Consider the following 117,216-nt stretch of genomic DNA (forward strand, 5'->3'; position numbering starts at 1 on the left):
GGCTTGTTCTGTTGGGTTCTTCATTAGCTTCTGAAGTAAATATTGAACTTACCTTTGCTCTGCTTAGCAGTTCTGCAATTAGTCTAATGGACTGAAGATTTCTCTGAGCTAACAGAAGCTTCCTTTCTTCTAGCTTTATCTTCTCTTGAAGTTTTCTCTGTTCTTCAGCTTGAAGCTTTTCAAGTTGCCTTTTGTTCCGTCGAACTTCACGATCTTTCTGTTTCTGTTCTCTCTTGCGCAACTTCTCTTCTCTTTTTCTCTCTCTCTCATATTCTTCAAGCTCTCTCTGCTTCCTAAAAAGAGATAAATATTCTTGCCTTATCTAGGCAAACACAATTTCAAACTCCTATTGTATGTATAGTACATTTTATACTTCAAGTAAATTTGTTTCTAAATAAGTCATGTTGATGAAGAACAACAGTAGAAAACTGAACATTTTAACCCTTACTTATGATAGCAAACAGTCATATTCTGTCTATTGTTAACAAGTTGGAATTCAAAGAAAAAAATTGCTACAGCAAAGAATTGTGTTTTGAACTTTGACCTGAGACAATAACAATGCATGAGGCAGATGGGCAGAGAATTATCACAGCCAGAAGAATATCAAGCCAATGAATGTGTGCAGTGGTGATGGGTTTTATTTGTGATTAGGACAAAATGGTAGCTTCTGCTAAAGGCCAAGGGTCTCTGAAACTAGGTGTCTAATGGCAACACTTTTAGGAAATTGAGTATTTTGCAGGTTAAATATTTTGAACTGAACATATGCATAAGTAGTAAACTAAACCACACTCGGCTTTAAATGCTTCACTTTAGCTACATGCAACTTGTGTTTGTTTTCTATCTTTTGATGCTGATATGAAGGAGCAGTTTTGTTTGGCCTGATTGTAAAAACTATAACTGAACAATAAGCAACAAATACCTTTCTTCTTCTTTTTGTTTCTCCTCAGCTTCTTTCTCTTTACGTTTTTGTTCTTCTCTCTGCTTTTCAAGCTCTTGAAGCTTTTGCCTTTCAAGTTGACGCTTCTTAATTGATGCATCACTGAGGTGTTTTGTTGAGTCAAAAGAAACCTTTACAGGATACAAATGAAAACAGTTTTAAGGAAAGAGAAAAATAATAATTACAACCTGACAATTTTAACTTAGACCTTGGTGTAAGTACAATCAGATGTGTAAAACCTTCTTTAAAACAAAGGGAACTTCTCTATGTGCCTAGAGAAAACACCACCTACTGTAATCAGGTAATTGGGTACTAAATGTGCACACACAAATAGCAAAATCAGGTACCACTTCTGTGTCTCACAACCAAAAATAAACCCTAGTGTGACTGAGCCTCTGTCTGTCCAATGTTTTCAATGTGTCAGAATGGGCATGTACAGAACTCTCACTGCAAGCTGTTAGGGACTGTACAGAACTATGGAGAAATAGGTTTAAATAAAGGCCTTCCTTTCTGTCTAAAATTGTGATCCTTAAATTCAGCAGAAGACATAGTTCTACAACATTCAGCACCTGGTTCAAGCCTCCCCACCAATTCTAAAACCAAGATTCCCAAATTGAGGTACACTGGGCAGAAGATCCCAAGCCATGGGAACAGACAGAAAAGAAAAGAAAAGAAAAGAAATACACACACATCTGAAAAATGAGACTTCAGAGGGGCTCAGCTTCCAGGATATATAAACACACCTTGGTCATGTCCAGCTGCATGCTGGAACAGGACACCACCAGACATGACAGCCCTAGTGTCCTAATCTCCAATTCTGAGTGCAGGCAGGCAGGGATTTATAACACATTTCCACAGACCCATGGTCATTGAACCGTGGGGCAGAGAACAAGGAGCACAGCCTCTGCAGTTTAATCTACTCAGGCTTTATGCAAAATTATGTTTCACTAACAGACTGAGATGACAATAGGTACAAACAGACAAGGTGTGGTGACCTTGTATGACAGAGAGCTGCTGTCCTGCCAGGCCAGCTGCCAGGAAGGCATGACTCTTCTTGCACAGCCATACTAAATTTGGGAACCCCGATCCCCTGCATGTAAGTGACAGTTTGAGTTTCACCAGGCCAAGGCACAGTTTCTATTGCACAACTGACAAGCTTTGATAACAAGATAAAAGATTACATTATTTTACTTACACTGACTAAACTACAATTAGAATAAATACCTCTATGTTCCCACATTGCACAAAAGTTTTTTTCTGAAACACACTCCCTGGTTTGATGAATGGCTAATGAGCATACCAAAATACATCCACAAACATTTCATTCAACCGATATGTAAATGCACGGACCACCCCCAAACAGAGTAAGTTTTCTTGAGGCCGTGCTTTCAAAGACACTACATCTGAACAGACTGCCTTGTTCCCTTCTGTCACAGCTGTTATTTCTAAGACAATGAGGTTACAGAAAATTACTTCTGGAAAACTCTGTATGTAAATATTATGAAGCATAGGAAATTTACAGGAAGCTCTGCTACAAATGAAAATTATCTTTTAAATTTTTGCAGAGCCTTCCTGTATATCAGCTACACTAACGATTAATTGTGTATTTCCCAGACCAGAAAGGCCACATACTACTAAACCTTTTAGTTCTGATCTTTGACAGGCAGCCCTAGCTATCAATGCAGGGATCAAATACAGAGATGGTGAAATTCTTCCCCAAAATGTCTCTCTGTAGTGAACACATGAAAGAATAATGCACTATACAATCTTCTGGTGAAATCTGTCTGAACTTGTTCAGAACTGGAATTTTAAGTGAAATCACGATTTATAAACACATTATTTTCTAAAGCAATTTAGAAAATCGTGTTCATAAACTTGATCCTTCCATCAACAGTTCTTATTTCTAGAACCATCTTGTTAAGGAAAAAAGCAAAACCCCATTCACTTTGGTCATGTGACTACATACACAGTCTAATAACACGTTTTTCTACCAACATTTTCCTTTAAAATTTGTATTATGTCTGTCCCATAAAGCTACATTAATGCCAACAATGTCACCTGTTGCCATCACTGTGGTATACATATAAAGGTTTCAAGCACTATGGAAATAACATTTAGTTGTACTCAGTCCTTCGTGTGGGCTCCCACACAAAAGGCTGCAGTCTCTCACCTTTATATTGCAAGCCACTGCTTTGCCATCATCGCCCTTGTACATCAGCTTCATCCCTCGCAGGGCGTTCATGGCCTCAATGAATCCTGCATACTCCCGGTACTGAACATAGGCTTCAAAGTTTAAATGGCCTCCGAAGCTGAAAGTGTGAAAATTCCTGCCAGTCATTTCCTCTCTGTAAGGGTCCAGCATGGGTATGTCCACATTACGGATTTCTCCGAATTTCTGGAAAACTTTTACAAGGACTTCTTCGCTTGGCTTTTCCGAGCCAGTCTCCTTTGCTGCAAACCACTTACAAGGCAAACCCTCCAGGTGAATAGTGTCTGGCCTTTCCCCAGGCAAGGTTTCGTTCATATCTTTCGCATCACGGAAAAATGAGTCCCAGTCATGTCTGGTAGGAAAGTCAATCTTGTATTCCGCAGCACGCACTTTTAAAATGTCAGAGAAGCCGCTCAGCTTTATTGTTTTGCCATCAAGGCACGCCAGAAAAGATTTAACCAAACTTTTGTTCTCGACCTCTCCTTCAAACCTAATGAAATCCATCGTGCTTTTAGAAATCCGCAGAGTGGAAAACTGATGAGTTTGCACCATCCCCTTCAATCTTTCCATCACTTCCCAGTTCGAAATGGATTTTCCCGGTTGCTTCAGCTGAGGAAGTGCCACACTGATGGTCATTTTTGTAATGGGTTTAAGGTATAACCCACAGGGAGCACAGAGCTCTACAGCTTCTGATGTATCATGAACTATTGTTGCAGCAGCCATAACAAAGAAAAAGCATAGGATAAAAAAATAAAAGATGCAAGTTTAAGTTGCAGGCCAACAGTAGTCAAATAAAACAGCCCTTATCCATAAATAATTTAATTCTTTGGCGATTTAACCATTCCCAAGTTAAAACGAAGTCTCTTAACACAAGAGTGAATTAGATAATTACAACCGAGTAGCACAAACATCTTAAATTACTTTACAACCACTAGAGCCTATAAGTAATTAAATCTCTGTAAGGCCTCTGAATAGAAAACTAGAAGCTGATGACAGTCTTAGGAATACATGATGTTGGTATGTGATTGCTCAGAAAGCAGCTACCCTTTCTCAGGAGGGAAGGGACCAGCGGCGCGATGTCACACCGCTCCCAAATCTACTTAACAAGCAGTGAACCCCAGCAGGCTGGCGCCGAGGCGGATCTCACGTTCTCCGGAAGGAAGACCTGGAAAGCGTCTGCAACGAGAGAAAAGCGCCCCTTTTATTTAAAAGCCCGAAGCCCCACCGGCCCTCTCTGCCGGCAGCACCGAGCAGCCTCCGCAGGACAAGGCTGGGTAACACCGCGAATCACTCCGGAGCCAGAGGCCACCGCCGGCAGCTGCCCCCGGCGGGCGGACACCCCGGGAAGACGCCAGCGGGAAGAGCGCCCCTCGCCGATGCCAGGGCTCACCCGCCCGCCCCGCCGCCGGCTCAGGCGCGTCCCCCGGCAGGCAGAGCCCGGCCCCGCGTCCCCCGGCAGGCAGAGCCCGGCCCCGCGTCCCCCGGCAGGCAGAGCCCGGCCCCGCGTCCCCCGGCAGGCAGAGCCCGGCCCCGCGTCCCCCGGCGGGCAGAGCCCGGCCCCGCGTGTCCCGGCAGGCAGAGCCCGGCCCCGCGTCCCCCGGCAGGCAGAGCCCGGCCCCGCGTGTCCCGGCAGACAGAGCCCGGCCCCGCGTCCCCCGGCAGGCAGAGCCCGGCCCCGCGTCCCCCGGCGGGCAGAGCCCGGCCCCGCGTGTCCCGGCAGACAGAGCCCGGCCCCGCGTCCCCCGGCAGGCAGAGCCCGGCCCTGCATCCCCCGCTCCCGCCGCCCGGACGGGACCCCCGGCCCGCCTCACCCGCGGCCGCCGGGACGCGCCACCCCGCGTGCGCCGCTTCCGCTTCCGCGAGGCCGCGGCCGCGGGAGCGCCTCGCTGCGGCGGGACGGCGCCGCCTTGCGGCGGGGCGGGACGCGCGGCCCGGGGACGCGGGGGCTCCGCTGCCCGGGGAAGCGCGGCCCGCGCTGCCGGCCTGCCGTGGGATCCTGCGTGTGCCGTGCCGTGCCGTGCCGTGCCGAGCGCACACCCGGCGTCTGGGGACAGCTGGGGCTCGCTGCAGGGCTGTGTTCCCCCTTGCACAGAATCATTTCAGCGGGAAAAGAACCTCTGGGTCCCCGAGTCCAGCTGCGACTGAACACCACCGTGGCTATAGACCATGGCAGCGAGTGCCGCGTCCAGCCTTCCCTTAAACACCTCCAGGGACGGTGACTGCACCACCTCCCTGGGCAGCCCATGCCAATATCTATGTAACAGGTATAATTCGTGCCATTTTCTTGCTTCATATATATATAATATTAAATAGTTGTTAGGATGTACCCTTTGGCATTAGAAGCCCCCCCCTTCTCAGGCAAAACTGAGTGTGTGTTGAAACCTGATTATTTACAAGCAAGGGGATGTGGCTCGCCAGGAGATGGGCCTTATCTGAGGCGATATGGAGACACCCAGGCGCTGATCATCATCAGGAACATCCCCCCGGGCCGATACATGTGAATACTCTGTTCCCCTAAATTTCATCAAGAGTTTCCACGACACCGGACTTCGAATTTCTCTGCCTCGTCGCCGAGAAGGAAATCTCATCAACTTATGGGACTTTGAATGAAACAAAGGACTGAATGCCGAAATCCCGGCCTCAGGCAAATTTTTCCCTATAAAAATCGCTTGTACCAGGATGGTGGTGTGGAGGCAGAGAGTGAAACCTCTGCTGAGGCTGATCTCTGTGTCTTGCACCCAGCGCCGATCCCGGGCTCAGCACTGTCCTTTTCCGTGTGGCTGGCTAAGTGAGATCTCTATTGCTAAAATAAATTCTTTTTATTTTTTTTTAATTTGGCTGGATCATTTTTCATTTATAACACCCTTTATGTGAAGAAATTCCTTCTAATATCCAGCCTCAACCTTTCCTGGCACAGTGTTTGGCCATTTCCTCCTATCCTGGGAGCAGAGGCTGACCCCCGCCTGGCTACAGCCTCCTTTCAGGTGGTTCCAGAGAGTGATAAAGTCCCTCCTGATGCTCCTTTTCCCGTGCTTAACAAGCCCAGCTGCCTCAGTCGCTCCTCACAGGACATGCATAGGACACACAGGACACACACTCCATAGGACATGCACTCCATAGGACATGCATTCCCTCTGTCAGCCCCGGACACGAGGGCACAGCCAAGGCCACGCTGACCCTGGAAGGCAGAGCATGGCTCATTGTGCTCACCTGCCCCTGCTCCACCATTTTAAAAAGGGCTCCAGGTCCAGCCTTGGATAGAATTCCACCATTTAAGAAACTGTGACTGCAGAAACCTTCAGCAGCAGGCTGGGTGTAAATAGTGGCTTCAATGCACCGCTGACCTCAGGGCAGGAGGTCGCCATCAATCCAGCAGCTGCAGCTGCAGCAAGACCGCAGCTGTTGGGCAGAGGTGCTGTTTCACACCGCAGATGTTGGTAACTGCTGGTCCTACTCTGTTTCTGTTATGGTTAAGTAGTAGTATAAACACAGAATAAGGAACTACTGCTGCTGACAGCATTTGAAACAGTGTGTGCTTTGCAGTCTGAGAGCCCCTGCATTGTATGCCACACTTTCTGCTACAAACCTGCCCTTGGGAGCACACAAAGCTAAGCCAGATATGTTCTAGGGAGTTTCAGCAGCAGCGCAGGGAGACCCTGCATATGGCAATGATTTTGAATCCTGTGCATAATGATAGCCCCACTGCTCAAGACTGTGACAGAAATATTTATTTTAAACTCAAAGACTAGAACAATGCTCTGAAAAGTTACAAAATACCAGCACTGAGGTTACTTGTGACAGGACATCAGCCACAACTTTAAAAGCTTTCACAGACTATTTTTCTGATATACTCAAAAGAATTGTTACAAACGTTATATTTAAATGGGCAAGAGGAAGTACTGATAATGCACACACCTTTTAAAAGATGTAGTCAAGCATCAGTACTACAGTATAGAAAGGGTAAACTGTCTCTGCTGATATGTAGTCCTTTACATTGGGCAGATGTGTTAGTCTCATTTTTATTTTTTCAATGAGATACTTAAATGAGTAAATGAAATGTCTCCCTTTGGCTTTCAGAGTCTGAAGTGAAGGTCAGTAAAGGATATGACACCAACAAGGCAGAAGGATGAACCTGCAAAGTAAACATCAGTAAGGGACAGTATCTGAGTGCAACTGTGCGTGTAAATCTGGTTTTTACTGTAAGACATTGATTTTCCCCAACTGTGTCAAATACATTGTGCTGTTGACCTTACAGGCTATCTATCATGTCTAAAAGTTTGTACCTTTTTTCTGACTTCAACGGAGAGTCTTATGGAAGATGTCACTTGTACCTATTAACTCTGTTCTGTACCTTCCATAGGTATAACACCCAATCCCACAGAAGTTCACTAGAGGGAGTGCTTGTTACTTACATATAAGACATCTATTCATAAACACAATTAAAATAGGCTATAAACAGCAAATAATAGGTTTTGTATTCCTGCCAGAATGCAGATCATTCTTCCTTTCTTGGAAGAGGATATAATCCTCCCAACTACACACGGTACTATCTGGGTACTTCTCCTGCTCTTCCTGAAATGCACTGATTTCTTGACCTTAGTGGTCATTTGGAGAAATGCATGCAAGATGTTACATGGGTGTTTACATAAAATAAAACAACCACCCAGTATAATTCCATTTCCTTTCCTTCTATCTTCCTTCCTCTCAGAACACACCAAAGAAGAAGAAAATCTCTCTTTAGTATAAAACTTAGCTGTATCTCTTGGAGAATGATTTATTTAAATGTGTTCATCTAAATCTTTGCTACTAGTCCAGAAATGCTCCTGGTACTTATCTTTTCAGAAGCAGAGTATGTTGCACCCTGTGGTTCCTTTGGATATGATTTTGGTTTTCTGTTGTCACTGATCCGGGGATATCTCTTTATTCTCTCCCACAGAGGGAAAACTGAATGACTCACTGTGCAGTTGAACAGTTTATGAATGGAAATTGGAAGTGGAGGCAGGAGCACAGAAGAATCTCTCAGATGAAAAGATTGCATAACTGTTGAATAGACGTTACAATGTTGGTTTTAGGCTCTAAATAGCCTCTCCCTACATAGCAAAGTTAATCCCTGAAGTAGGTAGGAACAGAGGAATGAACCTGAAATATATTGGTTTATTTCCCATGGTAAGAAACAGCTCCACAAATAATTCCAATTCCTTTCATTAGCTCTGCTCTTTCTTGTATGGATTGTTCTGTGTGTCAGTGAATCTTGTGGGTGTGACAGATCATCTGCTTTGGAAACAACACATAACATTAGAAGTAACACATATGCTGATGTAGGGCAACTTCAATTAGCTAGAATTAATATTCACTTCCTGGGCCTGCTTGTCTACAAGTCTAACTATTGCATTCTGCTTAAAGCAATAGAATATGACAATATAAATATCCAGTTTCATTCTCTCTAACACAGCCTTATGGCAGAGAACCAGCCTTGAAGCCCTGTGTAGGATGTAAAGCAGATAATTTTCTACTAATTGGTCTCTGTGCCTGTGCCTACCGCCATTTATCTCACGCTAAACAGAAATGGCAACATTTCTGCTTTTTGCTTTCACTGAGGCAGAATTGGCATCTGTTGTGGTATTGGTTTCTGAACTGTCTGGTCAAACTATAGTGTGCTGTAGCCTATAAAATATAAAAATTAGATTTAATTGCCAAGACACATTGTACTATACTTGTTAGCACAATGTGGTTTTTAAATAGTTTTAGTGCAGTGCTGTCAGATGCATTACTGGTTATTTCAGTTTTTATACATGCATCCATGAAATGTTTTCACATAATGACAGAATTCAAGAACTATCACTTAAAGTAAATCAAAATGTAAAATACTTAGATTTTTTTTCCTACTTTTTTTCCTCATTGTCTGTTTAGGGGAAAATGTTTTAATTGGATTCAAATTAATGTTTGAAAATTAAGTACTTCCTCCATAGTATTGGATGTTACAGATTGATACCAATCATGAAAACATCTTGTGCTTTTATCACACTTTTTAAATCCAAAAAATTTCTTAGTAATTTGTGGAGTGAAAGGCAAGAGCTGGTGGCCTTTCTGAAGAAAAAAGAGCAGCAGGTTAATAGTGCTAACCTTTCTCAGCAGGGTATTTCTCTTGACAGGTTCCACAAGAGTCATTTCAAGTAAAACTGTTGACACCATAAAGAGTTTGAGTTTTTAAATGAGGTAAAACTTCATTATTAAAATTGAAGAATTACAGTTCTGAACAAGACAAGACCTTTTAAGCAGACAAGATCCTCTCTGCACGTTCAGCCTGCCCTGCCCACTAAAAGTCTCACCTAATCCAAAAAGACCGGAGATATTTTGGCAGATCTGGCATAAGTATAAATGACTGGCATCGTCTCTGTTTCAGCAGCGATGTCTGTATCCCAGCCATGCTTCCCAATATACTCACCAGGGATCTCAGGGGAATCAGTGGCACAATGTTCTGCTGAGTTTGCACACTTTTTGCTCCTGGCAATCTTTTCTCATTTCCCAGGGCCTGATTGTGAAATCTGAAAGGCTAAACAAAGGAAGGATGACCAAGCCAGGTCACAGGTGATTTGCACGGTTGCACTGCTCTTTTCATGCAGACAGGTACTGTCAGTATGTTCCAGAATGTGCTGCCAGGGCTCATTAATTACATCTTAAAAAATGTATTCTTGTCATTTCCATTACCAGATACTGAGTTTATACTAAGATGCAGGTTAAGACAGTTGAAATAATCATTAGGCAGCCTAAATCAGTGACAAAGTTTTATCAAAGTTTGTTTCCGGCCCATAAAAAGAATATATATATATATATATACATACTTCTATATCCATCACTATACATCAATCTATTTATAATAACATCTGTATGTGTATATATGTAAACTGATTTTCTCCTGAGGTCCTTTTTCAGCTGAAAGAGACACTCAAGTTTGTGTAGGGAAAGTCCTCAGGTGTCTGGTGATTCTGTGCTGCAGAATGACAAGTCACCCCAAGATTAATTTGTAAATGTTCTCCTCCCTTCCCTCCCCAGGTATATCAGCAGGTAAAAAGACATCTTAGATATGAAAAAAGACTGGGTAGTTAGAATAAAATTCTGAAAGCCATGTAGGTGCTACATATTGGCTAATATTGGACAGAAAACAACTTCCAGCCAGAGAATGAAAGCTCCCAAAAAGATTAGGAAGTTGAACTTGCCACAGATGAGCAGATATTCAGGTACTGTTGCCTGATGTGTCATCTAGAAGCAGAAAAAAATGTAAAAGTAAGGAGACATAAGGCTGGTTTAGTGACATCAGTTTCAGGTGTAGTGCAGTTTGTTTTGAGCTGCAGCACAGGAAAGTCTGACCCATATCTATAAAGAATTTACTTATTCTGTCCATGTCTAGACACTCACATAAATCTGAGAGTTTCCAGTATTCTGGCTGCAAGACCCACAACATCACTGTAGGTGAGCTATTTTTCCTAATAGTGCATTTTTCCTAACAGTTTCTATCCTAACTGGATGGAATAAGTATTTTTTTTCATTATTTCTATTTAACCTGCACTTCTCTATTCTGTTGGCAGTAATATTATAGACATGATGGGAAGAGAAGGCAGAGGAGAAGGGAAGCTGCCATATATTTCATATTTTTGGGCAGTAGTTTAATATAATGACAGTCCTGTTTAAGGATAAGGTGACAGTTTTCTGCAAGTGGGGAGAGAATAGAAAGATTTTATCAAGTAATTTTAAGTATAAAAGAAGTGATTAATTCTAACTTAACAGTCTGTTTTCATCTACTTACACTACAGTTTAGTTGTTATCTTACTACTAATTTGGTATTAAATAACCAAATGCAGCAAGCTTTGCACCAAAGGAAGAGAAAGGTTATGTAGGTTAGTGCAAGGGAACCTAATTATGAGCCATAGGGTATGATTTAGAAAGGGAAAACATCATGACTGCAAGATCCTTTGACCTATAATAAGGGAAAGGCATTGTAACAGCTTTTATTTGTAACAGGTTTTATTTGAAAAACTTTGTGGGAAAGAAATCTGTGGGCAAAGCTGCAAAGCCTGAAGACTTTTTGTCTTTAGCTTCAATTGGCTACTTTACAATTGCTGGTAAGCAGAGATAGTACATGGTCAGGGGCCATGTCCACTAGATTTCAGTGATATTTCTCTGGCTTCACAAGTCTGCTAGTATTCTAGAGGCCTTTTTACATCTTTTAGAAAGCCTTTGCTTAATGAGCTGAGGGATGGCATTTTTTTAATGTTTTTTTCCTTCTGTCCTTTCACCTGGATTAGAGCAATTCCAAGCACAAATACGGGCTGTACAGAGAATTTACTGAGAGCACTTCTGAGGAGGACTTGGGGGCGCTGGTGGGTGAGAGCCTGGACATGACCCAACAATGTGAGTTTGCAGCTCAGAAAGACAAACATGTCCTGAGCTGCATTGCTACATCCAAAGCAGTGTGGCCAGCAGGGTGAGGGAGGGGATTCTGACCCTTTCCTCCACTTTCATGAGATCCCACACAGAATATTGCATCCAGCTCTGGAGCCCTCAGTACAGGAAAGACTTGGATGCCTGCAATGGGTCCAAAGGTGGACTATTGATCATCATCACTGAAGATGATCAGAATGCTGCAGCACCTCACTTATGAAAACAGGCTGAAAGAGTTGGAATTGTTCAGCCTGGAGAAGAAAAGCCTCTGGGGAGACCTTATAACACCATCTAAAGTGGGGGCAACACCAGAGGTGGAGAGGGACTTTGTACAAGGGCATGCAGTGATAGTTCAAGGGGGAATGGCTTTAAACTGAAAGAACATAGGTTTAAATTAGGTATAGGGAAGAAATTATTCTCTATAAGAGTGATGAAGCACTTGAACAAGTTCCCCAGAGAAGTTGTGGATGCCCTATACTTTGGAATGTTCAAGGCCAAGTAGGATGGGGCTTTGAAGACCCTGGCCTAGTGGAAGGTGTCCCTACCTATAGTAGCAGGTTGGAACTAGATGGTCTTTAAGATCACTTCCAACCCAAACCATTCTATGTTTCTATGATGTGTTTAAATATTTTACATATATATGGCACAATGGCCACCACGGTGTCTCGCTGTGTTTTCCTGGTCCTTGGGCAGCTCCAGCACCTAGAATGGTACCGCCTCTCTCCAGGTCCCAGGATCGCCGCGTGTTTCCGGACTCGGCCCCGTGCCGCAGTCCGGGCGCGGGTGCCAGCGGATTCCTCGCCACTACGAGTGAGAGACACCAGTAAAGAGTGAAGGAACGTCCGTATTCCCCATGCGTGGAAGGCTGAAAGTCCTTTGTTGCCACAAGGAGCTGTGCCGAGGCACCGCGACCCGCTTCCAGCTGGCGCATGAGGAAAAACGGCGTCGGGCACTCCGAGGCACGGGATTATATCGAGGAGAGAGCGAGGAGAGCAGGGGCCCTCCCGCCCAATGGGGGCAGGCGCCGCAGCGATGACGCGGACCACGGCGCCCAACGGGGACACGACCGGGGAGGACCCCGGGCTGTGGGGCGAATGGGGGATGGGAATTCAGAGTGAGGGGCACTGAACCCTCCGGGCAGGACAGGGAGTGGTCACAGGAGTGGCAGCGGAAGCTCTAGCAGCAAGGGACCCAGAGTGAACTGCCACGGGGATGGGGGAAAGGGGAACAGACACAGGGGGTGCGTGGGGGTACACAGAACACGGCTAGCTAACAGATCAGAACCCCTAATCTAAACCCCAAACCACAATGCAACAGGCCACAGTATTATATATTGTGGATTATGGTATTAGAGGACTTAAATTCTGACAGTGATTATCTACAGTTTTGTCACCCTTCTCTACAGAGCTGGGCTAGCCTAGTTTTCTTTACAAATATGGATATCATTCCTGTGACCTCAATCAGTTTTTCAGGGACCATGAGACTTTTTTACCATGTTCTTCTAATCAGAAGATTGCAGGGAAGTATAGTTTTAGGCAAATGTTTACATTTGCCCTGACTCTCAGCTCAGCTCTCCTTTTTTTCACCCAGTTCTCTTTCACTGCCATGTTCTTACTAAAATATTGAGTTTAGGGATATGGCACATCATTTTGAGAATAAAGCAGCATCCTAGTAAGGATAAACTCTCAAGGCCTGCCAAGTCCACATTTATGACAGCTGATAGTGAGTATACAGTATGCAGAAAAAGCAATTTGATTGTTGAACATTTTGTCAAACAGACTGAAATTGAATTTCCTTCCCTGTCAAAACTTCTCTATAAAGACTTTCTAGTGAAAATAATTAAGCATAGTGGTGGTTAAATTTTAAGTGTGAAGCTGTTCCTCCCTATAGGCACACCTGCAGGAAGGGAGTCAAACACCTTAGGTAGGTTTTAAAAAGTCAATTTGGAGGTCTTAATTTCAGCTCTCTGCAGGAGATGAGTGTGGAATCTCTCTCTTCCAAGGATCAAGTGGTTCATTTTTTTGTTAAGATCCTTTCAGTGGGAGGATCACAGGACCTTCATGATTCATTGGCTTCTTCAGGTGAGGTAGGAAGCCTAAACTCATTTCCCATTTCAGCCCAGAGAGAAACAAGCCCACAACCAAAATTTTCAGGGCACATTTTTACTACATAGTCAGAATAAGATGTTCTTAACACAGAAGCCACTGTTCATTGTTGCAAACCTGAGGTGTTTGGTTTCTAGAAAATTCTACTTTTCAGTTCAGGCTCTGGGCACCAGAAATGTGTCAGTGTTTATAAAATGATGTGTTTACAAGAAAAAGGAAAATTGGGTTAGCACCTCAGCTGCCCAGTGTGCAAAATTTGTTGTCATGTCTGTTGTTCAGCCAGCAGTTACCTCAGGGCATGAATCTAGTGAGGGATATTCTAAAACCTGTGTGATGATGAGGTCTAAGTCCATGTGATGTTACTTGTAAGAAGTACTTGGGAAGATTTTTATTTGTGTACAATGTTTTTCAATTATTTTCACATTGGCTTAAACTCATTCGTGTATTTTATTTCAGATAAAAGCCCAGGTGTCCTGCTGGGCTCAGGGATGTCAAAGACAACCACATTTGCTGGTCTGTCAGTGAAGCACTTCCTATGAGCCCTTTCCCATGCAAAAGACCAATGCCAGGCAGCCAGCTCCAGCCTGACTGACCTAATTGATTTTATTTGTGGTCATGGGGAGTCTAGCCCTGTGCCTTCTACTTCTCCAGTCAGAATCAGGCAGAAATCACTACCTCAGGTTAAGATGTTATCATCTGCACCAATCTGTTTGGCATCTCTGCCGGAGCTTAAATACCACAAGCAGAAGAAGGAAACGTTAGTATTTGTTTATACCTCTGCTGCCCTCATGCACAGCCCAACTTGTGGGAGCTGGAGCACATGCCACACTTCAGTTTGCTGCAGCCAACACTTGTAAGTGCACGGAATTATGTATTGAGCAATTGAGGTCAATGCTTCTGCATACGACTTTGGGTTTTATACTGCTGCCAGATTCAAAATCACATCAGTTAAGTTGAACACTAAAGTAGATCTGAGAAACAGCAGAAGGACAAAACTTATATTGTTCTTTTTCCACCTCTCTCTCACCACTTCTCTATGGAGGAAGTTGGCTGCAGATTTTGATGTTTCACCAAAGCAAGGAAAATTTCTTGTAAAGAACAGTGGTTTTTTAGAAAGGCTTCTGTACACAGAGCACATTGCTCTCTTTGTTGACCTTAATCTATAATCTAAAAACCTCAAGGGTTCAAGCAGTGTGCTCCAGAGTAAAGAGGTGAAAAGAGGTGTATCTGACTTACTATAAAACAAGAATCATAGAATCATAGAATCATAGAATCATAGAATATGAGTTGGAAGGAACCCACAATGATCATTGAAGTCCAACTCCTGTGCAGGCCTCAAGAGTCACACCATGTGCCTGAGAGCATTGTCCAAAGGCTTCCTGAACTCTGGCAGTCTTGGTGCTGTGATTGCTTCCCTGGGGAGCCTGTTCCAGTGCTCCACTGAAGAGTAATGAAATACAGGCAAAACACAAAGAATGTATAGATAGCTATAGTATAACATTTAGTTTATGTAGATAATGGCCAAGAAAGAAGAAAAATATTAATATTCAGAACTGAAGCTTCACCTTGAAGGTCACTAACAGGAGAACAGCCTAATAGAGGAAAAATGGAATGTAACTTAAATTGAGTGACTAAACCTCAAGAGGGATGAGGAGTGCTAGGCATGGGTGCTGAAGCATAGACTCTAGCCCAATGAAAGAGAGAGGGACATATCTGCAAGTAAAACATTACTAAGTATTACTAATTCAGAACTGCATTGATTATGGGAAATTATTATTAGCACCACTATTTTTACCAGGTACTTCTAATTTTTTTCTAGAGTAATACACCTAAAACTAACATTGAGCTTTGGACTCTATATTAAGAACTCTGAATATCTCTTATCTCTGAAGAGTATCTGTGAATACTCTTTAATCATCAAGGCTTTCTGACTTCTGCTTCTTGGAAAGCCCCAGCTTACTTCTCACTTCTGAATCTTTTCACCTCTGATGCTTTCAGGCTCTTGTATTTCTTGTTTGTGTGAACAAAGCCGTGCTGGACGTATGGATTTTTTTTTTTTCATTTTTACTAATTTTATGAAAGCTGCTGTGTATATTACTACTCCGATCTATTCTGTTTCTATCTTCTACTACTTAATATATGATGTTTCCTTAGAGGAGCTCATGTTAAATGATGACTCAGAATGACTAGGTTGGAAGAGACCTTAAAGATCGATCTGCTAAGGAACAAATTAATAGCTGAGGTAATAATTTCTTTCAACATCCCAGCTATACCTCAAAGAGGACAGCCTTTTCCCAGTCTCAGACATTTGCAGCAGTCAGGAAGGATTCTTTCCTGATCTCTTTAGCATGGGACACTACTATCGGTGCAGAGAAGTTCTCTGGTTTAATAAATTAGGAAAACAAATGGAAACACTGTCATTAGGAAGAAGCTTTAGCATAGAAATGGATTTTACAGGAACAACAGAGGTTTAAGGAGCCTGTAGGCATTTCTGGCATTACCGAGTGTGATGTCTTTGTTAGTTGTCTGCAAAACAGGGTGTCTGTACCCCAAGGAGTGTGAAAGACAATATAGGGGAATGCAGGAAGAATATGTTTTGTATCATTAAAAATGGAATAAAAATATCAGTTTTTAAAGCAGTGTTTCTTTCATCTTTATCTCATCCTTTTTAATTCATTTGTTTTGTAAGTTTTACAAAGTACATAATATGTTATTACAGTAGTACATCTATATAACTTGTTTATAAATAAGCATACATATATTGAGAGGTTGTGCTTAAAATTTTTTTACTTGGGTTGCATGATCGAAGAAATTTGGAGATCTGTGTCATATTGGAACCATCCTGCGCTGGACATTTGTCTGATCAGCTGCAAAGCATGAGCCTTGGTACAGATTAGGATTCCTCATGTGGCTTGCCTCAAGTAGCACTACTGAAACAGGTTACCTGTTTTATCCACTATGGAAAATTAATCTTATGGGTGAGTAACAGGGACAGATCAGGCTGCTAATATAGAGACAACATATTGCTTCCCTCATACACATCTCCATCTTCTTCTTGGATAGTACTTTATATTTTAAGAAATTCTTCACGGTTTTCCTTTTTTTAAAGGGAAGTTACATATACATTGGAATTTCAGTGTTGCAAACCATATGTCAGTTATGGAAAAATGCCTCTGATGGTAACTCCAGCATTTGTGATGCAAGGTGAGTGAAACAGCCGTGCAGTGCTCCATGAGTAACAAAAATGGTTTTTAAACTGGAATATTTTATCAAATATTCTAAAATAGCTTTGTCAGTGATTAAAAGAAAAGAAGATAAGAAGTAGGTGTAATAGTATAACAGATGTTTGTATTGGCATCCTACAGCAGAAATGCATTCAGTAAGAAGAGACTGAAGAAATTCAGTGTACTTTCAAAAAATCAGGTAAGACAATAATTTATTTATTTCGAATTTATGAAGTCATTAGGAGCAAAATTAACTATTTCCACAGTTTGTTTGACTGACAGGAGTATTTGATTTGTGGTAGTATTTGTTCAATATTTGTAGTTTGAAAAGATTGAGTTTGTCCAGACTGGAGAAGCAGAACCTTTGGAGGGCTTAGGTAGGAAGGAGCTCTTTATCTCTGTTTAGGGTGAGTTAAACAGGAGTTCTAGGCTTCAGACTGAATAAAGAGTCACATCTGGAAGATTTTTTTTTCTCATTTAAAGGTGGCATCTGAACAAATTACTTGAAAAATTTATACTTCACATCACTCTGTCTAAGAAAATGTTGGATAAACATTTAATGTGAGAAATTGAACTGATTCTGCCATAGGGAAAGGATATGAAGAAATAAGACGCCATCCAGCCCTATTTGTTTTGTGACACTGTGGCTGATGTTTCTTAATATTGTTTTGAGTTATACAAGGCTAAATCTGGGGTTTGGTCTACCTTTGCTCTATCTCTCAGTGAAACAAATTCCAGAAGGGTAAACCCCTGTACCCCCAAAAAATATTTTACCCAAAGTCCCATGGATTGTAAGTGATGTCTTTTTATTTTTCTATATTGGCTGTGTAATTTTCTAAAGCTGTACTGTAACAAGCCACATTTTCTTTAAAATGTTTGTATGGAATACAGGCTTGACCACAGTTAAATAAAGCTGTGAAAGAATCCCTGTTTAAGGCAATAGCTCTTTTCTGAAAACACGGTTTCATTGTTACTGATCTAGTTAATTTATTTAGCTAACTGTGTATTTTGCTCTTGCTCAGTTGTGTAATTCCACTTGTGTTCTATGATGCCAAGTACTTTACATATATAAATCTATCCCAGGAAAAAGGCTGAGGTTTTCATAACTGCTTTTGTAATTTAAGAGCCCAAGTCAGATTTTGCCTTCTGAAGTCACTTAGGCTTCATGAAGAAATATTTTTATCAGTGTCTCTTTCCAAAGACCTGCTAGTGTTAAACGTGGGCAAGGTTCCCACAACAGCAGAAGTGAGCAGGACAAGGACTTTGTGACAACAAAATCCAAAACTCAGAGAGCTGCTCAGTTTATTCTGCTTGTTCTTCACAAGTCTGCTGTACGGAGAGAGGCTGTTCTTGTCTTCCTGCCTGCATATGAATTCAACAAGCTGCCAAGAGGGAAAGTCAGACTGGGGTGATGAGAACAAGGGAAGATGGGTGAGATGTGGATGCTGGAGGGACAGTGGAGTACAGGGAAATGACCTGTACTGCTGTTAGCACAGCATGGTCAGCTGGTTAATGTAGGGAAAAAATTGACTTTTCTGTGGAAAGCTTTCACTGTCCTGGAAAGACATATGTGACTTTATGAAGACATTATTGAATTAATATTCACTGCATGTAGAGCTTGTGAATACTTAGGTTGACAATATACAGAGCTTCTCAAGGATTTCAGGTAAATAAATTAATTATAACTAGGCAAAAGGTTCTTTCCGAAGAGAAAGGCTAGTACAGAAGTGGTTTTTTGGTAGCTGTTTTTCTTGTGAAAGAGTTAATGTGAAAAAGTCTGGTTTCTGTCTTCACTGTTTTCCTTACAGGACAGTTACTTGACAATTTTGGATAAATCCCAGGGAGCCAGTGAAAAAGTCCAATGGTTTTCACTGGTTTTTATATGGCTTTTTTTAGAAGGATAATGTGTTATGTAAGGAAATTTATACCTTCTGTAAAAACTCTCATTAAAGGACTAAAGCAGAGCCTGGAGTCTTTTAGATTTTGCACTCCACTTCTGCTTAATATGATGTCAGAGCTAGTGAGTTCACATCATGGCCTATACTTATACCTCTCTGGTGAAAGGGTAAATCCTAATAAGAAGTGTCCAAAATACTTTCTTTTCTGTTCAGCTGTGCTCTTTTGACCATGTGCTTTCATCTTCATGTACACACAGAGTAGCTGTATTATGGGTTTTTTTTTTTCTCTCAGTTTTGTGCCCTGATATTTATTTAGAAATTACTGGAACCTGTAAAATCAGGTATGTTCACAAATGACAGTAGCTAAAACATGAGCAAAAGAGCATACTTTCTGCTTCCACTGTTCCATAAGGATGTCACAGCCACTGTGGGGTGGGCTGCTCCACAGGAACATGCCAGGAGCCAGGAGTGTGGTTGGCAGGGCCATGCCCTCCTGTGGCAGGTCAATCCATCAGCAGGAGAGCAAGGATAAGACAGGGATGGTGATCATGGCCAGCCTAGAGCCCTGCAACCATCTGGCAAGGCCCCAGTGATGGGGCAGATGGGAAGCCCAGTGGGGACAGTAGGTGATGGCCAGCAGGTACAGGCTGGGCTCAAACTGTGGGGTAGCTCAGGAAAGGACCATGCCTGAGATCTGGGCGTGGATGCAGTTCCCAAGAAAATGGGAGCTGTAAAGCTACCCCAGTGATACTGCTGGTCCTTTCTGCCCTCTTTTGCAGCAGTGTGAACCCAGCCAGGCTGCAGAACCAGGGGCAGAACCTCAGCCTGGGAGAATAGGGGCTCAGCAGCAAACCTGGACTGATTTTTTCTTGGATCACTGAGAAATGGTGTTGTATTACCGGGAGAGTTTTCTTGGAAGCATATTGCATTATCAGCAAAGTCTCTGGGTTCCAAACAGGGCTCTCTGTGTCCTGGAGCATGAGGCCAGCATTGTGAAAAACCTTTAGGGTCCAGCGGGGGCCAGTGTGGCCATGGCCTGAGGAACCTGTACTGGGGGCAGAGGGTTCAAGGTGTTTGTGTAGCAGGCAAGGGGCATACTCAGTAAAATCCTTGAGGGTTTGAAGCTTTCTGAAGCATCAAGCTCCTGGAGGAAGGGCACCACCCAAGGTGTGTTTCCTCAGAGGAAACGTAATTTCTTAGAATCTTTGGTTTGTGAGAAATGAAGGGGAAAAGGAGTATCATTGTGTGTATAGTTTTGTTCTGACTCAGACCAAATTCAAATTTTAAGAGCACCTGAACTTCCCAGAAATTCAGAACCCTTTCTGATCATCTCTGGAAGAAGGCTTGCTCCACTCACCATTTTGTTCTTTAGAACAAAAAGAATTGATTTCTGCACAAGTCCTTTTCAGGAAACACATTATTCTCTTGTGTTTGTAACTGAACTTTACAGCACAGAATATATACATATATTTAAAAAAGACTTTCACAGTAGAGAAAAGAGAGGACTCTAAAGCTGTAATGAGGCAGAAAAAATAGGAGAAGGTAAAAGCCTTGAATTCTGAGATCACCCTTATTTATATTTACTTCATACAGCCACAAAGATAATGACTTTTTTTTTTATTGTGGTATGAACTTACTGGTATCAGGAAGAGATAAAAGCAGACAGTTTTAAAATCTTTCTCTTCAGACAGTAGACCATAACAGACATCTAAGATGATAATAGTGTGGCTTAATTATATTTCAGTACAAATTTTCAATGTGCTACCTGTTAGTTCAGTGTGAAAATATATTGCTATGGATATAACAGTCCTGAGCATGCAAATGAGCTTCATATCACTTGTTTTAGATGTTAAAGTCTCTCTCCAGGCAGTGATGTAGCTCATGTTACACTCAGCTAAAAGATATAATATGAACAATGCAAGTCTTTTCCGTTTCTTATCACAGAAGCTTTTTGATTTTTTTATATTTATCCCTACCTCACCATACACAGGCAAGTGTAGGGTGTTATTTGGATGAAATCTTCCATGGAGAAGCAGCTGCATTGTCAAAACCACATCAATATAAAAGTCTTAATGGATTCCAGGAACTGGTCTGTACAGTCTGTCTGACTCCTCCTAAGGGGCTTTTATTTCAGGCAGTTTGCCACAGGGATGAGGTTCTAGCCTCACCTGGATGCAATAAAGTAAAAATTAACATCATCTTGTTCCTCATGATATGCTACAGGGAGGAAACAGAACTTTTTTGCCAGTGTAAGTGCAGTTTCATTTATGGATTGAGATTGTGGCCATGCCATAACATGAAAGCCAATAGATTTGACCTTTTCTGCCCTCATGTTCAAATGTGCAATGGAAACTACCTTTGCTATGTACTTGGTAGGAAATAAGTCCTGCCTTAAACACATTGGTTGAGTGTTGAGCTTGTTAAATTGTGACATGTCCTTGCTTTGAACATCTTGAAATTGGTTCTGTGCCACTGAAACTGCTGAGAGATAAAGATGGCTTGATGTTTTTAACTGTTGCATGTTAAACTGTCTTGGTAGTAAATCAAAGTCCTGGCTGCAATTTAGAGACAAGTCATGAGCTAGCCATAGAGGTCAAAGACCACATTGCTAAGAGAGAAGGATGGGGAAAGGGAATCAATGAATAATTCACAATCCAGGACTTCAATTTTTCCTGCCTTCTTGTACAGGTGATGCAAAGTCCATTTTTTAAAATCTATTTGCGAAACAGCTGAAAAAATGCTCATAGTCCTTACCAATGCAGAATGCATAGCAAAAGGAAATACAAATGCTATTTTTTGCCTTGTGTTGTATTTATGAGTTTAAAGTTCAGGATAAAATCTACATGAAGCCACAGCATTGACATGAAAAGGCTTTAGGCACTTGGCCTGAGTCAGAGTAAAAATGTCCCTTTCTTCAGAGGTGTCTTGGGTGTCTCATTACTGTTATTAGAACAGTAATATGGGAATGAGCTTTCAATTACAAGCCTCCACTTGGGGCTCAGAACCCTGACAATTCAGTCATACAACAAAGCCATGGCATTAAACGTTCTTCCTGCCCTGCTTTGGCAGCAATTCCCTGGAAGTGGACAACAGGAGTTTTCAGCAGGTGCCACTGCCCCAGCCTCAGGAATCCAGAACTGAGTCAGCAGCACCTCTTGCTATGACCCTGCTCAATCTGAGGCAGCTCTCTTACCTGCTGAGATGAGCACGTTGCCTCTCTGTCCTTCAGTCTCAGGCACCTTCATCCAAGGATCTCCTCTGACATGCAGCCAAGCCAGCTGCACTGAGCCCTGGGCCCGGTAGTGTCCCAGGAGCTCTGAGGTAGGTGCAAGGGTTTTTCTTTCAGCATCTGAAAACTCTTGTCAATCCTCAGCTGAGTATTTGGGGTCCTGCTTCAAAATGGCTATGTGCACGTGATGTTAATGCTTTGTATGAGTGCTGATCCCTTGCAGCGTTTGTGAATTGGACTGGCTGCCTTTGAAGTTGTTCTTTGGGCAGTACTGAACTTTGAGAACTGTATTGTGGGCCACTGCTTCTTGGACTTTAACATTCTTAATATAACTTTTTAAATGCTTTTTAAATTAATACTTCAGGGCTTTATGGGTGAAACTATCAGGACTTTTCAGTTTTTTCCTCACTTCCTCTCATTTGTATCAAATCTCAAAATAACGCAAAGAACCCCCCTAAACTGAGATGCATTGAGAATCCCTTCCCACCTTCTGCCTGTACTTCAGTATTTATCTCTTGCCTTCAAAATTACCAGATTTTCCTACAGCTTGTGGCTCCTCATCCCTGAGGATCAGCTGTATCCAGAAAGGGATGACAGGCACCTGGGGGGAATGAGTCAAATGAAAGGAAGTCAGATGCTGGGTATAGATGAGTAAACAGTCCTATTGGGGAATTCAGGAAGGAGGTGGAAGGCCAAGGATTGACAATAATCATTTTGGTTTCTGAAAAAATCTTGTTGAGATGGGGGAGGGGGAAGGAGAGGAAGAGGGGAAGGGCATGCTAGTAAAAATAATTGTGAGTACAAGTGGAAGGAAGAGAGAGTATTACTGGATGTCAGAGCTCACCTCCTACACTGGGACTGCAGATATACCTATTTCCATCCCAAGCTGTATTCTGTCAGTCTAGATATTTGCTGACCAAAACCCAAAACTTTTCCATTATTGTAATACCAGTGTTCCTGCTCATGTCTGATAAGCCCAAGATTTTTGACTGTGAATCATCAACAGAAACTTTTGTCTCAGGACTGAATACATGCTCATGTATTCAGGGAGTAGAGGAAAGAACATGGACATAGGGTCAAAAAGCTCTTAATTATATCAATAGTTTCTTTCTTGTTTTTTTTCTTCATGATTGCTTTACCTTGTTCGTTGAAAAATAGAATACAGCTCCAAAGAACAGAAAGAGATTTGCAAGAATTATTTGTTAGGGTTGATTTCTGCTTAAAAAAAAAAAAAAAAAAAAAACAAAACCAAAAAAAAAAGAGAGAAAAAAAAAACCCAACAAAACAGACCAAATCAAAACCAATAACAAAACCAAACCAAAACTAAAAGCCCCTAAAATTTCTAGGGTTTGGAGGAGCCGAGGTCCTGCTGGAGGTACTGCGGTAAACCAAGGATGGCAACTCCTGTTGTCGTGGCACCACCTGCTGGGACCTGCTCCTCCCTGCAGCTCCCAAATCCCTCGTGTGTGATGGCAATTCCCCGGCGAGTTTTTTGCATTTTGCCCACAGCTGGTCTTTCAATGGAGCCCAGATACACCCGCAACCCAGTCCATGATGGGGCACGGGCGTAGCTAGGTCTTCAAAATTTTGTCCCATCGTCCTGCTCTTTTCCAAGTTTCAAAGGTCAAGTTATGTGTACTCCAGGCTCGTCCCCTTGCAAATTGAGTCTGATTATCTGTAGATACTGAGCCAAAACTGTGCCTAGTCATGTGTGCAGACAGAAAAGGAATTGTGGGGCTGGGAGTGCATTAATGAAGCTCCAGCTCTAATGAGCAGTATCAACAAAACCTGTTTTTTTAGCATGTATGATTGACATACAGTCCTTAGCATCCATAGAGGCAAGTTGAGCGAGGTACCCTAGAAACAGGCATCCTCTGACTGAGGTCAAAGGAAGAGGAGGAATATGGTTATGTACTGAAAGAGCAAGCTTTCTCACAGTGTTTGTGCAGGGGAGAGTGGTTTTCATGCTCCTGCCTTGTTCTGGCAGGAACGGGAGGATGTTTGTGGTGCCAGCTGTTGCTGTAGGGAAAGGGGAGCACAGCTCATCTCAGAAGTGGGGAGCCAGGAAATTCTGCACAGAAGGAGGATCTTGCAGCAGGTGGGAGCAAAGTTTCAGGATTTGATGCTCATGAAGGTCCATGCATCTTGTACAGGGTGTCCGTCAAGGCTTCTACATGTGTGATTAGCCTAACAAATAATTAAATTTAGATTTGTTCAGTGTAGCTCAATGAGCTGCAATTAGTGATGCACTAGCCTTTTTTTTATCCTGTTTGCTCATATTTCTTCTCCTTTATAAATTGGTATTCCCTAATGCTTCCTCAGTAGGAAATGCAATCTAATTCAAAAACACATTTAATTTTTCTCCATTGTTACAAAAAACAATAGATGGAGCTGAAACCTGCAGGAAGTATGCCTTATCATCCATGGCCATGGGCTCATTAAAGATTCAGCCTCTCACATTTGAGGTATGTTTCTAAGAGCAGAGGTTACAAACAGATAACTACATGTGGTAATAAAAGCTAAGGCAGCCACTCATATCTGTGTGTGGAAGGTCAATAATGTCCCCACATCTGAGGCAAAGCAGAAGAAATATGCAGGATAGAAAATCCAGGACAAATTAGTTCATGCTTTTGGAACTGGGGCAACACAAAATTTTTTGCTTTTGTGGAAGCTTACATGTGCTCAGAGATTTGAAAATCTAGCTGCCATTGCAAGTTCAAAAATCAAAATCCTTAAATTTCCATCTAGGCCTTAAATTAAGGTTAAAGATACTTCAACATTAGATGTGGAAAAAGAAATCTAACCTGAGAAAAGTTTATTTAAGATCTTAGCTTTTTCGCAAAGCCATAGTGCCTGACTACATAGGAAACCGAGAATTTCTTGATTATTTTCTTTTTTGCTTTACTCATTTGGCTTCTAGCTCCTTCTTAGGAGTTTGCTCAGTGCTGAATTGGTCAATGAGAGCCAAAGAAAATGCTGCTGCAGATGTTTTTGGACTGAATTTTTGCTCCTAGTAAGCCAAACAGGCTTGTTTTTCTGCCACTGGATCCAGGGCATATAAGGGAAGAATGGCTCATAATGGGCCAGCAGATTGGCCACCTTAACTGGTGCAGCTATTGCTGCTCCCCATGTCTCCATTAGAGCTACAAAAATATGTTAAACAAGCCAAGTGACCTCAGCCACTCCTCGCACAGCCTCCCTCAAGGCCCTTCACCATTTTGCCCTCCCTTGGACACTTTATAATGGCTTTATATCTTTCTTTTATTGCAGTGCCCAGTAGTTTGCTAAGGACACCTGTGTTTGTGGCTTCAGGAGCTCAGCTTCATGGCAGAAGCCACCAGGAAGCACCATCACCTGTCTTCTCTCATGCTGGCCCAAGACTCTCTCTACACCTCACTAACCTAGCAGCAGCAGGAGCTGTGGCAAGTGAAAATTAGAATATCTGAGATGGCAAGTGGGTCCTGTTCAGAGGATGGATGAAAAGAGTGAAAACCCACATAATGCACAGGGAGGAAACCCAGGGAGGGAAGGAGGGGCTTTCCCCTAATTCACATGGGGATGGTGCTTTTCAGTTTCCAAATTCCTCTCACCTCTCTCCTCCAGTTTCTGTTGTGGCAAACTGTGGGGTGAGAAGCAGCAAGCAGTGACCCCTGCATACCTTCACAGGGGTAATGGGAATCACAGGAAAATGAGCAGCTGGGTGGTGTAAGAGCAATTGTTGCCTTTAGGCTGATTGCCCATCTCTGAATGACACCTATGCCCGTCTTCAGAATGACACCTCAAGCACACAGCAAGGCAGGTGCCACAAAGCTATTCCCAGCATAGTGTTAGCATGTGCTTCCCCACCAGAGAAAGAAAGAATACCTTGACTGGGGGGCTAAAAGCATACATTAAAGGAAATATTCAATTGGTGGAACAGCTATTCAGAGTGCCTAAGAGAGCATACTCTTGTGATACATTATGTACCAATACCTAAATTACTATTACAATTAGGAGACATATTAAATACTACAGAAAATAACTATTAAAAATATTTATGGATGAAAATATATATTCTTTTCTGAGATGAAAATGAAGAAGTGAAAAGATTTCTGATCTGTAAAGGCATTTGTTCCTTAAAGAATATAGAATATATAAATTTTAAAAATAAATAAAATAATGGGCTTCTTCTTTACTCATTTGGCTTCCTTCCATTAAAAAAAAAAAAAAAAGTCCTTCTTTTTTTTACTTTGTAAAGCAATTTGAGTAGAGATCACCAAATCCATCCTATGACTGGCAGCATTAGGTATCAAAACAGAGGAGATGCCCAAGACCAAAAGCTGCACACTGCCCTGTCAGTCCTCTGCCTGCTCATTCCCCTGACAGCCTAGGCTTTTGGAAGGAATCCAGCAGACTCCTGATGCCTTGGGCTCCCTTTGTGAAACTCCCCCAAAAACTGACCAGCAGCCCTTCATTTTACAGCATAAGTGCCTGCGTTGCCGGCTGTGCCCAGCAAAGAGCCAGCTCCTCAGCCCCGCTCTCTGTCACCCTGCAGGTGTTGCTTTCTGCAGAAGGAGGTGATGCTCCAGCTCAGGCTGCATACAGAAGCCTCAGGCACTGCCTGAGTGCCTTGACATTGCAACTAGTTGAGGTGTTCAAATCTGCTCTTCTTGTGTGCACCTTCTCCAACTCTTTAATTTTGGAAGACACATCACACTTTTCAGTGCAGGAATGACAGACAACAGCTAACTGGTCTGTTTGTTTCCCTGAGCTACATTTTCCTTAAGAAACACTGCTTACATTAGAGATGCTGCTTTGGCTCACATGTCTCTCCCTGCTCACTAGCAATGGTATCACAATTATTCAAAAACTTCTTACTAAAAACTTTTCACTTCCTCTTGTACACAGTTCAGGGAAACAAAAAAGCACAGTAGTGCTTTCAACTTTATATGGTGTAGGATTTTTATGATGTGCTATATGCCTGAAACAGTGATAACAATAATCCTGTTAGCCTATATTGCTAAACTGAAGAGTTTGTTTGGGGTTGTATAAGATTTGTTGGCATTAAACAGTCTCTGCTTTGATCCTGTTGTTGTTACTGTGCTGCAAAGAGTTTCAATGAAAGGCACAAATGAAGATCTGCAGATACATTCCTGAGACATGCATTGGAAATGAAGATATGCTGAGAACTTCTTGAGAAAAAAAATTGCATAACTGAAAATGCATTCAATCTAGAATAGATGCACATTTCATGATTTTTTTGGGAACCTGAAAAGACTGCTACTTTAGACAGCATATGGCTCTCTTGCCAAAACAATTGAAACTTCTTTGGAAGACAATTGCCATCACAAAATAGCTCAGTATGAATAGCTCAGTATGAATAGCTCAGTATGGTCTTTCTTGGCATCAGCACACTCCAACATATGAATGTCTCTGAATTAGAAATGCAAGGTGTACATTAGTGCAGGGGCCCTGCACCCTGTTGGACTACATTCCTTGGGCTTAAAAAAATTCTTCCAAAGCTTCTTTCCCTTTTGGATTCCTAAAGGAAATTACTCAAGACAATACAATAAACATTCAGTCATGGAGCAAAGAAATATATGGACTGAGAGCAAAATACATTGTTGCCTGGGTCAAGGGTAAATGCAGATGAGTTGACAGACCCTACAGTTAGAAACTGAATGGCAGAAGGATCCAGAGATTATCTTCAATCTGTCTACGTAAATTTAGTTTCCTCTTTGCCATCAGTGTTTGTGCTGTTGATCATTGAGTGTTAACACACTGCATGTACATTTCCTAATGGTGTTTGTGCTTTATCAGCCATTTCTGGGCACGTCGTGTTACGTACCCCCAGATATCTGAAGTGTATGGCAAAGCACAGCACAGCAGAAAATCAGCCTGGTGCTCTGCACCGCTTCTCCCTCCAGGCACTGGCCTTACAGCCTCACCTGCTGCCCAAGGTTTGCTCCCAGGTGCATGTCCAGTGCCAGGGAGCCTCAGCCACAAGAGCAGCTCCATAGGGCTGCAGATGTGCCCTATGGGGGCCCAAGCAGAGCCACAGCCAGAGCACTGTGGCTGTCCAAGCCAGCAGGTTTCCATGTGAGGCTGCCACTCCTCCGGAAACCTGCAGCTAAAAGGACACCTGTCACAGCAACACCTGTCACAGCAACACCTGTCACAGCAACAGCCCCAGACAGCTCCTGCTCAGCTGCCTGGACACTCCTAAATAACCCTCCCGACCCATGCTGCTTACTTCCTTCCTTCTTTCCCCTCCCCACTGCCCCTCCAACATAAGAGCAAGCAGGCTTTTGCCTGAGTCACCTCAAAGTACATGCCCTGCCCTGAATGGGAGAATTCTTAATGCACAGGTTTGCAAGTGAAGGCAATGAGGATGTCAGGAGCTAGGCTATAGCTCCATGAGGATGTCAGGAATACTAGAATCATTCCAGGAGCTGCCATGGTTTACTTGCACCTTAGCAGAGCTGGCAATATAATTTGACCCTTGCCTTTTTTTGTGTGTGTGATGGTCTCAGGAGTAATTGCAAGACTAAAAGTACAAGACGGATGCATTTATGATAGGAAATAGAGTCCAAGTTTCTGATTTAAACTGCAATACTGAGCCCATTGGAAATATGTATGACCTGACCTCCCCCTCTCACACAACCCATTCCCTTTTTGCAAGAAATAACATGAAATTATTTCTGTATCTTGCTGAAAAGATTTCTTAGCAAATGTGTGTCTGAAAAATCAAGAGCTTTTCTGAGTGTAATAGCCATACAATAAATAATTAATGAGCAGTAAGATCATCTGGGATTTTATTTCCCTCTTTTCTTTTTCTTAAAAAGAAAGAGTAAAAACCAGACTTCTCTTGAGACACAGATGACACCTTTCAGCAATGGTGCATGATAATTTAAGAAATTGGGTGGAGTACTTCCTTCCTGCAATCTGTTTGCAATGAGTGAGAAGTTAGAGACAAATCAGATGTCTTATGTAAGATCTGAAAAATAACCTTTTAACAGGAAAAAAAAAAAGTCTTCCAACCTCCCTGGTGGGCCTAATCTTGAGTTTTCTTAAAAACCCAGATGACAGCCCCCTGTCTTGGCAGGTGGAATTGCTGGTGCTGGCCAGCTGGTAACTCTTTTACCTGTTATTTTCTCTTCTTGCTCAGTTGGCAGGCTTGGTTCTTGCACACCGTGTCTTTGGGGTAAAAGTAGATTTGACTTCAAGGCATTTTTGGTGGCAGTCAAGACTTGACAGTGTCAGCTTATCCAAACATGGGTGTATACATTTTCCCAGCAGCTGTGTGATGCAAGATGGGGACAAACGGGAAAAAAACACAACCAAACCCTGCAGGATCTCACCATCCTGTATGCAACAGCCACAGCCTCCTTTTTGAGCACCCTCTGCTTGAGAGCAGATGGCTGCTCTGAAGCATCTACTGGCCATATTTCAGTTTGTCACATGTACATCTGGGCAACAAACCAAAAAACACCCCCACTTTTCAAATAGCTTTAAAAAATCCCGACCCTGAAACAATTTAGTTGATAAAACAAAAAGCAAAAAACCCCAATGCATTATAATTTTTTTAAGATACTTTGCTTCCCTAGGTATTCACTTTTGCAGGAGCTGACTATTTTCCTGCTGGTTTGGTCAAAGAGTTAGACAGAGTGCTTACAAGGATCTAGGAAGATGGTCAGCCTGAGGAAAGGCTTTCCCACTTGCATGTCCTTCATTTGGGGTTGGACTAGGTGATCTTTAAAGGTCCCTTCCACCCCAAACCTTGTATTATATCCATGACCTTGGTTAATCAGGGAGCAGTCAGACAGGAAGCATTGGTTTCCTGACCACCAGCCACTAAAGTGTCTGGGCTGGCTACCGAGGTCTAGCAGGAAACAAGTCTGGTGGGTAAGGGACCAAACAGCCTTGGTAACTAGGGACTAGGGGAGCAAAGTGCATCCCATTGTAAGAGATCAGGTTTGTGACCACTTGAGGAACCTGGCTGAGAATAAGACTATGGGACCTGATGAAATGCATCCCAGAGTCCTGAGGGAACTGGCCATTGTAGTTTCTAAGCCACTCTATGATATTCTAAAAGTCATGACAATCAGGTGAATTTCCTGGTATCTGGAAAAAGGGAAAACATTTTACCCATCTTTAAAAAAGATAGAAAGGACTATGGGAGCTACAAGCCTGTGAGCCTTACCTCTGTGACTGAAAAGATCATGGAACAGATCCTCCCAGAATCTAAGCTAAGACACATGGAGGACAGGGATGTGACTCAGGACAGTCTGCACTCAGGACAGTCTGCACAGCTTCACCAAAGAAGTTCTGCCTGAAGAACCAGGTGGCCTTTGTCAGTGGAGTGACTACAGCAGTGGACAAGGGGAGAGATGTTGTCTGTCTGAACTTCTGTAAGGCCTTTAACATGGTCCCCTCCTACATCCTTTCTCTCTTAAGCTGGAGAGAGATGGACTCAAAGCGTGGATTGTTCAGTGGAGTAGGAATTGGTTGGATGAATTCGTCCTGTCCCTAGTAACACAGCTTTGACCAAAACCTTGCCCATCCTGATTTCAGTTGGTCAGTTTCTAGGAGTTTCAAGGCATGATCCCAGAAACTGAGACCCAAGAATATATCTACTTTGCTTGGAGGGGTTTTTACCAGCATCTCCTGAGAACTATGGGGCAGAGACCCATGACACTGTTCAGTTCTGGGGTAACACTCAATTCCTTCTACCATAAGAGTGTAGAGGGACCCCTGCTTTCTGCAGGACTACAGAGATTTGTCTCTTAAGCTGACCCACACTTTGGAAGGGCTTCAGAGCAATGGGGGATGTGGCCATGTCTGCCTACTCTTAGGGGCTCAGCTCAAACAGGTGCCTGGAAAATGGCAACTACTGACTACATTTTCTCCCATCCCAAGTTCCCTTGGGTAAGTTTCTGATCGTTCTGCTTGTCTCTGTCTGAAAGAAAGTTCCCTCTGGGAAATGCAGTAACCTGACAGACCGAGGTCATGGATCCTGCCTTCTTCCAACACTTCTCCCGCAGAATTAACACCTGAGGTTCTCAGTCCTGAGTCTGGACCTTAGGCTGAAATTGAGATGCATTTTTTAAAAAATGACAAATGACAAAAAGAATTGGATGGACTTTACACAGCTGGTGGAAAAATACTTCTAATAACTACACACTAAATAAGAAATTTTGATCCCTGCCTTTTTTTTTCTCCTCCTTTACAATGACTAGAAAATTAGGGAGACTCATTTATGCATGGATAACACCCTGAAATAAAAATAAGAGCAAGGGGAAGTCAATTTTAAAGGCTGACTGAGTATCAGGATTATCAAACTGAAATCTGCCTTGTAAGGGTTAGTCAAACCAGCACTCTGTCAGCAAACATGCAATTTTCTGAATTTAAAAGGCAGTTAAAAGTTTTCTCAAGGCTGAGTCAATTCAAGCTAAGGGTCTAGCTGCTTCGTGCTGTGCAGGTGGATTTATTCACACTGTACTTTTGAACCATCATGGAGGCAGTGATAAAAACAGCAATGACAGAGTGATTAGAACCTTAAAAACACCGCCATGGTGAGGATCAGAGATAAAAATCTCATTAATTTCTACTAGTTCGAGAAACGTGTACTTTATTTTGTGCTGATTAAATTTTTAATTTCAGTCCAGAGGCATTTTTTCATTTGAGATTTTTTTTTTTTTCTAAAAATGCTTTTAGGGAGTCTAGGGACAGCTAGATTCACAGTAGAGCTATGAGGTGGCAGCTACAGACCTGGAAACAGAGCTGTGGTGTTTCACAAAATGGGGTTTAATTTCAGCTGCAGGAAACTGAGACACCTCTAGGTTCTCATTCCAAGCATCACCTCCCTCCCAGGAGCAGTCACCAGTCACTGGACCACTGATTTATTTTGCACTGAGAGTATTTCAATATTCTGTACAACATCCAACAGGAAAGACAAATGCTACATCTGAACTTGCACTCTCATGCATGCCACAATGCATCTTATGAGCCTGGTTATTCCTGATTTGGTGGCTGTGCCCCCTGCTTCATCCTATCTAAGGACTTTTCCCCCTTTCTCTGCTCCCTTGCTTCTCCACCCCCCTTGCACATCACAGAGTTCTAACCCTCCTCTGCCATCTGTCATCACTCTCCCTCTATCCCTTCACAGACTTTTTCTCACCCCTTGCTTGCAATAAAGTCTCATTCACCTGAACCTTTGCTGCAAGAAAAACATATGCCAGGAGTCTGCTTTGGAGAATCCCTCCGATTCTGCACAGAAGCCAAGAGGAAAGTGTGAGTGTGTTTGGAGGGGGAGATGTTGAGACTCTGGAAGCCCTGAGACAGTTTGGTTCAGAGGTGTGACCAGGACACTCACCTCAGTGTAAAGAGTAGCAAGTTTCCCTGGCTATGGCAGAACAGATCTCATTGGAGAGATCCTGGCCCCAAAAGGCTCAGCAGTCCAGTGACTGAAATGCTCCTCCAGAGGATGGAAGGCCCATCTTACACAAAGCAAAGACCCATATCATGTGCTACTACCATTGGCACTCAGTTAGGCAGCAGCTCTCATTTCCTATGACAGAAATGTCCTATGCTGAAATGAAAAGATGCCAGTTTGAAAACACTGACATTAATTTTTTTTGCTTTGAGTTTTTTTCCCCATTCATTTGCTCTTGGGCAACATTACACCAACCTGCAATTTGGGGGTTGGATAACTGACAGACAAAATTTTTTGACCCTTGAAGGCTGTGACATTGGGCAAGGAGCCCAGGTCACATCTCATGTGCAAGGAAGAACTCTTAGCTACGTTTTCTTTCTCACCATACTACCCCTCCATGGGCCTAGAACATCTGTAATGAATCTAACTAGAAGTAATTGGCCAAGATATCTGCTTATTCCTTGAGAACTGATAGGAATGTTTCCTTTCTGGAAAGCTCCACAGGTGATTTCATGTTAACGCTAAAATGAACAATCAGTCATAACTGAGGACTGGAGTTTCTTCAGATGTGTAGTGGCATCATAGCACACAGGTCAACAGCATTGGGCAAAAAAGAGTTTTGCCACCTGGACAATGAGCACCAAAGTCATATATTTTGTCTGCCATGTATTCTGTATTTCCTATCACTGTTGGCATCACAACTCAGTTCTGAATTCTGAGAGTGGGTGGGTGTTACATAGATTAGAGATAATCAGATTGGTTTTGAGTCAGAGGTCTCCTCATTCTTTTCACTGGTTGCCCGCCTGCCATTCATCCCTCAAAAAAAGCTCACCTTGCTATAGGACAATTCATGCCATGGTTATCTCACCTGCCTAGAATGGACCTGAGCCCTGGAGGTCTGCTCAAGACCTCCTGGTGCTGGATGACAGAGAAGCAGAAGTTCTCAGAAAACTCTTCTCCTTTCCTTCACCTTTGCTATGATACAGGATATATTCACCAGGCCCTTTTTCCTCCCTCTGTGTTCTGCTTGTCTTCCTTCCACAGATGAGGGACTCGTTCTCTCAGTCTCCCTTGCTCCTGCCACCTTCTCTCACTTCCGTACAGATTTACTCTTCCATCTTCTCACTCCCAAATCACAGGACTTCTTTTTGGAGGTTGCCTACTGTCACACTCCCATAGCACTGTACTTACAGACCTCCCACCACCACCTGTGAAAGCTGCTGATCTCTTTGTGTCCCAGTGCATCTAAAGCTGAGCTTCAACAGAGCTGCACAGCTCAGCTAAAACTGAGATGAGGAACTCCTTGGGAAGGTGGAATGACAGCTTGCATCCCTCTTGTTTTCATGTTACAACTAACATTGTGTCATGTCCTCCCACTGTTAGACCTTCCTCTGCTCATGGAATGACAGGCTAGGTCCATCCGAGAGACCCCAAAGCAGGTCCTGTGTTTAGCCTGCAATTCTGCATTCCTCCTCAGCTGCAGAAGAGAATCTAGTGTTTGCTTCTCTGGGAATAGCATTGCTGTTAATGAATGATAGCATTCAGCCTTAGTGCAGTTCCCCAAAACCGTTTATTTTTTCTCTTTTTATTATGCAGAAGGTCGGTATGGCCTGAGGCTGGGTAGCCCTCAGAGCCTTGTGCAAATCAGATCCCGATCTGCATCTGCTTCCTCTGGGCTCCAGGAACCAGAGCCACATTCAGGTCAACCTCAAGGCTGTTGCAGATTGTCTGTAGAGGAAGACCTCTGCACTGAAAAGATACTGAGGAGCTTTCTAACATCACTTAAAAAAAAAAAAAGTCTAAAATGCCACCAGACTAGTCTAAAATATCCTATACAAAAGTCATGTCCCTGTCTCCCAGGAGAACACAGTTGAATTGCAGTTTTTTTTACCAACAAAGACAGGAACCCAAATACTCATAGACTTCTTGAAACAGCTCCAGGGAAGACACTCAGAGTGAACTCCAGAGCCTGCTGAACTCAGTGAGAAGCTAAATGTGGACTCCACCCAAAGGAAACTCACCCATAAAAATTCACACTGTTGCTCATAATCATTCTGAAAGACATGACCAGTCTTTAGAGGGATGCTTTCTTAGCACTTAATTGCTTTCTGAGGAGATTTTAGCATGGCCAAATGAACGTCATCAAATTTATTACCTTGTAGAAGTAGTATATTTAATTATTAAATAATTTTCTTTTCATTATACTATGTTATGATATATCACAGTATATTGTACTGCAGCATTAATTAATAATATACTCATTATAATACTCCAGGACTGTAGAATTTAATGGCTTTTTACCAAAAGTACGTGCAGGGTCTTTTCATTCTGAAAGTTTCTTTCCCCAGTTTTAGAGAGGAGAGCTTCTTTAAAAATGATAATGAATTAAAAGTTGTAAAATTTTAATTATTTGTAGACTATAGGATCAAAAAGTAGAAAACAAAAAGCTCTATTTCTAGTCTGCTATATTTGAACTAAAGATTGTTTAAAAAAAAAAAAGCAACCAAAGAAACAAATCAATTCTCATTTTTTGGAGGAGTTTTTAGGGGTTCTGATTCAATATATTTTGCACTCTTTCAGGCTATGAGACTGAAACTCCTTCCTGTTTACCTGTGGGCTCATGGTGAGAATACTGACAGTTAGTTTCAATTTTTTATATGTGGAAGTGAGAGGAGTTAAAGCAAGAACTTAAGTCTCCGTCCTGCAACCGTCTTCAAAGTAAAATGCCCTGGTGTTTCTGCATACGAAGCTATAGCATCAATAGCCATAGCTTGAGGAGTCACACAAATGTTTTGTCCTCCATTCCAAGATGCACCTAAGCACCTGCTCAGATCTAGGATCTTAAGTATCCTCATTGTTTTTGCGGTGTACTGTACACTTCAAGTGCAGACCAGCCTCATCAGTGTCTTGTGGGAGCAGGCCTCCTGAGTCTTTGTTACTGGAAATAATCATTAGGAAAACAAAGGTAAAACTTAACTAGCAGAGAATAAGGATTTTTTGTAGTTTTTTATAAAATCTTGATTGCATTAAAAAAAAAAAAACATGTGAGCATATATATCTGTATAACAGAAGAAACTCTTATTTGGATGTTAAAATTCCCAGATAAAGAATCTTGCAAAGGTCTTTTTCTTTCCACTTCCTATATTCAAGGGTGTCTTGAATGACAAACTCTGGTATAGACATCTACAGTGCAAATGCCCAGAGCTAGGCAAGACAGCCCCATCCCTGTCTCAGAAAACCCCACCATAGGGTGTCTCCACAGGCTCAGAAGCCCAAGTGCCACCTTGGGTTCTGTATGGAGGTGTCCACTCCCCAGAGGTAGCTTCACTCTTGTGGGCAGCTGGCCATTGGTAGCTTTCAGGCTAGTGGGTGTTTATAAGCTCAGTCTCAGAAATGCCTTTTAGTCAAACAGATACATTTAGGCAAAAGAAACAGGTTTTTAGTCACAGAGGGTTTTTATGTGCAGAGGACTAAGTCCTGATGCTCCAGGATGCCTGACTTTCAGCTGGAGACCCGCTGTGTATAAAAGTATCATACACCATATGTATATGAAATGCTTGTCCAGGCTGCAATGCATGCCACTCCTTTAAACAATCTTGTTTTTTACCTTGCTCTCTTGGGCACCACAACACTGAATTCATCATGAGAATGTTGCTCCACTGCTCTAAACCTCTTCTATAAATGAGAGTTACATAAGTGTCACTCAACAGTAAAATGTTCTTGGTCACAGTTATGCAGAAGACTGCAGTTTTTCTCTTTCATAGAGGTGATCAGAGTCTTCTTCTCTGGCCACCTGCATATTCTCAGTGTGAAACAGAAATCATGTGTAGGGCAGAGCATTCATTACCCAACTGCAGTGGAACTGTACTTGAAAGACCTCGAAGTGAGGAAGGAGTTAATCGTTGCAAAATAGTCATTTCCTGAGTCCTCTGGTTGGATGAGTAAAAACTTTAAACTATTTCTATTTCTTCTGTGTCATTTAAGAGGCTTTCAAGGTGCACTGTACCTCTCAGACCAGGTAAGGAGTACAGCTTTTCACTTCTTGATTGTTTATTCATTATAGTATCTCAGAGCAGCCAGACTCAGTCAAGACTGATATTTTCTCCCTCCTATTATTTACATCTGAAGCGAGAACAAAGTTCTTTGCAATCCAAGAAGTACATGTGTCTCTTTGTGCCAGATGAGTGTGAGCTGTAGAAATAAAGGAAGAACTGTACGGCTTAATAATAGAGCAAAGATAATTAAGAAATTATGTTGCACACATTTAGAAGTCAGAATTACTACAGCAAATGCTGCAGTAAAAGAGAAAGAAAACTCATCACCGGTTTTAAGGAGTTCACTCTGCAGGAACCACTAACAAAATGAGTTCTCAGGTACAGAGTTTGCTTTAGTGAGAAGAGTAGTGAAAAACATAGCATGTCTTCAACTCTGTTTCTAAAAAGAGGAAGAATGAGCTTCTACATATTGGGGGACAGAAAAAAAAAATCAAACCCAGATAATTTTGGACCAGTAAATCTGGACCTGATATCTTTCTTTAGCTATTGCAGAGTCATGTATTGTACTCATCCTGAGACTGCTCCAGCAGTTTGCAACAGCCCAACATACGCACAGAAGTGACTGTGGAACAATATCATAAAATGATACAATTTCATCAGGGTCTTTTGATGCATAAAAGCTGAACTCAGACAGACAGGCACCAGAAGGAAGTCCCACAACATAGTGCACTTTTGCTTATGGCATTTGTTGCTGCTTAATAGATAAGGAGAGAGATTATTTGTGTAAAAACCTTTTTGTTTTGTTTAATAGTTCAGAAACAAGCATAAAATAGCCATCTGTGGGGAAGTTATTGTAATAATGTGCTGTCATCGTGTCACCATACAGAAAGGGAAATTGTACATGCCCTGCTGATCCCTGAGTGAAATCATACACTAGTATGGCATTTGTAGGTTTTCTTAAGACTCAGGGGTGTCTTTGCATTTGTGGGTTTTTAAGTCTTTGCTTGTTATCAGTTTCAATGTTTGGATATTGACTCCTTGAATGTTTGGTTTAAATGCTTTCTGGATTTTATAGAATCTAATTAGGACTTTTAACAGCATTGGTTTGATTCAGACACAAAATTTCCATCCACATTGGGACTTCATTCCTAATTTATTTCCACTTGTGAAATTGCTGTTAGAGTAGCAATCGGACCTCTGTAATGAATTTCACCCTCAACAGACTCAATGATCCACATGAAGTTTTGTCACTGCATCTACAGATGGGGACTTAATATGAATCTCAGCTGGTGCCAGACCTGTGCCCTGGTTTTTGCAGCTGCCCCGTGCAGGCAATCTGATCAAGAACCCCAGACTTCCATTGCAAACAGCTGTGTTGTTTTAGAAACAACCAGAGATCATGGTCTGCTAGGGAAGAGGCTATGGCAGGGGTAGATGCATTTGCATCAGCCTTAGTCTTAGTTTGAACATCAGTGCTAAGAAATTTGCTGTTCCTTACGGGTCTGTATGACGTTAGTTGCTAAATTCTTGCAGCCTATGCTGCAAGAATAGTTTGCTGGAGGAAAGCTGGCTGAGATGTGCCTACCATCCTGCAGTCACATCTCCCAGTTAGTGAATAGGCACAGCTCAAGGGAAAGTGCTCAGCAGCTTTGTGTGGGAAGAGCAAACTGAATCCAGGCATCCCCTGTCACCAGCCAGCATCTTACCCACTGCTTGTCTATTCACCTTCTGTCTTGCAGCATGGGTTTGGGTTCAACTCAGATGCATCTGCCTGTGCAGATAATTAGGCTTTCACTGATGACTGATAGTGCAGAAATGGCCAGCTCAGGTGATAGAAAATGTTTGCTCTCAGTGCTCTCTTTCAGCATCAGTGTCTTTGTTTGATGTGGGAAAGGGTGCACTCCTCTGTCGGGGGTGGTGGGCGGTGTGTGCGCCGTGTAACAGCACTGAAAACAAACAAATAGCAGAAAGGTCCTTCATTGTATGGTAACTTTGGTCTGCCACAGTAACTGCTGCGTTCTGATCAAGTGGCCAGAGCGGAGAAACTCAGACACAGCTCAGCCACAACAAGTTACTTTGTGGTAGACTTCCCTGTCCTGCGTGAAAATGAAGGCACACCAAAACTGTGTTACCATGTGTCTAAAATATGTGCTGGTGTTGTGCATATGTATCGCCACTTAAAAACTTCACATTTGCACAGTTTCCAGATAAAAAATTTGCTTTGAAACAGAAGTTCTGGGGGGTTCATTGCTGAAAACTAATGTTTGTAAAGCTTTCATTTGGACAGAAGGGAGGTTTTCTTAACAGGCATATTTATTGACACTGGTTCCATGCTCTTCACAAGCATGCACAAGGAGCTTGAAAATGTAGCTCTTCTCTGAAAAATGACCTTACAGAAATGACATTACAGTTCGGACCTTGACTACTGCTTCCAGAACTCCTGGATGAAATGAGCTCTATTTATAATTAAATGTCTGTGGGATTGTTGTTTTGGCTTGATTATTCTTACTGCCAGCTCTCAAATGGGAAAGTCAAGCTGGTGATCCTCTTGGACTTACTATTTATTCACAGGAAACCTGAGGGGGACTCATCCTGAGAGTTAAGGTCGTTACTTAAAATATGTTTTAAATGGGTAATATAATCTAATTTTTGTCTAAATTTAGTTGCTAATCAATCAGAAATATTCCACAGGATTAATTTTCTACATATTTGGTAATGTCAGTTTTATCCAATCTCTTTTCATGGATTTTTGATTGGAAGCCTTCTGTCCTTACAGAAATGTTCTATTGGTAATCTTATTTTTCAGTGTTGATGAATATTTAACTAAAGCTAAATACTCAGAGAAAGAGAGAAATCTATGCATGCTTCATGCAACAGATCAATAATTAAATATTGGGTTTTAGCTGTCATTGATATCCTAACAGAGAGATTCGGCCTTTTTGCACACAGACTGATCAGGGTTCAAAGAGTTGTTCAGGCTGGGGCCAGGGATCTGTAAGTTTGGTCATCAAGAGCTGCACATTTTTGTCACATTTTCACAGTACTGCATGAAGAATTTGGGCTCAGCAGATGGTGAATTGAAAATCCTTGCTCTTCCAGCTGCTGATTAAACCTTGAAATAAGAACAGAAATTACACCTTGCTATGGTCATGAAGAAGCAGCTAGGGCTACTTGCTGTGAGATACCCTGCACCTGATTCATGTCTGCAAAAACGAGAAGGGAAAATAGCAAACCAAGAACTATGTGCTGTTTTATCTTCACTTCATCTTCAGATGTCTATATTCTGAAGCATTAGTAGTCCTGCACAGGTATGTTTTACAGCTAGGGAACCATATATTTAAAGCTGTGAAAGAAAATAGAAAATGTTATCAGTGCTTGTCACAGTCACTGTTAGTAATTATCTTTAGATATGTCCCTTTTTTTTTTTTTTTTTTTTTTTTTTTTTTTTTTTTTTTTTTTTTTCCTAAAAGATTTCTTGTTTGTTCCTTTTTGCAGATCTTACTCATAGAGGAAATCTGATCTGCTGCAGCACGGAAACATCAGCGGTGAGATGGCGAGACAAATTCCTTAGGGAGCTGCCTGTAAGTCTGGTCAACATTTAAGATGAAAAGTTTTGCATTTTCTTTGGCAGGATGTTACATGCAGAGTTTAGCTGCATGAGGCAATTGCTGAGGCAATAAGGGAATATTCAGGAACACAAGCTTTGAGTAGGTGAGTAAGTACAAAGGCAGAAATAATCTTGTTGGGATTCTTTTTTCTTTCTTCCCTGCCCCGCCCCCTAAATTCTAAAAAACATGATTGGTCTTTGAGACCTGCTAAATCATGCCCAATTGAAATCCTGTTCTCCTAGAATCCTGGATACACCAAATAGACCCCACTTTAGGGCTACAGTGGTTCAGCAGTTGTAAGCTATGAGAATAAGCCTTTTGTATTTTTGCTGCTTCACCTTGTGGCAGTCAAGCAGTGCAGGGATCAAAGGGAAATCCCCCTGGAACACAGGCAGTGGTGAGAGATAGGGTAGGAAACTGTGGATAAGAAAGCACTGAAATGGTGAGGATGAGACCAAAAAAAGGCAAACTGGTAGTACAAACTCGGGGTAGATGGGTACAGAGGGTGGAATCTGGATAGCAGTTAACAGGAGGAAGAGAGACTTTGGGTTACATGCTGATGATGATGAAAGTGGATTTGTAGGACAGCAAGGTGTGATTCTTTCAGGTCTTATCCCCAAATACTCTGGAGAAACCCCTGAAATATCCAGGTCTCAGAAACACAGAAGTAAATCTTGGAGGCAGCACGGATGTGTCTGCACCCTCTGGTGGGCTACAGAAAATTATTTTACCCAGCAGAAAATTACATTCCACAGAAAATGTTTTTATCAGCAGTAAATTTCCGCTTCATTTGATGGGACCAGTCATATCTTGATCTTTATCATATTTGGCACACCTTTAATAACTGTTTTCAGCCTCTATAACATGATGGCTGCATCTAAACTTCTTTTCTGGGGATGGTCTTTTGTCTTTCATAACTCCTGAACTATATAAGAAGTTGGTTGTGGCTCAGAGTTGTTTGAGGGAGCATTAGCTGGTGTGAGACAAAACCATACCAGAAATGTAACAGCCCAAGCAGTTGAATTTCATTACCTGAGCACTGTTCTGACAGTGTTAAATTTACTAATATTGACATACTTTGCATGTAGTAAAATCTTCCTTGTGCAGGTGGTATACTCCTCGGAGTCCTAAGGGTAAATATTGCAGAATACTACTTCAACAACCTGTTTAGTGGGAGACCATTTCCTGTCTCATTGCTCAGCTCTCATCCTCTTGCTGCTGGAGGACACATGCTAACTGCGATGTAAACTACAGGAAAAGGCAAAGAAGCCTTGTGATTTTAATGACTGAGTAATGTTCTGGGAAATATGATTCTGCCACTGATTCTACCTGGAAGTAAATGCTGATAAAAGCTTTTGTGATGCTGAGAAAAGGTCACCTTTTTAAGAATGATACATGTGAAATGCCTGAAATGGAGCTAGGATGGAACTTCAGAGCTTCAGCTCTGAACAGGGAAAATTTTGATGCAGCCTCTGACTTCTGGGGAATTATACTATAGTAGCTGCTTTTTATAACAAAAGATAGCAGTATTTAAGATACTTAGAGACAAAAACAGAGAAGATATCCATTAGCAATTATAAGAACAAATGGATTTTAACAGGCCTGAGAAAGCTGGTGTGATGCCACCAAGGAGAATGCTTAAAAAACATCAGTGAAACTCTTTCTTCTCTACAGATACAGATACTTGCTTTTAAAAAGGTCAAAGAGTAGGAAATAGTGTAACTCCTCTAGAGCATGCTCCTAGGAGGAAGAGTGTGCACATTCAACTCTGTTCTTTGGAAAGCATTTAAAGGCTTGTCCCCCTCCTTCCTAGGTAGTATGCTAGAACTATGCACTGGGCTGAATTGCACCTGCCAGCAGAAGCTGAAACAGCAAGCAAAAGAGGACAAAAGAGGTTAGAAGCCGGAAATACCATTCAGCTAGAAGGCTAAAGCCCTTATCTCTAGTCTTGTCTTCAGAGACACTGTTTCACTGTAATCACTGGATAACTCCAAAGGCCAAACTAAAGAATAGATTCCAGGCCATATGCACTTACTTGATGGCTGCCTTTGTCACTAGAGAATATCTTGCCCTCCTTCATGGTGTTTTCATCTTTCCCTGAGTAGTTGTATTGCTAATTTTTAGTGGGCATCTGTGATGTGAAAGATGGGTAGCAACCAGAAGCTTCATGGCTAAAGCAATCTCCATCTCAGATAATAAGTCTCACTGTCAGACTTGGAGGGCAGCTTAAGGCATCTATTTCCTGGAGTTAACCACTGCATTATTGTTCAGCCAGGGAAGGGAAGCATTTTTCTTCTATCAACCATCTTAAAAAAATTGTAGCAAATTATATTTAGGCCCCAGAAAGAAAAAGCAACAGGGAATTTTAACAAAAGGAACTTTGGCAAAGAGGTTGAAGGCTCAGGTTTCCCTGTAGATTCCCTGTGAGAGTATGTTCTGTGAAAATTACAATTTTCCCCCATTTTTTCATGTTTTTAAGGCTCATCCTCTGTCTGCACTGGATGTGTGTCTTCACATGTGTGTGGCATGTGAAGAGTGCTGACTTCACACTGTTCTTTATCATTTTTCTGACTATTTCATATCCCGTTCTGTGACATCTAAGCCTTCGCTGGTGCCTTCATCCTTCCACCCATGTGATATTTATCTTACAGAGCTTGAAATTCTGTTTCAAATCTGGTTTCAAGGGGTTAAGCTTTCAGAAACAGGCACCAACTCTGAGTTCCTAATTTTCAAATGCTTATGAAAAGATATCTGGATCTGACTTGCAGAGTATTGAGTACTCACAAATCCAGGTATGGTCAATAGAAATGTGGCTTTGAAACAATAACATTTTATTTAATGCCAAATGCTCTTAGAAATCAGGTCCTAGGTGATTCAGGGCCTTCATTCCTCACATTCCTCCTTGTAGTATGGGATTAAATAATCTTTATATTAGAGGAAGGCTGCAAATAAGAAATTTGTGGGTGTTTCTGAAGCACTTTGATGCTACAACACTGGATGCCATAAAAATGCCCAAAAATCAATTGTTTATTTAGCATTACAACAAGAGTTTTACATAGGGCATAGTGTCATTTATTGAACAATCAGGAGAAAAAAATCTAAATTTTTCTGATAGGGCCTTTGGAAAATTGCTGGGAAAGCATTGGTTCCAACAGAAATCAAGTGGAAAAAGGCAAGCTTAAACATGTCCATTTTCAAGCCTGTGACCTGTAGAGTTTCTTGGCAGCTGATTGAGTTCAGTTACAACAGAGATAGAGAATCTTAGCTAATTTCCTGTCTTCGGCTTGTTGACTTACACCATTTGACTAGTAAGATCATTCAACTAAAAAGCAACCAGGGGAACCTGCTGATGAAATTCTGGCTCTCAAGATCTTCAGCTTTTTATTTATTCAGGCTGCTATAACAGTAACCTTCCTGAGATAAATGGGCATTGTGAGCATTTCAACTCAGAAGGAAAAGACACAACATTTTCATAAGGAACACCTTCCATTCCCCTCAGTCACATGTCTCTGCAAAACTGCTGATTTCAGTTACACAGTGTTTAAATCCTCAGTGCACTGATCAGAGCGGCTGGGGTCTTTAGAAATACATAGTTAGTCAAAAAGTTTGCAACCTATCCATGATTGCAGCTAATCTGTTGGATGCTAGCACATGAATGTGAGACTGAGTTAAATAGAAGCAAGGTCAAGAGCTTAAGCTGGACTAAAATCTGCCTTGCACATTGCATACAACATCTCCTTATCAGCCTGATTTGTGACCTCAGTCTGTATATCCCTGTCACAGAAAATCACTGGAACCCAGTCGCTCACGTGAAGATGTGCCTTCTTGGTCACCCATTTTTCCCATGGGCCATAAACATGTCTTTAACACCTCTAAGAGGATGAAGAATGAAGTTTCCTGTCACATGTCTGGCTTTTGCAACCTTAGCAATTCTCAATAGTGCAGACACATGATCTTAAAATCTGGTCTTGGTGGATAAAATAGCCTCACAAACTCATCCCTGAGGTCTTTTATGTTGAAATGCATGTTAAATGTTTGACATTTAAAACCATATATGCTTGTGAAAATTATTTTTTGAGCTTTTTAAATGAAATTTTTTACCAACAGCTCTTCTCTGAGAAACTAACAGGACATGGCCCAGTTTTACATGTTAGAGTAGGCTGATAGGTTTGTTCAACTTGCATGTCTATTTCTGCTAATGTTTGTGGGTTGAGTACATAATTACCCCCACATGACAGGGGCAGAGATCACAGCCAATATGGATATCAATAAAAAATTATTATTGGTCTACCTGGGCTTGGAAATGTTTACACTGCCTGGGGTGGATTCTCAGCAGATCCCAGTTTTCGCTGCTGCAGTACTGCAAAAACCAACTGCAAACTTTCACAGCAGTGCCGGGGAATCACTTCGTTAAATGTGGGACACCAGCATGTGGAAAGACTTGCTATGCCAGTTAGCAGCAGGAGAGCAGAGAGAGGAAGGAATCAATCGTATTACGGAAAAATCAGTTCCTTTGGTTGTGCCTGTTTTCTGACTGCTTCAACTTGTCTTTTGGACTACTGTAGTCATGAGTGTAGAACAAAAAAGAGGTGGCCAGAAACAGAGTAATTTGGGTTGGAGAAGACCCTCAAGGTCATTGAGTCCAACCCTTAACTGAGCACTGCCAAGTCTGCCACTAAACCATGTCCTGAAGTGTCACATCTACACATCTTTTAAACACTTCCAGGAATGGTGACTCCACCATTTCCCTGGGCAACCTGTTCCAATGCCTGACAACCCTTTCTATGAAGGAATTTTCCTATTCAATCTAAACCTCCCTTGGTGCAACCTGAGGCCATTTCCTTTTTTCCTATCAGTTGTTACTTGGCTCCAACCTCCTTTCAGGTGGTTGTAGAGAGTGATAAGGTCTCCTCTTTTCTTCAGACTCAACATGCCCATCACCCCCATCTGTTCTTGTGATCCAGACTCCATTGTCCTTCTCTGTGCATTCTCCAGCACCTCAATGTCATTCTTGCAGTAAGACCCCAAAAACTGAAAATCTTTGCCATCTTCAAAAGCACATGTGGTCACCTGGAGATTTGACTTTCTCAAGTTTGAAATAAAAACCTCAGTGTTGCAGCTTGCCATTGCCAATGATTTTGTTGTTCACACTAATGTGCTACAGGAGCTGTAAATGCTCCCCTGCCCATACCTGCCACAGCAAAGTAAAAAAGTTCACACCATCTATGTATCACCAGCTTAAAATTTTCTAGTAAATCTGAAGAAAATAAGTAAGGGTATGTTCACAAAGAACCAGCCAGAAATTCAAAGTGTGCCAAGTGTTAGAAATAAAGCCATGCTTATATATTGAAGATATTTTGGTGTCCAGCTATGGGCCCAAGAGAACTGAATGCCAGATGATTTCACTTCCTTCAATGGAAGATAAATTCATTCATAAACTGTGTCTGTCATATGTTGGGTCAAGCAGGATTTGGTGTAGGATTTGCAGACTGATATTTGTATCCACAAGAAATACTTTGTCTTCTATATTTTCCTTGTTTTGACCCCAGACAGAAAAAGGGGTAAGTGAAAAGCATTTTGAACAGTTAGGATGAGATGGTGACACTGACCTGCAAGGGGAGATAAGACCAACATGTGTGGATCCAGTGGCTCTGGGAACAGTAGAAAGCACTAGCCTCTTTTCTTACTATGACTTACAGTGGAATAATATATAATGAATATTATCCTTATTGCCATTGTACACATCTACAAAATTCTCCAGAGTTATTATGGCCATTACACACAGAAAACCATATGCAGTTGCACTAATCAGGGAAAGGAACTAAAAAACATTAGGTGGAATTATAAATGTCTGAATTCCAGGCTTTCATCCAGCCAATTCACATTTTTTGAGAGAGAGAGCGAGAGAAGAAATATAGACTCATGTATATAGACCAAAGATCCTTTTCAAAGCTGGACAGCAGCTGGGCTCAGTAGCTCTCTGGGTTTGATCTACTTTCTTGCTTCTATGTTAACGATAAAGTGAACAAGTGTGTGATACCTGTTCTGGCTGACAGTTGCCCAGGACTCCCACATTCCCTTCTGGATTCTCCCATATCATATCCTTCCCCTACAGATGAGGCTACATGCTCACCCACAGACTTCATTTGTTTGGTAAGAAAGTGTACTGAAATATCAGAGTCTTTCACTTCCAAGTCCAAGCAGCCCACTTGGTTTCTGTGAATAGTGTTCATTGACTGACTCCGAGAAAGAATTGCCTGGCTCAGCATCTCGGTGCAGGTTCTTTCTGTTATCTCCACCATGCTCCACAGAGCCCTAGCCCTCACCTTCCATTTCTGCAGCCCACTGTCACTGTGCCCTTTTACTTTCTTCTGGGAAGGAGACAATATACTCAGGCTGAGCTTTCTGCATGGACATTATTGTCTCAGTGCTCTCCTCCTCCTCCTCCTCCAGAGAAATGTGCTGTAGAGACCTGTGGGGGCTTATTTCCTTTTTTGAGATCTGAGCCAAAGCTTAAGTCTCTTGATGTGAAACCATCAAAGGCATCAAAGATAAATAACTCACAGTAGTGCTGGTAAATAAATATCTTACAGACTGTTACTCACTGCCTTAGTTTCATGCACAGAGTTAAATGGCATTATATAGAAGCAGAAAGTTAAGCTTGCAGTAATTAAACTTCTAAACAGTTTCAAACATCAAAATTAAATGTTTTCAATTTTATCTAATTATTTTATATTTATTTTCTTCATATTCATTTCACTTATGAAATTAATTAGTCCTAAACCATCCTTAATCTAAATCCTTTCCACAACAACTCACATTGGTGAGAAGTTATGCCATAGATTTTGGCAAGGCCCTACACACAGACAATTGCAAATGACAGCACTTTTTTTGAATACATCTGCAACATGTCTTATGCATTCATTTTTTCTACAAAGATTGTATTGCTGCTGAATCACTACTCTTGATCATGATAAATGACAAGACCATTTCCCCAGTGGAGAAACAGCCAAATATGGTACAATTTTTTAAAAGCCAACAGAGCATTCTCACATCAGAATTACTGAGTATGTAAATGTTCTTTGCAAATCAGTTTGTATTTATCTTTTTGACACTGACAATCTCAGTGTCCTTTGTGGCAAACCTCACAAAGGGTTTTAATGTGCTTGTTCTATGTACTTTTGATCCACTCGATCTCAGATTAAATAACTAGATAGAAAAAATTGTGCTACCCTACACTGAAAGGGTTTGGAAACCAACCTCTCTTCTCCTTATTAGAAATAATTCCTTCACTGCATGTTTCAGTCTGGTGGGTGAGAAAACTGCTTGTTTTTTTGGCTAAAAGTGTAGTGTTTCCAATTCTGAAGTTCTCGTTGCAATTTCCTAGTTATGAACACCTACATCCCCAGGAAAAAAAAAAATTAAAAAAAGAAAACCAAAACACCTAGTTTGGGGCTCTTCTGTGTTGTTTATATACCATTTAAAATGTTATCAAGTATTTCTTAACCTTTTTCTTTGCTTAAAAGCAGATTGTTTGAACCACTACTTCCTTATTTCTCCTCCCTTCCTCTTAACTCTTTAATAGAGGATCTTTACGTGTGCTTTTCTTCTTCATTTCCAGTCTATGAATAAGTCAATCTGTACATCTGTCACACTACGACACGAAATAACTCACACACGGATGCTAGATGTAAAAGAGGGAAGAAAAGAACTAAAAGAGCAAACTTTATTTTCTGACTTTGCTATATATAGAATACTAAAAGTGACAGTGGATTGGAGGGTGAAATTGCTACCTCTCCAACTACACTGGTCAAACCAACAGTCTATCAATTCTCTTCACCCACAAAGAAGAGTGTAAAATAATCATTTACAAGAACAGTGTGAGAAAATTCAGTAGAAATATGTAAACATCAGAAGGCATAGAAAACTTTTAGAAGAACTTTAAATCTCTCAAAAAGCAAAGCAACATACATCCTTCCAACCAACTGGGATTGTGAAAGCCAAGCAAACTTTAGGGTAGCTTTTCATCAGAACAGCAAGATGGAGTTGAAGAGTTGACAGCAGTTTGCTAGGAGTGGGGGGAGAGGTGGTGTCAGTCTCTTACAACTGAAAATCTTGTCGCCTTCCCATTCATCCTTCTGACAGTTCTATTTTGACAGCCTGCATCACAGATAGCATCGTACTGTCACCACACAACACTGAAAATGACTTGATCATCTGCTGCTTTCCTCAAACCTTGTCCTTCACAGTGATGCACCCACATGCCCACTGATAGGAGTTAGTCGTGCCAGCCCTGACAGGATGTCACAAGAGATAGCTGAGGTCTCGTGCTGGCACAAGAAGGTATGTGTAATCTCCTCCATGTGTGTCCTGTGAGCCTTGTTCTGTTAAAAAACATTGGGTTGGTCTTTGCTCTGAGGCCAGCCTGAGCCTTGTTGTAGCTCCATGAGCACAGCTTTCATTCTCACTGGAGTCCTTTTCTCTGGCCTGGCTTCTTTGGTATTTCCCTGTGTAATTTCCCCCCTTGGCAGAAAATGTAGTCAGTGTAAGTATGGGATCTTTATACTGTTCTTCTCCCATTCCAGCCAGGAAAGGGGAATGTGTAAAGGATCTTAGCAAGACATAGAGCAAGTAGATACCTATACCCCAGTAGGCTGAAGCTCATCTTCATGAGATCATCCATCTAAACAACGCAAGAAATCGGGAATCTTTGGTCAACATGAAACAGCCCTACTTCACCCCTGCCTGTCACAGGGGGAAAAGACACATGAACACTCAGCCAGGTGATTTGCAGTGAAAGCATCACACCCACCTACCAAACTCACCCTCACACACTTCCACAAGTACCTTATATCTGCCTGGAGGAATGGTGCTAAAATGTGGAGTTGAGCCAGGTAGCTTTTCTATGCTGAATGTCTTTCCTAGTCTGCTGGGACAGGATATCTGTTCTCAAAGAGTTTAGCAAGACATTTTAACTCCATGATCTAGAAGACCGATTGAGTGGCAGTATATTCTGGAAGATCTGCCAGGGTTCTTGCACTAGAGAAAAGCAATTGGGACTGCAGTAAAAGCAGAAAAAGCAAGTATTTTTATTTTACTGCCACTGATACTTATAATAGAGGATGAAGACCATCCATCCAGTGTGAGACTTTGCTCACGAATGGATGATTTAGCTAGGAGCATTAAGAGATTCTTCTGCAAAAGGGGCATAATCCCAGGAGGCAGAGCAAAGCAAATGTGCATTTGTGACTCACATTATATGCTTAGCATCAGGCCTGTGCCTGTTCATATGCCCGACCTACTTGCTGGGATCTACTCCAACCCTACTCTGAAGGAGAAAACTTCCATCACAGGTGGAATTTCCAATTTCTGATCTTTATGCTAGCACTGAAAAAGGCTTTAGGAGCCTAAATGCTCTCTTGTTGTCACTAAGTGCTAAAACTCAAGACTGAGGTCCTCAGCTGTTCAGCTTTTGCTAAAGGTGCCTTTACAGAAATTATGAGCCCCAAGCATTAAGTCCTCAGAAGCCCATATATCCTAATACCCAGCTCAGGTTGAAGGCCTGAAATCACAGTTGTTGAGTGAAGGGAAGACTGTTCCTTGTGCTGCATCAGTTTGAGAACCTAGTAAACCATAAATTGCCAAAATACTTATTGGAGTACAACCTCCATGGGATACAGAAAGAGGCAAGATGTCAATGCCATGTGCCCTCCAGCCCTGTGGATACTTAATAGCACTCCCTACAGACTATGGATGTTTACCTGGCCTGATTGGAACCAAGCATTCTTGCAGAAATGCATTAATCATAATGTTATCTTCTACAAGTTGTCTTTACTCCTGCAGCTGAATTTGTTCCAGGTTGCAAGGTACCACTAGTATATAAATTCCATAGGTGAGAAAAACAAACTCTAGTGTTTGTTTAGTACTTGAGAGAAGACAGGAGAAGACATCCAAAATGCAGTTCCTATTTCAATGTAATTTATATATTTTCTGTGAAGCGACTAATAGAAAATCCTATTGCTTGATTGGAGGGGCGGGGGAGTAGATTTAAATCTCCTCACTCTGAAGAGAGAAATGAATTCTTATCTCCCACTTCCCTATTGTGTGATATTTAGGAAGTGTGAATAGTACTCTTTTTGCTGGTTTGGATACTTCTGGGTTTTATGAGGTAAGACAGATGCAAACACCTCACTGCAGCAGAAATTTCAGGGTAATACATGGTTATATCTAGAGATCTCCTTGAAATCCTCCACAAAGGTTGTGGAGGGTTTCACACACCTCCTCTGAAGCTTTCTCAGAGACTGTTTCTGTCTAGCTTTCTTGTTGCTCTGTGTCCTGGTTTTCTGTATTTCATGGTAAAATGCCTAATTATGAGCTGATGAGGTGGGGACATCTCACACGGGGCCATGGAAACTCCTCAGCAGGCAGGTGTAGAAACTTAGGTTTCTACAACCCAAGGCAGAGTAGGTGTGGATGGTGGTGCACTGGGTTCTCTCTGTGGATTTACATTCTGTTTTAACACCCCTAGGTAGTACTTGCTCTTCTTCTCCTGTGTCTCTCTCTCTCTCTTTTTTTTTTTTTTTTTTTTTTTTTTGTGATTGAGCAAATCTAACCACAATCTCTTTGCACCCAGTTTCTAAAGAAACACTTTTGCCTGGTTTTCAGCTGAACTGTTGCTTTACTAGTAACAAGAATGAGACATCAGAAATTCAGTATACAAAATAATACACTGATTCTGTAATATTAGGCATTCAGCCATTTGAGAAACAGAGAATCTTATAGTACCTTGCAGTTTGTGGAGATTTATCCTCCTAGGATATTATTACATTATTATAATTCGTGCAAAAAAAATCCACTACTTCTAAAGAAATACTTTTTTTTTTTGGATAATTGATATAGGAAATCTCATTATATCATCAGTTAAAGTTCAAGGAAGTGCTCAATTTCAAATGCCAATTTACATGTTCTTCTTATAACTCTTGTAGCATTTACAAAGCAAGACACTAATATTCCTTGAACCATCAGCAGCAAGGTAACTGAGTTGTGCAAAAAAATATTTGTATTATTTAAAGAAAAAATTATATGAGAGTAGGAAAGTGACTTTTCAGAAGGCAATGAGCAAGTGAAAGAGAGCACTGGAATTTAAGATGTTCTGCTTATAATCCTCAAGAACACACCTACAGTCTTGTCACCTCTTGCTAATCCAGTCAACCCTCAGAAGAGACCTGATTCTTAATTGTCTACCTCTTGTAATTGCAAGGAGGCTTTTTCACAAAGAGAGACAAAGAAGTCATTAACATTTTCATCTCCTTATTGGCATAGCTCTCTGCAGGAACGATAATGAGGAAGCTCACTGTGAGTGTTGCCTTCAGTCCACTTCATCCCAGATTTTAGAAGGGGTTGTGGAGTGCCAGATCCTTTTACACAGTTCAATAAGGTGGCTCCTTATTCTAATCTAGAAAGTCATATTGCTTTGGATATTGTGGCATTGTGGGGAGGCCACTGACACACTAGTCAAAGTATTGTTGCTATGTTCTCATTGACAGTTTTGGCAGCAGGAGACAAATTGTGTAGTTTGTGTTTGCTTTTGCTTTTGCAGAAGTGTGCAGGGAAACTAGTCAGGAATGCCACTGCTAAGGACTGATTCCTAAAATATTTGGATGCCTTCTGAGGACTTAAGGCAAAATTAGCATATTTTCCAAATACTGTTTTGCATCAGGTAGGTAAAGAAATGGGAAAAGAAACCCCAGAAAAAAAAATAGTATTAATACAAAGGGCAATGTCAAGGAGTTGGCATGTGATGCAACCTAAAAATAGGGGACTAATATGAGCACTTGTTCAAACTAAAAAGTACTCTGTCTTGTGATTAGTGTGATCATTTCAAATTATTTCCTGTTGTGATTTTATAACCTTTAAAAAGAAAGGATAAGTTTGAGCTGGTGAATTGCTAGGTCTTCTCTTTCTGCTGGCCTTCGTAAAAGAAGGGATTTATTTTACAATAAAGAAACAGGTAAACAAAACTAAATGACAAGCCTTGAGGGTTTTCTGTAGGTTAGCTTACATCATGCTGTAACAGAATGCTCTAAAAACTATCAACCTACACAGTACAAACACAAGTAACTTTTATATGTAGTTTTAGTACATCTAAGAAGCATCTGTAGAGAAGGTGTGGGAGTGAAGGGAGGGCTGAACTGAGGAAACTGCTTTTGAAAGTTGTTTTTTTGTGTGTGCAATTTTTTTAAAAGAATTTCAGAGAATGGAAAGAGGAACCTACGCTGAGAAGTTAGGCCAAACTTGTAAAAAACTTTCCCCACAGTGTGTGGTGAAACATCTTTTATCACTGCACTCTTATCTTTAGTTTGTTGGCATTATGGTTTGCTCGCCTGCGTGGACAGATGGATGGATGAGGCTAGAAGGGATTCTGAGAATTTATTTTGTTTTTCTAGGCTCTTTTATGAAAATGCAATGCACAACCTTTATTAAACTGCAATTCTCAAGAAAATGGATTTATTTTAAAGCTTAGAACTCCTTTCCTTTTCTTTCTCTTTCTCTGTATATTTGTATAATGATAAGGCAATGTAAGACAGAGAAGAAGAAAGGAAAATCAAGTTGCTCTCCTGAAAAGTATTGCCTTTAGGTTTTTATACAAGTCTTTCTGAGATGTCGAAATAAAAAGGACTCAGGTCTGTTTCTTTCAGTTCCCTGAAAAATCTTCAAAACACTGGCATTTTCCTTCATTTGCTTGCCAAACCACATTAAACCCCGCCGCAGGCTGTAGTGCTCAGTGGCTGTCACAAGCACGGGTGACTTCATCCGGCATGCCCCACCAGGCCGAGCTGATGCCACACAGAGATGCTGGCTGGATGCCATGTGCACATGCAGAAAGTGGGCCAAGGTTCCAGGGGATTTCAGCAGGGCTGGGGAGAACATAGTCTTGGCAGCTCTGTGCAAAAACCCCATGAAGACTGTGAGCCCCTGAGCTTCTCATGAGCAATGAGTCCCAAAACAGAGCTGGGAACTAATAGTAAAAAATAGATAACCTCTACTATTCTGAGAAAGAGAAGTGAGAAAGTAGTTGGTGCTGATGTTTCTTCACTGTGAGCTGGGGAGCAGGCTGTGTTTTCAAAAGACCTATCCTGTCTCTACTCCCAGGTAGCTGAGGGCATCCTTGGGGCTTCAGAAGGGAAGGTGACTGCTGTGGTGGCTGGGATGACATCTCAGCCACTGCCAAAGCATCAGGTGTCTGCCAGCAAAGGAGCTTCCAGCGACAATTCTCCTTCATGATCTGTGGCACTACAACAGAGTGAAAAAGAGAACCAAAACCTTTTGATACGGAAGCCCTAATGAGAGTACAAGTTTCAAGCTTGCCATTTGCTAACAATTCTCAGTTAAGGAGTTGAAGTTGTAGAAATTTATTTGCGATCGTCTCTAGGCCAAAGCTCTTTGGTGTCTCGATTGGGAAGGGGAGACCCCAGGTGAATGCTCCTGATGCTGTGGACACTCAGGATGGCAAAGGCCTGAGCCAAAAGCTGCCAATCCTCATCTTGTGAGGAGCCCTTCACTGGGTCTTGAACAGTTGATTTCCACAAGGAATCATATTTGATGAAGACACACATTGCCAGAGTGTATTTTCCTAGTTTGGTTAGTGGTACTTGAAAGGTTTTTTTTATTTACATATTGTTTGCTCTCACAGCTGATTTTTCTATCCCAAGCACATTGCTACCACATTTACCATCCTCGTTATGTGATTAATGATGCAGTCCTCCAGTCACAGCCTTCAGCCCATGGAAATTCTGTCTTGTGTAAGGATCCTGAAGCAGCATGGCCCATTTTGGCAGGGCTGTATCAGTGTGGCCATACCATTCCTAACAGTCACTTTCTGTCATCAGACTTCTCTGATGCCTAAATTAGGTCAGATTCCCAGCTGAAAACCAGGGCAATCAGCCTTAGCATTTTTACACTTTTCATTTAATTGTTTTTTTATGTATCTGGGGTTTTTTGTGGCTCACTGTTTTATGTTATGTGCTTCACACACTTCACATAGCAACTGTTTGTCTGGTTCCTTCCTGGACTTTATTAACACCTTTTCCTGTCCTTTTTACTAAGACATCAGGGGATTTAATAACATTCCCACCACTAAATACGTGTCATCCTGAACTATACACTTTTCTGTGCCAGTTGGCTCTCTCTAATTTTTAGTTTGAAAGCTATAACATTAATTTTCAATAACAGAAACATTGCCTATTTTAGTTTAGGTCAAACCATATTTTCCTGATGGTACCATCTGCACCAAACATTTCCTTTATTCTTAAGTGCATCTATATCATTTTTCTATGCATCTGTTGTCAAGTTACACACTGACAGTGCAGGAATGTGGTAGTATTTCAGAGCACATCACTTAGATATCTCTAGGGCTCTTAACAGCCCAAATTTTGTCTCCAAAGAACTGTCTCCTAGTGCTCTACTGTTATATGTATCTTATTGAAGCATAATGGTACCAGCCATCAAAATTGCCTTAGAGCAGAGTCTAGCTGGCAGGGTATTGCTAGGGGTGTTCCACAGGGGTCAGTACTGGGTACAGTCCTGTTCAACTTATTCATCCATGACCTGGGTGAAGGGACAGACTGCAGCCTCAGTGAGTTTGATGGTGATACAGAACTGGGAGGAGTGGCTGACACACCAGGGTGCTGTGCTGTCAGCCTGCGAGACCTGGACTGGCTCCCCCACACAAACCAGCTGCAGAACATTTGACTCCTGCCTGTGATTATTTCACAGGTAGCATTCATTATGATAATGTATTGGCATATATCTGACTATAGTTAGGGCACTTATCTACTTCTCCAAGCAAAAAGAATATGTTAAACAAGGACAGAATCCAGTTTCTCTCTTATTTATATGTTTAAGTTAATTAAGTGCAGAGAGGACAGGAGAGAAGACCAAACCCTGAATACCATGGCACTTGCAGTCAGGTTCACCTGAAAAGCTGAACTTTGACTTCCTGTCTTGCCTGAACACGAGGATATCAAGAGGAATGAAGCAGATCTGGTTTCAGGAATAGCAGGGTGCTATTCCTGTCGTAGCTATTTGTATTAGTGTGGTCACAAAGATACTAGACTAAAGGTAAAGCTTTTCTCCTTTTTTTTCCCATTTTATAATCTCTGCTTCTCGTATGTTACCAGGCATACCTCTAACTGGTATCAGATTGCCAAGCTGAGGAGAAGTCAAGAAAAAAAGTGTTAAGTCACGGAGAAAGTAATAATTTTGTTGGCTCTTTGCTCCTCCTTTCTGTGCATACATGATGCTGCTTTTAAAACTAGGTCATATCTGCTCCTGTAGTCTGTTGTTTCTGAGGTTCCTGTTACCTGTGCACTGTGCCTTTAGGTACATGAGCTCTGCACTGTTCAGGCACTTGTGAGTCCATGTTCAACAAGCACAGCTGCAGTTATTGATGCTCAACATAAGCTGTGAGCTTTTGCAGAGAAGCCAATTTTCAGTTCTTTCCACATGTGAACAGTGATTTTGCACAATCTGGAAAACAATGATCTTGATCTTTCTGCCTATGAAGCAAAGAGCTCTGAGGTGCTGTGCATACAACACACAGAGCTGCCTCAGATTTCACTGTGAGCTGCATGAGTACCAGACCTACAGGACTGCTCCTGAGAGAAATGCATCCTGGTCATGCCATTGGGTCTCCATAGATGATATGATCATAATTAAAAGGCAGAATCAGCCAGAGTAGCCAATGACTGTAGCTTGAATACTATTGAATGGTGATGGCAATTGGTTAAAAAAATGAAGAAACTTTCTCTAGCAGTGAAACACAACTACTTATATGTGACCATATAAACAAGCAACTGAACATCACTCCAGAAAAATACAGCTCATACATAGTTCAGTAGTACAATTCAGGGTTCACATTTTGAGCTGTGACAATAAGCAGTAAAAGAAACTGGGCAAAGGAAAGTTCAAGGTTTCTCATGGAGATGACCTGAGGTGCACCCCAACCACCATTCCCTTCAGGCCAAGCTGGAAAGGAAGCATTGTGCAAAGTGCTAAGGAATGAGCTCATATTTCCCACTGCCTTGGATTGCCTACCTTTCTGCCTCCTAGTTCTTTGTCAGCCCAGGCACACCTCTCCTTCTGAAATATATGCAGTCACCTATTTTCAGTGGGTATGGACAAAGAGGTACAGGAGAATGGCTGAAAGCAATATCAGTTCCAGTCATACCAAAGTGCTTCCAGCAGCCCATTTTTGTACCAAAGCCTTCCAGTAAGATGTGCAGTTTGAGAGGAAGCGAGGCTCTTTCTTTCTGTATATCTAGCTCCTCTACCATTTCGGGAGCAGAGAATAAGATATGCAAGAAGCTGCAGAGTGCATTTCAATTTAGCTCCTACAGAGCCCCTGGTCTCGTATTTTTCAGCCAAGACTGTTTTCACTAGCACTGATGGGAGAATTACTCCAAACTGACATGAGAGTCAGGAGAACACCCAGTCCGCAGGAGTTCACTGCCAGAACATTGCAGAAGGCACCTGGGGGAGAGCAGTGGTCAGTCCATTCCATGGTCTGCCAGTAAGGGCTAAATTCTATGTGCTGAGCAAGTACTGCAGCAGGAACAGAAGAAGACAAAATAATTTTTATTCTGAGTCCTTATGATCATGTAAAACTGACTGTAGGCTTTGACACACAGGTGGAAGAAGATGGATACAGGTAAAACAATGCATCTGATCATATTCTTTGCCAATTCATTTTCACACAAAAGCTGACTTGGTCATTTAAAGGTAGTAGCTGAGTGATCCAAGTGTGAAAGGGATGAATTAAGTTTTAGTGAACTAGCTCAGATTCTGACAGATTCCAGGCAACTATGGGCCTCCAGGAAATCAGGATCTGGATCAACAGGATGTTTTAAACAGGCTGGAATCAGCTTCAAACACCTGCATTTACTGTGGAAGTGACTACGTATGCAAATACTGCAGTCACTGGAGATCTGCCCAGTACAGTAAACGCTTTCCAACTCACCCAAAAATAGATACTTAGATTTCTATGGATGATAAATCCATAGCTGTAGCAAAGACCACGCAGGAAAGGCCACCTACACCCTGCCACTCAGTACTACTGGTGTGGAAAGAGTTTTGCCTATTCATATAGATTTTAATTAATAGGAGGAACAACAATTCATCCTGTGTTTTTACCAGTCACCAGTTGTTATGGATCCAGCATAGGCTTTTTGGGACACATCTGTTTATCCAGGAGGTAGAAAGATGTTTTGAATCTACTGAGACCAACTAGTGGAAGCAGTGGAAAAAGGCCTATCTGAAGGCATCTTACATGCTCAAACAATTTATTGGACATACCCCTACAAATATTACTTCCAATTTCTGGTCCCAATATGTTATATGGCTGTTAGAATTACTCTACATTGTTTGCTCAAAACATTTCCCAAATACCACACCAAATTATCCTTTCAGGTACATCTGCAAAACTTTGTGGCCTGTCCTTTTTATGGGCTCAGTCATAAGCTCAGGCATAAGCTAAATCATTTAACAGCTACAGACTGTCATATCCTTAGTGCAAGTATGAAAAAAAACCCCATCATATGAGGTTCTTTTTTTTTTTTTTTTGTTAATTTTTATCTCTAAAGATAATTTTTAAGAGCATGCAGCAACTCTACCTCAATTCCTTTGTGGACTGATCAGGAGAGGAAACACTTGAAGAGAGCCTCACAGAAAAGAGAGGTGAAAAGATAGAAAGTAGAGATTTCAAAAAGAATATATATACACACATATGCTTATACATGTGTATATTTATATATATTTGTTTTCTATAAAATGCCAGTTGGAGCACAGATATTCAGTGTAAGACCTCCAAGTTCCTGAAGACTGAGGGATTCTCTGTTAGGAATCTGTCACATTGTCTACCACAAATGCCTTGTGCCAATAAACTGTTAAATTCTTTTCCTGGAATTTGAGGTCGGAAGGGAAATGATTGACTAAACTTTTTCCTCTGATTCTTACAACAGCTATGTTGAGGCAATTACTTGTAGAGGGAAGTAGTTGATGACCAGAAGCGATTGTCTGTCAATCCTGGATACAGACAATATTTAAAACTTAAAAAGTTATAAAGGAAATCACTTCATATGTTATTTAAATTTCAACTAGATCAGGCAATTTCATCAAAGTTCTATAAAACCGTGTGTCTTCACCTTGCCATAAGTCAAGGCCAAGGTACCTGCAGGAGGGCCCTCTGGCACAGGATAACTCCACACTATGCAGGATGTCTGCCAGAGGAGTTAAAAGGAGGTTTACAAGCTGACTGTTCATGGCCCTGCACCATCTGACAAACACTGTGGTCCGTTTAAATGAAGGCTCCTTGCCAGGAATCAGCAGTTTCAGGAACTGCTTGCATGGCTTTTCCTCCCTGTGCAAGACAGCATGTTTCACCCAGAGGAAAGTTACCTTGTGCTGTTGGGAAATAGGAGTGTGCATATGGGCAGTGATCACAGAGGACTCTACGTCCTATAGAATGAATTCCTGAGCTGCTATGTTGAACTCTTCTGTTGCCTTAGCTTTGCTAATCTTTTTTAAAATATCAGTCTTCAAAAAATTTAGCTTACAAAGTCTGCTTATCCACATATATATAATATTCTAGCTATTAGCCTCTAAATTGGAACCTCTTCAAATCCAGTTTAGGATGGTTATTCTTACTGAAATTTAAACCAGCCTACAAAATTTATCAGTTGAGTTACACAACTTGGGTTTCAACTGACCTAAGGTTTTGTGCACAGCATTTTTATAAGCTGACTTGTGCACTGGTAAAGCAAACTGCAAACTGATTTATTTTGTAATCTAAGTAGCACTTGAACTGTAAAATCATACTTCAGATGCTGAGAGGTTTTTGTCAATACTGGCCCACAGACTTACTATTTCCAAGAACCTGACTACTGCAGAAATAAAGTTTTTTAAAGACCACATTACAGAATCACAGAATCACAAGGTTGGAAGAGACCTTCAACATCATCCAGTCCAACCTGTTCCCTGACACCTCAATCAAACCGTGGCACTGAGTGCCACATCCAGTCTTTTTTTAAACACATTCAGGGATGGTGACTCCACCACCACCCCGGACAGACCATTCCAGTACTTTATCACCCTTTGTGTGAAAAACTTTTTCCTAATATCTAACCTATGTTTCCCTTGATGCAGCTTGAGACTGTGACCTCTTGTTCTGTCAGTTGCTGCCTGGAGAAAGAGACCAACCCCCACCTGACTACAACCACCTTTCAGGAAGCTGTAGAAAGTGATAAGGTTGCCTCTGAGTCTCCTTTTCTCCAGGCTGAGCACCCCCAGCTCCCTCAGCCGTTCCTCATAGGGCTTTTGTTCCAAGCCCCTCACCAGCCTCGTTGCCCTCCTCTGAACGCGCTCAAGCATCTCAACGTCCTTCCCAAACTGAGGGGCCAGAACTGGACACAGCACTCAAGGTGTGCCCTCACCAGTGCTGAGTACAGGGGAAGAATGACCTCCCTGCTCCTGCTGGCCACACCATTCCTGATACAGGCCAGGATGCCCTTGGCCTTCTTGGCCACCAGAGCACACTGCTGGCTCATGTTCAGATGAGTTTCACTCTGAACTGGTTCATAGGCACAGATGACTGTGGCTGTGTTTATGCAAATCTTACTTAAGTTAGGGTAAATGTTGCTAACACCAGCAGAGAGTCCTGACTTTGCTGATTTACACTTTGAAAAGGTGAAGGTTCAAGTGAACTAAAATTCAGCTATCAGCAAAACTGCATAGTCCAGGACAGACACAGGAAAGTTGAAAGTTGATATGTAATTTAATTTTACTACTTAGCTAGTTCTGAAGATTTGGTGCAGTATTTGCTTGTGCAAATAAGAGGCAGTCTTTGCCTCTCATCTGTATTTTTTAAATTTCACAGTAACAATTTTTGGTTCAATCTTGGAAAGTGCCTGCTTTTACTCTGTCAGGCTGGAGAACAGAAGCACTCCCTAGTAGGCAGAAATGACAGCATTACTTTTCTTCACTTTTGAATAAAGCAGATTTTCTCTATATTGATACAGCTAACAAGCTCTAACAGGTATGCACCTCTTCACTACATGAAAGCTGGTAATGTTTCTATATTTTCTTGCTGAATAAACAGAGGGGTTTTTACCTCTCAGTGTGAAATCCTTGTGGAGAGAAGACACTCTTGTTTTACCTTGTCCTGATGGTTTGAGGTCAGAGCTATAACCACCATAGGGTTTACTTTGACTGTGTGTACTAAGATAAAGACTGACATTTGTCTCTGAAAGAGTTTTTGATTAATATAATGAGTATAACTTAATTTTTTCATTGTAAAATATATGCCAGCTTTTGCAGTGAAGGTATACATATGGTTTACCTGTGTCCTTTATCTGAGTGATCTTTGGTTAAAAATAAGAAATAAAGAACAGTTTTATTTTTAAAACTAAATGGCAATAGAAGGTCAGGAATATCATAGCTAGTTAGATGCTTCCAGTTTTGTTTTCTCTGCTCGGGAATACTTGCACACACAAGTGCACAGAGGGTAGAAGTGTAATTTCCCAAATGTATTTTTCTTAAAAGAAGGTAAGCTAAAACATCAAATAATGCATTTGTGATAACATAACTACAGGCTTAGCAGCAGTTTCTGACCTTTGTAATAATGATACTCAGAACAAAACAATAGGAAAACAAATCGGCTAAAAGAACAAGGAAGCCCAAATACAAAGAAATTTCTTAGAAGACTTAGGTTCACATCTTCACTGAGTGAACCAAACTCTTGGCTTTTAGAGATGTAGAGATGTAACACTGCAAGCTAAAATTTTCCTGAAAGTTTATTGCAAGGGTGAGAAAGAACCATCAAGACAAAACCTGCAGCCTCTTTCGGTAAGACCCATGTTCAGTTTCGGAATCATTCAGATGGGGATGGACTCATTTACATTGCTCAGTTTGGTGAACTTGAACATTTGCAGAAGTGTTTCTCTGAATCTCATGAATGATGCTTTAGGAACTGTACTTGAGATGTGTTACAAAAGGGCACTTTTTCTTCTTGTTCTTCATATTAAAACTCCTTACTTTATTTAAATATTGAAGTGTTTCTCCCTTTTCCCACAGCTCAAGATTACTGACTCTTGGCTCTTTACCTTCCCAACTCCTTCTTCTCCTTATACTCAGTCTACAACAGAAATTAAGCATTTGTTTTAGGGGCTTTTACTCACCTCTGTCATGTCAGTAGTAATTCAGACAGTCCAGGAGGGGTTCAAAACCCAGCAGGAACACTCTGTACTGAGAACCCCCAAGTTGTCTCTAGTTTTATCTACCATTAGGTAGACATAAACCGTTCTAACCCTTTAGCTATTGTTACTGCTTTGTAATCAAACTCAGTAAGTAAAAGACAATGTAAAATAGAAATATATTAAAAAGCAGTCTTTTAAAGAAAAAAAAAAACATTCTTCAGCTACACTTGAATTAATAAAAAACTATTAATATGATTTTTCTAAGTGCTTACAATAAAATCTGTGCTTTCACTTTGCTTCATTCTAAATCTATTTGCAATTGAATTGAAATTGCATTTCAGCTTGTTTTTCCTGCAATCTGAAACATGCCATCCTACATTCTTCAGCTAGAAGGGTGTCTTTCTAAAAGTGTAACAATATCAAAGAAGTTATGAAATAACTTTTTTCCCTATGCAATAGTGCGTTGACAGGTTGTGAGCCAAAATTATGAAACACAATAGGTTTTGAAAGGCTTTCTGCTGCATGATATATTTTTAAAGTTACTTTTCCATCTCAAATCACAAAGCAAATCTCAATTTTTTTATAAATTGGCAATTTTCATTTTAACTTCGCTCAAGAACTTTTCAGTCTTTTTCACAGGTGCGCTTGACACTGACAACAGGAAGATAATAGATGTAAGAGAGAAATCACATCAGCTTAATTTAGCAGTTCTCTAAAAATAGAGACATCTCTACTGTTCCTCTTTCACAACAAAGAAATAACACAGATATCTTGTGATTTTTTACTGTTTGATTTTCAGCACATCCTTTAATGTTTTATTTATCATGTTTTGACAAATGAAGGGAAAGAAATCCCTATTCCTGTCAGAAAAGCATTAAGCAACTGTCACCTTAGCTTATAGTTGCAGCTTGGATGAAAAGCTGATGCCACTGAATTTCCAAGTGAGTTTTCTGTGCAGAGTGCCACAAGCCAATGAGTACAAAGAGTAGCAAAAAAAAAAAAAATCCTGCATGGATTTATTGAGTATTACTCCAGAGGCTTAGTACTTAATATGAGACTAATATACATCCATCTACTAAATGTTTCAGAAATCAAGCAAGCAGAAAAGCTTAACATTTCTCCTTCTATGTCACAAGCTTGAGGACTGATGTAAATGTCAGTAAGACTGGATCATGTCACTTGAAGAATCCTTATTTTGTTTTTGTTTCAGTCTCTCTATATGTCCATTGGTCTGTTGTATTTCAAATACAGTGTCTCCCAAAATGAAAGCAAACCCATGTATTTCTAACACAGAAATGTATGTAACAGAACTATATTTTTTTAAATTATGCATATGAAACCATAACTTAGTGCGGATGTTTTAAAATCTGTGCAAGATTCACTGATTTGAATTCTTTTGGAAAGCTGAAGATGGATGGAAAAAGCTCGTAAAATGTAAGAGGAGTCTAATTTTAAACCTCTAAAGAGGGATTCTTTTCTCTCTTGAGGTATTACATTTACAAATTAAACCACAAGAGACGGACAGAGACTGCGGGTGCAGTGGGGGAAGGACATAGTTACCCTGAACAAGATGAAAATGTAAACACAGCATTAACTAAACCCCAACAGAAGCAGCAATGGGAGTGGTACATTGTGGTTCCAGCAGCTTAACCTGCTGTCATGGTTTCAGCCCAGCCAGCAGCCAAGCCCCACACAGTCGCTTGCTCACCTCCCCCACTAGGCAGGACTGGGGAGAGATTTGAAAGGGTAAAAGGAAAAAAAAATGTGGGTTGAGACAAAGACAATTTAATAAGGAAAGCAAAAGCCATGCATGCAAGCAAAGCAAACCAAGGAATTAATTTGCTGTTTCCCATGGGCTGACAGGTGTTCAGCCATCTCCAGGAAAGCAGGGCCCCACCACATGAAAGGGTTACTTGGGAAGACAAACCCCATCACTCCAAATGGTCCCCCCCTTCCTCCCTCTACTTTATATAAAGGTAATGATGTTACAGGTATGGAATATCCCTTTGGTCACTTTGAGCTACCTGTCTGTATCTCCTCCTAGCCTCTCATGTACCCCCAACTTCCTTGTCAGTGTGGCACTACAAAAAGCTCTGTGGTGGCTCTGTGTAAGCCCTGCTCACTGATAACAAAAATATCTCTCTATTGTCAACTTTGTGTTCAGCACAAATCCAAAAAATAATCTCATACCAGCCACTGTGAAGAAAATTAACTCTATCCCAGCCAAATCCCACACACTTGGGTATTCAAAAAGCAAATCATTACAAGTAAGGGTGAATCAGAGCAGGAATTTCTTCTAGTCCAGGCTTTCTTGACAAGGAATTCAGGATTAGTGTCAGAGAATCTGGCAAAAGGAAAGATGAAATTGGGAGGAGGATTTTCTGTACTCCACATTTCCTCAAGAGGCTATTTGCTGTCACAAATGACATGCAACATCAGTCTTGTGTGCTTTGCATGCCCCCTTCTTCCCTGCAGAAGACTCTAAATGAACCACCCATCGTTCTTCTTCTGCTTGTTGTGGTGAACATCTTCATTACTGAAAACAATGTCAAGGAGACCTACCCTTTTTGGAAAGTTCTTGTAGGCACATAATCAGTAAGTCTGGTGTCTTTCAACTCCGATTCAAGAGGTGCCTGCATTTGGAGGCACTTGTGTTTTACTGACAGTAGTATTCCACAAATGCTACTTCAGTCAGGCTGTGAATGCTGACACTGTTTTGCATTTGGCAGCATCTAGGCATGCATTTTTTATCTCCTTCTTATCAAGATGTTCTCTCAGAAAAAGCAAGTACAGAAGAAAGTATGTTTGAGATTAACATAAACCAAAATGTGAGATAAAATATTAGATAGCTTTATGACCAGTGTGATAGATTTAATGGAAATTTTCACCTATATTCCTACCTTCCTAAGTACCTGTCATTTCTATAGGAATAGCATCTAGGGGCCTGTGATAGCAAATATCTTTCACTTGCAAAGGTATATTGTTAGAGCTCTGTGGTAACTCTGATACAGACAACAGTTTTCTGTTTGTTTTGAGAAGTATAGAGTTGTTAGGCACAAAGGGATGCTACTTGAGCAGGATTTTTGAGGCAACAGACTTCATGAATAAACATTTGCTATGCTAAGTCACAGACAGATGAGTTGAAATAGAGAGCATTAAGGCTTTTTTTTCCAAGAGTTATGTGACAGTGAGTGCTTTTTCAAGTTAGCCTAAAAAATGAAGAATTAGTTTCATTCTTGATAGAACTCCCCTGACAAGAACTGAATTTCTTTTGCAACAGATTTGGCTCAAAGGACTTTTTGCAATTGTGCCCATCTGATGATCACTTCACTACTTGAAACATGCTTGCTCTGTGTCATGTGCATGATGTATGTACATCTTTGATTTCTTTGCAATTCTAATTTTCTTGTTCTTTTACGATTCCAACAACTCAGCTGGAAGCAACATTAATCAATACAATTTTCTTGATACTGACTCTCACCACTTATGGATATTTTTAGCTGACATTTGAAGCACTATGTCAAATATATCAGATCAAGAAAGAACCTCAATAAGCCCCCAGTGAGATCCCTTTTTGTGGATCTGCACTCGGGTTTTTCTCAGTTGATTATCTCTTTACTGCACTGCAACCTCCAGTAGAGACTTCACATTTGCCAGGTCTCAGGAATCATCAATGATTCAGAGAAGTTTTTCAGTAAAAGCCTCTCTCAGGACACACAGTTTTTTGTCAGAATGGTTATTTCCAGCTATAGAGTTTGAGGAACTGACCAGTTACACTGCTCATGGCCTATGACCACACAAACTAAAGCTCTTTTTAAACAAGATACTAGGTTAAGTGACACCAACTGGCGCCTGTGGTTTTTAATCTAACCTCCTACAGCAGGGCTGCCTTGCAACAAGATACTTGGAATAAACCATGCAGGTGATGAGAGTCCACAAGCAGGAGTGTGCCTGAGCCCACCCTCTGCCTGTAATTAAGCAGTAGAGATGTGCCCACAGTTTTTGGCTGACTTGGCCTGGCACCTCTTCAGCCCTTATTGTAACTCTCCACAGAACATACTGTAGATCTATCCTCTGCCTTTCTGGGCATTTGTTGCCATTTCTTCACTTTTTCAATTCTGTCCTTTGTGAAATTGTCTCCCTGTACTTGCAGCTTAACAAAAGCGAGCAGTGAGATGTGGGTTCTTTCCTGCAGCTGCTGAATGCTACCATGCTGCTTAAAATAAATACACTAAACTATGAGCTATTGCATCTGCCAAGAAAGATCCATGAAAAGCAGACAGTGAAAGCATGGGTCTGCTTTGCAGACTGCAAAACTGAAAGTAATTTTGCAGAATTACAGATGATGAAAATAAGACAGCTGCAAACAGAACATTTTTTAATAACTTACATTTTGCAGAAACTGAAGCTCAATAGTTTTTTTCTTCTTGGTAGAAGAGGGCTTCTCCAGCCTGTAAACCAGTCCAAGCAAGTGCAATTTTCCCTGGTCCTCATGTTTCTTTCCTTATATTCTATTTATATTACAAATATAGTGAGAGTCATTGAATGCATGTTCTCCTTTCCCTAAGTTGAAAAAAAAAAATTAAAATCCAGCCCTTATTTGAAATGGATCACAGTTTAGTTGGGGGGCAAAAATGTCAGAAGATATTGTGCACTACAGAAATCAAGGTTATGACATCTAGAGTAGATACATGGATTTAGCTCAAGAAGAATCTATGGACTAGTGTTCTCACACAGACATCCACTGAATTTCAACTTGTGATATGTGATTTTCTCAATGTTACAGTAACATAGGAGGTGTGATAATGAATAGACTACAGAGCAATCTGGACAGGAGGGATTGATGGGCCAAGGTCAATGGTGTGAGGTTCAGTAAGGCAAAATGCCAAGTCCTGCACTTGGGCCACAAGAACCCCGTGCAGCACTACAGGCTTGGGGCAGAGTGGCTGGGAAGCTGCCCACTGGAAAAGAACCCAGGGGTGCTGGTTAACAATAGTCAGTGTTATGATTTAATTGACATGGTGGTGTTTGCTCAAAGATGCCATGATCTTGGATGTCTTTTTCAAGTTTAATGACTCTAGGTGTCTGAGTATCAGAAAACCATTCAGCAGAGAAAAGGTAGCTGCTCCAAGATAGGAAGATGTCACTCTGGTAAAACATGATGATTTGGAGGGAGGCAAGACTTTTCAGAAAGTAATTTTAATGGATTCAGTGCACTCAAGGAAATTCTATCAAACTAAATGATATTTTTAGTTGATTAATATATCATTTGTGATCTGTGATTTATGTCCCTAACTTCTGTTTTGACATATTGTTTTTTTCACTTGACATTTCTCCTCTAGGTTTTCAAGCCAAGTGTTCATGATATGATCCAGCTGGCTTACAGGGATCAACAGCCTACTTGTGAATAATGGTTAAAAACGAATCCCACCTGGACGCTTTGACGCTGGCAATGCTCCAGAATAAAACAGTCTCCATCACCCTCCCAATTGTGTATACAGTGGTGGCTCTGGTCAGCATCCCTGGAAACTTGTTCTCCCTTTGGGTGCTCTGTTGGCACATCAAACCCAAAACACCTTCTGTTATCTTCATGATCAACTTAAGCATCACAGACCTTATGCTGGCCAGCTGTTTCCCCTTCCAGATTTCTTATCACCTCCAAAGCAATCACTGGAGATTTGGCAAGACTCTTTGCAGCCTTGTGACAGTGATGTTCTATTCCAACATGTATTCTTCCATACTGACCATGACCTTTATCAGCATGGAGCGGTACATGGGTGTGGTACACCCCTTGAAGTTGAGCAAGTGGAGAAGAAAAAGATATGCCTTGGCTGCCTGCCTAGCTATGTGGTTTTCCTTGCTACTAGCCTTCTACCCACTAGAAACTACAGACCTGACCTATGAAGTGAAAGAATTAGGGATTATAACCTGTTTTGATGTCCTAAAATGGGATATGCTGCCCACCTTTGGAGCTTGGGTAGCCTTTCTCCTCACTTTATTTGTTGTGCTGTTCCTGATCCCTTTTGTTGTAACAGTTGGATGCTACATTGGTATCATTAGGAAGCTAATTCAGACATCAAGCAGATATGGTAATAAGCAAAAGACTAGATCCATATACCTGGCGACAGTTGTCCTTCTGTCCTTCATCACTTGCTTCGCCCCCAATAACTTTATCCTATTTGCACATATGATCAGCCGCCTATTTTACAGCAGCAGTTTGTACCCTGCCTACAAGCTCACCTTGTGCCTCAGTTGCTTCAACAACTGCATAGATCCCTTCATTTATTATTTTGCATCAAAAGAATTTTACCAGAAATTCATGCAATTGTTTCGCCCTAAGGTACTGCTCAGTGACAGCTTGGAAAACAGAAGGGAAAGTTTATTCTCTGGCAGGACCATGTCAGCCAGATCGATGTCAAGTGGACCTATGGATGGGTTAGAGGGAGTAAATGTCAATTTGCAAAGGCAGGAAAGTGTTTTTTAGCTTTAGATATTCCCAGAAGAAAGATACCTGTGAAACTCATGAGTAGACACAGAAAACATTTCCTTTTCAAAGGCCACACTCAAAATACCTTGCTCCAGGGGCAGAACTCAAGCTGCACTTAAATTGCATTTCAGCATTTTCTGGTCATGGAAATGCTAAAGGAACTGAATTTATTCAAGAAGGCACTGAAGCAAATCAAACAAGGTTAGCCTGGAAATAACATTGCTGCATAAGTCTGAGGGATAGGTTTAGAACAGTTAATCTCAGGTTTTATGATAGTTAACCAAAGACTTGTGACTCTCAGTGAATGTGAAATATTACTGTACATGAATTAGAGAATACACCAAAGCTGGTTTGGAAGTAATGGAGTTGTTTTTCTAAGCAATGTGCTAAGCTTGGTTTTTCTTTTTGTTTTTTGATTATATTTCTTTCTCTCTTGTTGTATTTTTATAAAAGGAAGAATAAAAGTAGCATGGTATTTTACCATTAAGGCATAATGCACAGCCACCTTGAAATTACAACACTCACCCAACTGCTTTTCAGAGTCAAACCACGCTGACACTTGAAAAGGTTAGGTTGACTCATATTATTTATTTCAATCTTATACAGCAAAACATCTCATACAATGAAAGGAAAGCTAACACTGTTTGCAAATACTGCTGCATTTCTTGAAGTTATTAATTTCTTAGGACTGTGTGGAGCATTTTATTTAAGGAAACAGACTTTCCCACATTAATCTATTACAGTATGAATGCTGCTTGTATGTGGTTAGTATCAACTAGTCATTTTCACCAATTCACTGTAAGTTACACATAGAAGAACCATCCCCCTCAGCAGAATTTAGCTTTACATAGTGCCTGGGGAGTGATTTTTTTTTTTCTTCCTTACAGAGATGGTGTAGATTATAAATCAGATTTTCAACTAGATAAATGAAAATTCAACCACAGACTGGAGAGTCACTCTGTGCCAGCAGAAACCAGATAGAAATTTTTCCCGATGGCCAGATGTCAGAAACAGACTTCTTTAAGGCAAGCAAGAAGAAAGTAGAAAAGAAAGAGGAAAATAAGGTTTGAGAAGGGGAGCTGTGCCAAACATCCTGAAAATAAGTTATGGCAGGTGGATTGAGCAGTGCAGTGTTTGGAGCCCTCCTCTGAAATATCTTTCTACAGCCTGTTTGCCTATTCCGTGCCATGTTTAATCCTTTGCACATCTCAACAACTGCCCGTGTGCCTGGAAAGACAACTGCTACAGAACATGCACTGGGGACAGACAAAAGATAAATTTTTCCTGTAGTATTTACAGCTTTTTACCTACATTTGACTCTCACTGACAGGAGAGACACAAACCACCTGAGAAGACCAGACAAGACCGCCTCACAAACAAGACAAAAATACACCATATCCTTTTGCTGCGCTTCAGCTGCAGCCAGGACTGAGGAAGAAGCTGTCCACAGCGTTGTAGATAGTTGGTTGAGACATCTCATGCTGCACTAATTCCTGTGCCTAAGTAATAGGCGACACCCAAGGCCCTTAAAATTTGCCATTTTTCTCTGGGTATCTCATGATTACAAACCAATTTTCCACCACTAACTACCATCAATTTCTTCACAGTGGAGGGTGGAAAACCAAAACACACACAGTGAGATATTTGAATGTCCTATCTTCTGCTAAAGTATTGTCAGTTTTTGGAGCAGAATAAATGTGAGTGGACCTAGCACTACCATTTACAAGACAATGTGAACATTCAATGCTTTGGGGAATTTCACAGTGTTAGTTTTAATTAATCTGCACATTTTCTGTGTACAAGGCCAATTTTTGTGATACGTAACTCACCTAAACGCTCCCATCAATTTGCTTGGAAGCTACCCCTCACTATTCACTTTCACATGATTCTAGCTATCTCATTATCACAATTGTTTAATTGCTTTCTGCACTTTGTTGTGGCATAACATTTTTTGAAGTTTATACTGAAATCTCTCTCCTTTTTCTTTTTTTTTAACATGGAAATATTTTTACATTGAAAGCCTTTACTTCTCCTACATCTAATCTAACTGTGACTCTATTTTATCTTGAACATGGTCCTCAAGTGCATAGTTCCTCCTAAAATATGCTGCAAAGTGCCTGAACTATAACTGACACAAAATAGAGCCAAAAGGGCAGAAACCTTGCACTTTGGACATCAACTGCTATATTTTGAAAAATAGTGAATTACTCCTTTCAAGTGAGAAAAGATACTGACAACAACTGAAAATGTTCTCTCCAAACTCATGCAGCTCTTCACAACCCTTCATCTCTCTTCTGAAAATGTTTAAAAAGGAACAGGAAGGATGCCTCATTTGAGTATACTTCATGCCTTTTCACTAACTAGCCTCTAGTTAGCTCATATTCCTGTTTGGGTCAGTGGGATTGTTCCTTGAGAAAGGAATATAAAAATGCACTCATTAACAGCAATCCTTTGATTCCGATGGCATATACCATGAAGTCTTGGAAGTCTTTATTAGAAAGGAAGAGAATAAATTATCATTAAAATAAGCCCATCATACTGTTCTTTGATCCTGGAAATATATCCTTCTGGAGCACCGTGAGAATAATAGCTTCCACCCTCCTTGATCAATGAGTGTAAGTTAACATCCATATACACGTATACATATAAATAAAGACATATAAATAAATATACATTGCAACTTGTGAAGTTATTGAAAAGTTCATGTCCATATTATGTTCAATTTGGGGAATATAGGCCCTGGGCAACTTGCTTACTTGTAAGCATTACTATGTAGTTACTGTAATATTACTGCAAAGGCAAGAATGTAAAGGCTTCTGTTTGTTTTCAGGGTTGGGAGGGGAGTCTGTGTTTTGTGTTATTTTTTAAATTACTGTATAGAATTTAACCTATGAATGTGCTCGAACTTTTTTGTATATATAATGATAAAAAAATTAAAAAAAATAAAAAGTACATGATTTAAGATTCATTTCTGTGTTTTATGTGCCATGCGTGAAAAACTTGCAAGCATAGAAGAGGGCAGGGAAACCAGGTTATGAAATAAAATTATTCTGTTTCTCATTGTTATTGTGGATTTTTTTTCAGTATTTTTCAGATTTCTTTACAGAACAGATACAATATATTAGAACCTGGCATTGTCATAGACCCTTCACACAAATTTTAAAAGTATTTAAAAGTAGTTTAATGAGATTTTGTCTAATTTGAATCCTTCTCCTTGCCCAATAGGTGCACTGATACATATATTTTTTTTAATTTCTATGCATTTCTGAAGGAGCCTAGCAGTCAGAGCCTGTCCCACCCCCATCCTGAGCAGGGCATTGGAGGAAACTGGGAATGGACAGTCAGGGTCATGGAATCATAGAATCATAGAATATATCAACTTGGAAAGGACCCACAAGGATCATCGAGTCAAGTTCCTGGCCCTGCACAGGACCATCCTCAAGAGTGTGCCATGTGCCCAGGAGTATTGTCCAAACACTTCTTGAACTCTGTCAGGCTGGTGCTGTGACCATATCCCTGGGGAACCTGTTCCAGTGCCCAAACACCATCAGGGTAAAGAATATTTTCCTGATATCCAACCTAACCCTCACCTGACACAACTTCACGCCGATCCCTTGGGTCCTATCCCTGGTCGTCAGAGAGAGGAGGTCAGTGCCTGCCCCTTGGCTTCCCCTCAAAAGGAAGTTGTAACTGCAGTTTCCTCTTCTCCAGGCTGAGCAGACCAAGTGCCCTCAGCTGCTCCTCATAAAACTTCCCCTCTACACACTTCACTATCTTTGTAGTGCTCCTTCGGATGTTTTCTAAGAACTTCATGTCTTTCCCATATTGTGACACCCAAGATGCAAGATAAGGCCACACCAGCACAGAGAAAAGCAGGACAATCAACTTGCTCCACCAGCTCATGATGCTGTGCTTTCATAAATGTTCCCTAGACTATGTTCCATTTTGGGTTCATTTTCTGTTTGGCTACATATATGCTAATATGTGAGAGGGCCAGAGACTATCCTGAAGTCAACTCATCACTTTTTGTCATTTTTTCTAGTTTAAATTCTTTAAAATAATATGAGGTCTACGTTGATACCCACCGGGGTGTTATTTCTCTAAGGTGATGGTTAGGGTATGTGCTTACCCAAAGATGGGAGGGATAGCTCAAATGTGTGTGAAATTCAGTTGGTAAGTGTGAAATAATGCACACAGGGAAACCCAATAACAGCTTTGTGTATAAAATGATGTTGCTTGTCAGTGACTAAGTTAATCATAATCCATAATTCCATTCATCAGCTCAGCATCATAGAAATCCATGGTTCACCCATCCCTAGTTTACTCTCTGCACTTTTGGCCTCTGTCACAGATAGGATCAACAAGGACTAGAAAACACCAAGGTAAGAGCATATGGTATGCTCTGAGAAATTAATTTAAAATCTTAAAAGTTAAATAGTTTAGGACTGCTCATCTCAGAAGATAGACAATATTAGGTAGGTAGGAAAAAGGCCTCCAAAATCCTCAATGAAGTGCAAAAGCTGATTTGGATGACTTACACTGCCTTTGACCAATAATTGGTGAACAACACATTAAGCTAATGAGATCTAGGCTTAAAACTAGATCAAGTTCATATCTCTTCTTACAACTCATAGCATAATTAGAAAACACTTTGCCAAGAATGTTGTGGATGCACATAGTACACTGGTCCACAGAAACTGGAAAAGAACATGGAAAAGAAATCTGTTGTAGGTTATTAAACAGGTAAACCACCACAGGCCCAGGAAGGCCTCAAGGATTAAAATTGTCACAGGCTGGAGGAGTACTAAGAGGAAGTCATGGGATGTAATTGCCCTGTTCTCCCTTCTCTTGAAATGCCAGTGTTTGAGGCAGGACACCATAAGCAAGACAGCCCCTTGGCTCCACTCTGGTCCATCTCACACTCCCAGTTAAGCCCTGCCAGAACCACCTTGGTGCCTGGCCTCTTCCACCCTGCCTGCTGGGGTGCTGCCAAGAAGGGATTCAGCAGGAAATTCAGCCTGCTACCATCTTGGAAGAGGCTATTCCATAGTCAGGGGAGCCTGGGACACAAGCTTGAGCATCTGTCATTTAGCCCCTTTGACAGGTCACAGAATCACAGGATGGCTGAGGCTGGAGAGACCTCTGGAGGTCACCATGTCCAACGCCCCTAACCAAGCGATCTCTCACAATTTGGTAAAGATGAACTTGTGTCTTGCCCTTCAACAAATCTCTCCAGGTGCTTGTAACAGTTCATCCATTTTGCTTCAAAACACATAATTATTAGTTCCATTTCTGACATATTTTCTCACCTCTGGTCTCATTTTTTCCATCACCTATCTCTCTGCTGTTTGAGATGACTAGCAGCAGACCTGCTTGTGCATTTGAGGCATGGCAATTCACTGTTGGCTTTTTTTTTTAACTTCTCAGGCAGCAGCCTACTCTACTCTTTAAAGCTCACAGCTGCATTAGGGAAGAGTACAATTCTCTGGCATGAATTGTCACAAATACATTGGCAAATACACTCTACTGTACCTTTTCTGAAAAAAAAAAAAAAAAAAAAAGTAACAAAATATTTTTCAATGACCTGACAAGTTCCTCTAAAAAAGCTAATTTACAATGCTATGACCTGGTGAAATCTATTAAAATAATCAGTTTTATTGGTAACATTTTTAGATGTATCTAAAGTCACAGTTCTTTTAAGTGCCCCAAATGAAAATTCTAATATAAAATAACCCTTACAAGCATGATTAGGATATAAGCCTTGGTTATTGTCCTTAGTAATTAAATCCATCCTGAAAAAAAAACCAAAAAAAAAAAAACCCCACAAAAAAAAAAAAGCCAACCAGGAATCTTTTATAGGAACAAATGTACTTTCTTCATTTATGTCACAGTTCATAGTCTCAAAAGAAGTTACTGAGAGAAAAATTTCAGTCATACTATTAATTTTTATATATTTGGATTACTTTCATTCTGGATTAAGTTTTTGCAAGTAAATGTTTTCTTCTTGAACCTATAAAGTGTAATTATGGAGTGCATAATAAAGTACAGCATAATGCTTAGTTGAAATATCTTTTTTAAAGCTTTCTTTTTTATTTGACAAAAAAAAAAAAACAACCCATCCCTGCATTACTGAAGTTTGGACTGCCACAGAACTTCTGGTCTTTCATGACTTAGTTGCAAGTCTTCCAGTATTTTTCCTTAAAGTCTAAACAGCTGGAATACATTATCAAATGAGGAGACTCTCAAGCATTTTTAATTATAAAACATGAAGTTTAGAGCTGCCAGACAGATTACCTTTCTAGCTTTTAGCATAAATAAACACCTCAACTCCCTTCTTGACTGTCTTAGCTCAGGATGATGTCTTGCAGTCAGACTTCTGCAGAAATTTTCAGCACATGGACACTGACGGTTCTCTTTCCCCAGTTTCTGTACCACTGCCTACACGACCTGCCTCTGGCATGCCCCAGCTTGCAGAAAGAAAAGTGCCCATTGTCTTACTGAGAGCTTCCCGGGCTAATTGTCCTTTGGAGCTTTTCCTAGTATGTTCCACAATCTTAACTGCTGTCGTTGGGTATGGTGAAGTACCAGGAAAATGGAGAAATGTTTTGTTGAGTTCCTTAAAACTGAGGAAATTTAAAGGTTTTTCTCCTCTGCTGTGTATCTGAGCAGCTTTATCAAAGGAGAAAGGACAACAGACTTATATGAAGTATAAACAGATTCAAGCTAGAGATGGAAGAAGGGTTAAATAAGTAACTTTTGTGGCAGCTGGGCAGAGAAATACTTTAAATGGCTGCAGAGAGACACAGGAAGTTATTTTCTGCAATGGGCTATTTGCAGTTAGAGAATGTCTGTATGTCTGTAAATAGTTTTTTTCATAAACAGCCACTTTCATTTTAGAAACATAGCGCCTTTTCAGCAGAAAAGCTGGGTGCAGCAGTAAATCTCCAGATCTCTGCTGTAAGGAAAGGAATGCGATTCACAGAAAAATAAACACTATCAAGATACAGAACAAACATCTCACAGAGTGACTCAAACCTCTGGAAATGTGGGCTTGCCATGCACAAAAGGTTTAACTTACCCCATCAAGGGTTGCTCTAAACATCTTATTGCTTGGCAGCATCATGATGACTGATGACTATCTCCTTCATTTCCTAAACAATACCTGCTTTGGTTTTTGATTGCATTCAGACATCCAGATGACAGCAGATTTTTGTGTAGACACACACTACAAAAGAAATGTTGATATCACCATCTTCCTCGTGACAGCTGTTTTTGAATTTTGCCATCTTCATGCTTGTAACAGCAGGTTACAATAATATTCCTGAGGATCCCAGCAAGCGCTTAAATAGGGTGTGGGTCTTTCATGCCTCCCCAAACTCACACGGTTCAGAAAATAAAGGAAAATATATAAGTTAATGTATAAGCTAAAGTCTCTTCCCATCATTTGCCTCTAAAAAGAGCCTGTCCACCTTCTCAATTAGAAACTCTCTATGGAGTGCAATGGCTTTTTCTCCCTCAAAAAGTTTCAGCACCACAACACCTCTGACTTGCTTTCCCCAGTTCCTTATTATTGTCAACATGCTGATATTTTTTCCTTTCCCTATTTCATCCTGCATTCCATAGTATATGCAGAATGCATATCTATGGGGCAATCCCACCCCATTTTGATAAGTAATGCAAATTTCTCTGTACAATTTCACATAAAGTGTCCATACATTTGAGCTTTTTAAAATTTCTAAATGAATACAAAAATAAGCTAAAATACAACATTTAATTTTTCTTCACTTGATACATCTGATAAAATTGAGATGATAGAAGATATAAATCTGACAGTGTTTATTTCCATATTCAATAAAGGTATTAGTTTCTAGGGTAGAATTATTCCTGTTCTTATAACCATGAAACTTTGCTGAAGGAGCCTTAAGATCTGTGGCAGTCATTATCTTAGCACTTCTTAACATGCTTATGGTGTCTCTTTATTGCTCCAATCTCAATGCATCTCTTTCAAGATATCGCTAGACATATTGCCAGTCACATCAGCTCTGACTGTCCCTAAAAGTGCACATCTGCACACACCCATGTGCATCCACTGCTCACCCTGGAGAAGAGGAGGCTGAGGGGAGACCTCCTGGCGGTTCAGAGCTTCAAGAGGAGGGCCAGGCACTGACCTCTTCTCTGTGGTCACCAGTGACAGGACCCGAGGGAATGTCCTGAAGCTGTTCTGTTACGTAATCCTTAAAATTAAAACCAGGAGTGTGAGCGTTTGGCTTGTGTGGCCTTTAGTTCTTAGAAGTTAGAGCATTTTAGTGGTACTTTAAAGTTAAGGTTCATGATCAAATACGTAGGAAAAAGACGGGACGCGCTGCCCTCCGGTGGAGATTCAGATAATAAATATAAGAGCTCCAAGATGCTCTTGACCGTGGAGCCTCGGAAGTTATTTTCTGGAAAAACTGGGATTACAGTTGAGCCAATTAATATTCTCTTCTCTGCACCTTATTTTAAGTTTCCCTAATTTTATGCCATTGTCTTTGCAGCTATCATTATACTGTACAAAAAGAAAGAAGACTTATTTTCTAGTCTTAGGCAACAATATATTTGTATCTTACATCGCATATGTGTACATATATGTTTTTTATAAGCATACACATACATAGATAACGTGCATGCTGCATATATAACATATAAATTATGCATATGCACATTTTCCCCAAAATATTTTATGTACTTGTTTATGCATTTTTCAAATTTAAGTAACACAGAACCAGTGTTTCTTATAGTCTGATACATAGCTTCTTTTTGTCTAGAGACAATGCAAGTGTTAATTGAAGTGAGATTGGGGCGATGCTGAGATTAGAGGTGGAACCTGCTCGTGCAGCATAAACCAGACATATGACTTCAGGAGAGGCTCATGGATTCAATATAATCCACTGGCTGTCAAACACACAAACACACAGATATCTAGGGATGCTGTCAGCAAACACTTATCCTCCTGTCGCAGAGACTACGGGGTTATTAGACTCTACCCAGTCTTCCCTTCTGAAGCTGCTTGTTGGCCTCAAGCTCACAGCATGGAGAAAGAAAGCTGCAGACCAGAAGTTGCTCTCAGCAGTAGACACTGGCTGTGGCAACAGCTGGGAAAGTCAGCACTGGCACTGTGTGTAACTGTAATGCTGTTTCTGTCGTGTAAATCGGGATGTACTTGCAGCACTCCACTTTATACTGGAGGAGGATATAGCACATATTTGATATCAGGTAGAAACTAGCAGGAAAGAAGCATTCTTTTCTTCCTTCTATCTTGCGCTGCTGCTGTGGACCTGGCAGCTCATCCTCTTGGCCAGCACAGGCACAAAATCCGTCATTCTGTGCTCCTCTTACTAGGACTTAGTTGTCTTCACACTGAATTTTTTTTCAAGGCTCTAGGCTTCTCCAATTTGCAATACCTTTTCTGTGGCAGAGGCCAAAAGCAAAGTAGTTAGTTTGAATTCCTAACATCCTTTCTTCAATTATTCTTGGAATGACACTTTTTACACTATTTAAATGTGCTGGCCAAGGATGACTCTTTGGGGCTTGGATAATGATTTTTGTACTGTTAAAAGCTGCTTTGTGAATGGCCATGTGCTCCTCCTGGGCATTGCTACATCCATGTTTGATGTAGCTGCTTTCCTTGTCCCAGGAGATGGGCATGGAGCTGCCAGACAAATGGGTTGGTATTCTTCTGGTACTATTTATACTGCACTCCCTCAGCAGTTGTGAAGTTTCTTCCCAAGGTATCATGTCTTTTGATAACTATGCCGTGAAGACAAAGATCTTCAAATTAAGTATGTGTAAAAACAGGGACATTATGTATCCTACAGTGTATTTAAATCTTATTTCATCTGACTTCCTGTGGTCTCCACAAAATGTCTCCATATGATTGTAGTACTACTCTTCAAACAGAAAGGAAATTCTGGGAAATGGTCACCTAGAGACATTGAGATATTACAGGCCTTCCAAGCTGGACAGAAGAGGAGGAAGGAGCATTTGTACCTGAGTTGACAAATGACAGGGATTCTTAAAAATAGCCTATGATCTTTTCCCCTACAGTAACAGAAACAAGATGTATTAATTACTTCACAAGTTAGACAGACATATTAGACTAAGGCAAGGATTTTGGTGGCAGAAAACAGTTCCTTGAGAAATGTAAGTGTGAGCTCTTTGAATTGATAAGGTTATCCTAGAAAAGTCAAGCTGCCCTGTGAAAGGTGAAATGCTCATTCCCTTCATAGCAACTTTATAGCTAAGTCCCTAGGGTTCACTAATTTCCTCACAATGCAAGTGCATTGTTTCCCAAACAAAATGATCCTGTGCTTGCACAGGTGGCTCAAGCAAATAATACATCTGGATTGAAATACATACACTTATCACAATACACACAAAAGTAGGCACAAGAACTTAATGATCACAGTATTCTTCATATGCTTAAGGTGTCATGGCCACCAAGTAAATGCATAGACAGAAAAGCAGAGAAGTCCAAAACAAAGGTATTGAGGTTTCTGCAGTTCAGAGCTTTAACTGCTGTTTTGCTTCTGCTCAAAATACCTTGGATATTTGAAAAAGTCAATAGTTTCATAACCAACCTTGGACAAGCTAATCTTTGACTAGCACAGTCAGCCATGACACAAACTTTTCTGATAACTGCTGGTGTCATTGATCTTCCCCTCAGTCAGCTCACTGCAGCCTCACACTTGCTGTGCCTGTCTTGCGAGGCCACCATGGAGCAGTTAATGGCTCTCCGCCAAACCTCTCCCAGCCGTGGCAGCTTATGTGATGGGGTTTAGCTGTTCTCACAGGGTTCTTTACCTTGACATTCAGACCAGCAGAAATAACATATAAAGATGGTAAATGAAAATATGTATTTCAACAGGTTTGTGGTTTTGTCTTTTAAATAGACAAAATCACCATTTGCCATGTAAGTTTAACAGAATAACAAATTTAGTAAATACCACTCCTTAAAAATAATAATGCAAGAGCCACATCTCATTTTCTTCAAGTAAAAAACTCTTTTGGTGGTCTCTGGTTTTGGGCATTGTCTTAACTTTCATGGGAAATATATAGAAATTCCACATATTTCAAATTTATTTGTTTAAGTTTCAAAAAGCCTGTTGCACAAAGCAGAATTCAGTTAAGGGAAAACAAATCAGGCTTATTTAACTCTTCAGTTAATGGGAAGCCACACCTAAGAAAGAGGAGTTATGTTGGGTGTATCTCTAAAGGCTTTACAGGTATCTAGAGACAGATCTGTCTTTGTTCCTCTCTCTCAAAAGAAGCTGTCAGGAACAGGTGTTCTTTCATTTCAAGTCTTTCCTTTATTCATACACACAGATTGGGATGGAGTCACAGCTTCATTGCTGTGTTGCTATGATAACCAAACTATATTGGAGGACTGAATAAAATGAGGGAAAGACGAAATTTGGCCTGTTGGTTTGATATGTAAACCTTTGTCTCGGAACTCACCCCCGGTTGGGGTGAGCCCGGGATGGTGGTAAAGTCTCTCCTCCAACCCGTGTCTCCAAAGACTCAGAAGTCTTCAGTTGTCCGGTCTCAAGGTAGTTTATTGTATGTTATCTAAAAGATTTTCTTCCTGAACTGCTGCGGTCCGTTCAGCAGTCAGGCAAGGGCACACTCCAACACCCAGGGGGCTGGTGCCCTCTTTTATATCTTATATTACGTATTAGATGTTTACAGTTTTCCCCCAATGCCCATCACCTATATTGAACAGTGACTTTCTACTCTAAACCAATCTGTGAGTGCCAACATCACCAAGAACATGGAGGTTAGGAAGAAGAAGGAAAGAGGACAGGGCACTCCAAAGTCCCTCCATCTTAGAACTTCTGACCCCCATGTACAAAACTCAGACCCCTCTGTACAAGGCCTAAAACCCCCCTGCACAGCACTCAAACTTTCTTCCTCTCACTTTGTGACTACTTCTACTATAATATCTAAACTTTTGTGATTTCTTGTTCTTCCTGCAAGGTCGGTAAATTGTTCCATGGATCAGGCTCAAAGCCACAGGAGTCTGTGGCTGCATTCCAGGGTCTCAAATGCTTTTGACCTGGGCCTGGAACATCCAAGAGTGTCCAAGGGACATTCTGGGTTCCGACACCTTTGCATTATCATCTTAGTCCTCTGGAGTGTCTGATTTTAGTTTATTATGCTTGCTTATATTCATCACAAAGCAAGGCATAGTACAGAAAGATGACTCTGGATAAGAAATGTGTCCCAGATTCTAGAAACACCCATACAATTGCAATTTCCCTTTATTTGGTTAGTAATGCAGTCACATTGAAGATGTACCTATATTAGGATTTACATTTACATTAAACTTGCAGGGTTGTAATATTTTTTCCCAGAGGAAGAACTCCACATCTTTTCTAGTGTGTGCCAGGAAACAAAAGCTTCTGTTACTTCATGAGATCCTTGTCATTTTATTCCATCAAAACTTATATTGGTATTGTAAGAAAGATACTATGGCTTTCATTTCTGCAATATCTTTCAAACCTGTCATTTGCAAGGAGCAGTGTCACACTTCACAGCCAAGAAAAAGGAACAGTGAATTTGTTCTGACAAGCTCTAGGACAAGTTTAGACTATTCCTTTTTCACACAGGCACTATTTTCCTTGCTGACTCGCCAGATATCCCAGAACTATATTCAATATTATGGATACGCAGAGCACAGCTGTCCACATTCACAGTTGTATGTAATCTTTTATTTCTGTTTTCAATTCAGCATAATTTCCCTAGGTTCTTTGTATCTTGTAATTACTTGAGAAAAAATGTTTTTAAGTTTTCAATTCTGCTCTCAAGTCACCATCACGACTGAAAAAAAACTAAAAAAAAAAAAAAATCGAAGTTCAAACCTTAAATCCTGGAACCAAGGATGATGTACAGCCCGCCAGGTTATGGTGACAAATGGCTGATCCCCATGCACCATGACAGGAGCAGGAGGCCCATGCCTGAGGGGACCCCCCAGCAGCCCCACGAGGCCAATAGAGTCCCCTGTCCCAGCCCCTCCAGGTGCCACAGGAGCCCTGTCCAAGTTGTGCTGCTGGGGGGTCCACATATACAATATGTAGGTATGCGAATGTGTGTGCATACAAAAAGGTTTTCCATCCTGATCAGCCAGAGGGGAACAAAGAGAATCCTGGTGGTGTTTGTGCCTGGGTGAGTTCTTAGTGTCCCGGTCCGTGTTGCTTCGTGCGGTTTTCCATGTCTCCAAGTGCACATGCCATACGGTGTGTGCATGTCTGCCTGCTGGCAATGGAATACACGCTCAGCCCCGCTGCTGGGGGCACGTGGGACATGGGGCTGTGGCAGTCTCACCTCCACTGGGCTGTCAGATTTGGCAAATCTGACACAAACCATGGAATCACAGAATGGGAAAGCTTGGAAGGGATCATCTAGTCCAACATCCTTGCTCAAGCAGGGCCATCCTAGAGCATATTGCACTGGATTGTGTCCAGATGGTTCTTGAATATCTCCAACGTGGGAGACACCACAATCTCTCTGAGCAGCCTGTCCCAGTGCATGGTCAACTGCACATAAAACTTCCTCCTCACACTTGGGTGAAAATTCCTGAGGATCAGTTTCTGCCTATTGCCTCTTGTCTATTGCTTGGCACCACCAATGAGACACATGGTCCATAAGACAGGTGTCAAAAGATCCAAATATGCAATGCAAACTGCTGTTTTAATGACTGGACATATTTTTAATGCTGGAGGATACATTTCACTTTCTTCCAAGCCAACTGAGAAAGCATGCAGTACCACACTATTTGAAAATAATCTGGGCTTTTATGTTCTTTTTCTACTACTTTCTCTACTTTTTCACTTAAAAGGCCAAATAGGGGATATTTAAAGTTTGATGAAAATGCAACAGGTGATAATGAAAATAGAGTCACAGCATGATAGAATGGTATGGGTTGGAAGGGACCTCAAAGATTCTTCAGAATGCCTAACCTAAATTTCCCTCTTTCAGTTTGTATCCATTATGTCTTATCCTATCACTACATGCCCTTGTGAAAAGTCCCTCTCTAACTTCCCTGTTTTCACCCTTCAGGTGCTAAAAGGTTGTTATGAGGTCTCCATTAAACCCTCTCCAGGCAGAACATCCCCAGTTTTCCCAGCCCTCTTCACAGCAGAAGTGCTTCAACTCCGATCAACTTCATGACCTCCTCTGGACTTGCTGCAACACTTTCATGTCCTTCTTACATTAGGCTTCCTTCTGAGCAAAGAAAAAGTGATAACACCTCTTTTCCAAATACTTTATTGTAGCATTAGGGGAGCAGAAGGGATGGGATGTTAAACATGACGTGTGTCCTCTACTCAGCACTGGTGAGGCCACCTCTCAAGCACTGTGTCCGGTTCTGTGCCCCTCCATTCAGGAAGGACATAGAAGTGATGGAGTGAATCCAGATAAGGGCAGTGGAGCTGGTGAAGGGTCTGGAGCACAAGTCCTGTGAGGAGCGACTGAGGGAGCTGGGGCTAAGCCTGGAGAAAAAGGAGGCTCAGGGGGGACTTTATCGCTCTCTAGAACCATCTGAAAGGAGGCAGTAGCCAGGCGGGGGTCAGCCTCTTCTCCCAGGCAGCCAGCAAGAGGACAAGAGGAAACAGACTCAAGCTGTGCCAGGGAAGGGTTAGGTTGGACACAGGGAAGAATCTCTTTACAGATGGGGTGAATGGAATGCCCGAGGAGGAGGTGGAGTCACTATCCCTTAAGGTATTTACGGAAAAGCTGGACCGGTGCTATTCTGTCATAAGTTGGACTTGATCTCAGAGGTCTTTTCCAATCTGACTGATTCTGTCTTTCAAGGCTGCCGTCAGCTGGCACGCAGGGCATGACCTGGACAGCTGCAACCCCTCTCCTCACGGCAGGGCGGCTGCCGAGCCACTTTCCCCACACACGGCCGCTCCGTGCCGCCAAGGACACGGCCCCGAGCTTCTCCGTTCCCGCCCCGGCCCGGCTCCGCCCCGCGGCCCCGCCGCCGCATAAGGCCGCCTCCGCCTGCCCGCCCCCGACCAGCGCGGAGCAGAGGCTGAGGGCCGCCGGCCGCCGCCATGGTTTTGAACCCGGTGCTGGGGAAGCTGGTCAGCAAGCGGGTGGTGCTGGCCAGCGCCTCGCCGCGCCGGCAGGAGATCCTCACCAACGTGGTGAGTGCGGCCGGCGGCCGCTGGCCTCGCACGGGCCGGGAGCCGCGGGCAGCGGCGGCCGCAAGGGCCGGCCCGGGCCTGCGGGGCCCGGCGCCTCCCGGCCCCGCTCCATGAGACCTGTGGGAGGGGAGCGGGGAAATAAAGGAGATGTGTCCTTTCTGAAATGCACTCGTGCAGAGTAAAGGAGGTCGTAACCTGTCATTCAGATCCTTCAGTCCTTGCGGAGGAACGTGTTGGCCTCGCTGGGCGGGCTGCGGGAGGCTTTTGGACGGCACTTGGGTATTACCTATAGAACTTAGGTTGCTTAGTATTACCATTCTTAATAATTCAACCGATAAATTGAGCTTTAGTGGAAGAAATAACTTCAAAATATGGATGTGTGAAGAAGCACCGAGGTTCAATCATACACTAAGTTATTAGAAACATAGTATGCCTGCTGGGTGTAGTAAATGTACAAATACAGCCTAGAAGCAAAAAGTTGGAAGAATAGTTGGGCATTGTTTGACCAAACCAATCAGAAACTATTTGGTTTTGTTTTCTGTTTATCATATGTATAAAGATACATAAAGTGCAGTAAAACACCTGTAAGAATGTGCACTGCTGTTGCATGAGTAAAATGCTATGGATGGATTAAATTTAAGAAAAGCCAGTAGTATAATCCTCTGTTTATGGAGTGTGTAAGCTTATACAACAGTATAAGCTTACACACTTCATATGGCTTTTTATACTAAAAGAACAATGAAGTTACTAATGGGATTAGGTTCTAATAAATGAGGGCCAAATCAAAAATACACACCAATTTCAAAGTTCTGATTGTTTTGTTTTAGATTGCTTGCAAAGGATATGCATGCACTAAACACCAACAGAAGCACTGGGGATGTTTTTCTGTGTGTGTTTGGGGGGGAGGTGTGTTAAAGTCTATAAAACAGATGTCAAATTTGCTATTCGCTTAATATACCTTAGGGAGCAATGTTTAATGATGAGGTCAGACTGACTGCTTCACTTTCCTGTATTACAGGGCCTGCGGTTTGAGGTGGTTCCATCCTGGTTTAAGGAGACACTAGAAAAGTCATCTTTTAAAGCCCCTTATGAGTATGCTGTGGAAACAGCAAAACAGAAGGCTCTTGAAGTAGCAAACAGAATGCATGTAGTAAGTTACTATTACAGCAATGAGCTCTTTGTCTGTAGGTGGTGCATGTTACTGTGACTTAATTTGCTTGCCCTGCTTAAGTGATCCCTGAATCCTTTTTCTCCACTGAAGGCTAATGGATGTTTTCCTGTCACTTGTGAGAGGTGGTATCTTGAAATTGCCTAATCAGAAGTCTCATGCCTGCAGTTCAGGCTTTCCACAAATGGAAGCAGCCTGCATCTATTGTCAGCTTCATACCTACTCTTGTGCAGAATATAAATTCCATCGTTTCTTTCGACAGTCAGGTGTACAGCTAACTTCATTCCACATATTTCTTGATTGTGGATACAGACTCCCCAGAAAAACATTGATGTGATTCCAGTGCTTTGGTGTAGCTTTCACTGATGGAGTGACAAGAATAGCTCAGATATTGTGTGTACAGGAGGAAAGCTGAAAAAAAATATTACTCTTTCTTTGCCCAGAATGTTTTAAAACAGAATTTATCTATCTAATTTTAAGAAGGGAGAAGTTGATATTATTTCAGATTCTGTTACACGAGGCATCCATTTTGTATCCTAAATTTTATCAAAACCAGTGATGCAACTTACACTATCAGTGGTCTTTGACTTATGCCCTTGGCTGTGATCACTGTTTGAACACATAAGGCTCTTTGCTACCAGAACCTATTTGAAAGTCAAGCAGATTAAATCTCACAAAATGGACCATAATATTTTCTTAATAATATAGCTCTGAAAGAGAGGGGTGTTTGCTGATCCTATTCTAGCGACAGAAAAGGAATGTTGAACATTTTAAATTAACAGTGTTGCCAGATGTCACCATTCTTCAAAGCAAATATTGCATGGTCTCCAATGTAAATCGTTACCCAGTATTCTGTCAACTACTTTCCAGACAATGGTACAACATAGGAGAGTGGATTTTAAACCCAGCCTCACTAAATTACTTACTTTGGGCTTTCATTGCAAAATACTGTGCTGGTGATAATGCTCAGTTCAGTGGATTTCAAAATGCTTCTTCATACAGGAATTTGTAAAACTATTTCTAGATATGGTTAAACCATTTAGAGCACATCAAGTCTTTGTCTAGAAGAAGTGCCTCCCTATAAATGTTTTATTATAATGGTAACACGGGGAGGTTTCATGTCATATTGTGATAAGTAACAGCAGTATAATATGCAGGTAAATCAAAACTTAGCTATAAGGACAGGTACTGTTTAAAGTCAAGAAAGATTTACAAGGAATCTTTATATATCAGTACCTCTCATATTTAAAAAAATACTGTGCTCCCTTTTGAGAGACAAATACAAAGTGTAGTTAAAAAAAAGGGGTTTATTTGTCAGTAAAATTTTGCTTGGAAAAATGATTCTAGAGGGCTGTATTCTCTGGCTTCCAAACACTAGGCACTTCCTTTGAAGGAATTATTTGCCACCTTGAAGAGCAGATTGACTTTTGAGAATGTACTTTATTTCCTGGATCGTTTATTAATCAGTAACATATCTGGGCAGATTTGTGGCCTGAGAATGGTGTGCTCAAGCCTCACTTTTATGGTGATATAAATGTTTACTATTTCACATACAGTGCAAAAGGAGAAAATAGTGTCTGTTTTCAGGTCAGTGTAGAGCCCTACTTCTAAACCAGTAAACTGCTATTTTCTTACCTTATGTCTCAAAAGATGTTGTTCTCTTTGCATCTTCTGACAAATGCCTTCTTTCTTATGCTTTTGCAGAAGCATATGAGAACACCTGATGTTGTCATAGGAGCAGACACTATTGTGGTAAGAAGTCTTTAGTGATTTAGCATTATTTTAATTTATGACAAGTGTAGAAAATACTTATATCTTTAGGTTTAAGTTTGAAAGCTGTCTTCACTGTGAAGGTATACCTACATTATGATACATCTTTTTGGGGTTTGTTGATGTGGCTTTTAGGGTTTTTTCCCAACAAGGTAATTTTTGAAGTCTTGAGAGCTAGAAGCCTTGCTACTGGTTTTGGGGACACTAATACTGCCAATAAATATTGCCTTAGATCTCCTAATAGATAATGGAAATTCTGTTCTCAGGTGACTTGTCTGTCAAGAAGTCCAGATCATGTGAACTGTACTGTGTTGTGCCTTGTAGGAGGAGGTCACTTTGTACCTGACCTCTTCACAGAGACAGTGAACTGTCAAGGACAGAAGAAGCTGAATTATCCTTTTGTTTGAGAGGTTCACCCATTGGAGGGTAGACTATGGCACTCATGTGCTTGACACTTGCTCAACCAAAGTATCTGTGCTGCTTGCTCTACTCAATAGCATCAGGTTTGAAACCCTGGCTGAAATCATGATATGAACATCATCTCTGACCTCAGTTTCTGAAAAGTGAGAAAAAGAAGCACACTCATTCTGTTTTTCTGTTTTTAGTCTGTGGATGAGCAGATCCTGGAGAAACCAGTTGATAAGCAAGATGCCTACAGGATGCTATCAAGGTCTGTAGTATTAAGTAAGAAATGAAATTTGAAGATGCAATTTCTCTATCACTTAGATTCTCAAAAGGGTTCCACAGAAGGAATACATGCAAATTTTTTGGGGTTTTGTTTGTTGTAAGTTTAGTAGGTCAATCTTAATTTGGGATATGAAAAGTGCTTAATATTTAACTTCTTAGAACTCCAGGAAAAAAGGCAGACAAGATGATGCATTTTTGCATATATCCAAGGTGTCAAGTGAATATTTTCTCACACTGTTTCATCTTAACAATTTCATGTGGAATCTTGTGGGGGACAGAGCATGTGAGATACTTCTGATCTCATCCAAAAATATCCTGGCTAATCTTTACGAGATTATTCCTTAAATAGTCTCTTCAAAGATTCACAATCCCTTGCTATTATACATCTGTTGCTTACACAGCAGAAAATAAAGTGCTCAGAAGGAATTGGCCACAGCGTGGCACTCTGGAGCCACTGCAAGGGCCCCCACTTGCCGGGGTAAGGCAATCTCAGCTGTTCTCTGCACTCTGGCTTGCAGTGGGATCTCTGGGGACCAGTCTGGATGAAATGAGAACATATGCTCTAGTTCCCTATTACATGTTTAGTCGGAGTTACATCACCTAGCTGTTTATTGCCAGCTTTCAGCAAAGATGGCTGTAACAGTAGTATTTTTGCCAGCTGGCCTTTTCTAATGCATTTGGAGTAGTCACTTTCCTGATGTACAGTGAATGAGTTAATACCATGGGCTACTCTTACACAAGTGGTATTTTGGAGACTTGAAATGACTGCAGCTTTTGGTAGTGTTTTTTATGTGGTTATTTTGTTTGTTTTGCCATTATCTTTTCAGTGATACTGAAATAAAATTTAATAGTTTAGGGTGCATGTCAGATCCATTGAGTGATACATTAATGTAATGGTCTGCTTCTCAGAGTGTAGCAGTGTAATCAATCAGAGTGTAAGCAATGTTCTGCAGTTCACATGTAGAACATTTCATAGGACTGTTGCTTAATGGACATTTTTTGCCTGACAGATTAAATGGGAAAGAGCACAGTGTTTTCACAGGCGTGGCTATTATACACTGCTGCAGTAAAGGTATGTGTAATTTTATTACAACTCAGTATTTGTTTTCAAAATCCCTCTTATGATAGCTTGTACAAGTAAAGAAACAGGATGAAAATGTTTCATATACAGTCTGAATTAGTTTTCTACTCAAGAACTGCCTTATCAAAATATAAATTAAAGACTCCCCACAAAAGACAACCTTCTTCCTGTATTCAGTTTTCACACAGAAGGGAAAGCAACAAGACACAATGGAGTTTAGAAATGCTGTCTCTGAAAGCTATGAGACTAATTGAAAGGTCAGTGTAAGTTGTGGGATTCTAAATTAAATTCAAGTAAGGTACTACAGACTGTGAGACTGAGCTGGATGTGATCCATATCAACTTCATTCTGTGTTGTGCTTAGACCAGTTGAGGCTTAATGCCTCAGACTGTGAAGAAGCTGTAGGGAGCAATACGCCAATGTTCTTTATTACATAATTTACAGAGAAAGTGAGTAGTTTTATAGAAATTGTACCATTAATATAATTTGAGGAGTGCTTGAAGGGCATTGTCTGATAACTATGCCACGAGTCTTTTAGTAGAGCTTTTGCAGACATTCTGCTGGACAGTCTTTCTGTACACAAATTAACAGTTTTTAATCTTTTCTGGAATGGTTGTTCTTAACTCTTGTAAAATAGAATTAAAGTTAGTGATATAGTACTGCTAATATGCTAGTACAGTAGAGGGAGAGCTGCTGCAAAAGAAATAAAACGTGTTACCAAGGGATTCCTGTGAGCAACCCAGCAATGTAAATAACACCTTTAACTGTTTACTCTAGGAAGAAAGTTAAGTGCACCCAACTGTAATAGTGATGCTATAACAGCACATCTCCTTTGAAGTTTACCAGTTTGAGCTGCATCACAGTCGGATGAATGAAAATATACCTTTAGATGGCAGATTCCCCAAGAGATGCAATAGATAGCGCAGTTTTGTAGAATTATTATAAACTGTATTTACAATTTATAATTACAATGTGTTTTTTAACTTGTTAAAGGTAAAGTTTTTATTTTGAGCTGACTAGAATTTGTTATCAATACTGAAAGACATGGTAATGTCTTCATATGCACCAGTTTTCTTATTTTGTTTGGGCTTCACACTATCACCATTAGAAATTGGTTAGCATTCTTCCTTTGGTCTGTACTGCAGATATTTCTTACTCCTCCTCAAGCATTTCCACTGCTACCAGAACAGCGGTACCAGGAGATGCTTGGTGTTAATATGAACGAGTAGAGAGAGCTAATAATCTGTAATGTGCACATTCATTTGTGCAAGGCTGTTACCTTTTGAACATGATTTGGAAAAACCTCTGTCGGCAGTGACAGCAGGGTCCATACCCAGGTGTGCAGTACTTTATTGCACCTTCCCTCATCCACTTCCAGCTACAGAAGTCTGAAATTATCTTGTCATCTCTTGAGAGATGATAGGAAGATGACGGCAGTGGTTCTTGATGGGACTGCTGGATACCCAAGTCTGAAATGCAGGTGCAGCTGCACGTACCCACTTTTATGACAGCTACATGTTGGACTCTGGTATGTTGTTAAGAGTTCTTTGACAACAGTCATGAAGTTGGAAGGGTGCTTGTAGCCTTCTTTGTACTCAGTGCTGGATGTGTGTGCCAGCATCTATAAAAAGCTTTGTGTAAGGGTTGTTAATGTTAAGAATATATTCCATACAGGAAGAGCAGTCTGTTAGCGCTGACACAGGACTGCAGAGGTTGAAAATGTAAACTCTTACTGTTCTGGGAAAATTGCACCCACTGCCCCTAAAGAACATTATTAGTCATTTCATACATCTATGCAATATATCTAATTTTTCTCAAGCAAAATTGTCAAACGATTAAGAAATACAACCTAGATGTTATGCTCTCTAAACTATAATTCCTGCTTCTAATAAGGCCTTTTTCTTTCTGTAGACAATCAGCTAGAGATGGAAATCACTGATTTCTATGAAGAGACTAAAGTAAAATTTTCTGAGCTGTCTGAAGAGCTCTTGTGGGAGTATATTCATAGTGGGGAGCCAATGTAAGTAAGACCCCGATGCCACCACACAACACTTGAGAATAGGCCTTAGAGTACATTACTAAGCCAGTGTAAAACATTGTCCTGTGTTCTGTGAAATTTTGCTCTGTGTGTATAATAAATGATAGTATGGGTGATTCAAGGTCACTGTTACTTTGTTCTAGTGCAAAGCTGTCATTTCTCCAGTGAAAGTGAGCTACTTCTTTAGAGCCCTAATGAACTTGAAAAGTGAAGACTTGAAATAGTCTGGTTTAGGGCAAGCAATTGTGCAATACATAATTATCTTTCTGTTAGCAGAGGTATTCAGGGATCTTCAGTGCCCAAGACAATGCATAGTTCATTACAAACAGGTGAAAAGAGTAAGTGTTGGATAATCAGGGCATCATGGAACTGTATTGGGAGACAGCTAGAACTTGGTGCTAGAAGTTAGTTTATCAAAATCACTGCTCTGATGCAAGGAATGCCAGCTTAATTTTTACTTATCCTTGTGAAAAGTGCAAACGCAGTTTGTGTATGTTGCTGTGCCAAAATTGTCCTTCAGTTTCTGCGTTTCTGCTACACTGGTAATATAGTTACTGACCTATGTAGGCAACATTGGCAAAGACAATATACCAGACAACAGTGACTCCATGGAAGAAATAGCATGAGAACAGAATGCCTAATTACTACTCCTAAAATGATGTTCACTAGATAGCTTAAAAAAAAAAAAAAAAGTACTTATTTGGAGACAGCAAGGGAAAGGAATTTGTCTTCCCTTTGTGTTAGCTGAAGCTGCCTGAAGGCATAGTTAGCACTATGGACTGCATATCAGGTGATAGGAAGTGAACTTTTGTCCCTGTAGCTTCAATTCTGACCATGTAAGAAATTGTGGTGGTTTTTAAACTCATTTGTGCTATAAAACAATAAAGCCACGTTTTACTGGGGAAAATTAACCAATGTAGACTTTGGATATACTTCAATGCTTATGTGTAAATGAGGCATACTTTGTGAATATGTGAGGTTCACAGCTTACTGAATAGACTGATTTTAAATTGGATTATAGGGAGAGAGTATTTTGGCGGGACTACAGCTTGTAATAAATTCCTACGTAGGTTTTTGGAAGGTGATATTTACTCTGCTAGTTAGTATGAGGTTTAGGTTTAGTGGGCCATAAAACTGCAGTTTGAAGGAGAAATGACCATGGATTTTTAGGAAGAATATGAGGTTGAAAAATATTATGGGATATTCTGAATATTTCTTCTGGAAGCAAATAGCTTTAGCAGTACTTTGCTGCACCAAAACAGCTTGTGAGCAGTGCTGGTTTGTTCTGTTCATTTCCCCTAAAAATGGTGTGTGACATCAAGGGTTTCTCAGGGACCACAGGTTCAGAGAATGTATTTTATTACTCTCTGAGGCAGAAACCAATTGATCTTTGTTTATATAATCGTGTTTATATATGTTCCTATTATGTGTATATAATACAAAGCACTTACTCTGACTTTGCAAAGGAACTACTAAACAGTGTCCTATAAATTTTGCAGAAGGGTAAGAAGTATCTCACCGCAGTTTTTTTGTTTATTTTTGTTCCTTCCTCTATGTCCACTCATACAGGTCACACAATTCTATGCATACAGGTTTTTCTAAGCAAAAAGTGACCATTCCTTATTAAGAAAAAATTATATGGTAAAATAATTTTCTGAAATAATACAAGACTTAATAATCTCATGAAAAAAAATAAAAGAGAAATTACTAGTTCTCCTGAGAATTAAATTGAATCTTTTTCTTGCAAGAAGAAAATTGGCATAGTATTTAAGTCAATCACTGGTGACAGAATAATAGTAGAAATACATAGCTAACGTAAAGTATGGGTAAGGAAGGAGGGGAAATTGCTGTCTCAAGGTAGTCTGTGATGATGCTATAAAAACCTTCAAATTTTGGCTTCAGAAAGATGTTTTGCTTTTTGTTTTTTTCCTATTCCTCTTTCTACTTGCAGGCACTGTCTCTTTGGTTTTTTTTCTGTGTATCTTGTAGAAAGAAGGCTGTACCACAGTAATCCTAACTGGTTTGGGCTTATATAATGGGTAGACTTCGACCCAGCTTTTTATTTTGTAATCTTTCCCTTATGAACAATTTTATCCATCTCTGCTTACAGCTGCTAGCCTGAAAATCCTATGTGGTTTTAGTAGCTCTCCTCTGATGGCAGTGAAATCAAAGGACTCTACTGCAGTCTGGGAAGGAGGTGATGACAGAGCCTTCAGCTCTACAGTTACACATTTTACTGTGAAGGAATAAAATACAGAATATAAATGTTCTTTTCAGGATCCAATCCCAGAACATATAATGTTGTAGAAAAATAAATATATAGCCATTTCTGTTAATGTTCTTGCTGGGAGTATGATACTGCTGCTTTTGATGGTTATAATGGATTTTGCCTACCTGTAAGCATATACCAAAATAACTATAACTTCATTGAAAAATGAGAAGACATTTTAGTTATTATAATATTCCTAATTTAGTTGATGTAAAGAAGAAATAATTTAACCAATGACAAAGTTATATGGTAGTGCTTACAATTCAAGATTAAAGGAGAATTCCTGTTCCACAGTTTATAGCAATTCAGAAAATCCTATTTGCTGGTATACTGATTCCTCTGTTTGTTTTAGCATGCTATTAGAAAGGGAATCTGGAGGTAAGTACTAAAAATAAAGAGCTGTTTCTGATCAAATCGAAGATGAAAAAATTAGCAATTTTTTTTTTGTGTAGTAACCTTCTTTCTCAAGCAGTTTGTGTATTTTTATGCTACCTTAAGTTAATAGATCTGAGACTGACTGACCTTTGGTTTCTAAGCTTGCTGACATAGGCTTTCAGATTCTGCTGTTATGTAGGAAACATACTTTTAACTGCCTTGTTCCTTGTATGAGAACAGTAAAATTGTTGGGTTTGCTGCAGCTTATCTGACTTGTATATATTTCCATGCCAGTCTGTGGAATTTCCATAATTACATCTAAAGACAAATTAGATTTCCAAGGTTATTTTCTGTGCACGTACATTCCTGTGCCAAATTACCAGTATTACCATGACATCTTAAGAGCACAGTGTTGTGAGCCACAGCTCTATTCTATCTCAGATGGTTGCACAAGAGATGGATGGATAGGGCTAAATAGAGTAGTGGATCTCATTTGAATAGGTTGCTATTTTCCAAGAAAATCCTGTCTTCCCAATCCTCATTTTAAGTATTCCTCTGACTGAGGTCTGCAAGATGCATTCTGTGATCATCTAAAGGGTCTAAAAGGTCATCTTTGTTGAGCTCCTTTGGGACCTGACATTCCCAAAGGCTTTCCAGCCTCTGGTGAGGGTCAGTGTGCATCTGGTGACCCAGTGGCAGTGTTGCTCTTGGTGACACTGTTATGTTTTTGGTAGCCACGACTTGGTAACTTATGACAACACTCTGACTGCAGTCACCTGCTGCTCAGGTGACTCTTGCACTTGAACTGACTGAAGCATCAAGACCTTTGGCTCCTCACCTTTAGTCTAAATACTGATCATTTTATTTATCTTGTGATTTACAAATTGAAGTGTTGAGCCTACCTAGTAGATTTAATCTGCCTGTAACTTAGGTACTAGTCTTTATGCCAGGCTCTGCAGTACTGGTGGTTTATTAGTCTTCTGTGATACCTCTACTCTTAACCTTAGTTAGATCTATGTTACAGATTTCTCTGTTTGCTTTCTCTCCCCCAGGGACAAGGCTGGTGGATATGGTATCCAGGCCCTTGGTGGAATGTTAGTTGAGTATGTCCATGGAGACTTCTTGAATGTGGTGGGATTTCCTTTGAATCACTTCTGCAAAAAGCTAGCAGAATTGTACTATCCGCCCTCTAAACATAACGTGCAACATAAAAAGTATGACTCTATCCCTTCTGTGGACACTTTTGAGAACCTAAGTGATGGAGAAAGTGAATCTTCAAATTTCAAAGAGCACAAAGTTGGTAGTAAGTTGGACTGCGGTGGGATGCATTCCTCAGGAGCTGCTTACACTTCTCATAACACTTCTGCTGTCAGAACTGATTTTACAGTACCTTTGGAAAATCAGAATGGAGTGTCACAGAGTGCATCAAAACTTCCATCCAAAATTCTAGAGCTGATGGATGGTTTTAGAGCTTCAAAGGTAAGGGAAAAATAAAACTACTCATTACACTGTTGTCTGATACATTTGTTTCACTGGACCTCAGGTATGTAACAGGTATTGTGAAATACTTCAGCTGGCGAATGAATGTATTAATAATTAGTAAAAAAGGACCACTGACATTCTGGAGAATCTTAAGATAGCTGAACCTTCCGGTGCAGTGCAAACATTGCTGGGTTTGTCTTTTTGTATTTGTTTTTATGTGTTCTATGAAATTTCAGTTACCTATTGGATAATTTTATCTCTTGAGCTGAGAGGGAAAAGAAGTTGCAGATTTTTCTTTTTTTACTGATCAGAAGAGCGCAACTAAGCTGGAATTTATATACTCTTCAAAGAAAGCATTTAATGTGGTTAACTCACCTAACTTAAAACTGTGACAAGAATTGTATATATTATATTTCCTTTGTAACTTTTAATGCTTTGCTTTAGAATTTTGTGGAAGGCCTTAATTTTTATTGCCTTGTCAGAATGTTATTTGTTAATAACCTGTTTCATGTTCTGGATGTGTTTAACTGGTAATATCCACGCTGTATCTGATGGAGGCATACTCATAACAGCTCACAAACAAGGTCACATGCTCTGTGTTTCAGCCAGGCATGATGGGAAATGCATAGCTGGACATTTTTAGTACTCCCAAATTTTCTACATAGTTCCAGTGTGGCAAAGACAGTAGTGAAGAAAGGGAAGAAGAAATGAACAGTGATCATTCTAATAGATCACTGGTCTCCATCAAGCTATTTGTGTTTTAGGAAGAGGTGGGAAAAAAGCGCTAAAGTGGCTGTGAAATGCAAACTTGGAACTAAAGATCCATCAACTTTGAGATGAATGGAGGGGGGCACAGCACACAGTGAACAATAGTTTTGCTGAAACAGTGGAGAGCTGTGCTCAGCTCTGAAGGAAGACTGTAGTGTGGTCATGTGGTGTGGTTCTGTGGGCGTGCTGCTTGCAGGCATACAAAGCTGTCCTGAGAGGTTTGGAATAAAGTGGCTTTGAGGTTGCTGCATTTGGGAACTTCTTGTGTACCTATAGGGAGTGATGTATTTGAATGGATGAGATGATGCTTAGCGTTTCTTCAATTTAAATAAAAATACAGAGAATCATCAGCACGTGGTTGTATATTACTTATACAATTTACAGTGATGTGATGCTGAAGAGTTTTGTGCAGTGAAAGACATTGGAGGCTGGAAATTAAAAGGAAGAGTTTTACTTTCTCATTACTCCAGTATAAAGTCATACTATCAAGTACTGAATCACATGCTGAGCTAGTGGGATTTTTTTTTCCCAATTCATGGATCTTTGTAAAATTAATTATCAATAGTAATAAATTGGATCTGACAAAACTCATCATGTTTCCATGTGCAGAATAGGTATAAGGACACAGAAGCATTTATTTCCGCAAAAACTCTCAAGTTTTTTTCATTTTGATTCTTGGGTGAATTTAGTGATTCTTCAAGAACTTTATAAAGCAGAGTAAAATCTCCTGCATGTGAAGGTATTGCTGTCTATTTTCCTCTGAACTGTTGTGCTTCAGAACAGGAGGGATCAGGGTTAAATACATACAAGTTTAAAAAGTTTGAAGTTTTCTGTGTTTCAAATTTACATAGTCTGATCTGTACTCAGATCTTTGACATTTTTTCTTCTTTAATTTTTTTTTTTTTTTTTTTTGAACTGAGAATTACTGAATAGGTAGGGCAGCCAAGTTTTCTGCCTTATCTTCTCACCTTCTTTTTCCTGTCCTAATAGTTTCCAGTTGGCATCAGTCCAAAGACTGGGCAGGTCTCGGAAGCCATCTGGTTGTAAACTAGATATAATTGGCTCGGTATTGTGAAAGCCTGAATTATAATAAATCTCAGCTATATGTTCTTATTAGAATAACAAAGATGTTATAAAATAGAACAAAAAGATGTGAAGATGATAGAATATAAATACACACAGTAGCAGACCTACCTTTCAAAGAATCTCTTTTTTTCCCTTTATTTTTTTTAAGCAGAATGTCAAGGCCCTTCTTCCCTTGATTACCTTTAGATTTAAATTTCATTATAGTTGCTTGCAGTTGTAAGGAAATGGATTCTGTGATTCTGCATTTGCCTCCACTGTTGTGCTCTCCATAAGTTCCTTGGTTTTAGGTGTTTTACCTGCTTCAGAATACAGACACTGTGGAATTGCAAATTAATTTTGAATGGAAAGGTATATATTACCATACCTCAATAACTTTACTCTCTGATTTGGTTTGCACGTCTTTAAAAAAGTTCAGCTAAGATTTTCAATTTAAGGCAGCCATTGCCCATGAACTTTTCTTCATCATCAAGCACTAGCTGTTCTTTTGTCCCCATTCCATGTGTACACACCCTGTTAAAGTGTGCCTGTAGTACAGTTGTCCTATGAAGTTTTATTCCTAACGTTTTTGGGTTTTTTCCTTAATTTTAATAAAATAAAGACCTGTTTTTTGGCAACTGAAGCTGTTACATTATCTTAGTGGTTACATTATCTTAGAGTTTTGAGTTTCTTATGCTTTGGGTATATCAAATTTAATTTTTAATAATTATTTAATAATAGTTTTATTATCAAATTTTGGAATTGGTTCATATGCTTAAGAATGTTCTGTTATGTCTAACAGCCGTATAGATGGGCAAGTGCTAAATATCTCAATAAAGTGTCTTCATACAAAATTTGTAGGCTGTGTTCCAGAATACTGTGAGCTCCCTTCTTTCCCGAACACCATTGTTAAAAATTGTTACTTGGCCAAGATATTGAAGCCCTTTGAGAAGGAAGGAAGCAATTTTTAGGAGGTCTGTTAAATTGTGTTGCAGTAGTTTAACAGTAGATGTGTAGAATAATTCTAGGCGAACAATATAATTCTTTTGTTTTTTGATTGCAGTCTTTTAAACACAGCATGATAACAATTTCTTGCCTACACATAGGCTCTGTTTGTAGCCTCTAAGCTGAAGATATTTGATAATCTGAAAGATAAAGGTCCAATGAAGGCTGTGGATATTGCAAATGATGTTGGAACCTCTGTATGTGGAACTGAAAGACTCCTTGATGCATGTGCTTCTCTTGGATTACTGGAGAAAACACCACAAGGTGATTAATTTACCCTCCCTGCAGCTGTATATGGTACTAAAAGACAGGCAAAACTGGAAGAGATGCTTTTAAGGTCACAGGTTCTGACTTGATATTGTGGGTAACTTTTATTTGGGGCAGAGGGGGTTGGATTCCTTTGCTTTCATTATTAGTAGCTGGAATTGTTTCAAGTGGGGGAAGACTTTATGCAATGAACACATTCAAGTCTCCTTTATGGAAACCTTAGATTGTTTTTGCTCTCTGGACATAATACCGACCGAATTTCTAAGAAAAGGTTGCATGGACAGTCCCAGGGAACAGTGTAGTAGCTCAGATCTGTCATCTCTATTTGAGTCACAACAACCCCATGCAGTACTACAGGCTGGAGGAAAAGTGGCTGCAAAGCTGCCCAGTGGAAAAGGACATGGTGGTGTTCAAGAGCAGCTGAACATGAGCCAGCACGTGCCCAGGTGGCCAGTGAGCATCCTGGCCTACATCAGCAGTAGCGTGGTCAGCAGGACCAGGGCAATGACTGTGCCCCTGTGCTCACCACTGGTGAGGCCACAGCTTGAATCCTGTGGTCACTTTTGAGCCCCTCGTGACAAGAAGGACACTGAGGTGCTGCAGCATGTCCAGAGAAGGGTAATGGAGCTGATGAAGGATCTGGAGTGAAAATCTGATGAGGAGTGGCTGAGGGAGCTGGGGGTGTTAAACCTGAAGCAAAGGAGGGTCAGAAGAGACCTTACTGCTCTCCACAGCTAAGTGTGAGGAGGTAGCCAGGTGGAAGATGGTCTCTTTTTACAAGTAAGTAACAGCAGGCTAAGAGGAAACAGCCTCAAGGTATGCCAGGGGAGATTTAGATTGAATATTGGGAAACATTTCTTCCAAGCATTGGAACAGGCTGCCCAGGGAAGTGGCTGAGTCACCATCCCTGGAGGTATTTAAAAGGTATGTAGATGTGGTACTTGAGAACCTGGTTAAGTGGTGGACTTAACAGTGCTGGGTTAAAGGTTGTACTTGATAACCTTGGAAGGCTTTTCCATTGAAGTGATTCTGTGTTTCTATCTAAAATGACCGTCAAATTCCATTTCCTGCTGCAGCAGTGCCCTCAGTCTTCGGCAGAGGATCAGGCTTTTAATAGGGAGAGTTCTGCAATCTGTCCCTCTTTGTGGACAACACTTTAAACTTTAGTGCTCCTAACTGAATCAGTCCATGAATATGTATGTAAATGGGGGAGTCAGAATTAGGTTTAACTTTTTCAGTCCACACTATGTAGTTCTAAGTTTCCATGTGCATCATTTACATTGTAAGACTTGAAATAGTTAGGTGTGAAGAAAATAAAAGGAGTCTTTTTAACTGTTAAAAGACAAGGGAAATCAAGAAGACCTAAAGACAAAATGGAGAAAGCTTGAATTCAGGGAAGAAGCAGCCATAATCTAAACAAAAATACAGTCAAGAATGAGGAATGACTGTTCTAATACTGTCCCTTGAATATTAGGTACCTGAGGTACTCTGGTTTAAAATTAAAAAAAATAAATCGGTGTGTATCTATATTTTCCAGCATTTAAATTCTTTTTTGAAACTAAGTACTTGCTCCTTTAGGAATAACAAGACTCAGAATTACTTTTGTGCAAAATTTTTAATAATAGATCATATGATCAGGATTTACTGGTTATTTATGCAGGGAAACTTGCCTTCAGAGTTTAAGCAACAGTTGCAAAGTACTGAAACTAAGCTGGTTACAACTCTATTCTTCCCATAAGGTTACAGTAATACAGACTCAGCAAATACCTACCTGACCTCAGATGGTAAATACTCCCTTCATGGCTACATTATCCATTCTAATGACCACCTTTGGCCTCTCTTCACAAACTTGGAGTCTGCTGTCAAAGAAGGGAGCAGGCAGAATCATCGAGCCTTTGGAAAGAAAGCAGATGATCTATTTAAGGTAATATAAACTCTTATTAGTATTAAAACCAGCTGTGAGGAGCCCAGAACTGATCTAGGGGCAAATGGAGACAGAGCTGTCTGATAAAGTTTGTCAGTCTCAGAAATGGTGGAAACACAGTGCAATTCACCAGTCTCAGGTTTCTGTTCCCTTCAACTTTAGGCTGTGAAGTAGTGGAGCAATCACAGAATATATTCGGAAATTGGAGTGTTGACAAAAATTCTCCAGATGAAGTGTTGCCCATCCCACTGACACACTCTCAGAACAACCTCTGGGCCTGATTAATTTATGTTTGTGTCATTTCTATAACACCAGATGGTACCTTACACATGTACTCCTTCCATGTTGGATGCCAGTCAGTTGATTGTGATGTGCATCCAGTTTAGGCTGTGCTGTGTAGTCAAAGCTGGTTTGTGTTGATGCAGTGGAGAAGGGCTCTGATCTCCTTTATGAAGTTTTGTAGTTTTGTATAAGCTTCAAGCTGATACCTATTACTGATAAAATTGTAATCCTTCTGTTTCAATCTGTGGTATTCCTTTTCCAATGCTAGCCCAAGTGGATGTGATCAGACTGGAGAATCACTTAGAGGTGTCACTAGCCTAACTTGTCAGTACCAATCTAGTGAAGTAGGTTGAGAGGCATAAATATTTGTGCCTGTGTAAGCAGAGAGCTGGTAGTGTGAGCAGTCTTTGACAGGACTGCTGACTTAAATTGTACTTCAGACTACGTCCTGAGGTCTTTAGTTTGTATTAAACTTCAAGATGGTGATGAAGGCAGTCTCCTGAAAGAGATGTCTACATCCCTCATGTATAGTCAGTGGAACAAAATAAGGACTTCTGGAGACTTAAAAGCTCTGCTAGCTTCATGTTAGTACTTAAATAACTGGAGGACAAAAACTCCATTGGAAATCATTCAAAAGGTCTTTAAAGGGAGTTAAAATACTTTGCTTTAGGATAGCTGTTGCAGTAGAAGTCTAAATTTATACACAAATTAAGTGGTTTAATTAACCACGGGAGCTCATCCTTGGTTAAACATCTGGGTTGTCACCTTTGCTTGGGTGATGCTTGTATCCAGTTTGGACCTGGGCTCCATATGTGTACAGGATGTTGTGCCTGAGCAGAATCTATGAGCTGCCTATGGCACTGTGCACACCACAGCCTGCAGATACTTCCACTTCATGGTAGTTGCAAAGCCAGCCATAACTGGTGAAATCTGTATAAAAGTGAAAGATAAAGGGATTTGTGTATGTGTCCTTGAAAAGGTAAAGGTATGAGATTCTGCTACTGTATGCTTCCTTGTTCCCTAATCAAAAAACAGAACGACCTTTAACTTAAAAAGTTTCTGATTTATGGTATGGTGCAATTATCTAGTTATTTTTCCATCATGGAAGAATAAATGTTTGGGTCAAATGAAAGCAATTTGTGAGGATATCAAGAAGGAGCACTAGAATTTTTCTTTCATTCTCCTAAATCTGTCCTTTCAAGATGTCTGTGTGATCAGAATTCTTGAGGGGATGCAAAACTCTGCTTATCACTGCAGCAAAGGATTTGGATGAGCAAATAGTCAGTGGCACTTTTAATGGACCTTTTCATTTTGGGAATTCTGATGTTCACCGACTGCCTTGGTTGTACATAGTTTTAATTAACTATGAAAATAAACTTTAATTACACTGCTTTTCCCCCCTTTTAGGACTATTATCACAGCCAGGAGGTAAAGCAACGTTTTATGGCTGCCATGCACAGCATTGCTCGCCTGACAGCAAGAGATGTGGCTACAGCATTTGACCTTTCACAGTTTAAATCTGCTTGTGATTTAGGAGGTATTGCTTGTAATTGAACTTGTATACAAATTAAAGGGAAAAGCTTGATTTCAGTTCCACATTTTATTGCTTAAATGACATGTATATTTTTTTTACTAGTACTGCAGTAATATTATCTAGTGTTATTTTTCTGATATTGCAATGTCAGGATAAAAGAACAGTGCAGCTAATTGAAAGCGGAGTTACCTAAATGGTATTAGAAAAGCTTAAGATTAGTGAATGTTTGTCTCAGTTACAGAATTCAAGACAGAAAAGAAGATAGTGGCTCAGGTGATACAGCATTGGGCTGGGAGTGCCATTTTCAGCAGTGTTGTTGCTCTCCTTAGGCATATCCAAGATCTTCAAAAGTAATGAAAGTAGTGAACCACCACTACCGGAGTGTCAAACCTGAAACACTGCACTGCTAAAACAAAAGTTTTGATTCTTTTCTAATGGGTTTGTTTTGTGTATTGTTGTAGTTATTAATATCTAATATGTCCATCAAAATGTTGAAGACCAGTGATATACCGGAAGAAACTCTGCTTTTCAGCAATCCTTTTTTTTAAAGGAAACCCTGTACTTGGAGATGCACAGAGGAAGTGTTATTATATAGGGAAAGATCCATAAAGGACAAATATTTTATTTAGTGCCTGAGGAGGTAGACAGCATCTCAGAGGAATTAACCCAGTATTGGTACAAGCATTGCCACTTGTGCAGAGAGTCCAGAACCTGACAGTCTTTACTATGCTGGAGAGTGTTTGTCAAATTTCAGGTATCAGTGCTTTGTAAAATGCTAAACAGTTAGAGGTGTTCTTCTCAACTAATAGAAGTATTTGCCTTTTCATTTACATTTTGATACTCCCCAGAAAAACTCTGAGGTACTGATATAAAAGGTCTCATTTGCAATTCTGTGTCAGTAAGGAGTCATGCCTGCATTCCACAAGCTTTAAAACCTTGCTCTATCAACCAGGAAGTCTTATTGCCCATGTCAGTTGTTGAGCTGTCTACTCTGGTTCTGATTGGATGTCTCCATTTCACAATGTTAGATACAGCCTTGTCTTTAAAAATGACTGCAAATTCTGGGAGAAAATACTTGATTTGACTTCTTTAAACTCTTAACAGGTTGCACTGGAGCTCTGGCTCATGAATTAGTACAACTATACCCAAATCTCAAGGTCACAGTATTTGACCTTCCAGAAGTCATTGCAAACACCTCTTACTTTCAGCCTTCAGGACAGCACACTGCTCCAGTAACATTTGTGTCAGGTAAATGTAGCACTTGATCATTCTTCTGGTTTCTTTTATCTTTGAGAACAAACAGGTTCTTTTGCTGCTACTCCAACCCCAAACATATCTTAGTACAGGGCAATATAGGTTCACCCATGCTAAATGGGGACATAGTGTTTTTCAAGACAGTGGGGATAAAAAAATGGTTGGAGAATGTGGTTAAAAATGAATTAATTAGTAATTTTTTGAATACCACTGGAAGCAGAGGCTGCATGTGCTTGTCTGAGGTATTTCATTTCTAGACAAGATCAAAATGGTGACTACAAAGAACTTTTTCTCCTTCCTTGCTTTACGTTTGCTCTCCATTTTTTTTAGACAATTCTTGCCTATGATCTGCTCTTTAACTACACTTTCCTCATCTGCAAATCAGGGCATACCTGTACCTGTTCATTCCTGTTACTTTTGTACTCTGCTGAAGTGCCTTGTTTTTGCAGTATGTACTCTGTGGTTTCTGTAGGAATGTACTAACTTTGTTTTCCAACAGGTGACTTCTTCAAGGATAATCTTCCAGAAGCAGATCTTTACATCCTTTCACGTGTTCTTCATGACTGGCCTGATGAAAAGATACATGTGCTGTTAAGCAAGGTATCAGCTGTTTGCAGACCAGGTATGGTTTTTTTTATTTTGTGAACTTAAAGGTGCATGTTAATGTACCTTTAATGAGCACTGACTAATGCTTTTCTAATATGAACTTATGATATTTTTTGTTCATTCATAGTAGCCTTTGCTTGAATGTGTAGGCTTGCATTATGATAATACCTATTAAGAAAAAGAAGGAAACAAAGTTGCAAATAAAACTCTATATAATAAGCTTTTACTATAGTTGCAGGCTTCACATATAACTGTATCATATCCCCACTCTCTGTCATGCCCAGTCTTTCTTACTAAGCCCTGTATCATCAATTAAGTAAGCATGTGCTTATTTCTATACATAAAATTAGCCCAACTAAAGTTTCTTTGGGTAAATCAAGAAGCAGCAGTTTGTTTTGCTGTTGTTTTGCTATCTCAGTAGTGTCCAGAATATGGTAAACTGGCTGAAGTTCAATGCTACTTTATGCACACATACAATGAGAAATACGCAGCCTCTTTGACCTTCTACTACATTTGAATCATAGAATCATCAGAGTATCTGAAGTTGGAAGTAACCCATAAGGATCATCAAATAGAACTCCTTGCTTCTTGAAGGCTTAACTAAAACTAGTTCATATGACTAAGAATGTCATCCAGGTGGTCCTTGAACTCCAGCAGGTTTGGTGCTGGATCTGTAGCTGGGGAGCCTATTCCAGTGCCTACCACCCTCTGGGTGAAAAATCTTTTCCAAATGTCCAGTCTGAACTTTCGCTGATGCTTCATTCCATTTCTTTGTGTCCTGTCACTGGTGCACCAGAGAGAGGATATCAGCACCTTCCCCTCTACTGCTCCCTTTGAGGAAGTTGTACATGGTGATGAAGTCACACCTCAGCCTTCTGTTCTCCAGTCTGAACAGATCAGGGGACCTCAGCTGCACCTCATGAATCTTGGCCTCATGGCCCTTCACCATCTTGGTCACATATACCGAGGCACCCAAAATTACACACAGAATCAAAGAATATACTGGGTTGAAAGGGACCCATCAGGATCCTCAAGTCCAACCTCTAGCTTTATGCAGGATGCCCCAAGGGTCACACCGTGTGCCTGAGAACATTGTCCAAACACCCCTTTAACTCTGACAGTCTTAGTGCTGTGATCACTTCCCTGGGGAGCCTGTTCCAGTGCCTAGCCATCCTCTGGGTGAAAAGCCTTTTCCTGGTACCCAAACTAAACCTCTCCTGACCCAGCTTCATGCTGTTTCCTTGAGTCGTGTCACTGGTCACAAGAGTGAAAGATCAGTACTTGCCCTCCATTACCCCTCGTGAGGATGTTGAGGACCACAATGAGGTCTTCCATCAATCTCCTCCAGGCTGAATGAAGCAAGTGTCTTCAGCTGCTCCTTAAAAGGCTTTCCCTTGAGACCCTTCACCATCTTTGTGGCCCTCCTTTGGATGGTCTCTAATAGCCTAATATATATATATATGTATATATTTTATATTGTGGTGCCCAAAACTGCACACAGTACTCAAGGCAAGGCTGTACTAGCAAGGAGTAGAGTGAGATGATCACCTCTTTAGTGATCATCTAACTAAATCACAGGATTTAATGATCCTGTGCTTGATGCACCCCAGAAGACGGTTGTCCCTTTGGACTGCCAAGACACACTGCTGGCTCATATTCAGGCAGTATTAAAGATCAAAGAAGACAAGGAGCAGAAAAGCCTGACCACTAAGATCATCTGATTCCTTAATGCAACTGTAGATCTGAAGTTTGTTTCAGAGATGAGGATGCAAAATAAGGCCTAGCCCATAAACTATAATCCTGATTATAAGTTATGAAAGAATTTTGGGTGACTGTCTTAATCTTATGCAAAGTTTGGGTTATGACAGATGCTTACAAGAGTTGTTTGGTTCAAATGAAAGCAAGGCCGGGTTTAAGAAAGGCCTCGCTAGGCAGGAAGTGATCTCAATTTCTGGAGACAGTGCTCTAAACTCTCCCTTCTTTTTGACAATTAAATGGTTGCTTCCAGGAAGAGATCATTGAAAGTAAACTTCTTTCACTGATTTCCACTGAAGACCATTAAAAAAATCAGTCTGAGGGGACCTCTGTAATTGCCTCTGAAAAAACACTTTTAAGTTGAAGCTAAAAATACTTACACAGAACCACCTTTGGTTGTTTTGGAAATGCAGGAAGTGCCTTGCTAGTGGCAGAAACGGTGCTTGATGAGCAGAAGACGCACCCTTCTGTAGCTGTGCTACAATCCCTCAGTATGACTGAAGGCAAGCAGAGAAGCAGCTCAGAATATAAACAGCTACTGGAGAAATACGGATTCACAGATGTACAAATTAAGATCACAGGAAACTTATTAGATGCTGTTCTGTGCTTCAAGAAGAATCTGTCACTGTAGTGTGCCCAGGAACAATCTGGGATGCTGAATTTTCACCCCTTGTGCAATATACCCATCATCAACCAGCTTGTATTGGCAGCTGACGATCATTTTGGCCCTTTGTCTGAAACACAGTTGTTACAGGCCTTGGATAGAAGTTGGAGTGCAGCTTCTGCCAGAGTGAATTCGGTGCATTTTAAAAAGTGTCTGGGGCAGGTTGAAACTCCTGCATGTGAAATACCTTAATGTCTAATTCTTCTGCACACTGTATTAAGCTTAGTTAGACTTGGCATAGCTGTGTATAGCCAGTCAGGTTAAAAATGCAAGCTTGTACTGAACTACATTAATACTTTCATTTTCTTGGACCTTAAAATTAAAGAGAATTCCCCCTCTGCAGTGTATTCAGTGGTTACTACTAATTTTTTTCAGAAATTAAAAATTAATACTGTACCATCTGCCTGAATTTGGAGATGATAGTCCTCTTTTTCACTGCTGTGTGGGACTTTACTCAAAAACATCTCATATATATAGTCTTTTTAAGCACTTCTTCTGCAAGCAAAAGTGAAAACAGAACAAACTTCAAACATGTTGCTACAGTAACTGTAGTGTCACAGAGGAACTTCAGCAGCCTCTGGCCTCCAGCCACAGTATCTACCTGCACAGGCTGCAGCTGAGAGCTGTTCATATGGCTTACTGTCACTTCTGGGGTTTTGTGAATATGGCTGAATGGCCATATATGCTTTCTGTCTCGTTAATTGAGATGAGTTTTAGGATTTATGTATAAAACCTTGTATGAAAAATAAAAAAATAAAAGTTTGTTCATGCCTCAGTCTTTAATTGGAGAAGTGCATGTTGTATCCAGTCTCTTCAAGTAATTTGTCACAAATGTCACCTCTCCTAATGTTTATTTCTTTCCTGATACTTCATTGATACTTATATTTTCTTTTTAAAGTGTAATAGAAGGCTCTCTGGAAATGAAAGTTATACTTTCAGACTAGCTTTCTTTCTATCATTTGTGAGGTTTTTGCCTGTCGCTTGTACAACAGCAGTCCCAATAAACCAGTGTACAAGAGGCTGTGCCAAATACTGAATCGCCAACCTCAGCAAATCAGAGAGGGCTAATGAGGAAGGTTAAGAGTTGCATCTGCCCTGATGTTAGTTAATCAGGAGTTACTTTGCTCCTTGACCAATGGGTAAAGAAGAAGTGCCACAGTGGCTCAACTCATCAGGAGAAACAGGCTTCCTACAGAGCATTTCAGGTGTACAAAATCAGGGAAATGTCAGACTTTACCGCATTGGGGTTTTTAATTCTTAGCAGAAGGTTTCTGTTAATGGAATTTTGACTGATCTTATCTGTACAGACATTTAAAATAGATAAGGCTGAATATTCAAATGAATAAATTTAAAATGTTTCTTTTCCACATTGACATGAAGCTTGCTCTTAGCTTAACAGGTTTGTATGTGAAGAGAGACTCATTCTGGCAATCAGATGTGTCTCATAGTTTCTCATGAAGTTCATAATGCTGTTCCTTAAGCTGCTCTAAGCTGTGTGAGTCAGAAACAATCAAATCCTAAAGTGGCACACCTGTAACTGTCACAGACTTTAAAACTGTGCCCCTAAGTACTATGTCCCTGTAAAATTTGAATAGAATGTGTTTGGCTACCACTCAGCTTTCATTTACTCTGTGATTAAGGCACAACACTAAGCATTACTCCCTTGGGCATGGTGTCTGTAGTCATGTACCACAGCTTTGCACTCTCAGGATAATTAAGTGTTGGAGCAGATGGTCCAGGGAGGTTGTGGAATCTCTGTCCTTGGAGGCTTCCATGTGTGAAGCCAGTCCTGAAGAAGCTGAGCTGATTGCAGAGCTGCCCTGCTCTAAGTGGGAGGCTGGACTAAAAGATCTTTTGTGGTCTGTTTCAGGCTCAGGTGTTCTACAATCATGTGATTCAGCCCAGTCACCTGAGGATTTATAAGCTCATCTTACTAATATACAAAATTAGTTTTTCAGTTGCTCTGAATATCTTTTGCTGACTGGTAGAAGGAGTGGATTTATTTGTCTAACACTGAAAAGATTCTAAGCAATATGCATAACTGAGGAAAATTTTCCTGACATGAAGAATGAGGAGGGGTTAAATTTTAAAACTTTTTGACGATTATTGAATGTCTGAGCTGTACAAGTTGGAATGGCTCTGAGGAGATTGTCTTAAAGGTCAGAAAGGTATGAATGTTACATTGTACTTCATAATAAAATCATTCTGAACTGCTGCTATTTTGATCTGAGTTGGTGTAAGGCCAAAAGGCAAGTATGTATCGCAGTGCTTTTGTCAGTAGCCCTCCCTTGGATTCCCTTTCCCCTCACAGGTCTGAATATGGAGAAGAAGACTCTGTAAATCAGATCATTTAAGTTCTGCTTTCATCCTTAGGTTAGTCCCACCACAAAGAAATCTGGTCATACAGGAAAAACGTACAGAATGTATTGAACAGAAACCCTGACTTCTCCTTTGCTTCTGTAATGCTTGCCATCCACGCTTCTCTCTGCTTGGCATAATTTCAATATGAATGTGAAGCAGCAGTATATATCTCAAAGAGATGCAACTCTATTCCTGTCTTACTGTTTTCTATGGTCCTCATGCCAAGTTTACAGAAGTCATCCCCTTTTCCCCTGAAAACAGAAACGTGATTTGACTTGTGAGTGTTTGATCACTCCAAACTGTGAAAGGGAATTTCCTGGGGTTTGTGAGAGGAGTGGATTATTCATTGAATAGTGGATTAGTGGATTTAATAGCAGAGCAAATCCATAAATGATAAAGGAAATCACTCAGGTCTTGTAGTTTGCACCCCTCTACTTGGTACCAGAAACTTTCTTGCCTGATAATGGATTAGAACTGTTGCATGCATTTGTTTTTAAATTAGGCTGTGCAATTTTGCTGGCTGAAATGGTGTTGGATGATGAAAAGAAGAGCAGGAGCACAGCTCTGCTGCAGTCTTTGAACATGCTTGTGCAGACAGAGGGAAAGGAGAGAAGTGGCTCTGAATATCAAGCTTTGCTGGAACAACATGGATTCACAAATGTCAGAATCAGAATAACAGGAAATTTGTTAGATGTCATTCTCTGTGTTAAGACCTAGAAAAAATGTGTTAAGCAGTAGTCTGGATGTCTTATACTTGTGTTTGATGTTTTGTAATTATCCAAATACATTCTCAACTTCCCATCAATACCATAAACAAGAAATGCAACAAGAAATGTCAGCTTTGTGGTGTTACTTCTAAAAGGGGGAAAGATTGATTAAATTTATTTTAGACTTCAGTAGAATGATGCCAGGAGATCCGGTGGCTGCAGAACACGTGTCGGACACAAATGGTGTCATCAGCCCAAGGGCAGTATTCACACTGCTGAAAAATCACTGTTTCTTCATACTTGGTGAGAACACTAGAGTTAGAATAGTAGAGTTTTAGACCCTCACACATTGCTTTGCCCCTCTTCCAGGAGGTTAAGGTTGGTATCATTTTAATGCTCCCTCACCATCCATTTTAGTATCATTTTATATTACATCTTCTACTGTAAATAAACATACTCTAATCAACTCTGGAAACAGCTACTGCAATGGTGTAAGATTGGAAACAAGAACTGGAGCAGCAGCTTCCTGAGAGAGTCAAGACAGATTGCTCTGCTTTGAGAGAGGCTTCCAAAAAAAGGCAGTTATATAAAAGCACAAGTTTCCTCTGTGATTGTAATTTGAGATTAAATGTGAGGGCACCGAGTTTGTTTCAGGAACACCCACACCTTTTTAGCCCTACTTAATTTGTGAGCTCTTATAAAAGTGGATAGCAGAATATGAGATAAGGAGGGGAAAAAGGTGAAGAAACAGAAGAAAAAGCATGGTTTTTCTGGAGAAAAAAGGATTTCCCCCAGTCATATGCAGGTGAACTCCCAAGCTGAACAGAACATGACAACTACAGACTGAACAAGTTTCCCATTACAAGTTATGTGCCTTTTACCTTAATTGTTCATACTGATGATACTTGAGAGTCTTAGAAAATGAAGTTCTTTTTAAATCAATAGAAAATTTTATGAAGAACAAAATATCAGTCTTGCAGACAAGGTATTGTGCTAAGAGAGTATTAAGTTATGAGCTTTTTTAAAAGGAAAAATGACCACACTGTGTGTGCCTCCCCCCTGAATGAATGTACCACAGCATTTCATAAATCATGTTTAGAATATGGTCTTCTAACATCCTATGTGCATAACCCTCTGTGAGCGCAGCAGTCACTTCAGTCTATCTGTATTATGCTTCAGAAGAGCACACAGTTTACTTTTGATCTTCTGGTGTGCAAAAAAAAAAAAAGTATAGTGACATATCTTGTACTAGAGCAGAGACAAAGACTATGCCTGGCACCTTTTCTTCTCTTGAGAGACATGCTCTCATTTTGAAATCCTGCAAAGTACCTACATGTGTAAGCAGTGGTTTCTGGCATCTCAGCTACTGCAGCTTTGTGGTTCACCAGTCATCTGTTTAAAAAAAAGGTTTGGCCTTATTTACTTTGAGTGGAAACACCCACTAAAAGTGAAAGCAGGTGATGTGAACTAATGCCCTCCAGCTAGAACAATTTCAACACATTTTAGAAAGAATAGGTATAATTTCAGACAAAAGTTTGACAGGTTCAAAATATCAATTTCAGCATACAATAAAATTAGCAAAGTTACTGATGGAAACCACGCCTGTCTTGGTAGGGGCGGGAGTCCCTGCCATGAGTGCTTGCTCTGACAACCTGCAGAGGAGGTTTTCACAGCATCTAACTTTGAGTGCCCATACAAGAAGCTGGAACTACCCTGTCCTATTGTCCCTCTATTGTCCCACAGGAAACTGCAGCTAAGTCCTTTGGTATTCCATTGTCTTGGATCAGTTCAGTGATATACAGAAAAGCCCCATGATGGGACCCTTGGCACTGGCAGTGCTAAGGAGGAGGTGGGAACAGAACTTGGGAACAAGGATATGCCATGGACCAGCATTACCCAGAGGCTGGTGAGCGTGGAGCTAAACTGACAGTGCCTGAAGTCTCTGTCCCTCCTAGACTGGCTTCCAGCAGTTGCTGCAGAGCCTCCTAGTTCACTTGCTTGTGCTGCTCATTGACTACTGCCTGGGCCCCCAGAGCCACACCCCAAAGTGCTCCAGCGGCTCACACTCAGCTTCACAGAATCAGAATCACAGAATCAGTTATGTAGGAAAAGAAATCTCAGATCATGAAGTACAACCCCTGACCCAAAACCACATCAGCAGATCATAGCACCAAGTGCCACATCTACTCTTTCCTTAGATACACCAAGGGACTTGGACTAGACCATTTCCCTGGACAGTCCATTCCAATGTCTCATCACCCTTTCTGTGAAAAAATTCCTTCTAACGTTCAACCTAACCCTTCCTGGCACAACTTGAGTCTTGAGTTTCCTCTGGTCTTGTCCCTGGCTGCCTGGGAGAAGAGGCCGACCCCCACCTGGCTACAGCCTTCTTTTGGGTGGTTCTAGAGAGTGGTAAGGTCACCCCTGAGCCTCCTTTTCTCCAGGCTGACCAGCCCCAGCTCCCTCAGTCGCTTCTCACAGGACTTGTGCTTCACCAGCTTCATTCCCCTTATCTGGATCCACTCCAACACCTCCATGTCTTTCCTGGATTAAAGGGCCCAGAACTGGGCACAGTACTCGAGGAGTGGCTTCAGCAGTGCAGGGGCAGGATTACTGCCCTGGTCCTCTCAGCCAGGATGCCCTTGCCTTTCGTGGCCAGCTGGGCACACGCTGGCTCATTTTCCGATGCTGTCACCAGCCACCCCCGTTCCTTTTACGCGGGGCAGTTTTCCAGCCGGTCTGCCACCAGTCCGTAGCCCTGCACGGCGTTGTCGTCACCCAAGTGCATTTGGCATTTGGTCTTGTTGAACCTCCTACAACTAGCGCCCGTCCATCCAGCCCGTCCAGATCCCTCTGCAGAGCCTGCGCGCCGGGCGGTACGGGGACCCGCTGGGCTGTGCAGGCTGGTGCGGGCGCTACTGGCAGCGGCACGAAGCGATCGCGCAGGGCGCTCGGGAAGGCGACCGTAGTGGGGACAGCTGTGCGAGCAGCGGGCGGAGCGGCAGGCTGGCCCGCGGGGGCCGGGCCGGGGCGGCGGCGGGGCCGGGCCGGGCCGGGCCGGGCCGGGTGACGCGGCGCTGCGACACTGGCGCCGCAGCGGGGCGGAGTGCGGGGGGCGGGCCGCGGGCGGGGCCGTTACGCCTCAGGCCCCGCCCCTTTGTCTGGCTGGCCAATGGGGCGGGGGGGCGTGGCCGGCGCGGCCCGGCATTAAGCCCATGCGCGGGGCCGCTCCCGCCCTTTCGGCTTGAGCGGCAGCAGCGGTTCCCTCCCGGCGGCTCCGGCGCGGCGCGAACATGGCGGACCAGGCCATCTCCTTCCTCAAGGACTTTCTGGCGGGCGGCGTCGCCGCTGCCATCAGCAAGACGGCGGTGGCGCCTATCGAGCGGGTCAAGCTCTTGCTCCAGGTCAGCGGCGCGGGCGAGAGAGGGTAGGCGGGCGGCGCCCGTCTCTGCCCCCGTGGGCACTGGGCCGGGCGAGGACAGAGGGCCGGGCGGGGGCGGGGGCCGCGGCCAGCGCGGGACAAAGGGCGCGGGCGAGGCGGCGGCGGCGGCTGGCGGGAAGGTCACGTGAGCGGCGGCGGGGAAGCCGAAGCCGGTTCCGCCACGCCGGGCGTAGAGGGGAGGGAGGGCCGGGCCGGGCCGAGCGGGGCGGCCGCCGATGGTGTCACTTCCTGCCGCCCCCGCTCCCGGCGCCGAGGGCACGGCAGGGAGGGGAGGGCGGCCGCTCTCTGCCGCCATCTTGGCGGCCTTCACGTGATGCGCGCCCGGGCCGCGATTGGGCCGCGGGCGGGGCGGGGTCGGGCCGCGGCCGGCGCGGAGCGACCCGGCGGCGCCCCAAGGTGACTCGAGTGACCTTCGCCGCCGCTCCGGGCCCGGCCGCGGGGCTGCCGCCTCCTGCCTCGCCCCAGCCCCTGTCCTTCTGCTGGCAGCGCTGCCGGCCTAACGCGGCTCTCTCAGGCGAGTCCCTCCCCAGGCCCGGCTTTGTCAGTAAAGGCTCTCACCCGCGTCTGTGCCCGGTGTATTTGTCTTTACTTGCCCTCGTACCTCACCGAATCAGTTTGGTAAAGACCTCAGAGAGATCATGAAGCCCAACTTGATGCCACGTAGTCTAATTTAAAGTAGACTGTGGCACCAAGTGCCACATCCAGGCTTCAACACTTCCAGGGATGGTTGCTTCACCAGTCCCTAGGCAGTCCGTTCCAAAGTCTTATCACTTTTTGTCTGAAGAAATTCCTCCCCTACTTCCCCCTAAACCTTGATGCTGTGTTCTCTTCTCGTGTCACTAGTTGCCTGGGAGTAGAGATTGGCCCCCACCTTGCTCCAGTCTCCCTTCAGGAAGTTGTGGAGGAATTGCTCGCAGTTTTCTGTTCTTGTTTTGCCACGTCCTGATTTCTGGGAAAGCTTGGAAGCAATCTTAAGTCTTTTTCTTTATAATACCAACAATGGCCATTCGGAATTAGCAACTTTGTTTTATAGTAGAAGCAGGTTTAAGCCTAGCTGCAGCATGGACTTGTCAAGGCAAGTGATCGATATTTGTATTTTTATTTTCAGGTGCAACATGCGAGTAAACAGATTGCTGCTGATAAGCAGTACAAGGGCATCATCGATTGTGTAGTGCGTATTCCAAAGGAACAAGGAGTGCTGTCTTTCTGGCGAGGAAACTTGGCAAATGTCATCAGATACTTCCCAACTCAAGCTCTTAATTTTGCCTTCAAGGATAAGTATAAGCAGGTGTTTTTGGGAGGTGTAGACAAGCACACTCAGTTCTGGAGGTATTTTGCTGGTAACCTGGCATCTGGTGGTGCAGCTGGAGCCACTTCCCTCTGCTTTGTCTACCCCTTGGATTTTGCAAGAACCCGTTTGGCTGCTGATGTTGGAAAAGCTGGTGCAGACAGAGAATTCTCTGGTCTTGGGGACTGTCTAGTCAAAATCACCAAGTCTGATGGTGTGCGTGGCTTGTACCAAGGGTTCAATGTCTCTGTCCAAGGCATCATCATCTATAGAGCTGCCTACTTTGGGATCTATGATACAGCAAAAGGTAATATTTCAGAGGGGATCTGAAAAACTTGTTTTTAGAATTGTATTCTCTGGTTTTGGACATGTGAAAGTGAAGGGGGATATCAGTGCCACATCCCTGACACTGATGTATGCAAGGCAAAACTTGTGCATGTGTTAATGGCAGCAACCTACCTGCAAGTACTGGTTTTGTACTTCAAGCAGTTGCTCCTAAGGCCAGGAGAGTATGTTGGTGACCAGACACAATTAGAATAATTTCTTTTTTGCTCAGTTCATACTGAAGCTACACTGGACCAGTTCAAGGAGAGTATGTTGGTGACCAGACACAGTTAGAATAATTTCTTTTTTGCTCAGTTCATACTGAAGCTACACTGGACCAGTCCAAGGAGAGTATGTTGGTGACCAGACACAATTAGAATAATTTCTTTTTTGTTCAGTGCATACTGAAGCTACACTGGACCAGTCCAAGGAGAGTATGTTGGTGACCAGACACAATTAGAATAATTTCTTTTTTGTTCAGTGCATACTGAAGTTACACTGGACCAGTCCAAGGAGAGTATGTTGGTGACCAGACACAATTAGAATAATTTCTTTTTTGTTCAGTGCATACTGAAGTTACACTGGACCAGTCCAAGTGTGTTTAGCAGAATGGGACTGAGCAGTGCTTTTGCAAAGTAATTCTTAAGCTTGACATTTGGGGAAATAAGCCATTGATGCTAGTTTGTAGTGTGATGTTATCCACAGGGACAGTGACTTAATTGAGTGATGTTTCTTTACTAAAAGTGAATAGTCGAGTATTCTCATGCCAATCCAAAAAGAATGCTTGGGCTTAAATTGTAACCTACTGTGATTACTGAGAAGAAAGTCTTCCAAATACAGCTTCAGCATGTTTAAAGTTTGTGAAATGTTTTGCTGCAATTTTGTTGAGAGTATGGGTCTACAGTGTTTCATACTAGTTCAGCTGGTAAAATAGCAATCATGCAGACTGAACGAGAGGAGGGTGTGCGAGGTAGAAAGCTAATTGCCATTTTTGTTCTACTGCAGGCATGCTCCCAGATCCCAGGAATACTCACATTGTTATCAGCTGGATGATCGCCCAGACAGTGACTGCTGTGGCTGGTGTGGTCTCTTATCCTTTCGATACAGTGCGGCGTAGAATGATGATGCAGTCAGGACGCAAAGGAGGTAGGCTGTAAATCCACAGAGCTGTTAATGCTGTTGAAACAGCTTTAACAAGATTAAGTTCTTCTTTACTAATAGCCATACTCAGAGTTACAGTTCATTGTTCCATAAATCTGGTTTATTATATTGTACTCAAATGAGGAAATGCAGTAAGGCTCAACCTGAGATTATCAGGATTTATGCTGAGGACTTTGCATGATGGAACATAAAATTAAAAAAAATGGCCTGCCTGTTTGCATTGTTAGATTAAACAAAGGTATGAAAAAGAAGGCATAATATTTTTAGCAAGTATTGTGTTACAAGTTTTAAATTGTGGTTTGGGACATCACAAAGCAGTTAAGTGAAACAGGGCAGTTGTTTAAATTACCTGAGATAAAGTAGGAATTAAGAATAACTCTTTGCTCTTTTCCTGCAGCTGATATCATGTACTCTGGAACAATTGACTGCTGGCGGAAGATTGCAAGGGATGAAGGAGGAAAGGCCTTCTTCAAGGGTGCATGGTCTAATGTTCTCAGAGGCATGGGGGGTGCTTTCGTGCTTGTGCTGTACGATGAATTCAAGAAAGTAATTTAAACAGCCTAAATAGAATTGGAAATCAAGTTGAGCAGATCATGTAGAATAACTACCATTATGGACCATTGACCTTCAAGAAATTCCTGTGAGTCTTATTTATCGGAGCCAGATGATACTTCTGGATGGGGCTAGAAACTGACATAGAGGACTGATCCACTTCTCCGTAACATGCATGAAAACACTGAATCTGGCAATTCAGTGTGACAATTTTTCTTTACAGCAGTAAGGAATGAGTAGCGTTGGTTCTGGGTCCAAAGTTGTTAGGTCCAATTTAGGCAGAAAAAAATCATTTGCCTGTGGATCAGTCTTCAGTTTCAAGTCCTATCTTCTAGGACCATAAAATTGTATTTGAAAGCATTTGCTAACAAATCATGTTCTTTTCCACTTGTACTGAAGCACTATGTACCATTTTGCACAGCTGAACATCTAGCAACTTTGTTCTTAAATTGGGGCATTCTGCTGTAAAACAATAAACATACTTACTCGGTCTGTGTTGAAATTATTACATAAAAGCCTTGGAAAAGCCTCTTGTATTTGAAAACTTGTTTCAGATAATAGGTCCTCTGATACCTTTACACAAATAAGCTTTTTTAAAAAATAATTAAATGTGAGATCTTTTGGGAGGAAGGGTGGGGAAGCATGGGTTATACTAATAGAAACCACTCCCATTCTTTGTGCCTGATAGTGTTTGATGGGCTGCTGCAAGTGGCTTTTTGCATGATTCTTAGAAATTAATTTACAACTCCTATGATTTAAAATTATGGGGTGGGGGTTCATTTGTAGGGCTAGGAAAACCCAAACTACCAAGGACTGTTAAAAAGTAATGCTCTTGCCCTTGGTAAAACAACCTAAAACAAATATTTTTTTTTGTCAAATCAGTATGGAAATCATCATGGCATTCATGCAAAAACCCAAGAACCCAATAAATGCCTTCAACTTCTGAGTGACCTATGTATGGTATTGCTGCTGGTTAGAAATGTTGAGTGGGCCATCCAGGATACTGTTTGGCCTCATCTGTAGCAGTGGTCAGTAGCTCTGGAAGGTTGCATTTAATCTGAAATGAGTTGCAGTCTAATAGGTGAAGTTGAAGGGTTGTGGGGGAGGAAATGTTTGCGCTTCTATGTAGCTGTAAAATAATAGATCAAAGTAGGTCAGCCTTCAGTATTAACTGATATTTAGGGATGGTCAGAAGACCAGATGGAGTAATTTCTCATAACTGCTCTTTGAGATAATGTAATACCTATGTGCCGTTCTTCATGTGTATATAATCTTTTGTACTTTGTAACCTGCAAAGACATGGTGGAGGGACCAGTAGAGGAAAACAAGGTGTTAATCTTCATGTTTTAAGAGCTCTCCCTATATCTTGAGAAAGGAAAAGTGTTGTATGACTTACTGAAGGCTGACTGAGCTGTCTTGAGTTCTTCTGTGTGCCTTCTGATACTGCTATTCAAGATGAAGTATTTAAATTACCTGCTTGGCTTTGGCTGGTTATTACCTTCCTCTCGAGTGTACTTTACCTTTTTCCTTTCATTGTTGCACAAGCACTGCATTCAACATCTGTATGTGAATGTAAGGACGTTACACAGCTACTCCGTACGCAGGCTCCTGGCAAACTTCATGTACCTACTGCAAGTGGTTCTTGCATCCTGTGGCAGTAGCAGCTCCCTCTGGTGCAGGAGGGTCATTTGGTGTTAACCTTGCCAGTTAATTATCTGGGGAGCAGGGGAAGATGCTTTGTCTATATAAACACATCAATCAGGTTTCTTTCTGTATCAGTGCCTTGCAAGGGTAGAGATAATGATGGGGTACCTCCCTGTGAGAGAGCCCAAGCTTTGGGAGAGAAACCAAATGTGGAAGTTACTTCAGCAGCCCCTGAAAGGGACAGGACTTCTACACCCAATCTCCCCTTCAGAACAAGGTTTAACCAAAAGAAATAGGATAATAAACAAATCATCCCAAATTTGCCCTAAACCAGGACAAAAAGTTTAAGTGGAACTGCAGTTTCCCTATGCTGTACATTCAAGATGAACTAATTTGTGGTGTTCAGGGTTTTTTTTTCTTTTTTAATATATGGCTTCCCTTAGTCATGCGGCAGCAATTTTCAGTGTGTGATGCAGTTTAGGGATGTAAGAGGCAAACAATAAAAGAGACTTTTAAAAAAACGACCATTTGTTCTCTGTCTTATTGAAACACTGACATTCATTCATTTTGAAAAGTATGAACAGGAAGACATCCAATGTTTGTAAAAGAAAATACTGGCATCTAAAGCCTATATTATTTTAAAAAGGTATTGGAAATAGCATTTCCACCTTTTGAAGGAAGAAACTAAAATGCATTTGTGAGGCATTTTTACATATAAGATCTAGCTATTGAATGTTAGGTTTTATTTCATTTCTCACAACTGATTAT

General features: G+C 41.2%; 4 protein-coding genes across 11 annotated transcripts in view; 3 read left to right on the top strand and 1 right to left on the bottom strand.

Moving 5' to 3' along the window:
* The window catches only part of AKAP17A (A-kinase anchoring protein 17A), an 8,276-nt gene extending 3,281 nt beyond the window's left edge, over nucleotides 1-4,995 (bottom strand). Inside the window, exons 1-4 of one of the 4 annotated variants that reach the window (XM_068182610.1) lie at nucleotides 4,958-4,995; nucleotides 3,108-4,322; nucleotides 920-1,068; nucleotides 53-293 (exon numbers count right to left, since the gene is read on the bottom strand). In XM_068182610.1, coding sequence (XP_068038711.1) covers nucleotides 53-293; nucleotides 920-1,068; nucleotides 3,108-3,869 — 1,152 coding nt within the window. In that variant the 5' untranslated portion in view covers nucleotides 3,870-4,322; nucleotides 4,958-4,995. Of the gene's footprint in view, nucleotides 1-52; nucleotides 294-919; nucleotides 1,069-3,107; nucleotides 4,453-4,957 lie in introns of those variants that run through there. The other 3 variants (XM_068182611.1, XM_068182612.1, XM_068182608.1) reach the window with 3 other exon arrangements.
* A 27,252-nt stretch (nucleotides 4,996-32,247) lies between these two features.
* On the top strand, nucleotides 32,248-68,834 carry P2RY8 (P2Y receptor family member 8). Of its 4 annotated transcripts, none has more exons than XM_068182616.1 (4): nucleotides 32,248-32,313; nucleotides 39,946-39,995; nucleotides 40,082-40,161; nucleotides 66,649-68,834. In XM_068182616.1, the coding sequence occupies exon 4, from the start codon at nucleotides 66,717-66,719 to the stop codon at nucleotides 67,788-67,790; it is 1,074 nt and encodes a 357-aa protein (XP_068038717.1). In that variant the 5' UTR covers nucleotides 32,248-32,313; nucleotides 39,946-39,995; nucleotides 40,082-40,161; nucleotides 66,649-66,716; the 3' UTR covers nucleotides 67,791-68,834. The 4 variants fall into 4 exon arrangements, with proteins under 4 accessions (XP_068038717.1, XP_068038716.1, XP_068038718.1 ...); XM_068182617.1 differs by lacking the exon at nucleotides 32,248-32,313 and adding an exon at nucleotides 36,272-36,473; XM_068182615.1 differs by lacking the exon at nucleotides 40,082-40,161 and having other exon boundaries at nucleotides 32,251-32,313; nucleotides 39,946-40,031.
* Nucleotides 68,835-82,796: 13,962 nt separating this feature from the next.
* ASMTL (acetylserotonin O-methyltransferase like) lies at nucleotides 82,797-108,163 on the top strand. 2 transcript variants are annotated; one of them, XM_068182619.1, is made up of 13 exons: nucleotides 82,797-82,978; nucleotides 83,997-84,128; nucleotides 85,851-85,898; nucleotides 86,522-86,586; nucleotides 87,614-87,675; nucleotides 89,596-89,704; nucleotides 93,419-93,845; nucleotides 96,785-96,947; nucleotides 98,690-98,874; nucleotides 100,564-100,693; nucleotides 101,795-101,938; nucleotides 102,444-102,566; nucleotides 107,833-108,163. In XM_068182619.1, the coding sequence occupies exons 1-13, from the start codon at nucleotides 82,886-82,888 to the stop codon at nucleotides 108,045-108,047; spliced, it is 1,896 nt and encodes a 631-aa protein (XP_068038720.1). In that variant the 5' UTR covers nucleotides 82,797-82,885; the 3' UTR covers nucleotides 108,048-108,163. The 2 variants fall into 2 exon arrangements, with proteins under 2 accessions (XP_068038720.1, XP_068038719.1); XM_068182618.1 differs by lacking the exon at nucleotides 107,833-108,163 and adding an exon at nucleotides 104,719-104,978 and having other exon boundaries at nucleotides 82,800-82,978.
* Nucleotides 108,164-111,255: 3,092 nt separating this feature from the next.
* Nucleotides 111,256-115,294, top strand: SLC25A6 (solute carrier family 25 member 6). Its single transcript, XM_068182629.1, has 4 exons — nucleotides 111,256-111,441; nucleotides 112,588-113,074; nucleotides 114,097-114,237; nucleotides 114,650-115,294. Exons 1-4 carry the CDS (start codon nucleotides 111,331-111,333, stop codon nucleotides 114,805-114,807), a joined length of 897 nt encoding a protein of 298 aa, XP_068038730.1. The 5' UTR covers nucleotides 111,256-111,330; the 3' UTR covers nucleotides 114,808-115,294.
* The last annotated feature ends 1,922 nt before the right edge of the window (nucleotides 115,295-117,216 follow it).

Source organism: Anomalospiza imberbis, chromosome 2, assembly GCF_031753505.1.
Source record: "Anomalospiza imberbis isolate Cuckoo-Finch-1a 21T00152 chromosome 2, ASM3175350v1, whole genome shotgun sequence".
NCBI classification, from domain to species: domain Eukaryota; kingdom Metazoa; phylum Chordata; class Aves; order Passeriformes; family Viduidae; genus Anomalospiza; species Anomalospiza imberbis.

Coding starts and splice junctions, on each gene's coding strand:
- P2RY8 (XM_068182616.1), top strand. CDS start 66,717: ATGGTTAAAAACGAATCCCACCTGGACGCTTTGACGCTGGCAATGCTC.
- ASMTL (XM_068182618.1), top strand. CDS start 82,886: ATGGTTTTGAACCCGGTGCTGGGGAAGCTGGTCAGCAAGCGGGTGGTG. Junction 84,129..85,850: donor TAGCAAACAGAATGCATGTA/GTAAGTTACTAT, acceptor ATGCTTTTGCAG/AAGCATATGAGAACACCTGA. Junction 87,676..89,595: donor TATACACTGCTGCAGTAAAG/GTATGTGTAATT, acceptor TTCTTTCTGTAG/ACAATCAGCTAGAGATGGAA.
- SLC25A6 (XM_068182629.1), top strand. CDS start 111,331: ATGGCGGACCAGGCCATCTCCTTCCTCAAGGACTTTCTGGCGGGCGGC. Junction 111,442..112,587: donor GGGTCAAGCTCTTGCTCCAG/GTCAGCGGCGCG, acceptor TTTTATTTTCAG/GTGCAACATGCGAGTAAACA. Junction 114,238..114,649: donor GCAGTCAGGACGCAAAGGAG/GTAGGCTGTAAA, acceptor CTTTTCCTGCAG/CTGATATCATGTACTCTGGA.